General features: G+C 35.6%; 3 protein-coding genes and 3 long non-coding RNA genes across 9 annotated transcripts; 3 read left to right on the top strand and 3 right to left on the bottom strand.

Moving 5' to 3' along the window:
• Positions 1–35,258: 35,258 nt before the first annotated feature.
• hfw (leucine-rich repeat domain-containing protein hfw) lies at positions 35,259–88,062 on the bottom strand. 4 transcript variants are annotated; one of them, XM_069039211.1, is made up of 8 exons: positions 87,920–88,040; positions 75,770–75,830; positions 42,243–42,492; positions 41,792–42,109; positions 41,575–41,735; positions 41,195–41,524; positions 37,657–37,764; positions 35,259–37,603 (listed from the first exon to the last, which is right to left on the bottom strand). In XM_069039211.1, exons 1-8 carry the CDS (start codon positions 87,997–87,999, stop codon positions 37,325–37,327), a joined length of 1,587 nt encoding a protein of 528 aa, XP_068895312.1. In that variant the 5' UTR covers positions 88,000–88,040; the 3' UTR covers positions 35,259–37,324. The 4 variants fall into 4 exon arrangements, with proteins under 4 accessions (XP_068895312.1, XP_068895327.1, XP_068895337.1 ...); XM_069039226.1 differs by lacking the exon at positions 75,770–75,830 and having other exon boundaries at positions 87,920–88,062; XM_069039236.1 differs by lacking the exon at positions 75,770–75,830 and having other exon boundaries at positions 87,916–88,041.
• Positions 46,397–48,124, top strand: LOC138124251 (uncharacterized). Its single transcript, XR_011157070.1, has 3 exons — positions 46,397–46,620; positions 46,673–47,149; positions 47,571–48,124. It is a non-coding gene; the product is annotated as an uncharacterized lncRNA (long non-coding RNA).
• Positions 61,913–67,783, top strand: LOC138122150 (uncharacterized). The gene is made up of 2 exons (XR_011156364.1): positions 61,913–63,115; positions 63,165–67,783. It is a non-coding gene; the product is annotated as an uncharacterized lncRNA (long non-coding RNA).
• LOC138122146 (uncharacterized) lies at positions 64,785–67,976 on the bottom strand. Its single transcript, XR_011156361.1, has 2 exons — positions 66,195–67,976; positions 64,785–66,141 (listed from the first exon to the last, which is right to left on the bottom strand). It is a non-coding gene; the product is annotated as an uncharacterized lncRNA (long non-coding RNA).
• A 20,427-nt stretch (positions 88,063–108,489) lies between the features above and the next one.
• On the top strand, positions 108,490–116,508 carry deltaCOP (coatomer subunit delta). Its single transcript, XM_069040321.1, has 10 exons — positions 108,490–108,645; positions 108,744–108,783; positions 108,842–109,065; positions 109,123–109,302; positions 109,746–109,954; positions 110,010–110,171; positions 110,226–110,436; positions 110,495–110,709; positions 110,763–110,967; positions 116,251–116,508. Exons 1-10 carry the CDS (start codon positions 108,643–108,645, stop codon positions 116,338–116,340), a joined length of 1,539 nt encoding a protein of 512 aa, XP_068896422.1. The 5' UTR covers positions 108,490–108,642; the 3' UTR covers positions 116,341–116,508.
• Positions 116,509–116,540: 32 nt separating this feature from the next.
• On the bottom strand, positions 116,541–120,812 carry LOC138125067 (deubiquitinase DESI2-like). The gene is made up of 5 exons (XM_069040330.1): positions 120,491–120,812; positions 120,254–120,435; positions 120,090–120,204; positions 118,287–118,428; positions 116,541–118,233 (listed from the first exon to the last, which is right to left on the bottom strand). Exons 2-5 carry the CDS (start codon positions 120,432–120,434, stop codon positions 118,057–118,059), a joined length of 615 nt encoding a protein of 204 aa, XP_068896431.1. The 5' UTR covers position 120,435; positions 120,491–120,812; the 3' UTR covers positions 116,541–118,056.
• Between the last annotated feature and the right edge of the window lie 23,367 nt (positions 120,813–144,179).

Genomic DNA, 144,179 nt, shown 5'->3' with positions numbered 1-144,179 from the left:
ATCTTTAAAATCTGCTAACTTCATCTTCAAAGCTCTTGCTTTCGAAACTTTAGGTCCTTGGTGCAAAGAAGCAAGTTCCTTTATTGATAACGTCGGTTCAAAATTAATAGCTGAAAGCGGTGATTTGAATGCGAAATATTTCCTTCGCCAACGTATTTCTTTGGCTATCCAACGAGGAAACGCAGCCAGCATTCGTGGTGCCCTACCCGAGACTACCCCACTGGAAGAGATTTATTTTTTATAGTTATATTTATGTATGTATATATTTATTAAAATCAAATCATAATAATGTCAGAATGACATGTCCGCTAAAGTGTCAACATCAACATGTTAGGTTAAGGCAGATGTTATTCAAGATGTCACATTCGCCATCATCTTAATCAAGTTTTAGTTTGTTAAATAAAACAACAAATGGCGGTTCTGAAAAGAACCTTGTTTATTATAACGCGTGAACTTATGTTAAAAAAACAGGAGAAATGGTATAATAACATAATAATAACAACAGAAACAACATAGCCAAAAGGAATCACGAAACGAAAAATAAATACAATCAGAGCAAGTGCGCAAAGTGGCCCCCATTCATTTGCAAGCATAACCGTGCCCGCTGCAACTCTATTTAGAATTTGTAACCATTTCAGCAGTAATTGTAGCAAAAGCTTCGTGAATGCGACCCCTGAGTTGTTCTTCTGTATCAACAGGGTGCCTGTACACAACATTTTTAACGTGGCCCCAAAGAAACAAATCCAGAGGATTTAAATCGGGGGACCGTGCAGGCCAGTTTCGTGGACCGCCACGACCTATCCATCGATCAGGATACTGTTTATCCAAAATTTCTCTAGCTCGTCGACTGAAATGGTGGTGATGCGCCATCGTGTTCGTTAATACAGAAAAGAAATAGAATATCTTCAAACAAATTTGGAAGTTCTGCGTCCAAAAAATCTGCATAAATGTCTCCCGTTAACCGTGCAGGAAATTCAAAAGTAGGACCTTTTGAATTTCCTAAAGAGGGAAGTGCGATGACATGTAAACTAATTTCTATTGCAGACACATATATACCGGGTGTATTATGAAAAACCTTTGGTGGTATATACAGGGTGTGACACAACTCACGCCCCAGAGGAAACTGACTTGTGCCGACAGCAATAACATTGCAGGAAAGACTGATTGTTTTTTCTTATCTGCTTTTTTAATGGAGTTAAAAGCATATCAAATCCACCAATCCCATTAGTCAACCGCGGAAAAACTAGGGACGAACAAAAAGAATGAGGGCGTTGCTTGGTTTCCAAAAATATTATCATTCTACTCAAAATATCTGGTCGACTGTATTTTATTGTCAAATTTAGTACATTTTCTTTATACCATACTGTTATTAGGATTTATCAGTACTCAATGCTTGATTGATATGATACCTATAACAGACTAGGCCGTTATTCAAAATTATCAGACCGAGGCCGTTATTTTTGCTACCGTTGCTACGGTTACGGCATAGATGACAACTAAATTTAATTTTTGAAGTAAAGAGAAATGTCAGTCTTACAAATAAATCATCGTTAAATGTTAAGTATTATTGGTATAAAGAAAACTATAAAACAACATACGGCCGATATGGATATAACAGACTCGGTTGATTATAAAATCTCGGCTCCGCCTCGATTTTACAATACCTCAACCATGTCTGTTATATAACCCATATCGGCCTAATACCGTTATATACTATATTGCACTGTAAAAAAAATTACGTTAAGAATAATGTCAATAAATTTAATAAAAGTTGTCAACGTATTGCCCGCAACTATTAATACAAATTTATTATTGAGCGGAAGTCGTAAAACAAACAACAAATGGTGGTTTTAAAAAGAACCGAGTTTAATAGAACGAAAGCAAATAATAACAAAGCGAAACACAAACAAAACTCAAAGAAAGAAGAATTAAAGGAGATGCTCAAAATGTCCACCATTAATTTCGAGACATAGTGGTGCACGCCGTAGTAAGTTTAATTTAGAGGCCCTGACCATTTCAGGTGTAATTGTTCCAAAAGCTTCTTGTTTCGAAGATCCTCCGCGTTATGAATTGGTTGTAAACAATGTTTTTCACGTACATACCCCCATAAAAAAAAATCCAGAGGATTGAGATCCGGAGATCGTGCAGGCCAGTGGCATTTCCATGTTTAAAAAGCTCCTGTTAAATGCATAGGGAATTCAAAAGGTCCGATCTGAAAATAAAGAATACCTAAACTCGGTACAGGTTGCAAAGACACACTTGTCATTTGCAACAGCACTTTTATGGCATTAGTCATTTGAAATTACTTTAAAACTGTACTTATATGGAAAATATTCAACCCAAACTATGATTTTCTGGTCCCTTTGTGCCTTTATTTGGTTCAGAAATATGAAAAAAATGCTGTTGCAAATGACAAGTGTGTCTTTGCAACCTGTACCGAGTTTAAACACGCTTTCTTTATTTTTTACAATCTTGACTTACCACTGAATCTCCCACTAGTCCTGACCACAAATTTACGGAAAATCGACGCTGAAATGCACACGGATAAGTAACCCTACGACCAGACATGCAAATTTCGATGGTTGAAACATCCCTGCCGACCAAAACTTGATTCGTTCGAAAACAAGATCTGCCGCTTTAAGCAACCAAACACAAACATTTTTTCGAGCAGGGTAATCTTCTGGTTCGAGATGTTGCACACGAGTACTCGTATAGTGGAAAGGATGAAGTCTGTCTAACTCTTGGGCAATTTCTCTTATACTCCTAGTTCCATCTTCTTCAACGATATTGAGTATTGCCTCTTCATTAGCCAAAGTCCGTGCGGTTCGTGCACTTCCGCCAATTTCATTCCGATTCGGCAAAACTTTCCCAGTTTCTTGAGCCTTAGCAAGTACTCTCAAAATTGTTTTGTGATCAGGAGAAAGTCGGTCAGGGAAACGATCAGAGAAAATTCTTGCTGCCTCTCTAGCGTTCCGTCCGCATTCTCCAAAGATAATCAACATTTCAACATAATCGGCAGCTGAATACATTTCGGCAGAGTTTTGCAAGACTATCTCAGATCTTGAGAAAACAATGACAAATTAAAATGTTTAAATTGTCAAGATGACACAAACATCTGTCAAAAAAAAGCAGTGGACCATTTGATTATAAAAAGTTTCGCGCGGTTCGATAATATTCGATTGCGTAGCGACCAATTAAGTCCTCGATGGTATTCTCGTCTGATTGATCAATTTCGCAGTCTTTTCTCGCTTATTTTGAGAGTAAAAAAAATATAGTTTTTAATTTACATTTCACCGTAATCCCACGAATTTGCCAGTCTTCTGTGGGGCGTCAGTCCTGCCATTCCCTGTATATACATATACCACACGATTCCCTAATAGACAAGCCCACAAATTTATGAAAAATCTTTCTTGAAATGCTCTTGGAAATAGAGCATGTGGATTTTTTTCCGCCCAGAATCCTTGTACAGTGCGTGTCGGCGTGTTACCTATGGCAACCCATGCTATAGCATAGGCTCCAAAGCAAACTCGATTTATTTTTTAAATGATCGCTCGGTATTTCCAACGCCTATGAATAGGGAAAATTTGTCCGAATTTTTCACTTTATTAGCAACCATTGTTACATCAACTCCACAATAAAGTCGTAGGTGCAAGCACACTGCTTTGTAAATGTTTCTATGGAAATGATCGAGAGAAGCAAAGTTACGTTTGTGACTGACGGACACCTTTGATTATTATTGTTGCTAAACTACCAAGATAATCAGGTAATCACCTTTAAGTCAGCAGCATACTATCAATTTTGACCAAATTTTCAAGCATTTTTTGTATCTCGAAAACGAAAAAACTTTTATAAGAAATTTTTTTTGTCAATGACATTAATTCAACTTGACGGTTGAAAATTTCCCTAAGACCACTCCCAAGATAAAGAATAGCGTATACAGTCGCTATTCCATATTTTCACTGCCATATGCTAAAGGTTTCGTACTCTTTTTCATATTGGGTGATTCAAAATGATTGTGGCCAAGTATGGCAACTATGTACGAAAATTTATGTGACAACTGTGTGAATGAGGTAGAGTTGTCATTTGTATGACATTTCATAAGCGTGCATTTGATTTTTTTGATATCATTACACATTGATTTGACAGTTTTCAAAATTGCGCGACTATGAACTATTAAAGAAATATCAACTCTACCCTACCCACACAGTTGCCACATAAATTTTCGTACATAGTTGGCATACTTGACCACAATCATTTTGAATCACTCAATATTTATCTTTCGATTTAAAAGGTAGCAAACTTTCCGTTGCTTTTTGAGCTTTTTTTTGTACACATTCTGGTAGCGTATTCATAATTGTAACTCAAAAGCAAATTTGACAATTCAAAAGAAAATTTGACAATTAAAAGTAAACAATCTGTTTTTGTTTCATAGGCTACCAGATATTGTTTTTTATGTAGGTAACGCGTACACAAAGATGGCAATTCTTTAAAGAACACGAAGTGAAAAATAAAATCTTGTATGCACTACGGCGTCACCGAATGATTACGCCCATCGAACGATATCCATCTCTCGGGCTAAAGCCATCGAGCTGGATTTCATCGTTCTCCGGGCGTAATCATCGTTGTAACGCCCTTGCTGAATAAATAGCTAGTAATATAAAAAAACCTACCTACCGTGACAAAAAGGGTGAATTTGACTAATAATACTGTATCTAGTATTAAAGTTAAGAAATTTGACAAATCAGCACATACCTACACAGAAAATGGAATCGAAATGTAGCGATGAAGAAAAAAGTCTGAGTTGAGAGAGTTTTTGTGACTTCGTAAAAGTGTAAATTTGAAAAATCAAAATGATTCTAATTTTGAACACAAATCACCAAGTTTCTTTAAAAAAATTGATAAGACAGCAATAATTATCTTAGAATGTGTATGCATACGAGTATAAGGAATGAAAAATATTGATTATAAAAGAGTTATAAAAGTTATAAAAGATGAGAAATTCTCCAAATGCATCTCAGGGAAGAAGTATTGAAAAATTTAAAGAAAAACAAAGGTATTCTGCCATCAAAAATCCACAAAAAATATCCACTCATTCCAAATTTGTTTACGACAAACATTCTAAAAAAGTTGCTATTGAATTAGGAAAACAGACGATGAAAAGTTTATACGAGCAATTGTTTATAAAATCATTTAGGAAGCATTTACATTTATAAAAAAGTAATAAATCTTAATATCATCTTTTTTTAATGTTATGTATAGTCCAATTTTTACCCTTTTGCGATGACGTCATTATCTAGTAACTTTACGTATGTTTGAGCTAGGATCAGAAACAAATTTGAATTGATTATAAATAACTATAAATGTGTCAAATTTGTTGACAATTGCTTCGAAAGGTTATGTTTGTAATCAATGCAATAAGTGAAAGAAATTACAAATTGTCAATTGACAGGAACATAAAATAACCTCAAAGTGACCATCAATAAATAAACGTGCCTTTTTTTTTGTTTTTTTCTATTTCTGTCGTTTCAATAAAGAGAAAGCGAGGAAGAAAATCGTGACGTCACCTCAAAAGGGTAAAAATTGGACTATAGAGTTAATTAATATGTACTATTGGGGACAAAATACTTTGGTCGTTATTCTTCTGTCACTTCAAAACAAATTAATGTAAACCAAGCATTAACGTCAAGTCAATAGTGATGACAATTTCAAATTATTGACTTTTCTCTTGTCAAAAATATGGCACCTTCCACCATTCAAAAATTTAGAATCATCTCCCTTGTTTCTGGGGGATTGTCCATGGGCCAAATTGCCTTGTGGAAACCGTTTCAATTTTTCCTCCTAGGAATATCTCCTTCAGTTGTCCATTTTTCGGTATTTAACATTTTGCAATATGAGTTTGACAGTGACAGTGGTTGACAGTAGTAAAAAATAAGGTTAACCGTCCTAATGCTTACTTTACAACTTTATGTCAGTCAACTGACTTTGACGACCAAAGTAATTTGTCCCCAATAGTAACTGAGTTTTTAAATTGAAGACTATTAAATCTAGATCATAATTTTATATTTGATTTGGAGTACATATAAATATTGTGATTTATATCTGCAATCAGGTAAAAAATTCATCTTAACTAGTAATAACGAGTATACTTATTATCATAGTCTCATTTATAAGTTAATCAAACATTCAACTAATACTTACACTTTAATTTCTAAAAATGTATCAAGATAATGTTTGAATATCAGCCTATTCCTGTTACATGTTACTAACATTTTTACCCAAGTGGAGTTAAAAATACCAATAAGCATATCTTTTTATCCCAAATTCGTGAAACAGTTTAGAAGTAGGTACGTTGTTAAGTAGTCATTAAATATTAGGTAAAAATATTTAAAAAAATCTATCTTCTTTTTTGTAGAAGACGTGGATCATTTTTACACTAAATATGACAACATTTAAAACATTTGATTTATCTTAATCTGCAAATATTTATTTATTTCTTTTGTATCCATGGAAATAAGAAAAAACAATCAAGGCCATGTTATACGACAACGACTGTCAAAATTTCAGATAAATACATTGGGTATTTTTACTTTAGTATAGTTTGTCTCAATTCTAAATTTCCACCACCTGTTGAATTATGTTGGCAAAATAAAAATATTTCTAAATTGGGGATTCTTATAACCAAAGTTGGTAATATAATTATTTTACAAACATGAATCGAAAACGTTAAAATTAGTCCATAAGTTTATTTTGCTTTTAGAAATTGATTTTCTACCTAGTCACGTGCTGCATTTTAAAAAAAGTCTTCGTTCTTTTCCATTATTCTAAAATTTTGAGTTGTAACAACGGAAATTGACAGATAACCTAACAAATACAATCTGACGCAATTTTTCACCAAACAGTGTTGCCCGTTGAATTTCCAACGTAGAATGCAATGTTGGTGGAAATTTAGAATTGAGACAGACTTTAGCTGTTGAAAGTGAGCAAGTTTGAGTTTGCTGTGACTATGGAGAAAGTGCAGTACCGATCGGTAATTAGATTCTTGTTTTTGGGTCGTAAGATGTGTTTGGAAATCGAAGAAAAATTGGTAGCTGTTTATGGGGACCTTTCACCTTCGATGACAACCATCAGATATTGGTTCAACTAATTCAAGCATGGTCGTATATCCGTCCTAAATAAAGAGCATCCAGGTCGCTCAATTGAGGTGACTACAGATGAAATGATCCACAAAATTCACGATATCGTATTAGTAGACCGGCGAATGAATATCAGAGAGATTGTTGAGATCGTAGGCATCTCATCTGAACCTGTGCAGAATATCGTGCATGAATATTTGGGTATGACAAAGCTGTCGGCAAGATGGGTGCCGCGTTTGCTGACTGTGGACAACAACCGGAATCGAATGACCACTTCGAAGCAGTGTTTTGAACTGTTTAAGAGCAATCCGAAGGAGTTTCTTCGCCGTTTCGTAATTGTTGATGAAACATGGATCCCATCATTACATGCCAGAAATGAAAGAAGAGTCAAAACAGTGGACTTCACCCGGCAAACAATCACCAAGGAAGGCAAAGACAATTCCATCGGCCGGAAAGGTCATAGGCCACCGTTTTCTAGGATTGAAACATCAACTATTTGCAAAAGGGAAGAACGATCACAGGGCAGTATTATGATCAATTATGGGGCAAATTTGACGATGCATTGAAAGAAAAATGGCTCCACTTGGCGAAGAAGAAAGTCAAGTTCCACCAAGTCAATGCGCCGGCACGTCGATCCCGCGTTGCCGCAGCGAAATTGGTAGGATTGGGGTGTAAATTGCTTCCACATGCACCGTATTCTCCAGATTTAGTTAATGTTAATGTTAAATTTAATTCTTAATTAAATAGGCGGTGCACACGTGTTCCCGTCAGCATAATATTTTATACCTGGGCTTGGACGTAGGCCCTTTAATTCTGTATCCCAAATTCTAGACTTGAATTCTCGTCAGAAAAAAAATCTCCGTTATTGAAAGCACTATTACGAAAGTAAGATTCAATGATGAATCTGTTATGTTCTGAAGTAAAAACCATTTCTGCGTTAAAATTTGGTTAATAGTGACAGTTGTTTGGCATTTATTAGCTGACTTAGCAAAGATACGAAAAATCTGACACCGTCAAAGTCACAGCCGCCCCTTATCTAAGTAATAATTATTGATCACACTGTATTTGTAACTTTCTATAGTTTGAAACATTTTTATTGTTTTCAACTGTCATTTTTCTCCTTTGTAAACTGCCTCTTAACTGTTCTAAAGCAAAATGAGCAGATAACGAACCGTTGCCCTAGACAACACATTCAACGTTACATTTATGACAGGTTTTGAAAAATTTGTCAAAACTGTCAATAGCAAATGCGAACCATTTTTAAAAGATTTGGAAGTTTCAGGGACGTCGTTTCAAATAATAAAATTTTGTATGCAACTCGTTTCTGGGTAAATTGGGCTTTTCTAATTGCCCTCCAGGCCTTAAAACCCTCGCTACGCTCGTGTTTTAATCTTGTCCCTCGGGCAATTAGAAAAGCCCAATTTACACAGAAACTCGTTGCATAAATATCTATTTTGGTCCACGTAATGGTAAACAATAATGGTACCTGGCGACAGCTACAGAGGTAGGTAAGTAAGGGATGAAGCGCCCTTTTACCCTTCACGGGAGCTCGAGTTATGGATTATATCAGTTGATAATTACCTGACGGGAATTGTTGTATTACCTTATGATAAGAAATAAGTCAGACGGAAATTCGAGTGCGCCCCAAAAAAGGTACCAGAAATCATGCAAAAACTATTTTTCATGTTAAAGCCCTATGGCCAGGTTTGGTAGTTGACAGTGTTGACACTCGGTATAATAATACATATAGTGAAATTTTTTTAATAAACAATTGTCAATGTCAAAATGACGTAAAAAACCATACTGTACCACCCTAAAATTTGGACATATGGACCAGCTGTATAACAATTTGACACCAAATCATGGTTAAGGTTATGTTCACTTCACTTCCCGTACCTTGCTTCCGTGAATTCATTTTCAAAACAAATTTAATGAGAAATCAGGAGAAACCTTTTCGAATTTGAAATAAACTCTCGCTTGTTAGGGCGCAGGTTCAGTTACATAAAAAAATGTTGACACTCAATGTGACCAATCGTATTATCATGAAAATCACAGTTTGGCTCATACCAACAAGACAACGTTTTGACAATTGTTTATTAAAAAAATTCAACTATATGTGTATTTAACACCAAAATTATTTACATTTCTCAACTACAATTATGCCCATTGTAAACATAATCTATCATCTTTTCTAATTATTAGGTGTTAAAAGACAGTGATCCAAAAAATAACAATGAACATTGCCGCTATTTCTAGTAAAGAATCCTAAACGTGTTGATAAGTTATATGTAGTAAGGTCCATCCATTCGGCAAACTGGCATCCTTCCCAAATGCTTTTAAAACACTGGTGAACACTTTGTTTTGTCTCTCTAAAGTGAGGCATTTTCTCTTTATAACCATGCCTGTGGCCTCCGTGATATCGGGTCTTAATCGTATTTTTTTTAATAATTATAACAGTGTCAAATTTTTTGACAAATTCAAAATGTCCGCTTTAAATGTTCAATATTAGAAAAAATAAAACACTTTCATTGCAATACAAAATAAGAAAATTCCATAACAGTAATGTGTATAGAAAATGGATGGAGTTTATATTAAGCATAAATAACGGTAAGGACAATGAACCGATCGAGATCGGTACATTGTCCTTAACGTTCGTGATGAAAACAAGATTCAATTTGCAATAAAAATTCCTAATGACGTCACAAATAAAGAATTTTCGAAACCAACGACCTCAACGCGTAATCAAGAAGACAAGGAAAATTCGGGCTATGACACACTTGACTGTGCGGACAGTCTCAGCAATTATGTTCTGGGATTTAGTTCCATTCTCTCTCTCAAAACTTCACCAACTTGAAGCCTTCTCGATGACTTTTCCTTTGAAACGTCTATAGTTTTGTCTATTCACAATCCACCGAATGTGGGTCATTAAAGATTGTTCCTCTATCTCTAAATTAGGAAACTTTGCGAGATATTGATCCTTACATGATTGCATTCTGTTTTCATCTCGTACACCATTTTAATAAAATGAAATAATAATGAAAGTAGTCTGTTCCACGGTGTACCCCATTGCAATCCTAAAAAAATGTGTTTAGGAGAAACTGATAATTAGAACAGAGAATTTGGAAGAGAACAGTTAACCTGAAAATAAATTTACTTGAAACTTACAGAATTTTACTAACCTTACCTTGATCACTGTTGTATACTCATCGTCGTCTGTGGTCTTAACACACTTAACTTTTACTAAAGACTTATTTTGATTCGAAGGAAAAAAATGCGGTAATCAGTGATTTGACATTGACAGTGACTTTTACAGTTTCAGTTGGTCAGGAGCTCACTCATGCCAATATTCCACTAGATACAGTGCACACAATCGAAACAAGACGGCACAAATTCATGGCCTACTTGGACTACAAACATTTATAATAACCCTGTAGAACAGACACGTATGAATTAGGTTAATTTTTTACCGGTCAAAAAGGGAAATATCTAGTAACTAGTAACATATCCTGAATCCTGAATGGCATCAACAGACATTTTGGTTTATTTGTCTCTTCGCACGGCATCTGATATTTCCATGATTAAAATAACCTAAAAGGGAGCAGATGATAACTTATCATAACAGAATTTAACATTTACCTGCCACAATAAATAAATTCCAGTAAATAGGTAAGCCAATGCAACATTATCCGACACGGTTTTCACATTCTTCTTGTTACATCAGTCTTAAAGTCACTGTAACATTTTTTATATTGCTGTTTCGATTTTTCAGGTTTCAACTGCGACACTGCACAATTTATAATCTTTTTTTAACTCTGGATGAGTACACGGAACAAGAGCTGCATATTTGCGGTATAATCTTACAAATTTTGGATTGGTGACAGTAAAAGTTCGTTTTTGTGTCAGGAACGGCCACTATTAATACAGAATGTTCATCCTTGATGTCATCGATTGACATTTTGGTTAGTTCGTCTCTTTGCATGGCTCCTGATACTCCCATGGTTAAAATGACCTAAAAAAGGGCAAATTATACAGCAAATTGATCTGTTCTCGTGTCAATACCTTAGACTTTTTCGCCTGATAACCAACTGACTTTTTTCCAAAAAAGGTACCAATTTCAGAAACTTCGTAACACCAATGCCATCCCGTATGTTCAGCGTGAGCTTCAACATTGAATATGTGCTCCATAAAGTTGAACTTTTCACAGTTATTGATTTTTCCATTAAATAAGCCAAAACAACATTCTCCGACACCGTTTTCACATTATTTTTATTACACCGCTCTTTAAAGTCATTGTAACACTTATCGTACTGCCGTTTGGACTTTTCTGGTGTTAAATTGGACACTGCACAATCTGCAATATTTTTTAACTCCGGGGAAGTAGACGGAACAAAAACGTTGTAATTTTCTTGCGACAATTTTTCTCAAAATGAATTGTTTTATTTATGTCGTTTCCATAGCGACATGGCGACATGTAGGCCGACTTTATGTTTATTGACAGTGAAGGAAATTTTACTTGTTCATTTTATAATTACAAATTTTCGGGTTGCACCAAAATGTTGTGTACACCTTGGCTACGAAATCCTTTGACGACCTCGAGATTGTCTTGCCTCGGCCGCAAAGCGGCCTTGACGACAATTTTTCTCTCGGTTCGTCAAAGTAGGATTTCGCAGCCTTGCTATACAAATAACTATTTCTTCAAATGTCCGTAAATGATGACATTATCCTGCTGCATTGATAATGCTAAAGTGTCACTTCATTGTCATGGCATATAACGAGCTGACGAGCGGCAGATAAAGTTATTATCTCCGCTGAGAGCGGCAGATAAAGTTATTATCTCCGCTGAGGGCGTCCGTGAAGTTATTATCTCCGCTGATGAGCGGCAGTAAAGTAAACTAGCTAAATCATTTGAAATTCCTACCTGATTTCTTAACATGTCTTAAATAATTTGTTATGAAGGTTTGAAGAAAAAATAGTATATGTTATTCGGAGCAAAAATGGTTTTATGTGTTTTGGCTGGTTTGTCTGCCTCACTGCGTTCGGCAGCCAATCTACCAGCCGCAGCACATAAAACTTCATTTTTGCTCCTCATAACATAATATACTAGTATGTACTGTGGGCGTGAATTGGCTTTTATGGCCTCCAGCGTGTTTTTAGCCCTCGTTATCACTCGGGCTCAAAATCACACCTCAGGCCATAAAAGCCCTCTTACGCCCCTAATACATAAATAACTATTAGCCACCCGTATTATCTTAAAAACTACAGACTTACCTGAAAATGGCTCAAACAAGTCAATTTGATTTCGTGGGGGGCATATAATAGAGACAAATTAAACAGTGCAAGTCATAATGTAAACTTGTAAACTATTTACAATATTAGAATAGTAAACAGTTTGCTCAAATGCATTTATAAAAATTTCAGGATTTAAATGGTTTAGATTATTTTTTAGAATGACACTTAAAGGGTCTATGTAATGCCAAAATTTGAGAATTTCCTCAAAGAATTGTAGATGAGTGTTGTACTCATCTCCCGCACTATTGCAAAATGTTAAAAACTCATGGTAAATGGTTCCCATTTTATAGCTATTAAGACAACAAGGGTTTTTATAGACGATTTAAAAATCGAGATCGTAGTTTAAATCAGAGCGACCGCAGGGAGCGAGGATTTAATAGATCGAGATTTTTAAACTATAAAACACGCGTTGTCTTAAAGATTTTTTCTAACACTAACATCTTATCAGAAATTTTAATAAATTCAGAAATTATTCGAGGCGCGTCACAATACACAAAATGCGGAGGTTGCCGTGAGTACTATGGTAATAATATCAACAAATTTGGAAAAAAACAATTTTTATCGTTGAAATGTGCCAAAACGTTCCAGAAGAAATAAGAAAAAAGGGGCAACTTGTTACCAATGAGGTCTAAAAGTGGATACGAAAAGGTGTATGTTTCGTTTCAAGGCCGGAACAATAAAAAAAGCACCACGGAGGTAACGGAAGATGTCATTTGGGCTTTTTTTGATATGGGGTAAGTGTCTAGAACTTCATTAAAAGTTAATTCACACTACGGCAAGAATCATTTGAAGAAAATGTAAGGATTGCCAGTTTTCGATGGCATTGGATGAAACAGCAGAAGTTGAAGAAGAAGATGTTAGGAACAATAGCACGAAGCTAATGTGGCAGTTCCAATTCAATAATTGTACTTTTCACTTTTGTGATAATTACTGTAAAAATGATGAATAAAATGTTACTTGAATAATATGTGTGAGCGTATTTTATGACTCTATAAGATACGTTGCTATTGACGACGTGTCTTATAGAGAAAAGCGTATTTTATGGGAAACATAAGGTGTGAGCTCAAATGCACCATGGAAAAAATACTTTTTCTAACACTAATATCTTATACTGTTTCCATGGTGCATTTGAGCTCACACCTTATGTTTCCCATAAAATACGCTTTTCTCTATAAGACACGTCGTCAATAGCAACGTATCTTATAGAGTCATAAAATACGCTCACACATATCATTCAAGTAACATTTTATTCATCATTTTTACAGTAATTATCACAAAACTGAAAAGTACAATTATTGAATTGGAATTGCCATATTCATATTAGCTTCGTGCTCTTGTTCCTAACATCTTCTTCTTTAACTTCTGCTGTTTCATCCAATGCAAGTGCCCGGCCATCGAAAATGGCAATCTTTACATTTTCTTCAAATGATTCTTGCCGTAGTGTGAATTAACTTTTAATGAAGTTCTACACGCATATCAAGAAAAGCCAAAATGACATCTTCCGTTACCTCCGTGATGCTTTTTTTTATGGTTCCGGCCTTGAAACGAAACATACACCTTTTCGTATGCACTTTTAGACTTCATTGGTAACAAATTGCCCTTTTTTCTTATTTCTTCTGGAACGTTTTGGCACATTTCAACGATGAAAATTGTTTTTTTCCAAATTTGTTGATATTATTACCATAGTACCCACGGCAACCTCCGCATTTTGTGTATTGTGACGCGCCTCGAATAATTTCTGAGTTTATTAAAATTTCTGATAAGATGTTAGTGTTAGAAAAAATCTTGAAGACAACGCGTGTTTTATAGTTTCAAAATCTCGATCTATTAAATCCTCGCTCCCTGCGGTCGCTCTGATTTAAACTACGATCTCGATTTTTAAATCGTCTATAAAACCCTTGTTGTCTTAATAGCTATAATAAATTACGTTACCTACATAAATACGTAATAATAAAATTATGGTATCGTTGTAAAAAGAATCTAAAATGAAGTTGCGCTGTTGTTGTTACTATTGTGTGTCCACTTCGATATCTCAGTTGACCTATTTCGGCGTTTTTCACGCAAGCCCGTAGTTTTAAAGATAATCCGCATGAATATCCTGTAATCCTGTATGTCTCACAATGTTCCGCTTTTTTGATTGAGTTTTGGAAGTGTCTAAAGCAACACCTCGTACTATGGCGGCCAAAATATTTTGGCCGCCATAGTACCAGTTTTTTTTGCTATCCGATGGTACAGTCGCGAGCAATAAATTTTGGTCGTCAAGGTCACTCTTTGACGGAATCGAAAATGTTCCATTGTAAAACAGTCGTAAATATCATCATGTTGTATGACACTAATTGTCATTTTTTTCTTCTTTTTTTGACACAATGTTGACATGGGCATAATCAGGCAGGGATTTTTTTTAAATTTGTGACAATCTAACCAAATTTTGAAATGACATTGACGACCAAAGTTTATTGCTCGCGACAGTACCTACATACAGGGTTATTATAAATTATTGTAATCCAAGTAGGCGTAAAAAGTAAAAACTGAATGTAAAATTTATGGTTGCTGATCCATGTAAAAAACAACAAAATGATGTGAATAAGTGAGTACCTACACATCGTTCACACACAGAAGTTAAATTGGGTGTGAAACAATTCAATATTTTTGGATTCAATCGTTAGTTTTAAGAAAATAAACAAAACTCTCATTACCGCATTTTTCACCTAAAAAATGACAGTGACAGCGATAAAAGTTGATAGTTCACATGAAAGCGGCAAAATTTTCATAACATGGGCATGGCCTGCTTCGACTACAATCATTTAAAATAACCCTATATAAATTAATGGTTCTCAAATATTGAAGAATACTGAATTTTAAAAGTAACCAATAAATATTAGACAATAATTCTGCTGAAAGTCTATAAAAAACAGCAATTAGAAATTGGTCCTCACATGACAAATGTGTGATTGAAAATTTTCAAAGCCAATTTGTCATACCAACAAACGGAAGAAATCACTTTCTTATTGCTTGATCAATTAATGTTGTTTTTTTTAAGAATTATATACTTGATTTTTATCAGCAAATCATGCTATTTGTAGATGTACTGTCAGATTATTAGCAACGATGTTGATAAGCAATGGTAAATTTAGTTCATATTAATTTGCATATCTATTGTAGGTGTACATGCAAATATTTTTAAATGGTCTAGACAACATAAAAACAGTTTTTTGTTTTCGAAAATAAAGTTAACTTAATAAATATACTGCAAAAATCAATAACAACATTGTGAAATAATAGTATATTGTGCAATAAGTGCGCCACGAGAGCACGAACGGAATGAGTGCGCTCATCTGCTCGAGTGGGCAATAGACATCCGCACGAATTGCACAATATTTCCTTACGAAAATTTAAAAAAAATCTTGACATTGTTTTAGAATTTTTTTTAAATTATTATGTACTTAAATAAAAAATCGAGAGATGGCTGGCTGTAACATCGATTTACGTGTTTTATTTAAACTTTGCGTTTTGTACTGTCACTTTGCGTGCAAGAAGTGTGATTTCCACACGCTAATAAACATTTGACATACGTTTGTAGGTAAACAGCTACTTACCGAACAAAATAATGTGTGCCCGCGTGAGTAATAAAAAATATATTGATGCCGTGTGGAAGCTACTTATGGAATAAATTCAGTAATTTCAAAACTAATGACACATTTGTCGAAAACGCTAAAACAGGTCAATTTTTATTTCTCATAATGACGTCACCTTAATTTTTTTAAATGACAACCCCCACTTTTTTCTTCTCTTTCTGATAGACCTTCCTACTACCTAAACGCTGAATGAAAAAAAAATGTACTATTCCGCCCAAAAAATTTCGTCCACCCTTTTCCTTTACAACTTTTTTTTGGACATTTTTCTCATACAATGAACGGTTGTCGAGCTATTCTGTGAAAACTTCTTTTTTGCATCTTTCTCACAAGATGGCGGCTCGCGCTCACCACCCCTATGGACCACCCCAAGGTCAAAAACTTGTATTTTTCATTGGGGTCACTACTCGAACAACATATTTCAAAATCATTACTACCCCACCTTTTGTAAGGCAAAAATCCCCTACTGACTGGACTATTAATGCTACACTATCCCACCTCCACCGGGCGGCACGGCAATTTTGCCGGAGTACATACACTATTACGGATAATACTATCAAGTAATAGTGCAGTGCTTATCAACATAATTACCGGCGTCTCGCCTCCACATTTTGACTTGTTTGTGTTTTATGTTCTGTGTCAATGTTAAGGAATTTCCTCACGATGTGACATGAGTATAATAATATACCTTTTTGAATTTCAACCACCAATGTGTTCTCTAAGTCCAAAATTTTTAAATTTTTAAAAAGAGATTGCGGTACTATTCCTGTTGCTGAAATTATAAATGGTAAAATCGAAATTTTTTCTAAACACTAAAGATTTCTCATAGCAACGGAGAGTTCTAAATATTTATTAATTTTTGTATTATATGTCTGTGTTATATTGTGTGAATTTGGAACAGCTATATCTAAAAGATAGCTTGCTTTTGTTGTTTATTTAAAATAATAATGTCTGGTCTGTTATGCTGAATGTGAATGTCAGTTAAAACTGTGCGAACAAAATATAATTTGTAATTGTCATTTTCTTAACAACTTTCTGGTTTATAAATGTAATGTGGTTGTGTATCCTTTAATAAATTGAATTTAACTGCTAAATTCATGTGTATAATTTTTGCGAATATATCATGACGTTTTTTATATTCGCTTTGAGCCAAAACGGTGCAAGAAGAAATGATGTGTTCAATGGTTTCCCCTTCAGTTCCGCAAATCCTACATTTATCAATGATCGATTGTAAACCGCATATGTGTTTTTTATAATTTCTTGTATTTATAACACGATCTTGTATTGCAAATATAAAACCCTCAGTCTCTGGATGAATATTTGATTTTTTAAGCCATGCATGAGAAGCTTGAATATTAATTTCTGGCTGTTCTAGCTCTTTAAAATATCTCCCATGTAAAGACTTTTGTTTTATATTTGCTATAGTGTCAGGTATATTTGGCTCAACAATATCTGAAATTATATTATCACTTAAATTTAACCTTTATCCGCTGAAACCAAAGCATTAAAAAAAGTGTTATCACGAGCTCTATTGAGAAAATAATTTTTTAGTGAAGCAATTTGATTGTGTTGTAGAATTTCTAGATTTGAAAAACCCCTACCACCATTTTCGCGTGGTAAATTAAATCTATCAATAGCAGATTTGGGGTGATGTTTACAAAATTTTGTAAAGAGAACTCTAGTTTGAATATTTATATTCTGTAAATTAGTTTTGGACCATTTTATATATAACACCATTTATATATAACACCAAAAGAATACTCGTAGGTCAACAATGGAACAGCATATGTATTAACTGCTTTAATTAAATTATTACCGTTTAATTTTGATTTTAAAATAGATTTAATTCTTAAATAAAATTGTTTTTCTAAATTTTCGTTTATAATTGAATGTTGAATATGATTTGATTGATTAATACCTAAATATTTATAAAATTCTCCTTTATTTAAATTTTTAATGATTTCTCCTTCTTTAGTTATATATTCTAAATTTTCGTAATGACCGCGACATATTGATTGCGTTTTACACTTATCAATACCAAAACTCATGCCAATATCATTTGAGAAATTTTCAGTTATTGTTAGTAAAGATAAAATGTGATTCTTTTTAGATACATAAAGTTTTATGTCATCCATATAAAGAAGGTGATTTAATTTGGATAGTGTGGTATTATTAAGTCTAATATTGAAACCATATCCAGTGCTATTTAATAGATTTGTCAAAGGATTAATGGCTAGACAAAACCATAAAGGACTTAAAGAATCTCCTTGATAAATTCCCCGTTTAATTTGAATAGGCTCGGATTTTAATTTAGTATTGTTTATTGATAAATTTAAAGTAGTTTTCCAAAATGTCATAACATGGGATAAAAAGTTAATCAAATCCAAATTAATTTTATAAATTTTAAGAATTTTAATTAACCATGAATGTGGTACTGAATCATAAGCTTTTTTGTAGTCTATGAATGCGGTACAAATATTTCTATTATTTTTTCTAGCTTGTTCCATTATTACCGTATCTATTATGAATTGTTCTTTACAACCAAAACACTCCTTAACACAACCTTTTTGTTCTTCATTAAGTATATTTAATTTTTGACAATGGTCGTAAATTATTACTTTAATGCAAGATATCATAATTTTATAAATCGTAGGCAGACATGTGATTGGCCTATATTTTGATGGATTTTTAGTATCGGAATCTTTTGGTTTCAGATATGTTATACCATGGGCCAAAAACTCTGAAAATGTGTTAGGTTCCCTAATAAATCCGTTAAAGTGATCAAGTAAGCATTTATGAATACAAGTAAATTGTTTTAACCAAAAGTTATGAATTTGGTTACCTCCAGGGGATTTCCAATTATGTGAACTATTAATATTTTTAACTAAAATTTCAAGGCTAATTTGAATATGATGTGGATTATTACTATCTGGTATCTCATTTTCTAAATTAGGAATCCATTCTGCCTGATTATTAAATTGAACTTCATTTGACCATATGTTTGACCAGAATTCTTTAATTTCATTTATATTTGGTAGACCATCATTATTTTGAGTTTTATTATCTGCTAAATTTTTGTAAAACAACTTCTCATTATTTCTAAATAGTTTGTTTTCAAATTTACGTTGTTTATTATTTTTATATCTTTTTAATCGTTTAGAATAAATATTCAATTTTTGTAATAAAGTGTCTTTAATTTCTATTAATGTTTCATTATATTTAATTAATATTTAATAATTATTTCTTTTAATATAAACTCTTAACATACATTTTTAAGAATCACTAATTTTATTATGCAATAGTAGGTACGTATATTATTCAATGAGCGGATAATGATGGCTCTTACTCGTGAGGGTGATTTTGTGTCACGAGCCGCAGCGCAGGCGAGTGGCGTAATTCATCCGAGCGAGTAATAGCCATTATCTGCGAATAGAATACTATACTTTTTCTACGACTATGGAGAAAAATTGATAAATAAGTTTCAGTGGGGCGGATTCTGTAATTTTTAAAGGGGCGTTAAAATTTTAGCGTCGTTTAAAATTTAAAATTTCAACCCCTGATTGGTCATTGCTATGAGAACTTAATTTAACGCCCTTTAAAATTTAGCTGAGTAGTTACAGAATACGTCCCATTATTGGATAAACTGAAACTGACCTTTAAAACTGACGTTTTACAATTATTACTTTGTATACTTGATAGCATTGCATTAAAATTTGCGATTGGTCTTCATAAACTAGTTGCTATGATATTTACAATGAGTTTTGAAATTATTATCGCTGTGACTAGCCTCCCGGCTCCGGTATTCATACGAATCCCGGTTTTATGCAAGTGACGTCATCGACGACAGGTATCTCGGCTGGCGACGCAGTCTAGCGTCTACGTACACCAATCTTGCGGAGCTTCGCGTCTGGGTGGATGCGTTTTTCGCGTTTTTTCTGGCTAGACACCCTCAGGGCGTCCTCCTAGATCGTGTCCCACCATTCAAACCTTGTGCAAATGAAAATTTTCCTTACCCTTTAGTTATACTACAACTTGGCGCGACCTTGAAACACAACAAGAGAGAAAAAAAAGGCATTTGCACAAGGTTTGAATGGTGGGACACGATCTAGGAGGACGCCCTGAGGGTGTCTAGCCAGAAAAAACGCATCCACGCAGACGCGAAGCTCCGCAAGATTGGTGTACGTAGACGCTTGTGGTTGTGGCGACTCAGTGCTTGTTTTCACGCAATTGTCTGTTGAAAGTAGATCGGCAAACGCAAGTGACATTTGACGTTGATTGTTACGTTTTATTGTTATTTATTTATTGCAAAGTTTGTTTCCTTTTTCAAAGATATTGAAATTTATACAATTTTACTTTTCTAATAAAGCGCGCCCACTTTTTACAGATTTTAAGGAGTGTACAAAATGTTGCTCATCAATTATTTCAAAAGATGACTGCTCAAATACCTTCAAAATTTAGATCAAATTTTTAACAAAATCTAATTTTTTGGTTGGATCAGACGAACGATTTAGTTAATTGTTTGTGTAGACACGTATTTTTTAATGTTTAACAATTTAATAATAATCCGCTTAATTTTCAATAAAGAAACATGTGTTAAAATTACATTTTTTAACTTTTATTAATCACTAATTGAATCTTTACCGTCTGACATATCTAGATTTTAAATTTCATGAAAATCTATTGGCAAATAACCGAGATGTTAGGCTCGAAATTCTTAGATGGGACACCCTACACTACTACTGCAACTGTTGTTATACCTTGCATATTTGAACTTCACTGGGCCGATATCCGTAGATAGGCGAGTATTGCCCATCCCGTCTAGATGCAAATATTACGTTCCCAGCCGGGATTTAAATAATCCCGGTCATCGATGACGTCACTTGCATGATGTCGTAACAAAACCGGGATTCGTATGAATACCGGAGCCGGGAGGCTAGTCACAGCGAATTATTATTCAACGGGCCGTGGGTAATGGATCCTGTTATCCAATGAACAACACTTTAATAGTTACAGTATTATCCAATAGGTGTAGAAAAAAAAATACTTATTAAGAAATCTTAGTACGTACGTAATCAACTTATTAGCACTAATCTTATGCATATCTCGTTAAAAGTAAATCCTAAAAAGACAAATCATAATTCGAACGTACTTGAATAATAAACTTCTTAAGTTTGATTATAACATAGTAATAATTGTAATAATTAAAGACTTGCGAACATTGCGATAATCACCTACGGCATAAAAGTTCACGAGACGAGATGATGTTTAAATTTGTCTTTAGAGTTCAGAATTTGCTCGAGTCATTATCAGATTGAAATTGAAATTGAATGTACGTTACATATTTACTAAGAAACAATAAAAATATATCATGTAGCAATTAAGTGTAAATAAATATATCACGAAATATACAATATTCTTGAACAAACAATCATCATCTCTTTTTAGTCCGATTTTACGCCTATAATTTTTGTAAAAGTCAAAGCTACAATAATTAACATTTTGCAGTTATGGTCAGTTTTATATTTTATAATTTGATAAATTTCTGTTCTGCAAAAGGTATTTAAAAAATTATACACCCATAAGTTTTCTCATGAAAAAAGTCGAATCATCCATCCTCAAAAATTGCAATTCATAGTTTGTGTTTACTGATTAACACATTACAGTAAATTGCTACTATAAACTGACATAAAAAATAAGCACATATTATAAGCATGATAATTCAAATATTTTTACCTGCTGTCGTAAATCGTAATAATGTAATTGTATTAAATGTTATAATAAGAAAAAAAATTATGAAAATGATAAAACTACGGAGGAAATTATCGATAAAAGTTGAACTTTTCTAATAAGGCAAATGACTAACAGATCATTTACAAAACGACCCATCTGTAAACCCAGTACACTGTTTTTTTTTTGTAATTGTGAAATTAGATATAAATATTGTTAGATGTAATTATAATATAATACAACAGACAATATTGAAAAATTATTTGCTTGTTTTTAAAATAAATGAAACCTATGAAGAAAGGAATATTTAAACGAAGAAATCGACGTTGACATTTGAATAGTACATTAGGGTATGGTAACGATCGTTTAAATACGTTTGTGATCAAGCAGGCGGTGGTTTCCTTGGAACGACTAATTATAGGAATATGTTCTAAGCATTAAGCATGCACCATTATGCTCGAAATATCGAGCGATCAAATTAATTTGTAATCGAGTCATCCATGGATTTGAATCCGTACCTACGTCTTTTGCGATTGATGTCGAGATCTAACCTGTGTTTCGCGCAGTGGTTATTATTGGAGCGTGGAGTTCAAGTAACGACATACGATTTCGGATTCATGGATAACTCGATTACAAATTAATTTGATCCCTCTTTACAAATTAGCGCGGGTTTCGTATATGTTTCGTATTTGCACAACTAAAAGTTCAAACCACAAGGAATATCGTATTTTCGCACCTTTTTCAACGGTGACAATTAAATTAATAATACTGCAGTACTCTTTTATATCGGGTGTGAAATTATTTTAGATACTTATTGGTAGTGAAAATACATACATGTGAAATTACATGTACGGCAAATATTGGTTCTTAGGATTATTTTTTACCAAAAGTTTGTATAGGAATGTTATATTGGATGATTCAGAATGATTGTGGATAAGTATGGCAATTATGTACGAAAATTTATGTGGCAACTGTGTGGGTGGGGTAGAGTTGACATTTGTATGACATTTCATATTCGTGCATTTGATTTTTCTTTTATAACATTGCACATTAACTTGACAATTTTCAAAACTGCGCGACTATGAACTGTCAACTGTCAACTCTATCCTACCCACACAATTGCCACATAAATTTTCGTACCTACATAGTTGCCATACTTATCCACAATCATTTTGAATCACCCAATAGAACTTAGAACAGAGTTTTCAAAACACAGTGTACGAGTAAACCGTGCGATGAAGAAACGCTTTATTCCGAAAGAGCTTGTTATGTACTATCGAATTCATGAAAAACTAGAACAGAAAATGTCGTATTTATAGTTATGTCAACTTTTCAAAAATGTTGTAGTGTAACGTTTCTACGTACTTTATTTTAACTGGTTACTATGTTACTAATGTCCAACATGTCAAGTACCGGGTGATCAAGAAGGACTGTTTAAGTTGACAGTACAATGAAGCTTTTGGATTTTTGTATATATTTTATTAAGTCCGTCCCACTATGCATCTCGCTTTGACATGTGGGATTAGAGCAAGACGCGAATTGTACGTTTATTCCACTAGCGACGTCAAATTTTTATTTAGCTTAGGTCGTAACTACATTTCTGATAATTTTGTTTAATTTTGCTTGAAATTTCCGCCGTATGATGTCAAGGAAAAGCTACGCAACTCTTTCTTGAACAGCACCCACTGGCAGAAGCGGACCATTATTATCTCGTTCCCGTGTAAAATACATTAACAAATTTCTTATTAGCGTGTAAGGGCATTGACCTTACGTGGCATTGCCGAAACAAAATCTAGGAAGAAAGAAAGACAGTCCAAACACAGACAATTAAACTATAGTAAGACGTCGCATTGCTACCCAACTTTTGGAAACACGATTCCAGCGCGGCGCGAGCAGTTGGCCGCACTAATTTTATAAAGCATGCTTGATGGAGTTGTTTAAATTAATAATTTTGTCCTCATTTAATATTAATTTCAAATGTAAAATGTCTTTAAAATGCACAACGTTTTATTAATTATAAGAAAAATTAACAATAAATGAATTAAATTAAAAACTAGAACCAAAACTAAAATTAAATATTCAGAAAATCCCCATTTTCTTCGTAAGTAACATGTCTTTGACGATTTTTTTTTTTAATTCTCTTCTTAATTTTTTAATGACAACCCCCACTTTTATTCTCTTTCTGTTAGACCTTCTTACTGCGTAAACGATCAATGAAAAAATTGGTACCTTACGTAACCATTTTTTTGAGACAACAAGAACAAATAAACATTAACAATAAAATTCAACGCAAATGCTGAAATTACCCCCCGCCAACCATTTGGCACTCACCGACACGAATGCAGACTGTCAGGGCTGATTTGTTCCATTTCAGCGGGAAGGCTATATAAATATCTATAGTAGATTCATTTTTGTAATGACAAACTAAAGTTACTACATTTAGTAACTTTTGTCTTGTGAACACATCTTTTTACCGCGAATTTGGGCTTTTAAAAAGTTAGATTATGGGTCACGTCATTTGTTCTTGTGTCAGTTTGGTACGTGATATAATATATTCCAATCAAAATCTTCAAACTCCTTCCATAAAACATCGAAAACATTTCGAACAAACTGCGTTGCGCCAGTTGGAAAAACAATTAGGAGTCGAAATTTTAGAATGCGGTATGTTCATTGATGAAGAATTCTAATTTCTTGGGGCTACACCAGACGGACTAATAGATAATCATACCTTAGTTCGGCATTCAATATGAAGATAGAAGAGGCAATCGAGAGAGAAAAATTAACTTTTGGAATAAAAATGATCACAGCATAAACAAGAAACATGCTTGGTATTACCAAATTCAGGGTCAGTTACATGTAACCAAAAGAAAAACATGTAAACTAGGCAAAAATGAATAGGGAATTTTTCGTTTTTTGAATTTTTTATAAATACAGTCTAAAATTTGTAATTAAATGTGTTAGAAATATATTAATATACAGGGAGATTCTGAAATAAGTTTGGAAAAAAAATGTGGAGTATCCTTGACACCTTGACACATAATTATTCTGCCTATATGAATTTTGGAGGTGAAATCTAAAGGAAGGAAATCGAACACTTGTTATATATTACTTAAATGAACTTAAATGTTATTTGCCAGGTTGAATCTGATTGATTGATTTTTGTTAGTTCATTTTTTTCAGTGGAAAAAATAAAATGTATAATTTGATAATGTACCTTGAAGTCTATACGTAATAATGTATGTAGGTATTGTGTATGTACATAATAAAATATATGGTAGTTAGTCAAGACCAACCAATATTATCACTTCGTACTGTAAAAGCTAAGGGGGTCATTCACGAAACTCGGTAAGGCTCGATAAGGCGTTGCAAATTCAAAACCATGACAACCGACATTGTTGAAGTATTGTATTTGCCGTTTCGTTAACGATTTGCAAATTTGCAAAGTTTCGTGAATCTCCCCCTAAGCCAGCTAGGAAACAAAATGTATCTTAAAAAATAATTGTGTCTGGCTTGTACTTCTTACTATTAGTGTACATCCAGTGATTTACTGTTGTTGAGCCCGCCCACTGCATAGACCCTCTTGCACCCGACCCCCGTCGCAAAATTTCACACTACCCGTAGAGATTCGGCTTAAATATCCCGCAAACAGATCGCTTGACATTATGTTAACTTTAACAACGAACTTGACATTGTTTTATACAACCGGGCCTTAATGTATTTTACCTATTAGTTGATAAATAGTTATCAAATATTGGTGGCACCATGGACCATGCACTGCTATCAAATGTCGAAAGCAGACGCAGGTCATGTCGATTTCTTGATTCGGACTAAGCTCATCGGACTGTAATAAAAAATGGACTATAACCGTCTACATTTCCCGATTTATTGGATTTCAAGTAAATATTCCGTACAAACCTTCATTTCTTCTTACTAAGTTTGAAGACGCAACTCACTTTTTAGAATCATTAAACATTATAACATTGCTTTTGATGTGCAAGGTCTTAACAGATAAACAATTTTTATCATTTTTCTGTAGGTACTTTCGTACCGGTCGCTGGATATGACGATTTGTGTAATTGTAAGGGTAATTACGATAGAAAAACGTCAAAGTGCAACATACCGGGACATTTTTTTAACTCTGAACATAGTCCATACTTATTCCCTATGTCCAATTTTAAGAAACACAGATCAATGCATTGTGAGTTGCTAAGCAACCAACTATACCGAACACCAGAGATTTTGAAATAATGTAAAAAATTGTTGCGATTGATGGAATTGGTCTATCATGTGTTGCATTGGAAATGTCACGCACATTTCTAATGCTCTGATTGGTATATAATAACTGCATTATGTGTATTTCTTCTTCAAACAACATTTTGTTAAACTGTCAAGTATTTATTTTCGTTACCTTGGTTACGTGATTACATACATGCATTGACCTGTGTTTTTTAAAACTGAACATAGGGAATAAGTATGGGCTATGTTCAATGTTAAAAAAATGTCCCGGTATACATAACCTCAATAAATATCTAGTGTAAAATTGTAAAAACCATTATACATCTGGTCCATAAGTACGATATTCTGGGGAATCTGGGGTGGTACAGTCCGGTCTTTTATGAATTTTTTACATTGACAATTGTTTATTAGAACGAATTGACTTTACATAAATGTGTATTTAGTTACATATTTCAAGAATTCTACTAGTCTAAAGCCCTTTGTTTAACTCCAGTTGGGGTATGTTCAACATTTGGTGAGGAATAAGTACTATTCCGGAGACGGAATTTTGGCCAACATCTTTTAAGACATTTCTAAAAATGTTATGTAAACCATTCATTATAGTGTCGTTAATAAATGACGATTATTAAAAATCACTTTGAAGTTTTTCTTGTGACATCAAAAAAGCAGGGAAATGGCATTATCGAGTCAAAAGTTGGGTTATATTCAATAAAGGCCAGTTCACACATATTTGTCAGATAAATTCCGTGTCCGGAATAGTACGTGGTAAGTATTTGCCTCGACCAATTCGGTCATGCAGAATAGTTATTATACCGTGCGATCGAATAAAAAAAAATTCAGAGTACGCGAAAATGATGGTTTGAACCAATTTAAGGATCAGAATAGCACAATCCAGGTAACTCGATTTTTTTTTATTCGATCGCACGTTACTATCGTGTCAAAAATAAATTACTTCCTAGGATTTAGGGATAGGTATTCGTTACTAGGTGGCCTTAAATTTGGTTAGGTTATAGACTATGTGGTTTCTGGTGACAAACAAAAGATATCGTAACCGAAAGGCAGCGAATTCCTTGTAACAGTTGCATATGGCTCTATTTCTCGCAAAGTGATAGATGTTTTTTCGTTTCACAATCAATTTTGCTTTCTGGCGGCATATTTAGTTGGACTTAGGGCTGGTTGCACCAACTCCAGTTAAAGTTAACTGCAGGTTAAAATACTTCGTAACTTTAGTTACCTATTGTTATACTCGTAACAATGTTTTCGTATATTTGGTGCAACCGGTCCTAAATCTCTCAATTCATAGTAACCAACCTTAGGCATTCAAAATTACTTTTGAAAATTCTAGTTACACACAAGATGGAAAAAGTTATTTCCCAACAGCGCACTCTCAGTTTTTGATCGCAGCCTTTGATTTAGGTTAGAAATTTATACGTACTGCGCATGATAAAAGGATTTGTTTAAAATGCCTAGTCATTTACAACAGTATATTGTGATGTCTTCAATATGTGTAACTGCCATCAGGCATTTTGCAAAAATGACTGAAAACGGCAAGTCATTTTGAATAATTGAAAGTTATTGTTCAAAGTAACGCTGTTTTGCAAAACGCCTAGGTTTTTTGCAAAAAGCCTCAAGTCCATTCAAAAATTAAAAACCCACCAACGTCGCATTTTCCTGGATAATTACTATCGGCAACGCTGTTTAGTGGGAAGAATTGTAATTTTGAGATTAAGTAAAAATAATAAGAATCAATAAATAAATGAAATGTGCTACTAATAAAACAATACGAACGAAATTCAAAGCAATTGAATTTTATTTTGAAGCAAATAATTGTCATCATTTATAGTTACCAACAGAGTATAAAAAAATATTTACCTAGGGTTTTTTAAATTTTACCAACCTACAGCAACAGGTAGTGGTTTTTTGATTTTTGAATGGATTTTAATTCTGCTATATGCCTGCGACATATTTATAGATGACCCTAAAGCCAATTATACTAAAATAATTTACGAAAATTTAATTTTCATTATGTTTCAATGTACTATTCCGGACACGACTGACATTTACTGACAAATATGTCGTGACCTGGCCTTTATTGAATATAACCCAACTTTTGACGCGATAATGCCATTTCCCTGCTTTTTTGATGTCACAAGAAAAACTTCAAAGTTATTTTTAATAATTGTAATTTATTAATGACACTAATGACTGGTTTACATCTTTTTTTTTTAGAAATGTCTAAAAAATGTTGGCCAAGATTCCGTGTCTGGAATAGTACAGTTCGAGACACGGAATTTCGGGCATCACTGTCAACATACCGTCAAAAAATTTAAAATAGGCTTTACATTATTAACCTCAATTTTACAGTTTACGACGATTTTGATTGACATGCGATTGACGTGTACAGAAAATAAATTTCAAAATTTGACTTTTGAATGTCACGTTGACAATAAACTGTACTGGAAAAATATTCATTATTTTGCAAAACGTTAGGAGTATTTTAAAACGACTTGTTAAGCTCTACAATCTTACTGTTTACACTTTTGTCATAAGATAATTATTAAGAGAGGCAATGTTTGGGTTAATACGATTTTATATTTTATCGTGTGATCAAGAAAATTTGTAATCAGCCTTGTAAATGTCCGTAACTGATAGTTATAAAATGAAATGACAAGAAACAAGGGCGGAAGTAATAAAAATTGATGAAAAAAATGGAAAAAATATTAGGATATTTATTTTATTAAATTGTAATATGTAGGTACTGCATAAAAGGCTACCAGAAAACATGAATGAGAGAAGGTTTCTACATACTGTTGCGAGCAATAAATTTTGGTCGTCAATGTCATTTCAAAATTTGGTTAGATTGCCACAAATTTAAAAAATTTCCCTGCATGATTATGCCTACGTCAACAAAGTGTCAAAAAATTGAGAAAAAAATGACAATTAATGTCATACAACATGATGATAGGTTATGATATTTACAATGGAGCATTTTAGATTGCGTCAAAGAATGACCTTGACGATCAAAATTTATTGCTCGCGACTGTACCTATATGAAATTTTAAACAAAAATTAAATTGTTTGTATTAAAGTCTTCAAATCACAATTAAACATATCAATTGGAGAAGACATGCGGTTTGATCTTCAAAGCTACCTCAATTACAAATTTTCTTTATCACGTGATATTACACTCTCAGTAATTAGGGCCTTAAGATTATAAATAGACCTATAACGAGTGGTATGATTATTATCGATGATATTATGAGTCAAACTGAGCTGGAGATTTCACGAGTCCTACTTAGACAATGGTAGGAGTATAATAATAGTTATTTAAGTCATAATGAACGTAAGGACACTATAACGTTCGAGGAAGAATTGTACGGGCCGATGGAACCGAGTGTCATTCTCATTACATAGTTCTCACTCTGGACTTATCGCGATATAGGCCGATATTAAAGGAAGATAAATATTAAAATAGCGTTACTTATACTCACTCTTTGCAATACATGTTATCATTAGGTACTTGATGATAATTCTCGTAATGATAAATTAATCCAACCTGAATTCCATGTTACCGGGCTATATCAATAATAAAAATTGACAGAAATATCCGTAATAATAAATAAATCCGACTTTGATGACTATGCATGATTGTATCTTTTATTGAACGGTGAAATTTATTTGCAGAATGACACTGCCTACATCGGGTTATTGAGTTATGTACCGTAATTCCACTATTAGTCAATGATCTTAGAAAGATGTGTCTGCTAATTGAAGCCATTTATAACTCATTTACATGTCTAACATTTATGTTATGCATACTTTTCTTAAAGCTAAATTTTTGCATGAGATACCAAGGAGTTAACATCAATTTAAACAGACACTGTCAAATAATACATATTGATAAGTTGTTTCCACATTACCAATTGAGCCAACTGAGTTCACGTTTTTGATATGAAATACTTATGATCAAATTTTTAAAGGCCAAATAGCGTGCGATCATTTAAATTATAAATTAGAGCAGGCTGTGAATTTTAAATTGGGTTGTCACTGTTGACAATTTGATTTAAAATTTGAATTGTCAAAGTGACGTTTCAAAATGTTTGATTTAGAACATAATTTTTCTTACTGATAGTTATTTTAAAAACGCTGAACGACAAGAGAATGGCGAATGGAAGTATTCTGTAGAGCACTGCGTTAATGATTTTTAAAATGCATTCGCCAATTTTCCTGTAGATTACCAAAAATTGATTCAACAAATTTATGCAGCTTTATTTTCTGCGGCACCAAGAGCTAAATCCATACTCGTATTACAATATTCATCTGCGGTGAAAACAATTTGAAAACTGTCATAATTTCATTGACATTTATTTTATAAAGGTGTTTTTTTTCGTTCCTATGATATGTTAGCAATGTTGCCGTATTTGAAAACTACTCCCCCACATTAAATTTCATCATATTTAACACTGACGAAGAAACGGAATGTTGGAAATATGCAAACTCCCATCAAGTTGTATGTTTCAAGTTGCCTGAGTAACTACAGTTTGTTATGACATTAATAGAAAAGTTGTATTAAACATAAAAGCTAAAAATAAAGATCTGTTTTGAATCCACAAATACGTTTTCAAACACTGCATATAGTCCAGTCAATATAAACATTCGATCTTGCAAAGGGTCATGTAGTTCTGATTTTTTAATATGTTGTTTGGACCTCAGCCAAGAGTAAAAAACCAAATTTGCAACTTCGAAAGACATGTGCGCGCTGCGTGGTAGCCAAAGAACTGCGAAATTTTGGCACTATTTTCAGTTTTTGCTCAATATCTCCGAAGATATGATTCTCACAGAAAAAGTTGAAGTTACCTTTTTTAAACTAGATTAAATTCACTATAGTTTGAGGCCTCATCGAACTTTGTACATCAGGCAGTTTTCGAGATACAGCTCTTCAAAAATTGGGTATTTTTTCCAAGAAGTGAAAAACATTAGTTTACTTCCCTTATTTTATTAAATATCGTCAAAAATACTCCTGCCACGAGAAAAGCCTTTGGTAATGAACTTGAAGTACATATATTTAGCTTTAAATTGAGATCTGAGGGACAGCTGCTATTAAATTGATTTAACTTAACGAATTTTTTTGCTTTTGGACTTAGGTTGTTGTAGTGAGGCTAATCAGATGTCGCGACGAAATTATCATTTAAATAACGGCTGTTCTTTAAAAATGGACTAAACAAAAATTGAGTTGATTTTTAATAATTAAAATTTCATATACCTAATTTGATAATGTATAACAAAACAAATCAAACTCACTTCATAACATGCAAACAAGCGTAATTTTGGAGTGAGGCTAATCAGTTGTCGCGGAGTGTATGAAAAGTCATTAGCAATGAGCTTGAAGTATATTTATTTAGCTTTAAACTGAGATCTGTCGGGCAGCTGCAGGTCCAATGCTTCTCTCAAAAGTGGCATATAACCGAAAACCTCGAAAATGGAATTTGGGAAAAATTATTGAAAACAATATTTCAGGGCACCAAACATCACGTATAGGGCCAAATAAGTTATTTTAACTTAATTTAGTATGTGTGGTTAACAGCTTACAGGGAGTCTATGAAGTTGGTGGTGAAATACTGCCCTCAACTCCAGACTTGTTCTTGTTTCCCGAACACCCTAAGTATGCTCCTTTGGAACGGGTTCATGGAGCAGGTGACAAGTGGTCTTGATTTTTTTCGCTTAAGAATTATTTTCCTCTCAATCATCCGCGCTCCACCTACTGATTACGATACAATGTTCATATCACATTTTGAAGTCAGTGAGAGAAGTAAAGGTCATTTTCAAAAAACCTGCTCTTTACTTTTGATCAACCACTGTTCCTTAAAGCCAGAGGTATTGTTGAGGGTGGCCAACATTCTGAGTTAAGCTGCGAGGTTGTGAGGCTTGGAGAGTTCCATCTCCTCATGTCATTCATGGGTTGCATCGGTGCAATAATGGCAGGGAGTGGTTTGAAGGCGCTACTTATGACAGATCACAGGCGTCGACAAAATGCGGAATGGTCATGCCTATTCACGGGCTGTACGAGCACACATTTTGACTAATCTGATATTGGCTGGCATTATTTTGGATGAGGTAGACTTGACTGGAAAGGAAAGAGCCGAAACTGAGAATAATCTACGTGAGAGTGAAAGGTCTCTCATCTTGTTTGTAAAGGAAAATAACTCTTACCAAAGCCTAAGAGCCAAATTCAAAACTACATTGCATAATTTGGAAGGTAATGGTCCCACATCAAAACTGTGGGTCCAATATTTTCACAGGTGTACTCCCGTAAAACTATTCATCCAGGCAGAGCATCAGGGTGATTAGAATCTTCATCTGTATACTATCGATAAAATGCTACCTTTTTTCATTCAGCTGGTCACTATTTTTACACAAAGATTGCCCACTTATATTTGCAAGATATGGTGGCTCCAGAACAGCGGATGGATCCAACTGAGTTTAAGATATTCACAGAACGAAATTTTACAATCCGCCGATTCGATAAGTTTTGGTCCGGCCTGTGGTCAGATTTGATTGCTGATGTGGTCTATGAAAAGCTTGATTGACACATGTGCGTGGAATCTCCAGCAGTGTGCTAACACGGTGGACCGTAGGAATGGTGTTCATGGTAAACATACTCGTATATGCCAAGACATGTATCCGCTGGAGCTCAAATTAAAGCTCGCGAATGAATGAGAGGAAAATAATTCTTGTGCGATAAAAATCAAGACCACTTGTCACCTGCTCCATGAACTCGTTCCAAAGGAGCATACTTGGGGTGTTCGATGATTTTCCATACAACCAAATCAAGTCTGGTGCTGACGGCAGTATTTTTCCACCAACTTCACAGACTCCCTTTAAGGTGTTAACCACACGTACTAAATTACGTTAAAATAACTTATTTGATCGGTTTAGGCCCTATACGTGATGTTTGATGCGCTGAAAACTTGTTTTCATTGATTCCCAAATTTCATTTTTTGAGGTTTTCGGTTATATGCCACTTTTGAGAGAAGCATTGGACCTGCAGCTGCCCGACAGATCTCAGTTTAAAGCTAAATAAATATACTTCAAGCTCATTGCTAATGACTTTTCATACACTCCGCGACAACTGATTAGCCTCACTCCAAAATTACGCTTGTTTGCATGTTATGAAGTGAGTTTGATTTGTTTTGTTATACATTATCAAATTAGGTATATGAAATTTTAATTATTAAAAATCAACTCAATTTTTGTTTAGTCCATTTTTAAAGAACAGCCGTTATTTAAATGATAATTTCGTCGCGACATCTGATTAGCCTCACTACAACAACCTAAGTCCAAAAGCAAAAAAATTCGTTAAGTTAAATCAATTTAATAGTAAAACAGGAACAAAAAATAATAACACATAAAATAATAAACAAAAACTAAAAAATTAACATCAATAGTGTGTGTGAGATCCTCCTTTGCGGATGACTTCAAAGATTCTATTTGGAATAGAATTAAATAAAGAATTCAGGTATCCCTGGGTTATGGTATTCCAGGCAGCCTGTATGGCATTGGGTAAGTTGCCCGACGTTGTTGACCATTACCATACAACTGTCTGAAAAACCAACCCCAAACATTTTCTAAAATGTTTAGATCGGGTGACACACTAGGCCACTCGAGCACATTAATATTTTGTATTTTTGTTCCTCTAACCAACTACTGACCAAGTGTGCAGTATGGACTGCAGCATGGTCATGTTGGAAAACCCATGGTAAGCCATCCATGGTTCTTTCTATTTTGAATTCCATTCTAAATTTCCAAATGCATCACTCTTTTGACGAAATTGCGCCCCACACAAATAATCTGGCATTTTTATTTCTGTAACCTATAAATGTTAAACTAAAAAATTAATATACTTTTTCAAGTTGCCTAAAGTATGTTTTTTGGGATTAATTTTTTGCAAATGTCATATGCTGCGCAGTAGTAAAATAACCGCAAACGCCCTTAGCGACTCTCGATTCCAGATTCACTAACATTCAAATAAATAGTACAATTTTTTTAAATTTCTGATCGCCTAAAATACCTTGGGTAGTATGCATAAGAATAAGCATTTGCTTTTACTATATATTTGTCTTTTTCTATTTAATAGAGTCCATGTATTTCTATCTCTCACTAATGCAAGTAAAAGCATTTGCTAATGGTTTATGCATATGACCCATTCCCAAAATTCGTCATCAGCTCTCGGACTATAAGACACTCAGGAAATATTAAACATTAGATATGCGGTCTCGTGTCTAAACTTTTCTTAAATACCTAATAAATATGACACACGTATAATAAATAATAAAACACAACAAAGTCAAAATGCAGAGGCGAGACGCCGGTAATTATGTTGATAAGCACTGCACTGTTACTTGATAGTAATATCCGTAATAGTGTATGTACTCCGGCAAAATTGCCGTGCCGCCGGGTGGAGGTGGGATAGTTGAAATTACATATTATAAAAAACACATATGCGGTTTGCAATCGATAATTGATAAATGTAGGATTTGCGGAGCTGAAGGGGAAACAATTGAACACATCATTTCTTCTTGCACCGTTTTGGCTCAAAACGAATATAAGAAACGTCATGATATATTCGCTAAAATTATACACATGAATTTAGCTGTTAAATTCAATTTATTAAAGAACACTCAACCACATTATAGTTATACACCAGAAAGTTGTTTGGAAAATGATAATTACAAATTATATTTTGATCGAAAAGTTTTAACTGACATTCATATTAAGCATAAGAGACCAGACATTATTATTTTAAATAAACAACAAAAGCCAGCATATCTTTTAGATATAGCTGTTCCAAATGCACATAATATAACACAGACATATAACACAAAAATTAATAAATATTTAGAGCTCTCCGTTGCTACTCATATGAGAAATCATTGGTGTTTAGAAAAAAATTCAATTTTAGCACTTATAATTTCAGCAACGGGAATAGTACCGCAATCTCTTTTTAAAAATTTAAAAATTCTGGATTTAGGTAACACGTTGGTAGTTGAAATTCAAAAAGGTATATTATTATACTCATGTCATATCGTGAGGAAGTTCCTTAACATTGACACAGAACATAATAAAACACAACAAAGTCAAAATGTGGAGGCGAGCCTATTGATAGTAATATCCGTAATAGTGTATGTACTCCGGCAAAATTGCCGTGCCGCCGGGTGGAGGAGGGTTAAGTAAGATACATATATTTATTCAGCTGATATTTATTACACTGCCTTGTACATTCTTCTATTTACATAATATAACTTGGCGATTAAAATCAATACCTACCTAGCCTAATTTAAAGTTTGGCAAGTCTCGCTTAGTTATAAAGTTTAAGATAGATATTCAATAAACAATTAAAAATTAATTATAAGAATACATCTTAGTTTTTTTTAAGAAAATGTGAGACTGATATGTTTCTCTCTCTAAGAAACAAAAATATTTTAAATAAAGTATTATACAGACTATGTTTTAGGACACAACAAATACCAATACGAAAGCTGAAAAGAAAAAATTTGCACTGACTTAAGGGTTTGAGAACTGACTTAACAGAAAATAAATAAAAATAAATATCTCTAATAAAAAATATGTATGTAGATAAATACATAAACACAATAAATTGAGCAATTAAATAAAAACACAAACAAACACCTTCATGAAACTCCTGATTTCATTCATTTAGAAAACAGATAATTTTAAACCCAACAATAACTTCAAGCCAGACAGTAACTTGTTGCGTAAGTATTTGGATCATTGGATCGTAGATACTTAGGGGGAAGAAAATATACCTGATTCGCATTTAACTTACTTCTTATTCATACATTTCCTTGTAAAATTTGAATTTTAATCAAAGGTAAAAAAAATTCAACTTCAGAAAATTACTATCGTCAGTTAAGAAGTCACAACAGATAACTAAAATAAATGTTTAGTACGAATTGTTCAGAAAAATATGCTGCACCTTGATGTGGAATGGGATAACGTGACTAAAATAATTTACTTCGTAAAAACCTAATTAACTACTTGAATGTCTAATAACTGGTGTCACTTTTTCAGCTGGCGATATGCAATAATAACCAAAGCAAATCAATTTTATTATTATTTAAAAAAATATTCAAGAGCAAAATGATTTAGTGAAAACGCAATACAAAAACACATTGCTTAACTCAAATTTGATTTAGTTTTGAAGAGTTAGTTATCAGAATGAATGATTTATAAAAAGAAATAATTTTGCCTGAAAACGTTTCTAAAGTGTGCAAGGTAAACTAGTTACGATTTATAGTTCGTTTCTGTTTTGCAACAAAGAAAAGTTTCTAAAATCACAAAAATTATGAATAGGAAGTTACTTTGTTAAATTATGTATATATTATATCTATGTATACCGGGTGTAGAATTGGTTTACGAGACATAGGATTTTACATGTAAAAATAAAGAGTTTCAATTATTGGCTCCCCTAATGATTTTACGGCAAAATAGTTAAAATGAAAGTTGGAGAGAATTAAAATTACTGTCTAATTTCAGTCCTACTTTTTTTCTAACATCTTGTGTTACTGAAAGACAGGCAAGAAAGAAGTTGACACAAAAACAGTAAAAAGTACTACTAAGCATGAAATTGTATTTCTTTCTTTAAATGTTATTATGGAGGATCTTTTTTAAGCAACTTCCAAGCAACATTTGCTTCAGGTTTCCCAGACCGATCAATTCCTGCAACAGAAACAATTGGAAGAATTGTAGAGAAGTTTGAGCATTTAATGGAAGATACCTTTTCATTCATCCTGTAGTCCTGTACGACTTCATTTGAAAGGCAAATTAAAAGACAATTAAATAATAGAGAAACCATCCGACAAATACATAGTATTTTAAAAGTCAAATTTCATGGCTAGTGCTACTTTTTAGTATTTTTGTGTTAACTCCTTCCTTGCTTTTCTTTCAATACCACAAGATGTTAGAAAAAAACAAAGAGTGGAATTAGACAGTATTTTTAATTCTCTCTAACTTTCATTTTAACTATTTTGGCATAAAATTATTAGGGGAGCCAACAATTGAAACTCTTTATTTTTACATGTAAAACCCTATGTCTCGTAAACCAATTCTACACCCGGTATATGACTGAATAAACGGTCAGACTTTTCGTTTCAAATTTGATTGAGAGCACAAGAGTAGTTACGATTTCTAGAACTAATTTACTACTTCATTGATATTTCACAACCATAGTGTAAGGTGGAAGCATTGAACAGGCACATTGTTACAATAACATTGATAATTATATATATATTATTCGCATAACCAATCGCAAGGTAACTTTGGCATTTTACTTGCCGGCCATGGCAGGTAACCGGACGTTTTAAAAACACAATAATCATAAACCACTTTGGCAATTAGACCTACGAGTAATATAACTTCTACTGTGATGATGTAGTAAATATAATCTGTCCAGTCTTGTTGTGTCTGACAAAGTTTTGATGGATTTAGGCTTATCACCTTTGTTTCCATATTATCACAATAAATTTCTTCGTAATCTGGAATATTCTTCTGTTTTGTTAAGAGCCACACCTATAAACAGAGGGTTAGTAAAGCTAAAAGTTACTTTACGCAGGGAGATATACCTTTAAGAGTTTAGCCGTGTTGCAATCACATTGAAGTTTATTAAGACCAAGTTTTAGGTACCGAAAATTATTACGATCCAGTATATTCGAAAATATGTATGTAGGTAGCTGCAATGTATAAAAAAATTAATAATGGAATAAATTTGGAACAGATTTCAATAATTTTAAAAGAAACGACTCGACACTGTGCCAGATTCTTTAATGAGTACGAAACAACATGGGAAGCGTCTATATAGTTCTGATATTACATACAGAGTGATCACAAAAAAACGCCCCAGCTTATATCTTTCTTATTTGAAATCCGATTTCAATAAGCGGTACATCAAATTAAAGGGTTCAAAAGGTACTATAAACTGGATATAAAATGTTGCCCTTAGCAACCCTATCTTACAAGGGTCAAGGATCAACTTAAATTTTTTAAATAACAACATATAATTTTTTTGGTACAGTTAGATTCATTATGTTTTTCTGAGTTAAAAAATATAGCACACCTGTATATTTAAATGTTATTTTAACATAAGAAATAAATAAAATTCAATTACAAATCATTAGGAATAAGTAGAACTTTATTCGTAACAGGCCATGAATTACTTAAGATATTCTTGTAGCCATGGAAACACAAAAAAAAAATTAACATTTATTTTGAAAATTAACTTTATTTGTCGTGATTTTTGTTTAATTTTTTTTTCTCCAATTTCGTGTTGTGAAATAAAATGAACAACAATGTGGATATGTTGCAAGCATATTTCGGAAATAATAGAAATTACTACTTGCAGAGAAACGCCACCTGAAAGCCTTCTGAATGCCACGCGAAGTGTCTCGAACAAAATGGTGCTCAATTTGAACAGATCAGTTGAAAAAAAATTATTGTCAACTATCCCACCTCCACCCGGCGGCACGGCAATTTTGCCGGAGTACATACACTATTACGGATATTACTATCAAGTAATAGTGCAGTGCTTATCAACATAATTACCGGCGTCTTGCCTCCGCATTTTGACTTTGTTGTGTATTATGTTCTGTGTCAATGTTAAGGAACTTCCTCACGATGTGACATGAGTATAATAATATACCTTTTTGAATTTCAACTACCAATGTGTTATCTAAATCCAGAATTTTTAAATTTTTAAAAAGAGATTGCGGTACTATTCCCGTTGCTGAAATTACAAGTGGTAAAATCGAAATTTTTTCTAAACACCAAAGATTTCTCATAGCAACGGACAGCTCTAAATATTTATTAATTTTTGTGTTATATTATGTGAATTTGGAACAGCTATATCTAAAAGATATGCTTGCTTTTGTTGTTTATTTAAAATTATAATGTCTGGTCTGTTATGCTTAATACGAATGTCAGTTAAAATTGTTCTATCAAAATATAACTTGTAACTGTCATTTTCCAAACAACTTTCTGGTGTATAACTATAATGTGGTTGTGTATTCTTTAATAAATTGAATTTAACAGCTAAATTCATGTGTATAATTTTAGCGAATATATCGTGTCGTTTTTTATATTCGCTTTGAGCCAAAACGGTGCAAGAAGAAATAATGTGTTCAATTGTTTCCCCTTCAGTTCCGCAAATCCTACATTTATCAATTATCGATTGTAAACCGCATATGTGTTTTTTATAATTTCTTGTATTTATAACACGATCTTGTATTGCAAATATAAAACCCTCCGTCTCAGGGTGAATATTTGATTTCTTAAGCCATGCATGAGATGCCGGAATATTAACTTCTGGTTGTTCCAGTTCTTTAAAGTATCTCCCATGTAAAGACTTCTGTTTTATATTTGCTATTGTGTCAGGTATATTTGGCTTAACAATGTCTGAAATTATATTATCACTTAAATTTAAAGGTGTGTAGCCTTTATCGGCTGAAACCAAAGCATTGAAAAAGGTGTTATCACGAGCTCTATTGAGGAAATAATTTTTTATGAAGCAATTTGATTTTTTAGCAGTATTTCTAGATTTGAAAAACCCCTACCACCGTTTTCGCGTGGTAAATTAAATCTTTCAATAGCAGATTTAGGATGGTGTTTACTAAATTTGGTAAAAAGAACTCTAGTTTTAATGTTTATGTTCTGTAAATTAGTTTTGGACCATTTTATAACACCGAAAGAATAGGTCAGTAATGGAACAGCATATGTATTAACTGCTTTAATTAAATTATTACCGTTTAATTTTGATTTTAAAATAGATTTAATTCTTAAATAAAATTGCTTTTCTAAATTTTCTTTTATAATTGAGTGTTGAATATGATTTGATTGATTAATACCTAAATATTTATAAAATTCTCCTTTATTTATATTTTTTATGATTTCTCCTTCTTGAGTTATATATTCTAAATGTTCGTAATGACCGCGACATATTGATTGCATTTTACACTTATCAATACCAAAACTCATCCCAATATCATTTGAGAAATTTTCAGTTATTGTTAGTAAAGATAAAATGTGATTCTTTTTTGATGCATAAAGTTTTGTCATCCATATAGAGAAGGTGATTTAATTTGGATAGTGTGGTATTATTAAGTCTAATATTGAAACCATATCCAGTGCTATTTAATAGATTTGTCAAAGGATTAATGGCTAGACAAAACATAAAGGACTTAAAGAATCTCCTTGATAAATTCCCCGTTTAATTTGAATAGGCTCGGATTTTAATTTAGTATTGTTTATTGATAAATTTAAAGTAGTTCTCCAAAATGTCATAACATGAGATAAAAAGTTAATCAAATCCAAATTAATTTTATAAATTTTAAGAATTTTAATTAACGATGAATGTGGTACTGAATCATAGGCTTTTTTGTAGTCTATGAATGCGGTATAAATATTTCTATTATTTTTTCTAGCTTGTTCCATTATTACCGTATCTATTATGAGTTGTTCTTTACAACCAAAACACTCTTTAACACAACCTTTTTGTTCTTCATTAAGTATATTTAATTTTTGACAATGGTCGTAAATTATTACTTTAATGCAAGATGTCATAATTTTATAAATTGTAGGTAGACATGTGATTGGCCTATATTTTGATGGATTTTTAGTATCGAAATCTTTTGGTTTCAGATATGTTATACCATGGGCCAAAAACTCTGGAAATGTGTTAGGTTCCCTAATAAATCCGTTGTTATTTTTATTGTTTGTATTACTTAATAAATATTGTTTCCATGACTACAAAAATGTCTTCACAAGTAATTCATAGCCTGTTACAAATAAAGTTCTACTTATTCCTATTAGAATTAGAAATTAGAATGACATTTAAATATACAGAGTGTGCTATATTTTTGAACTCAGAAAAACATCATGAATCTAACTGTACCAAAAAAATTGTATGTTGCTATTAAAAAAAAATAAAGTTGACCCTTGACCCTTGCAAGGGAGGGTTGCTAAGGGCAACATTTTGTATTCAGTTGATAGTACTTTTTAAACCCTTTAATTTGATGTATTACTCGTTGAAATCGGATGTCAAATAAGAAAGATATAAGCTGGGGCGTTTTTTTGTGATCACTCTGTATATTAACTAGGCCATGTTCTTACCGATTTTAATTTATTATTCCGGAGACTCAAGATGACAAAATTACTCAAAAACTGGGAGCCTTCCAGTGGAAGAATAGATGTGATTTGATTATTATCTGCATATAGTTCCCTAAGATTCTGATATGTTGGGTCACTACTAAACAATTCCAAAGTAGTGATGTTGTTATTTGAAACGTTTAAGGCAAATGTATTGGCTGGTAATGGAGTCGGCAGTGATATCCAATTTTGGCCCGAGCAATTAACAGCGACTGAAATTGTTGGTTGCTTTCCAGATACAATGTCCAGTCTCGAAGGTTCACAAGTACAATTTTTACGACAATCCTTGCGTAACTAAAATCATACCAAATGAATTATTTAATTCAAATAATTCACTTAAATACCTCATGGATTCCAATTACTTGAGTAAGTGGTACGAATTCAGTTGAATTAAACCAGTGAAACGTTTTTGGAAAGAAACAGAATGAATTATTTATATTACTAAAATGCAGCTCTGTGCGTTGTAAAGCGTCAAATAAATTTAAACATAACATGTTACCGTTTGCTAAAATAAATTTTATGTTGCATAAATAACGAAATGACAATGAAATAAATTCCTACCTGAAATATCCAAAGTAACGTTTCCATCTTTCTTGAAGCGAGGTACAGCGGAAAGATTGTTATGGGAAAGGTCTAAAAAGGTCAAATTATATAAATTAACTAGAGATCTATTTTCAAAGTTGACGATTCCGTTAGAAGACAAGTTTAAGCATGAAACCGTGGTATGTTTTGCAAATTCACCAACAACACTATTTATCTGTCCATCTGTTATAGTCATATATTTTAGATATTTTAACTTTCTCCAGTCTTCAACGTTCAAAATATCTAAACTGGCATTCCTTATATGTAATGCTTCAACGTGACCATTACCACTGATATCTGTTATAAAAATAATATAGAAAATATTGATTCTAAAAAAGTAGCTTTTGCCATTGACTGCATACTTCATAGCTCTGTTAAGATACTTACTATGACCATTATGCAGTCAATGGTAAATAGTATACAAAATTACTTGCGCATGCTAAACCTTCTGTCAATTGGAACTTATTTACATTGCAGCAAACTGCCGCAATTTCACAGTATCGAAGTTTCTGACATCGACATTTACTTTCTGGACTAGGGCAGGCTTCCGCAGGTTGGTGGAAACAATGTTCTCGGACGCAGTTGTTGCTTAGAGAAGAATACGTCATATCTTCGTCTAAACGACACCATGATGGTACCGTCAGGAGACAAAGAATTATTACGTTTCTTACATTGGACATCTAAAATAAAACTTATTAATTCTGCTATCATATGTATAACATAGTTAAATAAAAATATAGGCCGAAAAGTAAATAAGTAAAGAATCTAAGTAATCATTAATTATTAATTTATTATAATAGATTTTTTTACAGAATCTATTCTGCAAGACTAATTTATTATTTTTAATTTTTTGTGCATAAACAAGCAGCAAATAGTTATAAAACTTATAAAACATAGGTAGTTTAAAATATTATATAATTATTTGCTGTGGCTGAGGTAGAGGGATACTCGATTTAAAAAGCTATGTTTTACGTTTGGTTATTCAGTTAATCTAGAAGTGAACATTTTTTGAAAATGCCTGGATTTTCGAATAATGAATACAATCATAGTTGATTCTAAACAACTTTTTGTCGTATTTACCACATAAAAGACACTTTACTCTACAGAAAAATAGGTTTTTTCAAAATTTCCACGGCATACTTGACTTTTCAAAACTAAAATTATGTTAAAAGTTAGTCTTTAACCAAGCAGGGTTAAACCCCAAAAAATGAAAATTTAAATCGAATTTTTTAATAATAATACACATATCTGGGCAGACGAAAACACCCACGTAGTTAGGGAACACAATTTTCGCCACCAGTTTTCGCTTAATATTTGAGGCTGAGCTTTGTTCGATTTTCTCCGTGATCCATTAAATAAGGACCACGAAGAAACCATGGACCAGAAGACGCTTGGGTTGGATCAACGAAAATGGATACCACTTCTAGCAAATGGGTTTTACGACACGATACGATACGATATGATACAATTGTTGGTCTTTACACCACGATGGTCAAAGTGCTCCTTTCTTTTTTCCCAAAATGTCCCTAAAGGCGGTCTTATACCAAGGCAACAATTGGCAACATATACCGTAGAATCAGTTTACGAGACATAGGATTTTACATGTAAAAATAAAGTGTTTCAATTATTGGCTCCCCTAACAATTTTATGGCAAAATAGTTAAAATGAAAGTTAGAGAGAATTAAAATTACTGTCTAATTTCAATCTTAGTTTTATTCTAACATCTTGTGGTCCTGAAAAAGGCAAGGAAAGAGTTAACACAAAAATACTAAAAAGTACCACTAGGCATGAAATTTTATTTCTTTCTTTAAATGGTATTATGCAGGATCTTCTTTAAGAAACTTCCAAGCAACATTTGCTTCAGGTTTCCCAGACCGACCAATTTCAGCCATAGAAACAATTCGAAGAATTGGAGAGAAGTTTGAACATTTAATGGGAAGATACCTTTTCATTCGTCCTGTAGTCCTGTACGAGTTCATTTGAAGGGCAGATCAAAAGAAAATTAAATATGTAATAGTGAAACCACCCGACAAATAATTTTAGAAGTAAAATTTCATTGCTAGTACTGCTTTTTAGTATTTTTGTCTTAACACCTTTCTTACTTTTCTTTCAGTACCACAAGATGTTAGAAAAAAACAAAGAGTGGAATTAGACAGTACTTGTAATTCTCTCTAACTTTCATCTTAACCATTTTGCCATAAAATTATTAGGGGAGCCAATAATTGGATCTCCTTATTTTTACATGTAAAATCCTATGTCTCGTAAACCAATTCTACACCCGGTATAAGCATGCAACATTTTTTGGTAATTTTTTTTCTAATGTTGCCGGTCATTACCAAAAAATGTTGCGTGCTACATGTTGCTTGGTGTAAGGGTACGTTTATGTTGGAGCTACGATGAGCGATAAAAGCGGCGACAAGAGCGAACTGCCATGGTTTTCAAATGGCAATTCGCTCTTATCGCTCATCGCAGCTCCAATATAAACGTTCCCTAAGGCCGCCTTCATGGACGGGGGTTTGTTAATCCCGACTTGGAATAACATTGTGAGATCGTTTACGTGAAACGACCAAGTAAGTAACTAAGTAGTTGACTATTCTTTTTTGAATTTTAAACTAATCTAAATTACGCGCTAAAACTAAACCAAAGAAATAACCCAAACATTGAAACAACTAAAATTACGTATTTACAAAACCCAACACCGATATTAAATGGACGACTTATTAGCGCCCTATACACGAGCGGATTATCCGTCATATCTGATACGTGGCGAGCCAAATTCGTAAAGATATAGCTGCGTTAATGGTTAACCACGAGCCAGGTATGGCTCGATACGAATTTCGTACAGATCTAATCTGGCAAGTTTTGATTTGCAGTTCAAATCACGCCATTAGTGGACACAAGCGAGTCGGGCTCGCGAATAGTAGTGCTGTTACTTAAGCATCATGTGTGATTGGCCACGCGAAATTTTAACACAATTCATTGAAATTTACAGAAGCCATAACTGCTTATGGCAAATAAAGAGCAATGAGTACACAATTATTTTTTTTTAAATCGGGCCTATGATGAGCTCGTAAACTTCTGCAAAATGAATTTTCCAAAAGCAGATTGTGGTTTTGTGAGCAAAAAAATACAAAACATCCGATCAGTTCAGTCTTTTCGTATCAATATACACGGTGTCCCAGAACTCGCGCCCCAGAGAAAAAAGGAGAAATCTTCATAAAAGGACAAATAAATAATCCCAATGAAAAATTTTTCTATGCTGAACGGTATTCAAGAAAAGAACAGTTTAATTCGACCAATCAAAGTATTTTAAGCCATCCAGGTCTATTTCCCGTAATTGTTGCTAGGTTGCATATTTGATTACGTTTTTGCGCGATTGTACTCTATTTGGTTGTTTACCACGTCTGTTTCCAAGATGGTAAGCTTTGTTTACTCGTTGCTAACGATAAACTCGATGGTAAGTAATTTTTGGTGTTCTAGAACGGTAAGTAAAGTTTATTCAAAATTAATCGATTATTATAATAATTTTTGTGTAGACGGAAGTTGAAGACAAGATGTGGGGGCACTTTCTGGAAACTCATAAAGCTCTTGTAGTCGGCTTTCCTTGCCGCTGCAATGAAATAGCATTAGCAAACTTGCCGCGACATTGGCATTGTCAAAATTTTCATACCCCGCATTTTCCTTGTCTTCTTGATTAGGTACACATTGAGGTTGTTGGTTTCGAAAATAATTGTTCATTTATGTAGACAGAAGTTGAAGACAAGATGTTAGCACTTTCTGGAAACTCACACGGCTCTTGTGGTCGGCATTCCTTGCCGCTGCAATGAAATAATATTAGTGAACTTGCCGCGACATTATCAAAATTTTCATACCACACATTTTCCTTGTCTTCTTAATTACACGTTGAGGTCGTTAGTTTCAAAAATTCTTTATTTGTGACGCACCCCACTATATCCACAATATCCACTTCGTTTTCGGAATCACTAATATCACAAAAACTGCAATGGCGGTAGTTGTTTGCAGATTGCCTTAGAAACGCGATACAAAAATCGACATTGTGGCAACACGATGTGAAGGGCGTCGTATCGCATTGCATTCTAGTTAGGAATGTTTTGTAATAAATATTTAATCGCGCAAAAAATCTCATAAGCATGACGAACCTTAATGACAATGTACGGATCTCAGACAATATTGGAGTCATCGCAAGCTCCTCCATCAAACAATTGTCTTCGATCCGTACATTGTCATTACCGTTCTTTATACTTAATATACTACAAAGTGTCTATAAAAGAACATATATCAAGAGTCCTGTGGAATTGTGCGGCTCTATATTTTTTTTTGGTCGAACTATGTCGAGCCGTTGAAGCTGGCAAATTAGACGTCAAATGACAAATGTCAAATTATTAATTAAATCTTATCGTCAGTTGTGAGTTCGGCGTCTTAAGCTACGGTTTCTTAGAGAAGTACGCGGCGCACAACTCACGGTAAGTCGTGCGGCGCACAACCGCGTAAATCTAATCAGTTGATACTGATGGAAGCGTTTTCTTAGAAAAGGCCAACAACGCGTTCAGCTGAACTTTTTCTAAGAAAACGCTTCCATCAGTATCAACTGATTAGATTTACGCGGTTGTGCGCAGCGCACGACTTACCGTGAGTTGTGCGCGGCGTACTTCTCTAAGAAACCGTAGCTTTAGTTGTTTTACTTGTGAATTGTGATTCTCTGCAACACTCTTTATCAAGACTAAAACGTTTTTCCACATAAGTGTGAACTGTGAATAATACCAAAAACAAGTTACGAAGTCGCGAAGGTAAGACATTTATTTTCGTAGGTTTACAGTAAGTAATAAGCAATCTTTTCAGTAAACCGCAATGGTTTTGTCGCTAGAGCAAAACACCTTCATTGTGATATCGTATTACTGAAATGGTACCCTGCAGAATGGAGAGTGGGTTTATTCTATAAATGCTTGCAAAAAAGAATTTTTCGGAAAATTTTCAAATGACATCGTGGAAGCAAATTTAATTTCAGACATCAGAAGGATTCTGGATAGATTTGTGGCAACTGGAAGTGTTGAACTTTGGTAAAAGTGTAGGAAGACCGCCAGTGAATGAAGAAATTGTCGAAGATTTACGGCAACGAATGGAACAAAACTCAAAAAAATCCCTCAAGAAGTTATCACTTCAGGCTGATGTACCACTCTCCACTTGTCAGAAAATTGTTAGAAAAAACCTGAACTTCTATCCATACAAAATTACAACACTTCAAGAACTTCGACGAGATAATTCTGAGAGCCGCTTAGAATACTGCAATTGGTGTTTTAACAATTTGAACATTGACAGGTTCGTAATTATGAACTGAATTAATAGTATGTTATACGCCAAGGTAGGTAGAATAAAGAAGCGAGGCTTAAAATTGTCTTCTCTAGCGTGGTGTATATATTATTTTTTTCACTACTAGATACGTTAAAACCCTTTCTAATAATTATTATTAATTAAATTTGTTGGTCCGATGCGACGATCCGAGTTCTCATTTTTCAACGGTTGCTATGAAAATTGAAAATCGTCTCTCTACGTTAACCAATAAAATCAAAGAAAATCTTTTGTTGCTAGGTGACGGCTGTTCATTATTGACCTTAATAATTGAAAATTATTATTAACCTTGGGAGAGAAATTCTACTTCTGGGGTCGGTTCGAGAGTCAATAATGACGCCTTCTGAGACTAGTAGTGAAAAAACAATTTTAATATTAACTTTGCTTGCAGATTATTAAACATCAGTTTTTTTTTTGACGGAGCACAAAGCTCGAATAATTGGAGTTCAGAAAATCCACATGGATTTGTAGAAACCTGATTGGAGTATGGATTGCTGCCTCAGGAAGGCGTTTAATTGCTTTTATTGTAAAAATCAAAGAACCTGTCATTAATGAAGTTACATAACCTCTGTTTTTCTATTTGGTACCACAATATGCTACAAAGCGGCAAAAATCAAATGTATACGAGTTCCACAGGGCTCTTGACATATGTTCTTTTATAGACACTCTGTATTTCAATAAACTGACCGGCTATGAAACTTTTGAGAAACGTCAGTGTCAAAATTTCATTCAAATCGCTTTAGTACCGCCGTCGTGGTCAACCGTGCTCTTTCATCATGTATTCTGCAGCGGATTATGTGAAAATGTTGATAATTTACGGAGAATGTGGAAATTTTGATAATTTACGGAGAATGTGGAAATGAAGTAAATCCACATGCTCTATTTTCAAGAGCATTTCAGCAACGATTTTATATAAATTTGTGGGTTGGTCTATTAGGGAATCGTGTGGTATGTTTTCAATAGAAATTAGTTTACATGTCAGCTAACTTCCCTCTTTAGGTAGGATCTTTTGAATTTCCACGGTAAGCCTGAGACATTCACCCAGAATCTTGAATGGAGAATTTTTGAATGCAAAACTTTCCAATTTGCTTGATGACATTCCACATCTTTTTTGTGCTATCGGCTAGTTTCAACACGACGGCGCACTACCACACTTCAGTCGACAAGTTCGAGAAATTTTGGATCAACAGCATCCTCATCGATTGATAAGTTGTGGTGGTCCACGACACTGGCCTATGCGGTCCTATTGCCTTATTGCTACAGGAGAACAACTCAGGAGTTGCGTTCACGAAGCTTTTGCCACAATTATTCCTGAAATGGTTACGAATTCTAAACTGAATCTTTTGCGACTGGCACGGTTATGCTTGCAAATGAATGGTGGCCACTTTGAGCACTTCCTCTGATTGTATTTATTTTTCGTTTCATAATCCCTTTTGACTTGTGTTATACCTTTTCTTCCTGTTTTGTACGATAGGCTCACGTGCATTATAATAAACAAGGTTGTTTTCAAAACCGCCATTTGTTTTATTTAAAAAAATAAAAATACATAGATTCATGTGATCGATGGCGAATGTGACATCTTGAATGACATCTGGCTTAACCTAACATGTTGATGTTGACACTTTAGCGGACATACAACGTTTTTTTGTTCGACAAGCCCCTTAAAGGCTCCAAATCGCTTAAAACCTTTAAAATTAGCTTGACGTTTCGTTTTGACAAGTTGTGACATTTATCAAAATCCGTTCACATAGGAGAAAATTCTCAAATTCTGACAGTGTCGAACAAAAAAAGTTTTTTCAAGTAATATCTGTTCACATTGGATTGAACATCAGTGGTGCAAATGACCTGACCTGTTACTATGACAGCTCATATAAAAATGAATGCCAAATGTGTGCGATTTGCACCACAGATGTTCAATCCAATGTGAACAGGATACCTATACTATTCCGGACACGGAAACTTGGCCACGACTGACATTTAACTGACAAATATGTGTGAATTGGCCTTTATTGAATATAACCTAACTTTTGATTCGATAATGCCATTTCCCTGTTTTTTTGATGTCACAAGAAAAACTTCAAAGTGATTTTTAATAATTGTCATTTATTAATGACACTAATGACTGGTTTACATCATTTTTTTAGAAATGTCTAAAAATTGTTGGCCATGATTCTATGTCCAGAATAGTACTATGGCGGACAATAAATTTAGGCCGGCCTGTCATTGGCTTGACATCAAAATGTGAAGCTGGCATTATGTTCAACTAACCCCATTTTCGATTTTTGTCATTCTTGTCATCGTGACAGCGATAATCAAAATTAAAATTGGGAAAAGAAGCGTGCACCAGAGAGAAGTGCTACTACAAATCAGTTATGCTAGTTGGTTGCAAAAAAAAAAAACGGGAAACGAACATTTTCCTAATGTAAATTTGGTTTTGTCGATTTGTCAATTAATTGTCTACTTCACAATACCTAGAGTAGAAGCTCTTTTTGTGCTTCCCCCAGTTGTCGACCTCACCTGCGTTTCGGTCTTCAATCTCTGGGCTTAGCACAAAAAGAGACACTTTTCCTCTTAATGATATAACATACTACAGAGCGCCCAGAAATGTGGTAGCAACTTTTACACAAAGTGTCACAAGATGGCACTTTCGAAGAGCCAAATTTGTTCAATCTTGCAACATTCAATTTTGGATTTTTTTCAAAAGAATGTGTTAGGAGGTTTTCTGAAGAATTTTTACCCCCGATTTGTGCACTAAAATTTGTCGAGATGTTGCTCGAAGGGTTCAGTTATGCATTGAGCATAATGGTGGTCAATTTGAACATTTTCAATAAAATTTAAATTTGAATGTTTTACGTTTGACAATTCTTGACATTTATTTATCTCAACTTAGATAGCGGCGTTGCCATGCATAAAAAAGGTCTCTGTAAAAAAGTGTCATCTTGCGGGACCAATCGAAAAACTTGCTACCACATTTCTGGGCGCTCTGTATAATTTCCGTCAAAGGAAAAGCCAAAATTGCCAAAATAATTTTGTTACGATAAAAAATTTCCACTAAACGATGCTACTTCCAATTTAAAAAGGACGGGGCCGTATCACGACACCCTTATTAAATTTAATCATGACTCTAATTACCTTGGTGACGAATTCATCTCTTTCTGACAGATTATAATTACTTTAATCACGATTTTAGTTATGGGCAACTTTAATAACGGTGTCGTGATAGGGCCCACTGACCCACTGTACTGTCGCGAGCAATAAATTTTGGTCGTCAATGTCATTTCAAAATTTGGTTAGATTGTCACAAATTTAAAAAAATTCCCTGTCCGATTATGCCCATATCAACAAAGTGTCAAAAAAATGAGAGAACAAAATGACAATTAATGTCATACAACATGATGTTAGGTTATGACATTTACGACTGTTTTACAATGGAGCATTTTCGATTGAGTCAAAGAATGACCTTGACGACTAAAATTTATTGCTCGCGACTGTACCTATTAAACTTAAACTGAAAACAACCTAACCTAACACAAAAATCACCGAAGTACTCAACAAAAACACTAGATGGTCATAATAGCCAACTCGGTCCCAAAAAAATCGTGAATGCCTAATAGAGAGTGGAAAAATGATTTTTTTTTGTTGGACACTGTCAGAATTTGAGAATTTTCTCCTATGTGAACGAATTTTGATAAATAGCAAAACTTGTCAAAACGAAACGTCAAGCTAATTTTAAAGATTTTAAGTGATTTGGAGCCTTTAAGGGGCTCGTCGAACAAAAAAACGTTGTATTCAACTCGTTCGTTTTAACGTTTCTAGTAGTGAAAAAAATTGTTAATATTCGTACAATGGCCGGCAATAAAAACTAGCCATCACTTTTGTGTTACGTCAAAATCCAAATGTGTAATTAATGCTTTTTTGACACTGACATTTAAATGATGGCTAATTTTTTTTGTCGGCCATTGTACACCACGGTGTAGCCTTTGGCCTTACATCCCTCGGCGCGCCTCGGGATCTAATCTTCGCGCTCTGGATATAATTATGAACTTCTCTACCTAAGTGTATAATATACTAGGGACCAGTTTATAGAAAGAGAATTAAATATAAATTTTAATGTGCGATTAACCCATGAATCCGAAACCTCGATTGGTTCAATCTGGTCACGTGTTCAGTTAATCTGGCATTTGATTACGATTAACTTAATTTCGCTTGTATAAATAAAGTGGCCCTAGGAGTATTTGACAATAATTTGAAAACTGTCACAATTTAATTGACATTTATTTTATATAGGTGTTTTTTTTTCGTTGCTGTGATATGTTAGCAATGTTGCCGCGTTTGAAAACTACTCATTCACACCGAATTTCGTCATATTCAACACTGACGAAGAAACGGCTTTCAAGCGTATTCGTGAAAGGAATGTTTGCATATCTGTTGAGGGCACCTTTGAAAGTTGGCTCATACAATTATGTCCCACATCAATAACAGGATCATTTAGTTTTATACGTAGTTTAGTTGTAACTTCTAAAAGCTCTTGCGCGTTAACGAAAGGCCAAAAGCAAAAAAAAATTCTTCATGTTTCATGATTACCCTAAATTTTGTACCTTCTTTAGTGTCCGTACTTTTTGACCACCAACAACCTCACTTAAACTACATATTTTCGAGCGATCAAATCAAATTAATTTGTAATTGAGTCATCCATGGATTTGAATCCGTAGGTAGGTCTTTTGCGATTGATATGTCGAGATCTAACCTGTGTTTCAAGCTGTGTTTATTGGAGCGTGGAGTAACGACATGGATAACTCGATTACAAATTAATTTGATCGCCCTTTATTTGTAAAACTTTCTTTCAAAATTTAAAGCAATTTTTTAATTTATTTTTTTAATAAATATAAAAACAATTACAGAAACCTCATTATAATATTTTATAGTAGAACAGTTTATATGACTTTATACGAAACTGATTAGATAAATTCGTTATTTTTATAACAGCAGTATTTACGTCGCAACGAAATGGAAATAAATTTTATTAATACATGTAGGTATTTAATTTTTTTTTTATTTGTTCTTTTATTCTGGTATGTTTCTGCATAACGTTTTAGTCATTACTAGTTAAAACTTTAAAAACTAATTTTTACAAACAAGAAACGTACAATCAGGTAAGATTACTAGATTAGTACCGTCGGCAACTTGTCACAATATCAGAGTCAAAGCATGTAGGTACCTTCTCCAGAAAACTTTACACGTACCTTTTACTTCAAAGTGTAGCGTAGAGAATCAGGCTACACATTATTTACATGATTGTAATAGTCTGATTTATGTATTTGTCAAATTACCAAAACACAAAGCCACTTTATGACAGACTCTTTTAACTAAACTAACCTAAACATAACACACTAACTTTTGCTGTGGCCTTGATTCGGCCTTGATAGAAGACACGGAAACGCGAACATGAAATGTAATTATAGATAAATATAGTAAACTATAAAACCAGAGATCAAAGCGCCATCTACTTAATGTGTACACTTTAAATATGCACCTACTTCATTATAATACCAAAAATCAGTTACTGCTCATCCCAACGTCAACTACTTTTATTATTTAATTTAAATAATACAACTTGGTATATGTCAATTACGCAACGCCATTTAGCCCACCGGGAGTTTATTTAGTGATTCGTTTTCGATACTTTAGTTATACCACCACCAATACCCACTTTTTACGGAAGTAGACAATCGTTCGGGCAACCGACGTTCAAACTTGTAATAGGGGACAGACATCATAAGCTACTCATACAAAAATAAGGTTAAATGTATAAATGAACGATGTGGTGATTTGCCTTATTATTTTTTTTACATTTATTATTATTTTATCATTTTAATAGTTAATGATTTGTATTATGAACATCGACATTTGGAACAATCGGACAACTGTGAACAACATATGTAAATTTTGTAAATCTCAATTTTCTGTTGTAACAAGACTATCTCCAACAGCATTTAATTACACAAGGCAACAAAAATGTCTTTTTATAATCTGCGTCTCTAATAGGTCTATTATTGTATTCAATTTGGAGTCGTTTATGGCTATCTCTTAAAGCACTCCTACTTTAATAGATCTCTAAGAAAATTTTTATTAATATTTCACTGTATTATTGTCATTTACACCAAAAAACTTTCAATATTAATGTTCAAACTCTACTTTTTAACATATGTTGCAGATGTAGTTGCATCCGTTACCTTGAATTACCAATTAATACAAAATTGAATAGAATTTGAAAATTATTTTTTTTTTATTTAAAAATTAAAACAAGGGTGCAAATTCTAAAAAATAACATAAAAAACTCGTTTTATAAGAGCATTGGCGCACTCGTTCCATAGACCTGGGACTCGTGCGCCAAATCAACCCTTATAAAACTCGTTCTTTAATATACTATTACATATATTCAAATTGTGATAAGTAGTTGTCACTTTCTTGTGTTACGTGAAAAATTTTGGCTGTTTATTCGTTGTATTGTAACTGCCTCTTTTTTTAAATTTTGGCTTAATTTTAATGAAAATTTTACACCCGCGAATTCTATAATGATTTTAATGAAATATTCTATTATGTTCAAAGATGCTTTCTGGTTTTTAGAAGCAGCTATTACTACTTTTTTACATATACCTACCAAAATTTGCATAGATTCATAAAAATAATGAGTAAAATATGATAACACTATGAAGCTAAGACTAACACTAAGACTAACTAGGCATAAACAATATAGAAACATACATAATTACATAAACAACTTTGTAAAATTTTGATATACTGTGTTACTATATCCTAACAAAGATACAATCATAGTTCAAATATGTTCAAAATATGACATCAGGCTTTTTCTAAAGTTTAGGTAGGTACCTAATACTGCGGTATTGTGAAGCAATTGCTCACATCGAGACAGCTTCTTTTAATGAAATGACATTCTTTGACAAACGCGTTAGAAATCCCAAAAAATTAACTGCTTTTAAAATTGTGTCACCTCTGTTTTCTTGGAACATGTGATCAACACCATTTCAACAATTATTTTTCAACTTTTTCATTGTCCGTGATTTGTCATATTTTTCCAGCGACTTTCACAAGCAAATAAAAAGTATGTACCTACGTACCTACGTGCAACTGCAACGTCAACTTCCAGTTTACAATGAATTGTTGAATGTCGAAAGAAACTTTGCTGCGTACCTAATAATATCCCAAGTCCCAGTGATTTAGTACTGAAATGAAATTTAAGAGGCTCGGGAAAACTGATACTTTAGCCTGGCGACAAGAGTAAAATATTCATTGGAAAAAACACTACAGTAAAACATGTATTCGAAAATTTTTGAGAGTTGATATACAGGGTCTATCAGAACTGGCAGACCAAAATAATACGTGAATTCATCATCTTCTGGTAATAATAGGAAAAATCTTCAAAAAAATCTATCTTAAATAGTGATTAGGAAAGAAGCAGTTTAAACTAACCGATCCTGTTGTTGATGTTAAGTTACCTATAAATTAGTTTTCCTGCTTTAGTTGTAACTATGGACGCATTTCAAACGATGCATATGCATTGTTTGTGCAAAGACGGACGTTTTTAGGTTATAGTATCGAGCGATCCATTGAATTTGTAATTAGAGTTGGCGCTGGAACTGAAGCCGTAGGTCTTTTTGAATCGATACACTTATTTGTGTATAAATTAATGTTACAAAATGCTACAGTGGAGTCAAACGAAGGGCCCGTTTATGCTTAGAACAAAATGATAAACACTTTCAGCATCTGTTGTAACATTGTTTAGTAAAATAAAAATTACTATTGTAATTTTTTCTTCATCCCTCGAATCCTTAATTCGCCATTTTCTCTTTTACAATTGTCATTAAATGTGACGTTTGCCGCGATAGTTCAAAATTAGACATGCGTTGACAGTTCCAGCGCCAACTCTAATTACAAATTCAATGGATCGCACGATATTTGACATAAAAACTTTTGACCACACAAACGACAGTATTTTTAAGAGACTAGTAAAAAAAGACACTAAACTTAATACTCCTGAGCAGCAACTGTGGCACTCTCATCATAACACGCATATCAGAATATTCTGAAGAAGTAAACATTAAGCTTTTTTAATGACTTTTGTAATTGTCAGAAATAATTTAATAGTTATTTGTATCACTAGGCCAGAAACTGCACGTTTGCGAGCATGAGTACGGTTTGCAGTACGAGTCGCCAGACGAGTATTGTAAGTACGAATGCTCGCAAAACAGTTTCTGGACGTGTGATACACAAAATTTTTCATGCCGACTTCTGCGGATTTTTGTTAAATGGAAGTTAAAGCACTTGTTTTAATAATTGGTATTAGGGACTTTTTTTGTGTTGAACACTTACATTTAAACATTTAAATTTTAAAATCAACATCGCTCTTGTTTCCTGACATTTATTAAATTTAATTAATTTGTTTTGTTTTTGACATTTTCCTGAAACATTTGTTGTAATAAATACACCAGCCCATATTCAAGAAGTGGTTTGAAACGTAATTTTAGTTAAATATTGCTTCTTTGTAGTTTGTACGTTGTTATAAATGGAAAAACATTTTTAACGAGCCATCCACAGAACAAACATTAACGTTTGATAGAATTCTGATAACAAATGCCAACCGAAACCGATGACAACTCGAAATCCCTACTTTTAGCCGGACTAGGCCGGCAATGCATGTGTTTCTGGACGATTTCGAGATCTGTAATTTACCAAATTCCAGCCGGAGGCACGAAAAATAATTTATTATGACATAATATTCAATTATTATGTTTTTGCAATAATCAAATTTGTTTCGATAGTTAATATACAGAGCGCCCAGAAATGTGGTAGCAAGTTTTTCGATTGGTCCTGCAAGATGACAGTTTTTTACAGAGACCTTTTTTATGCATGCCAACGCCGCTATCTAAATTGAGATAAATAAATGTCAAGAATTGTCAAACCTAAAACATTCAAATTTGAATTTTATTAAAAATGTTCAAATTGACCACCATTATGCTCAATGCATAACTGAACCCTTCGAGCAACATCTGGACAAATTTTAGTGCACAAATCGGGGGTAAAAATTGTTCGGAAAACCTCCTTAACATATTCTTTTGAAAAAATTCAAAAATTGAATGTTGCAAGATTGAACAAATTTGGCTTTTCGAAAGTGCCATCTTGTGACAGTTTGTGTAAAAGTTGCTACCACATTTCTGGGCGCTCTGTATTAATTTTTTCTAATTTTGACACATAAAGTGACACTTTTCAAAATTAATTGACGTTGGGAAACGTCACATTTTTCGTAACTGGTTACGAAAAGTAAAATCTTTCCTAACTAGTTAGGAAAAATTTATTGTATCATCAATTTGACACTGTCATATTTTTTGTTTTTAAGCAAAATAACCGTGCCTACTTACTATGGCGGACAATAAATTTAGGCCGGCCTGTCATTGAGTTGACATCAAAATGTGAAGCTGGCATTATGTTCAACTAACCCCATTTTCGATTTTTGTCCTTCTTGTCATCGTGACAGCGATAATCAAAATTAAAATTGGGAAAAGAAGCGTGCACCAGAGAGAAGTGCTACTATAAATCAGTTATGCTAGTGCGTCATGATCTGTAAGTTACGAAAAAGGCGAAGGAAACGCCAAACAGCTTGAAAACCTTCAGTTTGACCAACTGACACATCAGTCATAATGACAATAAATGGTCGCTTGCATTGACTTTTTTGAAATGTCAGAAATTCGCCGGCCTAAATTTATTGTCCGCCATAGTACCTACTTGATATTTTAACACAATAATAATTTATTATTAATGAAATTCATTACTTCGTTTAACATTTGAAGAAACTTTTTTTTGTCAAAATTAGAAAAAATCTTGTATGTAATACTTTAGGAAATGTAATTTTGTGTAACTCGTGTGATTTTGCGGGATCTCGCTGCGCTCGTTCCGCAAATATTCCACTCGTTACACAAAATAACGCATTTCCTAACTGGTTACATAAATAGCCATTATATCTACACGCGATTGGTCAATTAAAAACGTTCTTATTTTAAAATCCAATGAGGATGGATTTAAAAAAATATTTTTCCTATTGTTGCCAGAAGATGATGATTTCACCATATTATTTTGGTCCGCTAGTTCCGATAGACTCTGTAATCCAGGGTCTGTATACCTAGTTGAGAATAAGAAAAAATATAATTATTGAATTTCAAAAACTCAAACATTTATTTCAGACTGAGTACCACCAAATTATTAGGGTGTCCAGAAAGTTCTAAGCGGTTTCACGATATAAAATAAATGTAAAATCAATTGGTAATTTTTGTTAGTTTTTTAAAATATGAAGTACACTTGTTCATAAACAATTTGACGTTTCTCAGTTAAATAATTTTCAATCGGTTACATTCTGATCATTGATTGTTTACATGGAAAAAGAACGAAATCGTAATTTAATGTTATACAGGTGTCCCAAAATTGGCGTACAAACTACTTACTACCTTATCGAGGATGTTTAAATGTATATGGAAAAAATGTTTTCGACAAAAAAATTAATTATTTTTATTATTATTATTAACGGTAAACAATAGTATATTACAGTACGAGTGGAGAAACTAAAAGATACACCCACGCGTGTGTCGGATTTACACACGAGACGAAGCCGAGTGTGGAATGACACACAAGTGGGTGAATTAGTTTCTCACGAGTGCTGCATAGCGTTTTGTTCAATCCTGCCAGTGAATTTTGGAACACAATTGAAATTTTATAATTTGTGCAATTTATATCATAAAACATAGTAGCCACTTTCGTTGTCATGATCTCTAAAAAAAAAAACAATTGCAACAGTGAATAAACTTGACAGAAATTACAATTTGACGTTCTTTCCCAAAAAACGTGCAATTAATTAAGCAAGATGGAGCAACAAAATGGTTTCATTGTTCCTGATGATTAAAGCTCGGATTCTATGCAAATTGCATATTTGTTTCTATGACGTATATAGACAAAATTTTGGGTTTTCTGGGCCTCGACTTCGTCTCGTGCTCTTATTTGCTAATAATTGGTCTTCTGACCTCATTTATGGATGTTTTCGTTCATTAGCAAAAAAATTTCCGATAAAAAATTTTGCACTTGGGATATAATATGTGATTATTTCATTCATCATCATTTTCGACCAATCGTAAGGCTTTATTTTTTGAATTACAGCGATAATTTTTCGATAATTTTTTATTGTCCTTCAAATGTTTTTTTTTTTTTTATTTTTAAGACAACGGCGAATACTAGTGTCACATTTTTTATTTTTATATCAAATGTCAACATGAGTCGTCAACTTCTGACGAGCAACTTGCAACCATTTTAAAAAATGACATTCGTGGTTGCTAATCAACTTTCGTATTACAACTCGATCATTTCGAAGCACTCAAGTGAATATTTTTCGACTTTTGCACTTTTCAATGTCAGATTTGATTTGTATAAATAAAACAGTCTCTGATACTGTTATAACTAACCTACCGGACTCAAATGGATAATGTAATCGAACATCTACCGGACAGTATAAAATAAAACATTTTAAATCGTGAATTTTGACATGAAATAAAGGAAAAAATTGTGCTTATTTCATGGTGTATTATTACTGGAAATTATTATTGCACGTAAAAAAAAAGGATAGAGATTTGCATAATATTAAAATGGGTGATATGCCGATGTAATTTGTATCCTTGTATAGTCCCCTTTCCGTAAGCTGTTAGCTCAGGTAGCATGTAGGGTGGTTGTCTACAACGTGAAATTTTAACGTTGAGAAATGACTTCATTTTTTCGTTTTTTTTTCAACTAATATTCAAGTAGGAAACACCACTTTTCGTCTGAGTCACATTCATAACAATATCTAGTGAATGACGTGAGATATTTTCAATATCTCTTTTCATTTTGCCTACACAGCTTCCAAGCAGAGCATTTTATTTGTGGTTTTTCAACAAATTCGTCAAAAGAAAATTATATTTTTCTCTTCATAGTTCACTAATAGAAATGTTCATAATGTATGTAGTAAAGAGAGAAAACGTTCATTTCGTACTGTTTTCTCAAAAAACGAGATCGAAAATCCACTTTTTCGACCGTTTCAAACTCAGGTAAACGCGTCATTCTGAAAATGCATATTTTGCATATTTTAAGCAACTTGGGCATATTTTGAGAAAAAAATGCATATTAGTGCATATTTATTCAAATTTCCAGATTTTTTTTTTGTTAAAAGTATGGAATAAATTCATTAAAATTTAAACATTTTTTTAAATCTTTGGACGGGTCAATTTTAGTTTATAAAAATATGTACATATTTTTAATAATAAAAAATAATACCAAACAAAATTCCGAGTCATTTGTTTTCGTGTGATGACGTCATCGGTAGTCAAGGAGAAAATTTGGAGCCTGGCGTTTGCGGACGTCATGGTGATTGTGGCAAAAAGTGAGAAAGAGATGAAAGAAATGATGAGGAACCTGGAAAAGTATGTGAGGAAGAAAAAGCTGGAAGTGAATGTTGAGAAGAAGAAGATGATGGTGTTCAACAAGAGAAAGAGTAAGAATGAGGAGAGCGAGTGGAGGTGGGAAGAAAGCAAGATAGAAAAAGTGAGCGAATTCAAGTACCTGGGCTACATCTTTAACGAGAGAGCCACGGACAAGGCGCAAGTGAGAGAGGTAGTGAGGAAGGCGAACAAGGTAGTTGGATGCGTGTGGGGAATAGGAGAGAGAAAGTGGGTAGGTGAGTTCGGGAGGAGAATGATGATGTTCGAGAGCGTGCTGATGTACGGAGCAGAGATCTGGGGATGGAAGGAACAGAAGGACGTGGAGAGAGTGCAAGAGAAATATTTGAGATAGGTGCTAGGAGTGGAAAGAGAAACACCAGGGTACATAGTGAGGGAAGAGTGCAAGAGGAGCAAGTTGAGAGTGAAAGCGGGAAAGAGAGCGGCAAAGTTCGAGGACAGAATAGGCGGAAGGGAAGAGTGCAGGATACTGTCTGAGTGCTACAGAGAAAAGAAAAAGAGCGCAGATGTGAAAGAGAGAGAGAATTACTGCAGGAGGAACGGATATGCCAGTGAGGAAGTGGAAAGAATGAGAGCGGAAGGAAAATGGATGAGCGCGGAGATGAGCGAGAGGGACAAAGACACGGACAAGCAAGAGAGAAGGGAGAGAATCAGAGAATCCAGGTACAACAGGGAGTATGAGAGATGCATGACAGAGGATGTACCGGTGTACCTGAGGAGAGAGAGCGCGAAAGAGAGGAAAATGATGGCGAGGTTTAGATGCGGGAACGAAGAGAGAGAGAACAGGTATTGGACGGAAGAGGAGGAGAGAAGGTGCAGAATGTGCAGAGAGGAGAGTGAGACGATCGAGCACATGTGGAGCGGATGCAACGAAATGAGACAGAGGGAGCGAAAGTACAGGGGAGAAATAGTGAGCGAAGACGGAAGGGAGATAGGTTGGATGAAAGAGATATGGAAGAGGAGGGAAAGAATAGAAATACAAATGGGCGGGGGATAGAAATAAAAATGTTACTTTTATATTTTTGGAATTGTTATTTTTATGTTTATATTGTAAGCAGGAATCTGAAAGCCCGTAGGGCAAATAAAGCATATTGATTGATATTGATTGCGTCGAGTGCAGGTTACAATTATTATGGCATGAACGGTTGTGTCATCAAAATTAAAAAACACGTGGCTAAATTCCTGAAACAAAAAGGTATTGAAATACAGAGCGACGAAGAATTCACAGAACTGTGAGGGTTGTGTTTATGGGAAACAGGACCAGACCAACTTCAAGCCGAGGAAAAATAGACCCGAAAAAGCAGGAAAACAAATCCATGCAGACGTGTGTGGGCCGATGCAACAAGAGTCACTAGGAGGTGCGAAATATTTTGTTTGTTTCAAAGATGATTTTTCGAAATACCGCCCAGTGTTCTGTAGCTTGACTTATCTTAAGTTAGTTTATTGTAAGCGTTCGTTGAATACAGTTGTTCTCAATTTCTGTCTGTTTAATTTGCCAACCTCAACAATTGTTTATGATCAGTTAATGATAACTGACACTACTGACAGCAAAAGAACCAACCACTAATTCATCTGAAGTATTAGTTTCTAGCTCCAAAATGCCATTTGGGTGTGCGGTTTCCCTAAGGCTCTATCCTGTTCACGTAACTTGCCGCCGTACGGTATCAATAAGCTCCCCCGCTCAAGATACCTAGATACTTTTGAGATTCTTTTGACTGTTCTTCCCAATTCTCTAGTAAAACTCCAGAATTGATGAAATTACACTAGTCGATGTCACTTACAAAATTCTGGAGTTGAGAGTTGCCATGACTGTTGTCAAAAGATATGTCCTCACAAAGATACCTATCATTAGTTCATTAATCATTATGCATCTTCTAGAAAAGGCGCTTAAAATACTCTCACTTTGATGGGGACATGCTAATGAATTATTAATATTTTTATTTCCCTCCATCACCCGGAGGCATAGCAATTTTGCCGGAGTACAGACACTATTACGGATATTACTATCAAGTAATAGTGCAGTGCTAATCAACATAATTGGCGGCGTCTCGCCTCCACATGTTGGACTTTGTTGTGTTTTATTTTGTTCTGTGTCAATGTTAAGGAACTTCCTCACGATATGACATGAGTATAATAATATACCTTTTTGAATTTCAACTACCAATGTGTTTCCTAAATCCAGAATTTTTAAATTTTGTAGCAGGTCAAAGTGCCACTATTCGTTTTGGCCGGGGTAGGAGGCCAAGAGGTCCTACTTATGCTCGCGGGACAATAAGATCGCTGTTCGAAGATCAGGAACAAGCAACACAACGCACGGCATATGACGTCGCGACGCGCCCACCCTGCCGTAACCTTTTTTGGGGACGCTCATTTCGAAATAATTCAGTTTGTTTGTGCCGTCAGTCAATTCATTTTGAGTTTATCGGTTCAGGGTTCATTTTTGTTTATCGGATCACTTTCAGTTTTATTTCGGTTTCGCTTTCAGTTTCACTTTCGGTTTTCGTTTGTTTCTTTCGCGGTTTCTTTAGAGTTTTCATTGTAGAGTCTTTGTGCCAGCCAGTTTTGGGGCGGCTGGAATCACACATGTTAGCCCCTAAATTTTAGGCTGAGGTGGCCTCACGCCTCTAGGCTGTCTAGCTGCGGCCTATCTATTCATCGTTCGCTTTTTTCTTCTTTCTCCTTTCCTTTTCCTTCAATCCTTCCTCTTCTTCTTCTCAGCTCGGGTAACCGTACGGCAAAGTTAATTCCGATTCCCTTTTGTTCCCGTGACTTGCCGGAAAGTTATCTTCTTCTCTTCTTTTCCCTAACCTTCTTCCTTCATCCTTGTGGTGTCCAACCTTTTGAGATCCTGCGGGAAATTGCCGTCAACATCTATCGTGTGTTACGCGTGGACTCACCGACACATTACCGCTTCGACATCCGGATTTTTCGATCGGTGAAGTCCAACGTAAACAAACCGGCGCCATGTTCGACCATCTGTCATTTAGCGTGCAAGTGTAGGATCGCCGGAAGTTGTCATCAAGATGCGCGGTCAGTACAATAACCGGGACGCCTTATCGCCCAACGGAATAAGGTCCAGATCTTTCGGGTTGATCTCCTAGAGCCGGGGGTAGCCAAAAAAAAAAAAAACCGATCGCGAGCGGAAATTAAAGAGGACTCGGTCGGCGACCGCCGAGCGGGCGGCAGGTGCCGCAAGTCGCGAGCTGCGAATCACGTGCGTGGCGTTCGGGATCCGCAATCATCCCTGTGGGTGGATTGCCGAACGCCATGGCGCTTATCGTCCGGCGCTGCCAGCCTTCGGGGCCGTCGAGGAGCCCGAAGATTTACCGTTTTACCGTTTACCGTTTTGCCGTGGTCGAGAAACCCCTCGTCATCTAGCGAGATAGAGGTAATTATCCTTCATTAGCGAATTCACTTCACTAATTTTCGTCCGTTAGGGGTAGTTCGAGCCAGATTACCGTTACCGTACCGCGAAGGAGAACCGGAAAGTCCTCCTTCGAATTATCGAGAAGCAACCCCTTTCAGCGGAAAGGTAATTACCGAATCGATTGAGTTTCGCAACACTAACGACAATTCGTTAGGGGTTGTTCTTTAGGGTCAGCCGGACCAGGAACGTTGTTCTTTAGGGTCAGCCGGACCAGGAACGTTGTTCTTTAGGGTCAGCCGGACCAGTCATCGTTATTTGGGGCGATAGTTCGGACCAGGAACGTTATTCTTTAGGGTCATTCGTCGCCGCGTCGCTTTTAGGGTGATTGTTCACCAGGACTATCGTTATATGGGGTGATCGTCGCCACATCGTTCGTCAGAGTGGTCGTCGCCAGACCGCAAACCGTCCATTAAGGTCATCGGACCACGTACCGTTTCACCAAGGACTAAAGAAAATCGTCAAGGTCACACCACGTTACCGGCGTAAGATAAGTCGCACAATTTAATTGCGGATTTGCGAAAAATCAAAGAACGCCTCAAATATCCCGCTTCTCAATATTTAGAACCGTTTCAATTTGTAAAAATCTCGCATTTCAATAATTTCAAATTTTTAGAAAGACTTCACAAAGCTCAAGTTTTCAAATTTCACATTTCAATTATTAGTAGCAGTTCTTCTACTTCCAGTAAATTTGCAATTTTTTCAATTATAGAATCGATGTTAAATTAACGTTGTAAATTTATGAAAGCAGAAGACTGCGCTTCATTCTTGTTTCACGCATGCAACAGATTTTCCTTTCGTTTTTTTTTTCATCGGAGTTGTATTAATTTTAAGTTTATTCACAAATAAGTTACAAGGTCACCTGTAAAGGAAAGCTTTCTTGATAAGACCAGAATAAGGTATTGAATAAGATCATTAATGTGAACTGGTTCGAAATTTCAATTAACAAAATTACGTAGAGTAACGTTGCCAATTCCACGGACCAGTGCACACTTAAGTAAGCATTTCGAATTTCCTGGACTGTTGGACAAAAATTGAATAAACCAATTATTTAATTCGCAAGGAATTAAGTTCTTTCGTATTGACTCCGAAGCATCCGAGAAACTGAGCACTTGTCCCGGCAGCTGGACAAGCTTAACAACCAGCTCAAGACAATAGCTGCCTGGCGCCCATTTTTTTATAATCCGAACCCACGCCCTATGCCCCGAAAACCCCCTGAGAGCCCGGAGCTGTCACTGGCCACTTTTTGGTCACACAAATATTGACGCCCACAACGTGGGGCCCGATTTCCCGACTTTTTGGAGCAACCACAAATTTTCGTTTATCGCTCATCTTCATTTTCGCGAAATTTGTAAACCAATTTGGGCCTCGAGGGCTCGCTTGCATTTGACAGCCACAAATTTTGACGCTTGGATTTTCGAGGGCCTGTCAAGTCAATCGAGCCGCCACAAATTTTGACGCGATTTGTTAGGGGTGTGATTTGTCAACTTTGTAGCAGTCACAAATTTTGACGATTTTGCTTCCTCGTTTGAATTCCGCAAATTTGGTCAGTTTGGCTCATTCAGCTTTGTTTATCGTGTTTGTGACTCAACTACAGATTTGGCAAGATCACAGATTTTTCATTGTTCAACAATCGGAGCTTTGGGTTTGGGTTTCAGAGAAATTTCAGTTTTCAATTTTTTTACCGTGTAAGAGAAGCAGGAATTTTGCAGAGAAAATTAGCGGATTGTATTCAGTCTTATCTCGTGTCTTCACAGATAAGAAATTTTTTGAGAACGTTATCGCGCTGCGAAACACTTTTTCGGGTGACATGTTTGTTTGAGTTCCATCCTTGTCGCACAATCGGAGAAACGGTGGACATTTCGCCAATGTCAAGGTCAGACACTCGAAGACCTCCAAGTGTCTCTATGAGCGATTTTTTTGCGGATGACGTTCCGTGGAATCGTGGAAAACGCTTCGTCGCATTTTCACTTTCCGTTTTCGAGCGCTGCAGCGAAAATTGCGTTGCATTTTTTTTCGTCGAATTTTTTGAAATGATCGAGACCAAAAATTTTACCGTGGAGTTTGTTCAGGAAAAGTTTATTTGAAAAACCCCATTTATGACATATCCCGAATTCGACTTACATCATACCGCAGTACTCAAGTACTAATTGACATTGAGATTCAGTTTTCAATCGTTTGATACGCGCAGATATCAACTAGCCATTTTGTGGCGGAATCAAGACTTTTCCATTGAACAAATTTTGACGTTTTTGAGAAGACTTCATCTTCGTTTTGTGTAAAAAGAAAAAGGCAACCGCGTTACCTTTTCTTTTTTCTTTTTGAGGAGGGGGGTAGTGTAGCAGGTCAAAGTGCCACTATTCGTTTTGGCCGGGGTAGGAGGCCAAGAGGTCCTACTTATGCTCGCGGGACAATAAGATCGCTGTTCGAAGATCAGGAACAAGCAACACAACGCACGGCATATGACGTCGCGACGCGCCCACCCTGCCGTAACCTTTTTTGGGGACGCTCATTTCGAAATAATTCAGTTTGTTTGTGCCGTCAGTCAATTCATTTTGAGTTTATCGGTTCAGGGTTCATTTTTGTTTATCGGATCACTTTCAGTTTTATTTCGGTTTCGCTTTCAGTTTCACTTTCGGTTTTCGTTTGTTTCTTTCGCGGTTTCTTTAGAGTTTTCATTGTAGAGTCTTTGTGCCAGCCAGTTTTGGGGCGGCTGGAATCACACATGTTAGCCCCTAAATTTTAGGCTGAGGTGGCCTCACGCCTCTAGGCTGTCTAGCTGCGGCCTATCTATTCATCGTTCGCTTTTTTCTTCTTTCTCCTTTCCTTTTCCTTCAATCCTTCCTCTTCTTCTTCTCAGCTCGGGTAACCGTACGGCAAAGTTAATTCCGATTCCCTTTTGTTCCCGTGACTTGCCGGAAAGTTATCTTCTTCTCTTCTTTTCCCTAACCTTCTTCCTTCATCCTTGTGGTGTCCAACCTTTTGAGATCCTGCGGGAAATTGCCGTCAACATCTATCGTGTGTTACGCGTGGACTCACCGACACATTACCGCTTCGACATCCGGATTTTTCGATCGGTGAAGTCCAACGTAAACAAACCGGCGCCATGTTCGACCATCTGTCATTTAGCGTGCAAGTGTAGGATCGCCGGAAGTTGTCATCAAGATGCGCGGTCAGTACAATAACCGGGACGCCTTATCGCCCAACGGAATAAGGTCCAGATCTTTCGGGTTGATCTCCTAGAGCCGGGGGTAGCCAAAAAAAAAAAAAACCGATCGCGAGCGGAAATTAAAGAGGACTCGGTCGGCGACCGCCGAGCGGGCGGCAGGTGCCGCAAGTCGCGAGCTGCGAATCACGTGCGTGGCGTTCGGGATCCGCAATCATCCCTGTGGGTGGATTGCCGAACGCCATGGCGCTTATCGTCCGGCGCTGCCAGCCTTCGGGGCCGTCGAGGAGCCCGAAGATTTACCGTTTTACCGTTTACCGTTTTGCCGTGGTCGAGAAACCCCTCGTCATCTAGCGAGATAGAGGTAATTATCCTTCATTAGCGAATTCACTTCACTAATTTTCGTCCGTTAGGGGTAGTTCGAGCCAGATTACCGTTACCGTACCGCGAAGGAGAACCGGAAAGTCCTCCTTCGAATTATCGAGAAGCAACCCCTTTCAGCGGAAAGGTAATTACCGAATCGATTGAGTTTCGCAACACTAACGACAATTCGTTAGGGGTTGTTCTTTAGGGTCAGCCGGACCAGGAACGTTGTTCTTTAGGGTCAGCCGGACCAGGAACGTTGTTCTTTAGGGTCAGCCGGACCAGTCATCGTTATTTGGGGCGATAGTTCGGACCAGGAACGTTATTCTTTAGGGTCATTCGTCGCCGCGTCGCTTTTAGGGTGATTGTTCACCAGGACTATCGTTATATGGGGTGATCGTCGCCACATCGTTCGTCAGAGTGGTCGTCGCCAGACCGCAAACCGTCCATTAAGGTCATCGGACCACGTACCGTTTCACCAAGGACTAAAGAAAATCGTCAAGGTCACACCACGTTACCGGCGTAAGATAAGTCGCACAATTTAATTGCGGATTTGCGAAAAATCAAAGAACGCCTCAAATATCCCGCTTCTCAATATTTAGAACCGTTTCAATTTGTAAAAATCTCGCATTTCAATAATTTCAAATTTTTAGAAAGACTTCACAAAGCTCAAGTTTTCAAATTTCACATTTCAATTATTAGTAGCAGTTCTTCTACTTCCAGTAAATTTGCAATTTTTTCAATTATAGAATCGATGTTAAATTAACGTTGTAAATTTATGAAAGCAGAAGACTGCGCTTCATTCTTGTTTCACGCATGCAACAGATTTTCCTTTCGTTTTTTTTTTCATCGGAGTTGTATTAATTTTAAGTTTATTCACAAATAAGTTACAAGGTCACCTGTAAAGGAAAGCTTTCTTGATAAGACCAGAATAAGGTATTGAATAAGATCATTAATGTGAACTGGTTCGAAATTTCAATTAACAAAATTACGTAGAGTAACGTTGCCAATTCCACGGACCAGTGCACACTTAAGTAAGCATTTCGAATTTCCTGGACTGTTGGACAAAAATTGAATAAACCAATTATTTAATTCGCAAGGAATTAAGTTCTTTCGTATTGACTCCGAAGCATCCGAGAAACTGAGCACTTGTCCCGGCAGCTGGACAAGCTTAACAACCAGCTCAAGACAATAGCTGCCTGGCGCCCATTTTTTTATAATCCGAACCCACGCCCTATGCCCCGAAAACCCCCTGAGAGCCCGGAGCTGTCACTGGCCACTTTTTGGTCACAATTTTTAAAAAGATATTGCTCTACTATTCCCGTTGGTGAAATTATAAGTGGTAAAATCGAAATTTTTTCTAAACACCAAAGATTTCTCATAGCAATGGAGAGCTCTAAATATTTATTAATTTTTGTGTTATATGTCTGTGTTATATGTATTACTTGAATTTGGAACAGCTATATCTAAAAGATATGCTTGCTTTTGTTGTTTATTTAAAATAATAATGTCTAGTCTGTTATGCTTAATATGAATGTCAGGTAAAACTGTTCGATCAAAATATAATTTGTATTTTAATTGTCATGTTATAACTGTTCGATCAAAATATAATTTGTAATTGTCATGTTCCAAACAACTTTCAGATTTATAACTATAATGTGGTTGTCTATTCTTTAATAAATTAAATTTAATAGCTAAATTCATGTGTATAATTTTAGCGAATATATCATGACGTTTCTTATATTCGCTTTGAGCCAAAACGGTGCAAGAAGAAATGATGTGTTCAATTGTTTCCCCTTCAGTTCTGCAAATCCTACATTTATCAATGATCGATTGTAAACCGCATATCGTCGGCGACACAAGAAAACCTCGTAACTCCCGTACGTTAATTTTTACAGGATACAACTTTTTGTCATTGATATGTTTATTATTAATAATCAGACGAAAGTAACAATTATTAAACACGTTTATTTTAAAAAAGATAATGTAAGTAATTGATAATAAACTGATTTTCCAGTTTTTCTTACTAGAAAAAAAGAGCAAATGTGTAACGATGTCATGTTTGGATTTTTTGGGAGTTACGATGTTTTCTTGTGTCGCCGACAATATGTTTTTTATAATTTCTTGTATTTATAACACGAAAACACGATCTTGTATTGCAAATATAAAACCCTCCATCTTAGGGTGAATATTTGATTTCTTAAGCCACAACCATTATTTATTTATTATTATTGAGCCATTCCACGATAAATGAAACCGTTTCAACAAAAAATAAATTTAGCTATTTTTAAAATTGATTTGTTAATAATGTCACTTTGGATTTAAAATGTCCAAAATCACATTTGAATCTGAACATTTAAATACATATTTTTTTTGATTTAAATGAAAAAACACATGAAAAAAGCGCTTGCAAAAAGCTTCTAATTCGCATCAAAATCTTGTAAACTCGGTACAGGTTGCAAAGACACACTTGTCATTTGCAACAGCGCTTTTATGGCATTAGTCATTTGAAATTACTTTAAAACTGTACTTATATGGAAAATATTCAACCCAAACTATGATTTTCTGGTCCCTTTGTGCCTTTATTTGGTTCAGAAATATGAAAAAAATGCTGTTGCAAATGACAAGTGTGTCTTTGCAACCTGTACCGAGTTTAGCTGTGTAGCTACTGTTTTCGGATATTTTGACATGTGCCACAAATGTTTTTGTTTTATACAATTAAGGCGTAATTGTTCAGTGTGTCTTTGTTACAAAGGTATGTATGCATATTTATTTACACAAGTTCACAAAAAGTATGTTTTTCGTGTCCCGTCCGTCATGCAAAACTCAAAATAATTGAAAATAAACCATAATGTTCTTGAATCGGTTATTGTTACTTTTATATATTAAAGTAGAGGGACCGATATATGAAGAAGAACTATTTAAAAAAAATATATGGTGTCATTTGCGAACATTAGAGCACCATTTTTCCTGTCCCGTCCGTCATAAAATAATAGTATATTATGATACGAGTCTTATAAGAAGCATTTTATCGCACGCATGGTTTTAGAGCACGACGAGCGTAGCGAGGAGTGTCCTAAAGGAGTAAATGCGATAAAATGGCTTATAAACGAGATGTCATACAGTATTTTTCTACTTTGCCACTTTTTCAATGAAAAAAAAAATAATTTGAAAGTCTGGGGAATTTAGTTGAAGGATTCCACCCAAGGTCACGTCTGCGGTCTGCTGCGACACCACAATATCCGTCAAAATTAAAAAATTAAATTTCACTATTTTTAGTATTATTATTATATCACGCCTTTTCCTATTACGATACGCAAAACAGTATCGTAATAGCATCAGTACGAACGCAAAGTAGAAAAATAATATCAGACGAGATTTAGGTAGAATAACTCAATATTTAAAGGGTATAAATTCTAATCATCTAAATAACTGTATTCAATCGATTTTAAATAAAAACATAATACATTGTTTAAAATATAACGAATATAATGAAACATTAATAGAAATTAAAGACACTTTATTACAAAAATTGAATATTTATTCCAAACGATTAAAAAGATATAAAAATAATAAACAACGGAAATTTGAAAACAAACTATTTAGAAATAATGAGAAGTTGTTTTACAAAAATTTAGCAGATAATAAAACTCAAAATAATAATGGTATACCAAATATAAATGAAATTAAAGAATTCTGGTCAAACATATGGTCAAATGAAGTTCAATTTAATAATCAGGCAGAATGGATTCCTAATTTAGAAAATGAGATACCAGATAGTAATAATCCACATCATATTCAAATTAGCCTTGAAATTTTAGTTAAAAATATTAATAGTTCACATAATTGGAAATCCCCTGGAGATGACCAAATTCATAACTTTTGGTTAAAAAAATTTACTTGTATTCATAAATGCTTACTTGATCACTTTAACGGATTTATTAGGGAACCTAACACATTTCCAGAGTTTTTGGCCCATGGTATAACATATCTGAAACCAAAAGATTCCGATACTAAAAATCCATCAAAATATAGGCCAATCACATATCTGCCTACAATTTATAAAATTATGACATCTTGCATTAGAGTAATAATTTACGACCATTGTCAAAAATTAAATATACTTATTGAAGAACAAAAAGGTTGTGTTAAGGAGTGTTTTGGTTGTAAAGAACAACTCATAATAGATACGGTAATAATGGAACAAGCTAGAAAAAATAATAGAAATATTTATACCGCATTCATAGACTACAAAAAAGCCTATGATTGATTCAGTACCACATTCATGGTTAATTAAAATTCTTAAAATTATAAAATTAATTTGGATTTGATTAACTTTTTATCCCATGTCATGACATTTTGGAGAACTACTTTAAATTTATCAATAAACAATACTAAATTAAAATCCGAGCCTATTCAAATTAAACGGGGAATTTATCAAGGAGATTCTTTAAGTCCTTTATGGTTTTGTCTAGCCATTAATCCTTTGACAAATCTATTAAATAGCACTGGATATGGTTTCAATATTAGACTTAATAATACCACACTATCCAAATTAAATCACCTTCTTTATATGGATGACATAAAACTTTATGCATCTAAAAAGAATCACATTTTATCTTTACTAACAATAACTGAAAATTTCTCAAATGATATTGGCATGAGCTTTGGTATTGATAAGTGTAAAACGCAATCAATATGTCGCGGTCATTACGAAAATTTAGAATATATAACTAAAGAAATCATTAAAAATTTAAATAAAGGAGAATTTTATAAATATTTAGGTATTAATCAATGAAATCATATTCAACATTCAATTATATAAGAAAATTTAGAAAAACAATTTTATTTAAGAATTAAATCTATTTTAAAATCAAAATTAAATGATAATAATTTAATTAAAGCAGTTAATACATATGCTGTTCCATTGTTGACCTATTCTTTTGGTGTTATAAAATGGTCCAAAACTAATTTACAGAATATAAATATTCAAACTAGAGTTCTCTTTACAAAATTTTGTAAACATCACCCCAAATCTGCAATTAAAAGATTTAATTTACCACGCGAAAATGGTGGTAGGGGTTTTTCAAATCTGGAAATTCTACAACACAATCAAATTGCTTCACTAAAAAATTATTTTCTCAATAGAGCTCGTGATAACACTTTTTTTAATGCTTTGGTTTCAGCGGATAAAGGTTACACACCTTTAAATTTAAGTGATAATATAATTTCAGATATTGTTGAGCCAAATATACCTGACACTATAGCAAATATAAAACAAAAGTCTTTACATGGGAGATATTTTAAAGAGTTAGAACAGCCAGAAATTAATATTTTAGCTTCTCATGCATGGCTTAAAAAATCAAATATTCATCCTGAGACTGAGGGTTTTATATTTGCAATACAAGATCGTGTTATAAATACAAGAAATTATAAAAAACACATATGCGGTTTACAATCGATCATTGATAAATGTAGAATTTGCGGAACTGAAGGGGAAACCATTGAACACATCATTTCTTCTTGCACCGTTTTGGCTCAAAGCGAATATAAAAAACGTCATGATATATTCGCAAAAATTATACACATGAATTTAGCAGTTAAATTCAATTTATTAAAGGATACACAACCACATTACATTTATAAACCAGAAAGTTGTTTAGAAAATGACAATTACAAATTATATTTTGATCGGACAGTTTTAACAGACATTCACATTCAGCATAACAGACCAGACATTATTATTTTAAATAAACAACAAAAGCAAGCATATCTTTTAGATACAGCTGTTCCAAATTCACACAATATAACACAGACATATAATACAAAAATTAATAAATATTTAGAACTCTCCGTTGCTATGAGAAATCTTTGGTGTTTAGAAAAAATTTCGATTTTACCGTTTATAATTTCAGCAACAGGAATAGTACCGCAATCTCTTTTTAAAAATTTAAAAATTTTGGACTTAGAGACTTAGCTGAAATTCAAAAAGGTATATTATTATACTCATGTCATATCGTGAGGAAATTCCTTAACATTGACACAGAACATAAAACACAAAAAAGTCAAAATGTGGAGGCGAGACGCCGGTAATTATGTTAATAAGCACTGCACTATTACTTGATAGTATTATCCGTAATAGTGTATGTACTCCGGCAAAATTGCCGTGCCGCCGGGTGGAGGTGGGATACGAAAATGTGAAACATGTGATTACTCCTATAATAGTTTTTAGTTATTTACATTAACTTTTGCTACATTTTTTAGTTTTCTATAGACGAAATCTGCCTAATAAATGGTTTATGCATATTTTTTGTACATACCGGGTGATTCAGATTGGTATTCGCGCCCCTACATCTTTTTTGTTTTAAGAAAAAAGTATAGCAAAACCATGTATAGTTTAAATCGCTTGTGAAACTACAATAGATGATGTTGTCAAATCTTCTCTACGATGACATTATGTCAAAGTTAAGATAGTCAACTTTTTTTTAAATAGTACACTATACATTTCTTAGCCTATTCTTGTAAAGCTTTTTTTTCTACATTTGAATGTGTAAAAAAAGTTGACACTTACATCAGAAAAAAATCGAGAAAAATAATAAAATATGATTTATTCCAAAGCGTTATTTTCTAAAAAGAGCTAGTTAGCCAAACATTTGTAAATTCGCATTATGTTGGTTCCCTGCATGTCACTATTTACAAGACAACCACGTAGCCAAAAAATAAAATGATTTGACCTTGTTTGTTTTCAAGCCTCGGGTGCTCCTCGGCCAGAAAATTGAGACTCGGACGAAATACCAAATCCATACTGAATTTACTATGCTAAATTTGCGTTATGTTGGTTCCCTGCATCTCACTATTTTAAGAATTACATAGCCAAAAAATAAAATTATTTGACAGTGAAATACCCGATCCATCCTGAATTTAATTTATTCGAATATTAGAATTTACATAGTCAGCTATTCAAATATTCGAATAATTCGAATACGATTCCCAAGACTCATCACTATCAAAGTTCAACTTCATATTTTCATCGTGTATGCATTCAAAGCGGTATAGTCAGGAAGAAGTTAGGTTTCGAAGCCAGATGTTATCATCGTTATTTATTTAAATGTAGGTACTTTAATAATTGACGCTATTAATGTCAAAATTCAATTGTCTCCATGGCTAACTAGCTCTTTTTAGAAAGTAACACTTTCGAATAAATTAAATCATATTTTATTTTTTTCTCGATTTTTTCCTATTGCAAGTGTCAACTTTTTTTACACATTCAAATGTAGAAAAAAAAGCCTTACAAGAATAGACTAAGAAATGGATAATGTACTATTTAAAAAAAAAAGTTGACTGTCTTAACTTTGACATATGTCATGGTAGAGAAGATTTGACAACGTCATCTATTGTAGTTTCATAAGCGATTTACAAATATATATTGTTTGCTATACTTTTTTCTTAAAATAAAAAAGATATAGGGGCGCGAATACCAATCTGAATCACCCGGTATACACAAAAATGGATGCAAAGAGAAAAGAAAGATTCAAAAAACAAAACAAAGAGGCTTCGCGGCGATACTGACACAAGATTACATCAAGTAATAAGGGAGAAGGGTTTCTATAACATGACGCTCAAAGAAAGAGAGTAGAAAGAGCAGGAGAAAGAGTTTCATTGAAGAGTAATGCTGTTTTATCGAACAAGAAAAGAATATTTGAAAGGGCTCGTAAAAGAAGATTCAGGGAAAAGTTGAAGAAAGCAGGAGGAAAAGTTGAAATTATCAGGTTCTCAGTTGTGTGCGTGCAAATGTCCTCAAACATTGAGTAAAGCCTTCAAAAAAGTTAAAAACGCTTTACCGACAAGTAGGTACTCATAAACAGAAAGTTTTCTTATTACGATTTTTGAATTTTGAACTTTGTTTATAAAATGAAGTACGCATTATTGTTATTTTTGTTCGTTTTGTAGTTAAAAGTACTTGTTTATTGTAATGGTTGGTAAAATAAAGTATATTAAAATTGAAAGTAATTATTGTCCCGTCCGTCATGTCCCGTCCATCATGCTTTAAAAAAATCAATAATCACTTATTCATTCACCATTTCTTAAACGTGACTGTTACATTTCATTGATTTAAAAATTACAACATCAGTGTAATATCAATTCTACTTGGTTTATTAATAATTTCGCATATTTTGTAGATAATACACTTTTATTTAGAATTTATTTTAACATTTTATTCATGTCCCCTTCTATTCTACTTTGCAATTAAAAAAAAAAAAAAACAAGTAAACAATAAAGGCGATAAAAGTTAGCAATAAAATGAATCATTGGATCACATTGAACAGTATTGTCAAATCTTGTTTCAATATAAGTACTAATTGTTTAAAAAAAAAAGAATTTTTGAATAAACGTTTCCGATTTGTCCCGTCCGTCATAATGGAATGGCTGTATTACATATTTATATTTTCATCAAGAAGTTAGTATTAGACATAATATTATGTCATACTCATAATATTTAGACATTCACAAAATATTTGAGTTTAATGTTCCTACGATAGTTAATTTTAACATTTTTAACTTATATAGGGTGTGTGAAAAAGCACGGACAGGCGTTTTAGTAGCATAGCATAGCATAACATAGACCCCGATTTTGTACCAAAAAATAAAAACGATTAACTTAATTTCGCTTGTATAAACTGGCCCTAGGAGTATTTAACAACAATTTGAAAACTGTCACAATTTAATTGACATTTCTTTTGTAAAGGTGTTTTTTTCCGTTGCTATGATATGTTAGCAATGTTGCCGCGTTTGAAAACTACTCCCTCACGTCGAATTTCATCATATTTAACACTGATGAAGAAACGGATTTCAAATGTATTCGTGAAAGGAATTTTTCGACATCTGTTGGCGGCACCTTTGCTACAATTATGTTCCCACATTAATAACAAGATTATCTAGTTTTACAGATGGTTTAGTTGTAACTTCCAAAAGCTCTTGCGCGCCCAAAAGCAAAAAAAAAAAAATTTGTACCTTCTTTGGTGTTTGTCCTTTTTGACACACCGCTATATAAATAATTTTTTAAATACTTAAAAAAATTGGAAGCTTACTTCTAGTTTAATGTTTGTTTCCGCTAACAAGAATACTGTGTAGACATACCTAGTTTGGAATCTGAAAAAAAATTTGGAAATTATATGTTTGAACCACTCATTAAATCATAATTAGATTTATTACAACGTACAACCATAAAGAAATAAAGTATGTATTAGGTACAATATGGTAAAACTGCATTTCAAAATTTAATTAAGTACAATTTTTTTCCAGCAGTCACTTTTTTCGAAAACGGTAAACTACCCAATCAACCATAAACTTGTTAAAAATGGAATAGTTAATTAATAGTTAATAATTTAAGGTATAAAACGGTCCGAATAGGTTCGATAAATTAAGAATTTTAATTTTAAAAATAATTTCAAGGAAATATTTTAAATACCCTTCATTTGCGACGGAAATGCTGGTCAGTTGTAAATTTTATTGTTTCTTTGTTCACAAGAGTGGCACCACACTCCTCAAGTGAAATCTGCCAACCTTTCTTTGAAAATGCAGGTACGCGTCCGGAGCAAAACATAGCCCAAGGGGAACAAGTGTTCAGGGGAAAAGAAGCGTTGCAATAAATTTATTGTAATTACATATTCGACAATTTGGGTGGTCCAGTTAAAATCAGGGGATAATTGAATTAATGAATTTGATGTTAGCAGGTTTCAAATTGAGAGAACAACAAAATTAATGTTCATTAGGTTAATTTACTTTTTTTAGCATTCTCAAATTTGTGGCATATTTGTAATTAAAGGGCGAGAATTGCGAATTAAAAACAGAGCGCTTTATCGTAGAAAAGAACTAGAATTGTTTGCACTTTTAGTTAGAAAAGTAACAAAGCAAAGTAGAAAGGGAGTCGGTAGAAAACACAAAGGACCGGGTAACGGTAAAGCCAGGTAGTCGTAGAAATCAGACGTGTGAGTGAGAGAGAGAGAGAGAATGAAATTTACGAAGTAATTATTAATTAGAACGGTTTTGGGGAATCAAACCAATGTAGAACAATTTTTAGAAGTAGCAGATCAACGGAATTTAGTTGCATGACATGACAATTACGTAACAGCGTTTCAAGCCCAATTTAGGTTTCAAAATAAGGTTAATTTGTTCTATTTTAATTCTGTTCGTTTCATGTTTATTATGTTTGTTTCATTTTTATTCTGTTTGTTTCATTTTAATTCTGTTTGTTTCATTTTAATTCTGTTTGTTTCATTTTAATTCTGTTTAATTCTTGGTGCTGATTTTTATTACTGTAATTCAGTGTTCCTGTTTAATTCTATTTGTTCCATTTTTAATTGTGTTTGTTTCTTGATGTTGAGGTTTATTATTGTATAGAGTCAGTAATTTAGTGTTCTTTTTCAGAGTTCTAATTCAACAACAAATTATGTACATTCGGTCTGGTCCTAACAAAAGTCTAAATTTAAACATTTAAATTAATGGTGGAAAACGGAAACTGTAATTTCAAAAGTTCTAGAGATATCAAAAGGGTGTCGCGGTCGGCGTAAAGTAGAACCGAGCTGATTGGTCACTTTGGTCAAGTAGGGGTTGCGAAAGTGGGGTGCGCCAGAAATGATAAAACCGATTGCAGGACGGGAAAGAAGGCTTTTTTGATTCACTCGGGGTTTGATCTCCAAAGTAGCCGGAGGTACGTTCAGTACTTCCAGCAGCCATTTTGTGACCACGTTCTTTACATTCACAAAGTAAATTATTTCTCTAATTCTTGTACATTATTTTTAGTCGCGATTCAGTCAAACAGCATTTAGTTCTTTATCGTTCCAAAGTAAAGATTATATTATTTTCTTTGAGCTTTTGATGACCACGTGACTCTTTAGAATCTTATATTAATTTCTTTACCGCGAAGTATGTGATCTTCTTGCATTTACCGATTGGGGAAACGTGCTCTTGTCAAGGGGAACTAGTATGCAATTATTATAAAACATTTCCATTCATTATTTATGTCTTGGATTCTCGAGTTCGGGAAGCTACCGCCAGTGTCCGTCGCACTCAATAAGCTGTGGTCCGGCGTAAGAGCACAAAATTAGCGGCGTCACCCCCAAGGGGGCCAGCGACCAAACTAGGCCAGCGACCAAACTAGGCCAGCTGACACGTGAAGAGAGGTACCCTTTGGCCCTGTTAGAACCTTTTTTCCCTTTTATTTTCGACCACCGGAGTAGACCGGGGTGATCTATGAGATTCCAGGGCATCGCGTCGGGTTAAATTTAATTGGGGAAATAATTGTAATCTAAATCGGATCACATAGTTCGCATCTCAAACTCGTATAATGCTGTTCGCACCATAAACTCATATATTTGCCCAGCTTAGTCATTTATTCATGAGTCAGATCTCAATTCGTGGGCCGAGAGTCAAATTTCATTGGGTCAAATTTCCACCAACTTCTGTTATTAAATTCATTTATTTATTTCTATAATTTGTTGGGACCAAACACCACCACACTCGATTATTTGTTAAATAAAATTTAAGTGAAGTGTGCTCAATCGTTTTAATTCTATTTGGAAAAACCTTCCGAAGGTACGGCCTCTCGTTAGAACCTAATTAAACAAAATGAAAAATAAAACACAACGTAGGATCCATAAATATTTCTTTCTCATTATTTTTGTTTCGTATTTTTCCGCAAAAATAACATCCGAGGGAATGCGGCAACCAACAATACACCAAATGAGGGAGAAAAAAAAATCATCGAGGAAAAGTCAAGGAAGTCGAAAGGTTACAGTATGTATCTAATAAAAATCAGAGTTCATTATAAGAAAGTTAGACGAACATTAATGTTACCCTATCGTGGGTTTTTTTTAATGAAATATCTACGTATGGAGCAAACAACGGTTAAAAAAATATTTGTGTAAATCATAATTTACGTATTGACGTATTTTCACGCTTGGTGATAAAAAGTAGCGCTTTTACCTTTTGTTATACAGTGTTATTATAAATGATTGTAGTCGAAGCAGCCCATGCCCATGTTATGAAATTTTTACCTCTTTTATATGAACTATCAATTTTTGTGGCTGTCTCTATCATTTTTTAGGTAAAAAGTGCGGTGATGAGAATTTTGTTTATTTTTTTTTTTTTAATTAACGATTGAATCCAAAAATATTGAGCTGTTTTGCACCCAATTTAACTTCTGCGCGTGAACGGTGTGTATTCACTTATTCACATCATTTTGATGTTTTTTATATGGAGCGGTAACCATAAATTTTACATTCAGTTTTTACGCCTACTTGGACTACACTCATTTGCTGTCAGGGAACGCTTCACCAATACCCTACGTCGGCAAATGCAGCTAGCCCGAGGAACTAACGTTCGAATTGGCCTCGAAACCATTCGCCAACGTCTTCTAGAAGACAACTTGCACATCAGACGCTCTGCTACTGGACCCTTATTAACAGCAGCTCATCGGCAAGGACGTCTGCAGTTTGCCGAAAATCATGCCAGATGGAATGATAATGAATGGGCACGAGTACTGTTCTCAAACGAGTCCAGATTTTGCTTGGAGTCATCTGACTGACGTCTAAGAGTAATTCGCCGACCAAATGAACGCTATGCCCAATGAAACATTCTTGGAAGGCAACCTTACGGAGGTGGCTCGGTTATGGTTTGGGGTGGTGTTATGTTCTACGGCTCGTACCGATTTGCATGTTTTTCCCAGAGGGACAATGAATAGCACCGTTTATGTAACAGATATCCTGGAACAATATGTGGTACCATTTGCCCCATTTATCTGGGACAATTTCATCTTCCAGTATGATAATGCAAGACCGCACAGTGTCAGAATTGTGTCCGAGTATCTGGACGAAGTCGGTATTGCTTCTATGCAATGGCCAGCAAGGAGTCAGAACCTTAACCCCACAGAAAATGGGTGGGACATGATGGGGCGACGAGGCCAGGTTCTTCAGCCACCTCCAACTATGTTGGGTGAACTTGGTGAGCAGATAATCGCTATTTGGGACACTCAGGACCAAGGAGATGTCCATTGTTAACGGCATGGGTAGACGGTGTTAAGCCATCATTCATGTTAGAGGTGGAAATATACGCTACTGAGCCATATTATCTAGTTTATTTTGTAGAGGCAGTTGTGACAATTTTTCTTTTTTTTTCAATTATTGAATAAATTTTATTTTTTTATAACACTCTTATTGCATTTTTAAAACACTCTCGAATAAGAACTGATTTGTTGTGATTTATTTACAAATATCAACTATTTTCACATTTTCCAAAGTGATGCGTTAATTTCTGGGAGCAGTGTAGCTATTCCGGACTTGTTAGATACTTCTAATGACCCAGATTTTTTTTGGCAAGTTATATCGGGACCACCTGTATAATGTTAAAGTGATTTAGCACGACGAAAAACGTTGTACGTACCACGTTCTGTTAAGGCCCTCCTTCGTCGGACCTCAAACAACTCCCTTGCTCGTTATGGCCTTCTTAACTGGGTGATTTAAAATGATTGTGGATAAGCATGGGTGGGGTAGAGTTGACATTTGTATGACATTTCATAAGCGTGCATTTGATTTTTTTTATACCAGACAGTTGTCACATAAATTTTCGTACATAGTTGCCATACTTATCCACAATCATTTTGAATCACCCAATACTATGGACCTCTGGCAGATACCATGGTATAATTCCTGAGCACCGGATGTCCGGGTGAGGCATCTTTGGCCGGTGGTGGCAACCAAATGCACAGATCATACGTTTGCTTGATAAAAGGTTGTGAGGTTATCCCGGTTCCCATGTACTGAGGGAGCATTTTAGTATAATCTATTCACAATGCCACATTCATTAGGGGTGGCTATGACATCTGGTAACATTGTTGGTAGTAGCTACACAACAAATAAAATTACCCTTGATGTTAGATTAGGTTGATTTGAATTAAAGTTAAATTAGGTGACGGAAACGGTAGCATCGTTGCCAGCTTGAACGTACTTTGAGTTGAATAATAATTTGACTAATTTGAGTATGAATGCTTCTGAAATGGGAACTTGAATATTTATAAAAACAAATGTGCAAGGTTTATTAGTGCTATATTAGTGACTTCTTTGACGTTCTGAGTGGGGTTCCTCAAGGTTCTGTATTGGGTCCCAAGTTGTGGCTGTTATATACTGCTGATATTCCTGGTTTATTTCTTTCGCCTTGTGCGATGTTCGCTGATGACATTAAATTATATAACGATACGGATAATTCATTTACGTTGCAAGAGGATTTGCACATAGTCCAATCAATAGGGAGTTTTACCTTGCAAAAGGTACAGAAAAGTTTATACTTGGCAGGTATCTTCTATCAGGCATATTATTAATGTTGTTGAGTTTGCGACCTTGGGGGGTTGCCGCTCGCCCCGCCATACTGGAGAATAGGGGTGCAAAATCACATTTTTGCGATTATTTCATTATCCGTGCGAGATACCTCTATCTAAGTTATTATAGAAAATGTAGAGCATGCAATTCTCTACATTTTTTGTTCTTTGTGTTTTTTTGTCAGATCAATAGTTTCGTAGTTACAGCGTGTAGAAATCGAGAATTTCTTTTATTTTTGTATTTTTTATTCTTTTCCACACCACCACAGAGGTAGAGCAATAGGGTGCGTTTTTTTTTATGTGGTGTCCCCAGTGGGCATAGTCCACGATGCAGTAGAAGTTTACTGTTTTACTCTTTTTGATCTCTTTGTAGCGTAGACGGACCCTAATGATCTGGATCGAACGGAATAGATGAGCTGAATTCATCAGAGTTTATGAATTCGGGAATTCCTCTTGAGAATTTTCCTCTTGTTCCCCAGGGTCATCATCATCATCATCAAGATCATATGGCATTTGCCAAAATAGAAATTCATTGATTTCAGGTATTTGTTGGTCTTGATCTTCAGATTCTGGAACGTCTGTGATTATTTCATTATCCGTACGAGATACGTATATCTAACTACTTACAAAAAATGTAGAACATACAATTCTCTACAATTTTTGTTCTTTACGTTTTTTTGTCAGATCAATTGTTTCGTAGTTACAGCCTGTAGAAATCGAGCATTTATTGTTTGCCCGTCTACGGGAATATCGGACTCCAACGTGTATACTAATGAAACAAGTAAACGCCAAATGATCCTGATGATGATGATGATGACCCTGAGGAACAAGAGGAAAATTCTCAAGAGGAATTCTCGAATTCATAAACTCTGAGCTCATCTAAACCGATCGATCCAGATCATTTGGATCCGTCTACGTTACAAAGAGATCAAAAAGAGTAAAACAGTAAATTTCTACTGGATCGTAGACTATGCCCACCGGGGACACTACGTAAAAAAAAAATGCACCCTATTGCTCTACCTCTGTGGTGGTGTGGAAAAGAATAAAAACTACAAAAATAATAGAAATTCTCGATTTCTACACGCTGTAACTACGAAACTATTGATCAGACAAAAAAACATAAAGAACAAAAAATGTAGAGAATTGTACGCTCTATATTTTTTATAATAACTTAGATAGACGTATCTCGCACGGATAATGAAATAATCGCAGAAATGTTATTTTCCACCCCTATTCTCCAGTATGGCGAGGCGAGCGACAACCCCCCAAGGTCGCAAACTCGGCAATAATAGAAGATACCTGCCAAGTATAAACAATTCTGTACCTTTTGCAAGGTGGAGCCATTTTGATGTCTCTATTGACTGGACTAACAAGGTATTGTGTTGGAGTAAAAGTTGGGGTTTACCTTTAAACAAGAATAAATGTGTGGTGCTTCATATTGGCAAAAAAAATACTGGTGCGTCCTATCACATTGACGGTGTACGTCTACTTGCCGTGCTGGAACACAATGGTTTGGGTGTATGTAGTGTACCTATATAAAAGTTTACTAAGAGTAGGGCAAACAGCGTGATCCAATTTGATTGGTGGATCACTTTTACGATAGCCTATTTATTTATTTTATTAAAATATACGTCATTGTGACATTCATTGCCGTTCGTCAAATAACAACAATGACAGGTTGCAGTGTAGAAGGATGTAAAAACAGAAGCGAAGATGGTATAATTTTCAAATCTATCCCGAAAAACCCATATAAGCGTTCTATTTGGACAAAGCACATGAATAGAACGCCACCGAAGAAATTTGAAATTTATGGGAAAGTACTCAAGAAGCATGCTACACTTTCCGAAGTTCTCATTAAATTCAAACATATAAGAAAAAATGTGTGCTGCGTTACCGGATAATTTAAACCAATTTAAAGAAAATTTTGATCACGTCCATCTCCAAAAAAAAATAAATCAGAATTTAAAGAAAAGATTGATGATTTTTAAACTAAATAACAAAAAATTAAGTAATGCCCTCTACTTATAAAAACGTCAAAATAGAGAACTAAAAGAAAAATTGGAAAATGTTTTTACAGAAGATCAACTTCAGGCCATTAGAACAAAAAAATTCAGAAAATGTTCAAACGAAACTTTAACCAAATCACTGAAACTTAAATTTGCATGTGGAACCAGTGGATATACCATGTTGAGAAAAATGAAATTGCCATTTCCAGCAATTCGCACATTAAATTATCATTTACAAAATTTACAGTTTAAGTCGGGAGTTTTAGATGATGTTATAAATTTTATGAAAATTAAGATAGAGACATTCAATTGCATGTTAGTATTGGATGAAATGGATGTAAAGCCTGGATTAGACTATTGCGTTCAAACCGGAACATATGTTGGCAATATTACTTTCCCTCAACATAAAGGTGTAGCCAATAAAGCTTTGGTAATTATGCTGGGAGGAATTTCAACCAGGTGAAAGCAAATAGCCGTATTCTACTACACGGGAGACAGCACCAACGGAATGATTGTAGGAGATATCCTATTAGAAATTTTTCAGAAAACCAGTGAAATAGGGTTAACAATTCATTCTGTTACTTCTGATATGGGGGCTGCAAATCAAGCTATGTGGAGAAAATTTGGAATAATGGCTGGAAAACATCGTGCCACTAAAAATTTTATTATAAATCCTTCTGATGGACGAAAAATCTACTTCTTAGCAGATGGGCCACATTTATTGAAAAACATTAAGAATTGTTTGGTGCAGAACAAAAGTATACAGTTATCACCATATTTTGTAGAAAAATACAAATTACCAAGCAATCTTGTGAAAATTGAGCATATAAAAACATTTTGTGATGAAGAAGAAACTGTGGATTTAAAATTTGCACCAAAATTAAGCGTCGATTTATTGAATACGGGACATTTCAACAAAATGAAAGTTTCCCATGCATTAAATGTGTTAAATTGGGACGTTAGCTGTGGGATGCGATTAGCTGCAGAATCTACCGAAGATAAATCATCTTTAACAACAGCATTTTTTATCGATATGGTTTCCAAGTGGTTTAAACTGATAACTTCCCCGACGACGACACTGGCTTTAAGTAAATTTAATTTGAGAGTATATCAGGAAACACTATTATTTCTTCACGAATTTATAACATTATTTTCGAGTTTACAAGTAGCTCCTGATAAAAATGGAAAAGCCTTATGGAAACCTATTCAAACGGGAGTAATTTTAACAACGAAATCAATTCTAGACCTTCAAAATTTATTTTTAAATGAAAAAAAATACTCATTTTTATTAACTTCGAGATTTTCGCAAGACTGTTTAGAGAACGTTTTTTCTCAAATAAGATCCAGACATCCCGTGCCGACAGCAATTCAATTCAAACAGGATTTGAAATTGTTGTCTGTTTCTCAATATTTAGACATGCCATTTAACAACAACACAAATTATGAATATGATGAAGGAGCACCATTGACAGGTTTTTTAATAGTAATTTACGTTATAAGTCCGGTAGGTTACTTGTAACAGTACGAGTTAGACATTATGGACGAGGCGACGTTAGGAGCCGAGTCTAGAATGTCTAAACGAGTACCTGTTACAAGTACTACCGAATGTATATCGTAACGTATTTTATTTCATACTTGAAGTCTCTTGTGCATCATCATTTTATTTCAAAAATTAAAAAATCACATTATATTGTGAAAATAGCATCACCTTTTTTCCTGTGGCAACGGCCGTTGCTATTGTTTTTCTAGATCGAATATTTTTTGACTTTTTCACTTTTCAATGTCAGATTTGATGTATAAAAGGAAAACAGTCCGGTAGGTGTTGCTAAGTGACACTTTCCGGCTCTGATACTGTTATAACTCACCTACCGGACTCAAATTGATGATGCAATCGAGCATCTACCGGACAGTATGAAATAAATTATATTAGAATGAATCAAGATAAAAAAAAATTATAATGATAATGAAACAGAAAGAAACTTGATATTACCGTCCGATTGGAATAAACATCAAAATGAACTTTCTTTGAGAGAAAAAAATGCTTTGTATAATTGTGCTGGATATGTGATAAAGACAATGAGGAAACAAAAAATTTGTCAGGATTGTATGTTGGCTTTAGGATCAAAAACTAAACGAATTACTATTAGACCTTATTCTAAATTTGTAGCTCTAAAGGAATACAAAGCAGGATGTCTGTTTTCTGTGACGGACAAGACATTTCAGACTGCAGTTTTAGTAGAAAAAGCATTTTCCAATTTAAAAAAATATTTAAAGAAAAATAGCTACAGCGGAAATATATTGAAAATTCTAAAGGATGGAGTTTTTGCCGATCCTGATTATCAGGCAATCAAATTTCGACGTTGTTGTAACATAAAATCAAAGTTTGCACTAAAATTGATGGTTTATCGTTTAAAAATTTATACTGCGAAATTAAAAAGGGAAATCAGAATCCGCCAAAAAATTAAATGTTCCAGCAAGAATCATGCCATGAGGGATATGGTTCAAAATTTAAAACAATATTTTGTATTTAAATGAATGTTTAAGCAAAAATATTTATTATTGTTCAATAAAATATTGTTTGGTTTGGTTTTCCAGTATTTTTCATTTTTTTATTTATTCTGATCCGTTAAAAGAAACTCTTGTGACGCTACTGACTTAATGACATTAAACTGACATAAATTTGGATCTAAATTAGTTGTCAAATATACGCGTTTGCCCTACTCTTAGTAAACTTTTATATAGGTACACTAGGTGTATGTAGTTGTAAGTGGGAATTTGACGTGGGCTAATCACATCTTGAAACAAGTGAAGAAGACCAACTCGCGTATGTACATTCTACATCAGTGTTTCACCAAATCAAATCTATCGTTGATGTCCAAGTTGTTCAAGATTTTTGTCAGACCAATCTTTGAGTTTGCGCATCCGCTCTGGTTCCCTGACAGATTACAGGATCTGGAGGTTTATGAGAGGATTCAGCGTAGGTTCACGAGATGGTGTTTTGGATATCGGCGACCTAGCTATAGCGATAGATTAAGAACTACGAATCTAATTTCCTTGTCTAATCGCAGACTAAGAGGTGACCAAATTTACACATTTTTAAAGTTCTAAAGCTAGGCGGTGATTCACTTTTTTTGAACTAAGACGTGACGACAGGCTTCGAGGACATGGGCTAACTTTGACCACTGCACAATATAAAGCGACTGTCAGGCCAAATTTCTTATCTGTGCGCGTTGTTAACCACTGGAATATGCTTCCTATAGAACTTATTGAGTCTGAAAGTGTAAATATATTCAAGAATCGCTTGGATGATCATTTCGGCGGGTAATATCAATTTTCTTTATCTCTGGGTAATATAGCTTTATAAGCTCTACTCATATTTGATAGTAACAATAAATAATAATAATAATATGTATAACCCAGGTACTAATGGAAAACTGTATACATCCGTTCTCTATCCATAATTTTGTAATCAAATTAAATTGGACAACATTGTTCAAATTTGAATGTCGGAACAGTCATGTCATATTTCTGACAGGAAAAAATATAAAATTGAGTCAGTTTATCCATAATAAAAATAAATCACAGCAACCCCTTATCCACACTCATCGTGAATCAATTATAACGTATGCACGGGAGCTATAATATCACGCTCTCACGCTGGCATTGGCGGCCTTCTTCTAAGGGGGCTGCGGGCGGGGTGTGCACCCCAAACTGCCCACGGGGCTGTTACAGGTGCTACTAGAACATCTAACGTAACTCCGGAATGTAGCGCTCTGAAGACGACGCCCGTGGTTGGACGCCTCGTCATGATCGAGTAAGGGGGAGAAATCCCCCGGGTGAGTCACTGTATGTCCTTGATTTGTGACAGATGTGTCAGGTGTTTATCGTTTATATACATGTTTGTACCGTCCCAATTGAGCAAACCCGAGTCTGGACCTGTGCTTTGCCGTTTGAATAAGTGCATGAGGTGGAAGTGAGTCCGATTGTATAGTGCTTGTAACTTCCTAAGGAATTCTGACTTAAACCCTAAATAAACCGAACAAAGACCCTACTTAAAGAAATTTATTGTCATATTGTGCCTGTCAATTACTAGACGGTCTCCGACAAATATTTTGAGTACTACCCCAGGTAAAATTTTAATTTTTTTCTCCGAGGCCGGCTAGTGATTGACAGGTACAATATCACAATAAATTTCTTTAAGTAGGGTTCGGTTTATTTATGACTTAAGCCAAAATTCCTTAGGAAGATAAAAATACTATAGATTATCGTACGACTGTAGCTGAGATTGTCTAATTTAACATTTATCGATGAGTGATCTATTAATTGTCAAATATTGAGCGGATAAGGCCCTTGGGCGAAAACCAAGTCTTACACACAGGAGAAAATTCTAAAATTCTGACAGTGTCAAACAAAAATAAATATAATAACATTATCTTGATTTGTTTTAGCGTAGATTGATTGACTGAACTACACCTTTTTATGTCATCGGAAACAAATTGATCGAAATAATGATCAGAAACGCAATACGAAGATAATGCGTTTTTCTTTTAAAGAATGTCTCAGGAACCAGTAGGAACTTGTTTCTTTATTAAATTGAAATAATTCGAAGGTAATGCATTCATTGCATTCTAGTGACCAACAAACGATAAGTACCTACATTACGAGAATGTGGCCTATTTTAGATATTACATGACTATGCAACCATCATCAAACTAACAAATAAACGCATTCAATTTCATCTTTGTCCAAAACAGTATTAAAATGAATTTGACTTTGTGATGTAAAAAAAAATAAACAATTGTATCTAATATTATTAAAATAGCTAAATAATTACGAACAATGAAAAGAATATAAATACCTACAACTTCTTGTGAAAAATTCGAGCTGGTAGGAACTTCACTGTTGTAAAACTGAGACGACTGGAGAAATCGAACTGAAACATCAACAGTACACTTGCGTCAGGAATATGCAAATAAATAATAACTCAAGTAGATGTGTAAACAGAAAGAAAATTTAAAGAGCCAATGAAGAAAATGGCGATAAAATTTATCTATCTCAGCTTTATTTACCCAACTTAAATTTTTATAGTGATAATAACAATCAGTTAATTATATTTGTTGATTGCTGCACAGCCATTAAAAAAATTGATACTCTAATAACGTATTGGTCTTATATTTAGCAAAACAAACAGCATCATCTACAACTTTTTCATTTGATAGCACATACCTACATGTTTGTAATATACAGGCTGATTCATCTTTTACCGCCGGTGGCAAAATTGACCTTAAAAATTATGATTTCCCTTTCATATTTTGCAGACCTAATTTATTATCCATAAGGCACATAATATCAAAAAATGAAATTTATAAGTTAATTAGGTCAAATTTTGCCATTTTCTCAATTATTAATTGTTTAATTTATTCAACTTTGTAGCATATGCACACTCAGGTATTTTCACACAATTTTACCATGTTAAATTAATTTTAGCGTATGGTATTATTGAAATAAACGCATTTTGATATTCAAATTTGTATTTGCTTCATGATTTACGACATAATGTCCAAATATCTTAACAATAAGATTTATTAGAGGATTTTTACTGCCACAGTAGGGGGTTCTTTGTAAAATCAAACAAATTCACCTAAGCAGGTCAGTTTTACAGGGTACTCATTGTTGAAGAAAATTTACAACACTAAAAGCCAACAACTATCAATAAAAGCAACATTTTTCATTAAAATCGATTTAATTCAAAAACTATCAAACATTTTTCGAAACGGATTGCAGATATTGATTTTATACGCCATTACCCACATTCTGATGCAAAAATTTGAACTTTTTTTTTTTTGAAAAACAGTTTTTTATAAATATCTGCTCAACAAAAAAATTTTTTTTGAAATAAATAATACCAGTCGAAAGCAAATTTTTCGACAAATCAACTCTGTAAATTTTATAAATTTTTCTCAATTCTTAAGGGTCATTTTGTCACCGGCGGTAAAAGATGAATCACCCTTTAGAATACGCTCTTTGGTAGTGTTACACTTTTTATAAAAAAATTAAATAACTATTGAATCACAAATAAAATACAGGTATCCCAAAATTCGCCGAACAACTCAATAATTTCTAGTTAAATAGGGATAAAAGAACATGAGGAAAATGTGAAAAAATTTCGTCTTCTTTATTCTCGAAGACATTGGGGTTTTCTGAAAGTAAGTTTGACAACATAAGTGTTTGATTTTTTTGTATCCATCGAAATAAGAAAGAAGAATAAATTATAATCAATTATCAGAATCATTAATGATACAGAAGGATCTTTTACAGAAATAAATAAAACAAAAAATTAGACAAATATGTTGAAAATTCTAACATCTAACAATATTAATCCCTTAAAGATTGTTTGTTGTTGTTAAAAAGTAAGAAATATAACCAGCTGCTGTACGTGTACATGTGATTTGTGAAAAATTCGTTCTTAATTACTACCACTAACAAATTTATCATAATACGAGGGGAGATTTTTATATTATCTACCTAGATACGAAGGAAAATGTTTGGGAGAAAAGTTATATGTATTCCAACTTTAAAAAAACGATGCTTGGCCACGACAATCTGACAGATTTCATCCTGTATATCTGAATAAAAGTTTGGTTAGGAATTTTGAAAATTTTGAAGGCACAGTGTTGCCATACTTATGTTCCGCTTTTTTACGAATCGATTGAAACTGTATTACAAGAAATTAATAGAGAACTCAGCATTTTTTATATGTATTTTATTTTTCAGCATATTATGATCCATTAACGGTTACCATAGTTAAGGCTACACAAAAACAACAAAACTCTTTGGATGTGAACCACATTTGGTTAGTAAGCATCAAAATCAAAATGTCACAGCAACTTGACAGCAAAAATTTGCGATTGTCACTTGTTTTCGTCTTGGCTAGGTAGATAATATAAAAATCACTCCTCGTAATTATTATCAATCTTTTAACAATAGGGTCCGCAAAATAATACAAACTTACGGTCCGTACAGACTACGCGAGCCAAGCCTGTGATGTAAAGGCGCGCCCAGACCGCAGAGCAATACCGCGCAAAATGTTCGCGAACGTTCGTGAACGTTCACACACAGTTTGCGCGGTAAACGTCTAAACTGTTGCAACGTTATTAAAAATGTTTGCCAAGGTTCCAGTTTCACAGTAATGCGCGCCGTGCGCCATAGTTGTTGATCAATTCAGCATGAACGACGACTATAAAATTATTAACCAAAAAAGGAAAGGAAAAGAAGACTGAAGAGATGTTACGGGATGACACGTACCTATATTTCAAAGTAGAATTATATCCAGCGGCGGTGATCTGCTATGTGACCTAGCAATTGAAGATGCTGGATAATTATACAATTAAACGAACTTACCAGTGATGTTCAATTGGAATTATGTGGCTTCATCCGGAAGATAACTTGATCGAGTAGTACCTCTTGTTACTGCTAGGTCGCGTATATTTTTAGAGTGTATAAAAAGGAAAACTGTTTTACCGACTACTGATCCCGCGCTGCACTCCGCGCTTATGTCTCATTCTTTTTAAAGTCTTCCCCAAGTCTCATTCGCATATTGCAACAGGACGGGGTTGTTCGGGGGGGTTGGGAAGTTATCTTCCGGATGAAGCCACATAATTCCAATTGAACATCACTGGTAAGTTCGTTTAATTGTATAATTATGTGGCTTCATCCTACAGATAACTTGATCGAGTAGATATTCAGAGTGTACTGTTGCTGGTGCGATTACATATTCAAGCATTTATTGTGAAAAATGAACTATTGTAAACAATACTGTCAGCAGATCTATTCTAATTATTGACCGCCAAGATGGCCGGAGCTAATGAAGAGCCGTGCTGTTGAGTAGGTCGGTTGTAAAACTTGGCGAATACTTGGGAGTTTTGTGACCATCCGGCAGACCGTCGAATTATGTCCCATGACAGCCCTTTCTTATAGGCGGCTGAAGTCACGGCGTGGCGAGTGGAATGTGGAGCGAACACATTCATATCTACTCCTGCTGCTTTTAATACTTCCTTCACCCATCGACTGATGGAATCCTTTGAGGCCGTACGGTGAGGCTGCCTGAATGTGATGAAAAGAAATTCCTCTTTCCGAAGAGGTTGGGTGGTCTTCAGATAGTCTTTAAGCGTCGTCGCTGCGCAGAGGGAGGGGTTAGCTTGAAAGAAGGGTACTTGCAAAGTTGGTTGTTCCCCCTCGACTCTGGAAGTTTTTATGTGATCGGTGATCCAAATCTCAAAACCTTGGGGACTCTGGTTGATATTTTCGAGCCTTATAAGGGATAGAGTCTGCAAACGGTGACCCGAAATTAGTGCTAGCAAGGTGACAGTCTTCATTGTTGACTGTCGCAGTGAGAGTGAACTGTTTGGTCCTAAGCTTTCGATGTAGTTCAGTACAGTTTTTGGGTCCCAAATATGGCGGTATTTGGTGGTCAACGGCTTCATCTTGAATACGCCTCTCATGAACCGCTTTACTATACCACTACAGCTGAGGTTGTCAAGAATTAGAGCCAAGGCTGAGCGGTGTTGATTGAGTGTGCCGTATCCCGTATTAGGTTTTAAATCCAGTTGCTCTTGGAGGAACTTAATTGCCTGGTTGGGTTCCGCTCGGAATGGATCAATATGATTAGTGGAGCAGAACGCCCACCAAAGCTTATAGGTCGTAGAGTACTGTTTCCTGGTTGCTGCCGCTAGGGAGTTTTTTATTGTGCCGATGCTATTTGCTGGTAGTCCTTTCATGCTGAAAGCGTGCCGGATAACCTCCCCGCCACCAGGGTAAGTGTCTCTGCCAAGGAATGTAGTTGCCTAAAGGGTGAACACAAAAGTTTAGATTGTGGTCCCAAAAAAATTGGTTTTTGTTTGAGTAACTTTATAAAGAGGGGGTACCACGGCTGAGATGGCCAATGAGGGACGATTACAATGCCAATAGCTTTTTCATTGACAATTTTATTTAACACCCTGCCTACCAGGTTAAAGGGGGGAAATGCGTAAAAGAAAATGTTTCCCCATGGGATTGAAAAGGCATCGACTGCAATGGAATCTGGGTCTTTCTTCCACGAAACGTATTTTTGGCATTTATGGTTAGATATGGACGCGAATAAGTCAATTTCCGGTATACCGAGGCGTTGTACAATCATTTCATATGCGCCCGCCGCGAGTTCCCATTCAGTGTCTGCGGGCAATGCTCGAGACTCCTGGTCGGCTTGGACATTGTCTTTTGAACAAATGTAAGTTGCTGTAACCCAGAGATCTCGCTCCTCACACCACGACCATAAGATTCTGGCGATACCATCTAGTGTTTCATATTTTGTACTTCCCATACGGTTAATTGTTGCGATAGCAGTCGTATTATCGAGCCTAAGCAATATGTTACATGGCGTTTTGTCTTTGGTGAAAATTTTTATGCCGTAAAGCGCTGCTTTGAGTTCTAAAGCGTTTATGTGCTGCTGGGAATCCTGTGTCGTCCACCACCCGTGCACTTTCTGGTGATGACAACAGGCTCCCCACCCTGTCCGCGAAGCATCGGTCTCGACTTCGAGATCGTAAGTATCTTTTCTAATTTTGTTAAAGACATGGTGGATATTTGTTTCCCACCACTTAAGATCGGACTGTGCCGTAGTCGACCTTATTTGCATGCGAACAAGATAATTTTGCTTGCTGTCAAACAGAGCACGACATTTCTCCCTCTCCAATGATTTTATATGTGCCCAGCCATATTTGACTGCTGGAGCGGTCGAAACTAATAACCCTATTAGTCTAGCAATACCGAGAATTTTGTGGGAATTTTTATTTTTCAAATTTCTTAAGTGAACAAGGATTTTTTTCTTTTTCTCAGGTGTAATTTCGATGGTGTGATGTATGCTGTCTAAAATAAAGCCCAAATATCTACATCTCTGAACGGGAAGTAGCGAACTTTTGTCCTTATTAATATAGAATCCGAGATTCTGTAATACCGTTAAGACCTCCTGTGTCTGTTGTAGACACTGTATGTAGCTGTTCCCAATTACTAAGAAATCGTCCAGATAGGCCACACATGAAATGTTTTTTCTTCTGAGGCTACTAACGATCGGTTTAACAATTTTCGTAAATAAATAAGGGGCCGACGCCAACCCGAACGGAAGGCAATTGAATTGATACAGGTCTTGTCCAAACTTAAAACGTAAGTACTTTTTGTGTGTCGCATGAATAGGTATGATGAAGTACGCATCTTTTAAATCGATGGTTGTCATGTAACAATTTTGAAACATTAAACTTTTTACCGTCTTTATATCCTCCATTTTAAAATGTGGAGGTGTCATAAATTGATTAAGGCTTTTCAAATTGAGTATGAAACGCTTATTGCCATTTTTCTTGGCTGTCAAGAAAAAGCGAGAAATGAATTGATTTTTTACGGGGCTACATTTACTGATGGCACCCTGCTTTAGCATTAGTTGTATTGAGTTTAACGTCTCTTTGTCATGAACTGAATGGCATAACTTTTTTGGCGGTGCTTTTTGTATAGGAGTCCTGGTGAATGGGATTTTATAACCCGTAATCCAGTCCATTATTTGACGTTTGTCAGTAATACTGTGCCAAACATGATGGAAGTACTTTAGTCTGCCGGCGTAAGGGCACCTTACCTCATTTATTTGCGGTTCCTCTGCTGCTGCTGGGGCTGTTGGTAGTGTCTTTTGTACGCCCTCTGCTTGGGAAAAGACCTGCGTGCTGCGTTGAAGGAACATGTCGGGCTTCTCTGTGGCCGAGCGTCCCTCATTTGACTCGGCTGCCCCCTCCCGTTTAAAGATTTATTGGTAGCTCTGTGCGATGGCATAATCATTTTTGATTTATGCTTCAGCTCGTGGCTAGTTTTTTCTAGTGCCTTTGCTGCCCGGAGTCTCTCTGTCAGATCTCCGCCGAAAAGGGATTCCGTCGGTGCACTATCCTGCACCACCTCCTTAACTGTTGGAGATAGCATCGGTAATATCAGAAATCGGCGTGATTTGGACATTTCGAAGAAAACCTCTGTTTGAATGAGAACTGCATTGTTGAGGTCGGTCAAGATATCGTCCTTGAGAGGTTTTGGTAACTCAGATTGCAAAAGTTTATTTATAGATTTGCCGAGTGCGGCTATCGTGTTACCAATCTTGTCTTGGGTATAAGCTTGGTATTTGTCCCGTCTCAAGGTCAGTTGATCGAGAGCGCGTTTGATCTCAAGGTCTAGAATGGGGGCTTTACATTCACCGAAGTTTGTGGGATGAGGATATTTTTCGAGAAGTGTCGTCCTCATTTTCTCCTCAAGGCCCTGTCTAAGTGATGGCCCCCACCGCTTGCACAGCGATGGGTGTAGTTTGAACGCTTCCTTATTTTTAGGAGACAGTTCCCCAAGAAAATGTAAGGGGTCCTCTTCTAGAGTAACGTCATTATTGATGACTAACCGTTCCTCCTGCTGTGCAGAGAGTTGAGATGTGGCGCTCGCGGGGGTATTGCTCCGGTGGCTTCCCGCCCCAGACCTGCTAGAGCTGTTGCGGCTCCGACTGGGTCTGGGTTGGCTAGACCTGCATCGGTCCCTATTGGGCCGTACTAAGGTCTGTGGAGAATAACGGTCCCTTGTGGGCCTATCTCGAGAATAACGGTCCCTATCTTTACTGGGCCTAACTCGGGTTTCCGGTAATTCTCGTCGTCTGCTGCTATGGCGTCGAATTCTGGATACACTGCGACTCCGGCTGGGCCGACTGCGTTCACTACCAGCACTTCGACGACCATGCTTCAGTTCCTCCTCGATTTTCCTGAGTTTTCTTAACAACTTGTCGGTGCGTCCCATTGCTCTTTACTACAATGGAGAGGTTAGTTTATACTCACGTCTGGATACACAAGTTCCTTTACTTGTCCCAAAATGGCGCCTGTGAACTTCTGTTTCACGTTGTCGCGACCCGCGTAAGAAGAAGAATGAGACATAAGCGCGGAGTGCAGCGCGGGATCAGTAGTCGGTAAAACAGTTTTCCTTTTTATACACTAAAAATATACGCGACCTAGCAGTAACAAGAGGTACTACTCGATCAAGTTATCTGTAGGATGAAGCCACATAATTTAAGAATTTCTATCGTTTGCCTTCGAGTGATTTTAAGTTGATACTAAATCTCATCAATCTCAATCAATTTTTATTATTCACCAACACGATTTTTACTCGACCGAGTAAGAAAATATAGTGCGAAACGCCGCACTATACATAACACTAAAATGTTGGTAAAAATCAGAGGTTTTTCAAACAGCTGTCATTTCTCCAAAAATAGTTATTTATTTAACGAGTTCGTGTGTAATTTTGGCTCGAGTTTTAAACTGGTCCACTCATGCCAAAAAAAGCCCAAATTACACAAGAACGAGTTGAATACAACGTTTTTTTGTTCGACGAGCCCCTTAAAGGCTCCAAATCGCTAAAAATCTTTAAAATTAGCTTAACGTTTCGTTTGTCAAATTTATCAAAATCCGTTCACACAGGAGAAAATTCTCAAATTTTGACAGTGTCGAACAAAAAATATATTTTTCCCCTATCCTAAAATCTGTTCACTTTGTATTGAACGTCAGTGGTGCAAATGACTGACCTGTTGCTATGACAACTCATATGAAAGTTAATGCCAAGTGTGTGCGATTTGCACCACTGACGGTCAATACAAAGTGAACGGATATTACACTTTAGCCAATTGCTTTCTTTACAAAAAAAATGTTTTTAATTTTTGTGACGATATCCAACAGAAAAAAAATTCCACTATCGGCAAGGATTTTCAAAAGAAGGTCCTACTAGAAGATTTATATCTCCGCCGTTTTTTATTTATTTTTATTCTTTTTTTAAATTTGTTCATAAAACTACAATGCATTTGTGAAAACTAAAAACTATTTTTTTATTATACCTGAATCATAATCCCTGTTTTTGACACTAAAATGCGTTCGAAAAAGGGCCTTTAAAACACTAAAGCTTTAAGGGTTGCTTAGGTAGGTAACAACAAATTCACCTACATTTTGAACAATGATAAATAGACATTTATACACAATTTATGATAGCAACGAAACAACAACAATTGACCATTTCTATATTAACGATTAATGACCAGATTACCTACTTCGGAAAAAGTATTTCAATTTACTTTTTTTGTTATAATTTTCAGATTGTAGTGCAGGTACAAGGTTATTCTAAATGATTGTAGTCGAAGTAGGCCCTGCCCGTGTTATTACATTTTTGCCGCTTTCATGTGAACTGTCAGTTTTGTCACTGTCACTGTCAAATGATAGTGACAGTGACAAAACTGACAGTTCAAAATTTTAGGTGAAAAGTGCGGTGATGAGATTTTTATTTATTTTTGTTAAATTAACGACTGAATCCAGAAATATTGAGGTGTTTTGCAATCAATTTTAAAAATATTGAGTTGTTTTGCACCCAATTTAACTCCTGTATGTGAACGGTGTATACTCACTTATTCATCATTTTGATGTTTTATATGTGGAGTGGCAACATTCAGTTTTCACGCTTACTTCGACTACAATCATTTAGAATAACCCTGTATAACAAAAAATAGCGTATGATACACGTTTATAAGGGCCTTTTTAGAATCTGCGTCTCTAATAGGTCTATTGTTGTATTCAATTTGGAGTCGTTTATGGCTATCTCTTAAAGCACTCGTAGTTTAATAGATCTCTAAGAAAATTTTTATCAATATTTCAGTGTATTATTGTCATTTACACCAAAAAACTTCCAATATTAATGTTCAAACTCTACTTTTTAACATATGTTGCAGATGTAGTTGCATCCGTTACCTTGAATTAATTAAAACAAAATTCCCTAGAATTTGAAAATTTAATTTTTTTATTTAAGAATTAAAACAAGGGTGCAAATTCTAAAAAATAACATAAAAAACTTGTTTTATAAGGGCATCAACCCTTATAAAACTCGTTCTTTAATATACTGTTATGGCACTTGCGACGTGCTTTAAAGGCTTCCTTATAAACTTGCATCATAATTAAAGCTCGGATTATATGCACTGAAAAATGAAGAAAATATGCGCATATATATGCACACTTTTTAGCTAAAAATGCACTGAAATATGCACAAATATGCACAAAATATGCATAAATATACTTTAATATGCTTTATCACTTTTACAAAAAAGACAAATTTCGCAGAATTAATCTATTTATTCAAAATTTATTAATATAAAAACAAAACTGAAAATATATATTTTAAATTATACAGTAGTCTATACAACTTTATAGGAGTTATATCGGGTGTTTTTTTAAATTTCACCTCATAGTAGATGTTGAAGTGTCGATTGTGAACGCACTATACAGCTTCAGCCTACGGATCACGGATTATCTGTTTAAATCTTATAGTTGGTTGCAAAAAAAAAAACGGGAAACGAAAATTTTTCTAATGTAAATTTGGTGTTAACCATTGGTTAATTAATTGTCTAATTGACGATGACAATGCCTATCAAAAATGTCATTGAATTTTGACCATAATAATTCTAACCTATCTATCGTAAGAAGTTTTCACACTATGATAAAATTGTAAAATTGTGTCAATTTTATTCTGGCAATTTCCATTTTTTTTTGCAACCAACTGTACGTTTTATACGACTGGTGCATTCACAATCGACTCTTCAACGCCTACTACGAGGTGAAATTTAAAAAAACACCCGATATTAAAAAATGAATGTTTTAATTGGAGGTAAATTAAACAAAATAACTTCAAATCCTTATCGTTGAATATAGAATAAGTATTACTTAGTAGCAAAGTAACATTTTTTTTCGCAAATTAATTAATACAGGATCTATCTGAAATACGTGTGTTAATTTTAACCATTGGAAGAACTCACCAATTCATGAAACTTTTCTCTATAACATTTTTACAAAAAAGTTTTACAAATTGATTGAAAATTGGGAATAAATTAGCCATCAAAGTGTATACTCGTCTATGGGTAAGGGCGAAAATTTTCTGTTGTGCTAGAAATGGAGTCTTGTTAAAAAGTTACATTGTTATGGAAAAAATTATATAATTAAAATTTAAATTTTCATCTTTGAATACTTTTGCGAATTTTGCAAAATGTTATAGAGACAAGTTTTATAAATTGGCGAGTTCTTTCACTGGTTAAAAGTAACACACGTATTTCAGATACACCCTGTATGTATTCACACTCAAATACTCAAGTGCTTGCTGCAAGGCCTTGCAAAACACTTTCCCTGAACTTTCTTCGAATAATAATTCCGAATATTGTTACATCCAAGCAAAAATTGATTCAGATATTTTCGGCATATTGTTTTCAAAGGCATTTTTCGTTACGACTAGGACTAGCAGATCGTTTGTGATTGAATGTTGCAAAATGCAAATTCGCGTATAGCGATTAAAATTCTTGGAAAGAAAGGATCGACATCGTTAGCACTGTTAGCAGGAAGTTTTAGGAACAGGAGATCTGTTCATTCCATTGTTAAATTTATGGTCTTATTTCTCTGGAATTACGCTTTACCAAGAAGTCCTATGTTTTCAAAGCAAGCGGATATTTTCTGATGTCCCGCGATCTGCACCATGTTGACTTGCAAGGGTTCAATAAATGAACAAAAAAAAAATCTGGAAAATTGCAGAAATATGCACTAATATGCATTTTTCGCCAAAATATGCTCAATGTGCTTCAAATATGCAAAATATGCATTTTTGAAATGACGTAATTTCATTCAAAATTTGTTAATATGCCCAGGAAATCCAAAATTTTGTCTATATACGCCATAGAAGCATTAGCATTTTCCCCCCCATAAATTAACGAGGCGTTGTGTAAACCTTCCAAGCACAGGTTCTAATAATGGGTAGTATTTTGATTTCCTAAAAATGCTTAGAAACTGTCGTCACATTTACAGTCACTTCTGGTCTCCAGTGGCGGGTAGCGAAATTTTTGGAAAATTTTAAACAATTTTAACTCATTAACGAGAACGTTTACGAAAAAAAAAATTAGAAAAGTTGTTACTCTTGATGAGTTTTATTACCAGTTAAAATTAATGTACTTATTTCTGTTACACGCTGTATAGTCATGTTTGCTGTAATTTGCAACGTTCGCGAACGTTTTGCGCGGTATTGCGCTGCGGTCTGGACGGGCCTTAACATGTCGTCGAAAAACTGGTGCAACGAAGACGCGGCGAGCCTTCGGCGTTCCGCCTGCGAGCCTGACACACCACGAATTGAAGATTTCTACTTACGTAACTCCAATTGAATTTAAGATACCCTAGTACGAGTATATTATTCAAAAGACTTATTCAACAACTGTTTCTCCATTTGAATGTTCATTGCATCACAGATTTTGTCTATTTTCAAAATGATTTGTGCCGGGTTAATTTATCATTATAGAGATTATTGTTAAATAATGATAAAATTTATTTTTAGGCACCATTAATGCAAAACGTAATTTTACGTGCTCCCAAGCGGACAAAAAGTAACTCTTTTTTGGACGCACTTTTTCGGACGTTGACCATGGTGCCATCTGTTGGTCTGTTTAGTAAGTTAACAATAAAACCCACAAAACCAAGTAAACCGACTGAAAACAAATGAATATTTGACAGTTAAATTTAACCAAAGTATCTTTTATTTTCTGGTGCTTATTTGGTGCATAATAAGAAAATGAACATTCATACATACAGGGCGTCCCACAACTCGCTACCCAGAGAAAAAAAGGAGAAATCTTCATAAAAGGACAAATAAAGTCCATTCACGTTGGATTTTCCTCTCAAGGTCAAATAATTAAATTTTTTGGCTCTGTAATTATGTTTTGTAAATAGTGACATGCAGGTAAACACCGTACAGGTTGGATTGAGCATTGCTAAATCGCATTATGTTGGTTAGCTGCATGTCACTATTTACAAAACATAATTACAGAGCCACAAAATTAAATTATTTGACCTTGAGAGGAAAATCCAACGTGAATGGACTTTAAATAATCCCAAAGAAAAAATGTTCTATCTTGAACGGTATTCACGAAAAGAACATTTTAATTCTACCAATCAAAGCGTTTTAAGCCATCCAGGTGTATTTCTTTCACGTAATTGTTCTCTCTTTAGGTAGGAACTTCTGAATTTCCTACACTGTTAACGGGAGACATTTACGCAGAATTTTTGAATGTAGAATTTCCCAATTTGCTTGAAGACATTCCATTTCTTTTTTGTGCTAACGGCTGGTTTCAATACGACGGCGCTCAACCATACTTCAGTCGACAAGTTCAAGAGAAATTTTGAATTAACAGTATCCTCATCGATGGATAGGTCCTGGCGGTCCACGACATTGGCCTGGGCGGTCCCCCGATTTAAATCGTCTGGATTTCTTTCTTAAAAATGTTGTATTCAGGAGCTCTATTGATTGCTACAGAAGAACAACTCAGGGGTCGCGTTCAGGGAGATTTTGCCACAATTAGGTACTCCTGAAATGGTTACGAATTCTAAAATTTGCGACGGGTTATGCTTGCAAATGAATTGTGGCCACTTTGAGCACTTGCTCTGATTGTATTTATTTTTCCTTTCATAATCCCTTTTAAAGTAACGCTTAAGGTATAAGATTATATGGCCCTTTAAAAGTATTTGACGGGAGATAAACGTCCCTTTTGTCGCAATTGCAGTAGGCGGTCAGCCCAACCATAAATCATCATTCAAGCAATTCTCTGTTGTGAATTCCAGAGCCGGCCTCAAAACAAATGCGTACCGATGAAATTATATTTATTTATTAAATATACAATACTATTACAAATCATCTTTACTGTTTTCAAGACACAAAGTACTAAAGGGAATTTCGTTACAATCACAAAATTTACAATAAACATCAAAAACATGTTCTATCACAAATTTTTAATCCCTGTCCTGAACCAAGGAAAAGGGATGCAGCTGCACGAGCCGAGACAACCATCTCAACGCCAATATTGGTTTCCATTATTGGGATAATTTTAGTGCTGCCATATAATCTTATACCTTCAGTGTTACTTTAGCTTATGTTATACCTTTTCTCCAGTTTTTTACGATAAGCTCACGTGCATTAGAATAAACAAAGTTGTTTTTAGAACTGCCATTTGTTGTTTTATTTAAAAAAGTAAAAATAGATTCATATGTATGATCGAGGCGAGTGTAACATCGTTAATAGCTCATAATATGCAATAAAATTTTACGACCTACAATGAAAATGACAAAACTATACATATGTTATACTCGTCCCTGCTGAATGAGGGTGAGATTGTTCTCCTGGAAGATAGGCTTATTTAACCCCTGAAGATATGAAATTGCAACCGACCGTAGCATCTAGGCAATATAGCGAGCTTCATTTAAATTACAAAGAATAAAAATCACCTCATAACTCCTTGGACAAGGGCACTGTGGCATTCAAGATGGATGTACAAATTCCGTCGTTCTCCACAATGACACCTAACCCTGGTCTTCTTCGTTGCTACGCTGATTGCACCATTCTAGTTTACGAGCACTCTTTTTGAATCAGAGGTAAGATTAACATTGGACGGTAATAATTTAAACGAAATGATCTTATCCTACAATATATCCACATCAAGATCCCACGTCCTCCCTCCTCCATTCATTACCAATACTTTTCATTGTGGAAAATCTGTCCCTTAGAGCCATAACGTTTGGCCCATGATCTTTTGACCCGTGATCCTTCCGGAACATCCAGATCCACACCAACGCTCATAGTCATAAACATAAACCCCTTCCTCCTCCTATTTGGATTACCATCTTAATGGAATTCCACCTTGCCTCATTCCAATGATTCTTCACCCAAAATCACTCACTTGGCTATATTTTGTACGGTGAGAAAGAAACTGAACACATTGTGAAATGAAATGTGAAAAAATGTGAAAAATAGTGGCAGTTAGGAATAGGTCTCTGCATTTGACGAGTTTTGATAATATACAAGGTTATTCACGAGTAATAACACAAACATTGAAACGCAACCAGTTATATTTCATCGCCTTCGTGGATCATTTATATTTATTAAAAAAAAAAAAAAAAACATGGTTGGTTTTAGTTTTTTTTTAATTTGACATGAAGTTGACATCTAAATTAATGTACATTTTTTTAGGTTATTTTTATTTAAACACAAATACATGATAGATGTCACGTAATGAGAACTGAAAATTGTCTTAATAAAAGCAGTCTTCGATTCATTAAAAAATAAAAAGATCAATTAGTATCTACTCGTTTGAGAATAGTATATTATACACCAAGGTGAAGAAGTTCATGATTATAGCCAGAGCGCCAAGATTAGAGCCCGAGGCTTGCCGAGGGTTCTAAGGCGCGAAGGCTATAAGGGACTTCTTCACCGTGGTTTATACAGGGTGACTGACGAAAAACCTTTGATGCTGTATCTTGCTTACTTTTTATCCGATTTGAATAAATGACACATCAAATGAAATAATTTTGAAAACACTTCAATACCAACTAAATAAAATAAAATTCTTGCGTCCAGTTTTTGACAGATGAACATCAGCTTCTTTTTTTCAAATAGCACTGTACATTTTTTTTTATTCAGTATTGTAGAGATTTGTCTTCTGAATATAAAAATGCAAAGAACTATACCCATTCATTAAACAAAAGTCAAGGAATTAAAGAGTAAATGTACAAAATTTAAAAATCAAGTGACCAAAATAAACAAGAGAGAAGTTTGTTCTAAATGCTCGAAATGACTAAGTGAGCTCTAAGTATTCATTTGTCGAAACAGTTTGATAATTTTTTTTTTTAATATTATAATGTTGCTGAGGAAGAAAATGTCCAAAGACGATTTAGTGTTAACCTGTGTTATGGCATTTTTGGAGATAGAATGGACCCTTTTTTATTGATAGCAGTCTCAATCAAACAACATATCATATCATTTATTATAAAACGCCATATCACATAATGCACGCATGAATTTTGTATTTTTAAATCATTTAAATCATTTTGGTGAACGACAAATGGGTGCTCATGGAACTACATATTCGATGGCCCGCTAGATCCCCAGATTCGAATCCATTGGATTTCTTTATATTCATTCGAAACTTTCGAGACAATGTTTATTTGACCCCACCAGGTACCCAAAAAGTGTTAAGAAAAAAGATAGTGCGATTATGTCAGGAAAAATCCCGAAATTTTTTAAAAAAATGCAAAGGTGGGTATTTCTAGAAGGTATCGACAGTGTCTGCAACAGCATTGAGGAAATTTGAGCAACTAGAATAGATTTTGTATTGTTTACAAATTTGATTACTTCATTTTTGATTTTTAGTTTTTTTCATTTAAAATACATTTTCTGTTTTTTCTTTTAATGTAAGAATATTTAGAAGAAGATTCTTTATAAGAACGAATAAAAAAATATATAGAGTGTAATTTGAAAAAAAAAAAGTTGGCTATCGTCTGTCAAAAAATAGATGTCGAAAAAAATATCGAATAGGATAATAATGAAGTGTTTTTCGAACTATTTCATTTGAAGTGTCATTTCTTCAAATCGGATAAAGAATAAGTAAGATACAGCGTCAAAGGTTTTTCATCAGTCACCCTGTATCTAAAACTGAATGTCTGTTTATACCGGGTGATTCAGATAGGTATTCGCGCCCCTATATCTTTTTTATTTTAAGAAAAAAGTATAGCAAACCATACATATTTGTAAATCGCTTATGAAACTACAATAGATGACGTTGTCAAATCTTCTCTACGATGACATATGTCAAAGTTAAGACAGTCAAATTTTTTTTTTTTAATAGTACATTATACATTTCTTAGTCTATTCTTGTAAAGCTTTTTTTTCTACATTTGAGTGTGTAAAAAAAGTTGACACTTGCAATCGGAAAAAATCGAGAAAAAAAATAAAATATGATTTAATTTATTCGAAAGTGTTATTTTCTAAAAAGAGTTAGTTAGCCATGGAGACAATTGAAATTTGACATTAATAACTTCTTCCTGACTATACCGCTTTGAATGCATACACGATGAAAATATGTAGGTAGTTGAATTTTGATAGTGCATGAATGACATGATGAGTCTTGGGAATCGTATTCGAATTATTCGAATATTTGAATACGTGACTAAAGTCGGTACAGGTTGCAAAGAAGCAGGGGAAAAAAATTATGTTGGTAACATTTCTGGTAATTTACAACATTTATAGTTGGCGACGTTGGCGCTTCTTTCTTTCATGAGATTTGAAATCCCTGTCAAATTGATTTTACAAGGAGAACGTTTAATACACATAACCTAAAAGTCAGCAATTTGACAGTGCGTTTGACAGTTAAAAAAATGTAACTAGAATCCTGACGCACACCAAACAAGTAACTGTTGCAGTCGTTGCAAACATCGTTACATTAGGCAAATTTCTCAATGTCGGTTGCCAGATGCTTCTTTGCAACCTGTACCGACTTTATGTAAAATTCGAATAAGTGTAAATTCTAATATTCGAATAAAGTAAATTCAGGATGGATCGGGTATTTCACTGTCAAATAATTTTATTTTTTGGCTATGTAATTCTTAAAATAGTGAGATGCAGGGAACCAACATAACGCGAATTTAGCATAGTAAATTCAGTATGGATTTGGTATTTCGTCCGAGTCTCAATTTTCTGGCCGAGGAGCACCCGAGGCTTGAAAACAAACAAGGTCAAATCATTTTATTTTTTGGCTACGTGGTTGTCTTGTAAATAGTGACATGCAGGGAACCAACATAATGCGAATTTACAAATGTTTGGCTTACTAGCTCTTTTTAGAAAATAACGCTTTCGAATAAATTAAATCATATTTTATTATTTTTCTGGTTTTTTTTTCTGATGTGTCAACTTTTTTTACACATTCAAATGTAGAAAAAAAAGCTTTACAAGAATAGCCTAGGAAATGTATAGTGTACTATTTAAAAAAAAAGTTGACTGTTTTAACTTTGACATATGTCATCGTAGAGAAGATTTGACAGCATCATCTACTGTAGTTCCACAAGCGATTTACAAATGTATATGGTTTGCTATACTTTTTTCTTAAAACAAAAAAGATGTAAGGCCGCGAATACCAAACTGAATCACCCGTTATATTTTGTATGCAAGTCTACAGTTTTACTCCGATCTTGATGAAATTTTGTACAATTGATCTTCAAAACAAGGAGAAAATTCCTGTTTAATTTAATTTTACAAAAACCAACCCCTACTACCATTTTCAACCCTGTTAAGAAAAAAAGACAGTTTTTTCGAGTTGAAAATACCCTCACCTTCGCCGCTTCACCCCTATTTCATCCTTTGAGTATATCGTCACCTTCGCCGCTTGACACCCACAAAAAGCAACCCCTATTATCATTTTTAAGCCTGTTAAGCACAAAAAAAGTTTTTTCGAGTTGGAAATCGCGTTTGCATGATATGTTCAGGTGTCATAGTTACATTTGGTTGTTTATAAAAGTAGCAATTTCGCAAAATGTGTTTGAATGATTGTGTTTTACCAGAAGATGTCTTAAATGAAGCAGAACAAGCTTCAAATAGCTTAATACCGGAAAAATCAAAAGGCAGGTATCTGAAATCAAACGAGACAATCAAACAATAGGAGGATCTAAATAAGGTTACAACTGAAAATAAAAGTGTTACGTTGTCGTATTTTCATGAATTGGTAAGTGATCAATTGATCATAGTGTTAGTTTCTTATCGTATTGATCTTTTTGTTTATACAGGGTGTCCCAGAACTGGCTCCCCAGAGAAAACAGGCATGTGCCGACAACAAAAGAGACTCTAAATTGACTAAAATAAATTTTCTCCTAGCTCAAATTACCGAGTTATAAAGTTTTTAATTTCACCAATCCCGGAAGCTCGTCCTCAGGTATCACTAAAAAATCCGATCGGTTGCTAAACAACAACAAAAAATCTCTGATATCGTACAAATCAATAAAATGTTTGGGCAACTGTAATTTTGACGTTTTCTGATATAAAAATCCGTTGACGTTTATCTGTCATCAACATCAAGACTGGACAATTGCAAAAGATAATAACTTCGAAATAAAACAATAAAAATGGCGATTCTAAAAAGAACTATTTATTTAAATAGGTAATAATGTTAAAGCAGATGTTCGAAATGACCACCATTCATTTGTATGCACAATTGTGCTCTACGTAACAAACTTCTTGTAACCTTCGTCCAGCGAGAGATTGGGAGATTTAAAATTGTATTAAATTAACCCAACACTACAAAATGCGCTAGAATACATTAATTAGAGCATAATTTCAGAGCAAAAATGTTACTGCTTGAAGGATGTATTTCAAATTTTACGTGCGCTAGCTACTCCTTGCTCTACGTAGAATTTAGTGACTTTTATGTCAACCAATCTCTCGCTGGACAAACTATAGTAGCGTTAGTTATCATATCTTCAGTAACTGAAACAAAAGCCTCCTGAATTCGAACTCTCAGATCAGACTCTGAATTTATGGGATAAGCAAGAGGTACAATTTCAAGTAAATCGGTGGCTCCATGCCAATGAACTGAGCATATCTTGCCCCCGTTAATCTTGCGGGGAATTCAAACGGTTCAATCTAGAACGGGAGATTCGGAATTTTAGCAAATGGAAGGATCCCCCACACTTATACTTGCCAAACGATCGCCCAATCGCCCAGTCCACAAATTAACAGAAAACCTATGTTGAAAACCTTTGGGAAATAATTCTCTTGGATTTTCCTCTGCCCAGATATGAAGGTTGTGATAATTGGAACAACCTTCCTGGCAAAATAGCGACTCATCAGAAAACAGTATCCGTGACAAGAAGTGTGCATCAGCATGGTTTATAGACAAAATTCTCGCCTAATTGGATAATCCTCTGGCAGAAGATGTTGTACTCGTGTATAGTGGTACGGATGCCTCCTATTATCAGCTAGAACTCTCTGCACCGTACTCTTGGATAAACCCATTTCACGAGAAACTGTTCGAATACTCCGGGTGCCGTCTTCCTCAAAGACATTCAATACGGCTTGCTCGTGTTCGACAGTCCTTACATTTCTTGGAGCACCCCCAACTTTTCTTCGAACTGGCTGCATCTGACCCGTTTCTCGACTCCGAGCGATTAATTTCAGGATTGTTTTATGATCCGGATGACATTGTCTTTGCGGAAATTGTTCACGGTACAACCTTACTGCTTCACGTGCATTGTTCCCACATCGTGCAAAAGTAAGAATCATATCTACGTACTCAGAGGAAGAATACATGTTGAATGATACACTTGAATTAAATATCGCAGCGAAATTGTATAACAAATGTCAAACTGACGTAAACAATCATTCTAATAAATATAGTAGACCAAATCTCATGGACAGAATTATAGAGGTTTACGGATAAAAAGGAAACCTAGGCAACGCAAAATTGCGATTATCCCACCTTAATGGTGCTCAACTCTGATTGGTCAACTTAAGAATGTCTTTTCTCGGTTATCATTTAAGATAGGACTTTTTTTCTTCAAAATACACGTTAATATATTCGCCCTGAGGCTCCCTTTTTTCTCTGGGGAGCCAGTTCTGTATAGTCGAAGAAAAAAGTAGTATACAGTAAAGTTTTAATTATTCTTCGTAAAAAGACAAACTTGATATTGAAATTACTGCGTTTATCACAATAGTCCAATCAATAGGGAGTTTTACCTTGCAAAAGGTACAGAAAAGTTTATACTTGGCAGGTATCTTCTATCAGGCATATTATTAATGTTGTTGAGTTTGCGACCTTGGGGGGTTGCCGCTCGCCCCGCCATACTGGAGAATAGGGGTGCAAAATCACATTTTTGCGATTATTTCATTATCCGTGCGAGATACCTCTATCTAAGTTATTATACTGAGTGCCCCAAAATTCGCGGAACAACTCAATGGGGCAATGTCAACTCATGTTAGAAAATAATGAGAAAAATAATAAAAAAATTCTATACCTCTTAAATTTGAAGATATGGGGGCTCAAAAGGTGCAGCTTTAATCTCATTTATTTTAAATATTAAAAAAGATTTCCATTATTTGTCTTTTCCTAGCCATTGGCATAATAATTTTGAACGATTGTGATCAGGTTTGCAATTATTTTCTTCATTACTTCCAGCATTTCCAAATAGTAATTTTATGTCCGTTTTACCTAAAATAACGTACGGCAACATGGCTTTGATTTTTCTCCCCCATTTCCATGGATACAACAAAAATGAAATATTTGCAGACTGTGAAAACTGACATGCCAGACAATAAGGGCCAGCAATCGTTGATTTAAGTATTACATACTTTTTATAAATTCAGGAAGCTAGAAACCATTGGAAATTGTAGTTTCGGTTGCATATAACGAAATTTTCATCGGAATTCTCTCGTGACTAATCCTGTATTGTACTTTAATTTATTTGAATATTATTAACCTTTTTTATATTTCGCGCCTAAACTTAATGTGCTTTGTTACATTGATCTTGCGAGGTTGGCTTTCTGAATATCAGTCACGTCACTGTTTTTGTCATTCAACAGCAAAGCACAAGTCAACGTCATCTTACAATAGGGTGTAATGTTTTGTAATATTAAATTTTGAATATATCAGAACCGCGGATTCTCAACAGTTTTTAAAATGGTAAGATAAAACTTTTTGCATTACTCAAGTCGAAAAACCATATACGGTTTCTTTAATTTTTTAAAGTGCTTTTTACAAAACTAAACATATGATTTCAGGTGCTCATAGCCGCCGCAGTTTGCACCAAAGCCGGGAAGAGTAAGCAGGACAAGACAAAAATGAAAGATATGTTGAATTCACGATTATATTATTTTAGCCATAGTGTCTCGGCAGTTTGTTGAGATGACAAAAGCTCGTATAGAAGGTTTGTTGGCAGCATTTCCAAAATTGATACCCACAGGTACACAACACACATTTGTGGAAACAGATTCAGTGCGATATGTGTATCAACCCCTTGAACGTCTCTACATGCTTCTGATAACTACACGGGCAAGCAATATTTTAGAGGATTTAGAAACTTTAAGATTATTTGCTAAAGTAGTAAGTAATTGATTCTTTTTTGTGTGAAATATGGAATTTTGATGTTATTGTGTATAGATTCCTGAGTATTGTCGGTCTCTTGAGGAAAATGAAATTGCTGAAAATGCATTTTCATTAATATTTGCTTTTGATGAAATTGTTGCCCTTGGATATCGTGAGAGTGTTAATTTAACACAAATCCGCACATTTGTCGAAATGGACTCGCATGAAGAAAGAGTTTATCAGGCTGTTAGACAGGTAAAGTTTATATTTTGCAACCAAGAAAGTTTGTTATGAAGACAGCCTTTGAGATAAAACCATAAGTCTTCTTTAATGTTATAGTCAATGAAGTATGTATAAAGAAGTAATATGGTTTTTTTTTTTAATAATACATATTACATAATTGTGAAATATCTTGCTAATTTATTGTAATCATTCAGTTATTCTTGTTAATGTGCCAAATTTAAAAAATATTAATGTGTTGCAGTGTAATATACTAATTAGATGATTGAATTGAAGTTTAAAGAAAGTATTTTATTTAATTATTTCTTGCAAATTTTTCTGTAGTTTTCATTATATTGATGTGGAATTTTTATGGAATCCTCTTATATGTAACCTAACAAGATCAGTTGTTGAGGATTTTTGTATAAATTATCAATTCACACTGTTGCATGTTGCACTAATTTTTTATTTTCATTTAGACACAAGAACGAGAAGCTAAAAATAAAATGCGTGAGAAAGCAAAAGAATTACAACGTCAGCGAATGGAAGCTGCGAAAAAAGGTGTTAAACCATCATTTGTCAACAGTGGAGGCTTCGGTAGCTCATCCGGTTATACTCCAGCACCTTCTGTAGGAGACATTGCTAACATTTCAAATGATGTCAAATTGCCAGCATACTCTGCACCACAGTACATATTAACTTATTCATATTAAAATGATTAATTTTCTTCATAATTATTACAGAAAACCTACTGGTCGTGGAATGAAACTGGGAGGAAAAGGTCATGATGTTGAATCATTTGTAGACCAACTAAAATCTGAAGGTGAAAATGTGATTGCACAAATAAACAGCAGTATTTCACAGGGGGGAACTAAAGCTCCCGCTATAAAATCAGATATTAACGAGTAAGTTGTAGATTTAACAACATTTTAGTGACAATTCAATTAATTCATTTTTAGTGTTCATTTGAGATTGGAAGAAAAATTAATTATTCGAATGGGTCGTGACGGTGGTGTGCAGCAGTTTGAGTTATTAGGTCTGGTGACTTTGCATATTGGCGATGAAAAGTGGGGTCGAATTCGCGTACAGTTAGAAAATAAAGATAGTCGTGGTGTCCAGTTACAAACTCATCCCAATGTAGATAAGGAACTGTTTAAGTTACGTTCTCAAGTAAAAAAATAATGATAAGATTTTTATTAATCAAAAAAATCAAATTTCCTCATTTCAGATTGGATTAAAACAACCTTCAAAACCATTCCCGTTACATACAGATGTTGGGGTGCTTAAATGGAGATTGCAAAGCACAGATGAAAGTTTAGTCCCACTTTTGATAAATTGTTGGCCCTCTGAGGTTGGTGATGGTAGTTGCGATGTCAATATAGAATATGAACTTGCCGATTCAAGCCTGGAACTGACAGATGTGAATATTTCCATTCCCCTACCGTAAAAATGTGATTTACAATATGCGGAATTTATTAATACCCGAATTATTTTAGGATGGGGTGTAATCCAGTAGTTGGTGAATGTGATGGTTCATATACACATGAATCAAGGCGTAATCAATTATTGTGGAATCTACCTTTGATTGATTCAAACAACAAGTCAGGCTCTTTAGAATTCAATGCGCCGCGCGCCACACCAAATGATTTTTTCCCACTGATTGTTTCATTTAGTTCAAAATCAGCATATGCAAGCATCAGGGTAAGTTATTTGTTTTAATTCGGTTCATTTAAAAATAGTTTGAGTGAACAACTAAATGTGAAAATTTATTTAAAGAGCATGTGAAATTGAAGCACTATCAGTTCAATTACAGTAATGTGTTCAAAAAACTTTGTGGTCTAACGGCTTAGTGCTCGCTTTTAATTTTTTAACACATGGCGCAGGTTTCAAATATTTAGTGAAACAAGAAATGTAGGACGAAAAAGTGGACAAAACAGCAATTTGTCATTTCTCACAACAAATTAAAGTACGATCCAAATGAGATTATATATCCGAAGTTTATCAACAAAAACAGAAAAAAATAAATTAAAAATCAAATAATTTAAAAAATACACGGCCTATGTCACTAAAGTCAGTCCAGCGAGAGATTGGTTGATGTGAAAGTCATTAAATTCTACGTAGAGAAAGTAGTGCCTAGTGCACGTAAAATTTGAAATATATCCTTCAAGCAGTATAATCCTGTTCACGTTGGATTGAACATCAGTGGTGCAAGTCGCACACATTTGGCATCATTAACTTTCATATGAGTTGTCATAGTAATAGGTCAGGTCATTTGCACCACTGATGTTTATTCCAACGTGAACAAATATTAACATTTTTGCCCTGAAATTATGCTCTAATTAATGTATTCTAGTTCATTTTGTAGTATTGAGTTAAAAGTCTACAATTTAAAATCTCCCAATCCCTCCCTGGACGAAGTATACAAATTTATTTGAATACTCGTTACAAAAATTGTATTGTTTCTACGGAGTGATCAAGAATGACTGAGTCTGTTGGTAACAATGAAATTTGGCAAATTTAAAATTTACCAACGAAGGTTAATTTTTGTAATAGTATAAACATAACCTGCATTACCAAGAATGTTTTTAATGTCATCTCAAGTGAAAAAATCCGGTCAGTGCGTGGTCAGTGCCAATTACTAGATAAAAATCACCAGTATTTTCAATTGTTTCATTGCCAACAGACTCAGTCATTGTTGATCACGCTGTACTATACTCCATTCTTTATCTTGGTGAGTGGTTGATGAGATCAAGCAAGCCATGGGTAGCTTTGTAAGTTTTACTTTTTCCACCAAATTTGTGTGTCGTGTAAATCAAATATTAACTGTCATCGCTGTTATTCGAATTCAGAATCTTCGTCAAGCATTCATCTCCAAATCTCACAATCTTATGTCGCGAAATGTAAATATATAAGCCGTACACATCGATTCTTAAATTCAACCGTTCCCGATATGAAAATTATCGGCGTCCGTCGTCGGTCAATCCGAGCGTCGAGCGTCGACCGAACATTATTCCCGTCCCGTGCCGGACAATGTTGCAAAGAAGTTTGGGTGTGAGAAATTAACCGGATTCTTAAACCATGAACCGAATCAAATTTGACCGGAAAGTGTGTGGCCGATCTAGAACATTTTGAAATTCCCAAGCAAGTTATTAAAATTTTTGAAAACGATGCGATATGAAGATGACACGTTTGAGGTTATGTGTCGGTGGTCTCGGTCCATATGAATCATGAGCAATTTAACCAGGAAAATAATAAATAGAAAGACTTTGCGGCGTCTCTGTAAGTACATTATTGTAATATTTGAATATTTTTCAACAACTACCAACGCACTTTTCCATTGGAACTTTCAAAAACTCCTAAATTCAACTTGACGGCTGAAAATTTCCCAAAGACCACTCACCAAGATAAAGAATGGAGTATACGACCTGCTGTATTATAACCGACCTGTTCATTTCATTAAAAATACATTAGCAAATATGTACATGAAAATGTTTCCGAAAAAGGGCCAATTTCCGCCGATAAGGGCCCCACAAAATGGGCGCTTCACTTCTGTCAGATGTTGAAATATGGTTGTGGATAAATATGGCAACTTTGGGATGATTCAAAATGGTCAACTATAGGCGAACGAAATGTTCTAAAGTGACCTCTGGCGGAACCTGGTTGAATTACTTTGTGAAGTATACCTCGTGGTTCTTACATGTGTATTTACTATTTACTGAAGTTAATTCAAGTTGCAAAAAACCACTTTGCCTTTGCAACAGCACTTTTATGGCATTAGTCATTTGAAATTACTTTAAAACTGTACTTATATGGAAAATATTCAATCCAAACTATGATTTTCTGGTCCTTTTGTGCCTTTATTTGGTTCAAAATAGTTACTTATTCTTATCTGACCCAAAACACATTTGCCCGCAAAAACTTATTGAAATAAAACTAAGTACTGGGTGTTTACCTTTCTTTGTCACGTAGTATGTGACAGGACCTGACTGCAATCTAACAAAAAAAATATCTTGGCCTGCTGCGTATTTAAAACAATCGTCAACGGCTAATAACTAAAAAGTAAATCTATAACCTCAAAAGTTCATTCAATATGAACGTTTAATCTTCCTTAGTTTTTCATTAAATTGGTACCTACATTTTAACAGATTTGGATTAAAAGAAAAAGTTGATTGGCATGGATGCTTAAGTTTTCAGGCACAGAGCAAATAAAACCACTCTGGTGACACTTTTTAAGACTCTCTGCCCTTTCCCAACACACTGAAATGAGGGTTCTGCCTCCAAATAAGAAAAAAAATCCTCAAAACTAAGGTACACCATCGTACACAATAACAAAAACAGAAACGAAATAACCTAATGTACTTCTTACGACGGCCATATTTGTCACGATTGCAGCGCCACCATCGGTCATTTGTTTCGCCTATAGGCGAGTTTTTCAATTCGAGTTTAAACCCAAGTTCAACTGATCGCCGTTCGGGTATTGAACCAAGTTTACAAAAATCTAGTGTTTTTCGAATGATCTGTGATCCGCGTTCAGTTGATCGGGGATTAAGTTTATTTTTTTTTTACGTTGGCAGTAAATGTGTGGTTATGTTGTTTGATTTGTGATTTCGCCGTTTCATTTATGTTGTGACGTTGTGACGAACCAAGGAGTATAGAAGTATAGGGAGGGGACATACGCAAGCTTATGGGCGCGGTAAATTGAAGCGGTGAGGGACAAGGAAACGGGTGCAATTTTATGCAACCCGTGAGGTACGCCCCAGTTAACACTACTTGAGATGGGAATTAACAATAAAACTGCAGGAAAATAATACACTATATATTTTTTTTGCATCACAAATGTTTTCAGAGTATGAGAAACTAGAAAACCACACTAAATATCACAATGCAAGTGATTTGATTTACTTTCTTAAGGCGACTTCACTCGGCCGGCCGTCTGTCCCCTCCCTATTATTCTATACTCCTTGTGACGAGCAGCTGACGACAACGTGGAAATGTGGTTTCACCATTGTAGCATAAATTAACCAAAATTACGCCTGAAATGGTGTAGGTAATTGTTTTTATTATAATTACCTTCAATTCGATGTAAAATTATCTGCACAGTCCCTTTTCCTAGGCGGAACCGCACAAAGAAATCGTACTCGTCCCACTCGGTAAAATGGTCTCTTCTGTCTCGTATTATGTAGGGCCGTCGTGGCCAATCTATATACTTATACAGGAGGGGCAAAAGTAACGCAACAATTCGATAAATCATAAACGATATATCGAATTGTTGTGTTACTTTTGCCCCTCGCTGTTTATTCAAGGATTTCTTCGTCGTCGGTAAAAATTTCCACTAAATCCATATTCGTGTACAATGAGGGACATGGAATCCTGGGCAGTCTGTTTTGTCATTTCAAAAAGTGTCATTGTAAATGCACCTTTACCGTCATTATGATTGATATTTTCAAAAAAACTGTCAAATTAACTTAAGCTTGGTTATGAGTAGCTAAGGTATGGTTTAGAGATTTTGACAACTGAATGACACATCTGCCCAGTTTTCCGTGTCCCCAATAGTACCTATCACCTGTCTGTCAAGCTGTCAAACTGGGATCGTGATAAAAAGCGAACGCCCTTCTATCTATCTACTTCATTGGCTGAACTAGGTTTAAACGGTCGTCTTTGACCGTTCAAATCTGAGATAGTTTGAACTGCGTCCATCTACAGATCTTACATTGAAAAACACCCAACTACCGCTGAACTCCCGAACGGGGTTTAAACTCGAATTGAACTCGCCCATGTCATATGTCATAGTTGCCATATTTATCCACAACCATTTTGAATCTGATTTGCATTTCTTTTTTTTTAACAGACTGTTACAAAATATGTTAATGCACTTATTAAAATTGTCAAATCTTTGAACTTAGGTTTATAGTTCGCCATTGCGAACCATAAATGAGTTCCAAGTTCCAAAATAATTTTTAATGGGAAAAGTGTAATTTGCCGGAAAGCAATACAATACTTAGGTGACTTTGACCTAAATACAAGGTGATCAAAACGGACTGTTAGAGTTGGCAATAATTAAGAAAACATTTTTATTCGGCTATTTGCAACACCAACTGTATATAAACTCGGTACAGGTTGCAAAGACACACTTATATGGAAAATATTCAATCCAAACTATGATTTTCTGGTCCCTTTGTGCCTTTATTTGGTTCAGAAATATTGAAAAAATGCTGTTGCAAATGACAAGTGTGTCTTTGCAACCTGTACCCACTTTAGAGCGATCAAATTAATTTGTAATCGAGTTATTCATGAATCCGAACTCGTATGTCGTTACTTGAACTCCACGCTCCAATAAACACAGGTTAGATCTCGACATATCAATCTCAAAAGACATACGGATTCAAATCCATGGATGACGGGATTACAAATTAATTTGATCGCTCGAAATTCTGTTGGTCTATTTCTGTGGTCTATTTACTCTATTTGACAGATGCCTGACGTAATATTAATAGCGACAAAATGGAAGGACTAAAAATTAACGGTAAAAAGAAATTAAACTTGAAATACAGAACAATTATCTAAAAATTAACTAAAGGAAATGCCCGAAGTGCCATTTGCCTCTAAACATAAATTAACTCTTTTTTTTTCATTTTAAATGTGTAGATATGATAATTACATAACATTTTTGATATACAATGCAAAAATTTCCGATAATAATGCGGAATCTGGAAGTGCCCCGAATGCTTGCGGAATCACGCGATTCAAAATCAAAGAAATTCCTTTTTGAGAGGATTTCCCTTGCCATTCAACCTGGAAACGCTGCAAGCAATGTTGGCTGTTCCGTACATCATAAGTGAAGGAAAGGGATATAATGGACGACACTGATCTAAGCTGAACCTTAATAATGAAACTTATTATCAAATTTTCAATCTTCTAAACTTGTTTTTCTACTTTTTATGATCATAATTGACACAATAAACTGTATGTAGTTTTTTATTTCAGATTACTGATGTGCTGTTGGTGGATGATGATTCTCCTGTTAAGTATTCTGTTGAAACTAGCTTGTTCCCTGACAAATATGAAATAGTATAAGTGTCACAGTAGGGTACTTATAGTTAATAAAATTATAACATAAAAAATTCACTTGTATAAATATTACTAATATTTTATTCATCCTTGCTTTTTGTACAAAATTTTAAGAAGTTTGTTTGTTTTAATTTTTATCTATATAAATAAAGTATGTCAGGAGTATATTTATAATTAATTGTTTTATTTTCTCCGAATGAAACATATTTTTAATGAATAAAATGTTTATTAAACAGTAATCACAAAATTAACTGTAAACATGAGTTAATAAAATCTACTGTTATAAAATAAAATAAATAAAATGTGAAGTGCAATTGTAGGTATGTCCTTGGCAAAGTCTTCATGTGTTTTTGAGCCAAATAATGTTGCAAAATAGGCCAGTGACTATTAAAAATTCACCTAAATCATGGCCTACTCGAATAATTGTATATTTTTGTACTGTAGAAATATAAACATCGACAAACAACACAGTCTTATATTTTTGGACAACATAGAAGGTCCCTATGCAATGTTTTCAACTTACTTTACATATATTTATTGAATAAAATAAATGTATTTCAACATGTTTTTTATTATTTACAATTTTATGAACACAATTTTTTACGTTAAAAAGATAATTTAAATAGATTCCTATTTGACAAATTAATTAACGATCTAACTTTTTATCACGTGACTGTTTAAAAATTGATTTCGAGAAAAACTTGCTACCATTTGAAAATGTGTACAGTTAATTTCAATTTGAAACTTTTGTACTTTATCATTTGCAACAAATTGTCATCTACAGTAGAATTAAAATAATTGCTTTATCCCAACCAATACACATCAAAAATGTTACTGTGGTGTTGGTTACTTGTTAATTGAAAAAATAAAAGCCGATTTATAAATTAACACGAGCAACGGATGAAAGAAAATGTTTTTTTTTTAATGGTTTACAACATTACACCGTCACTACCTTGAATTTATAAATCGGTTGAGAGCCGCTGTAACGGAAGACTTCCTATTATTCAAATTTGAGCTGCGACCAATACTGTTATTTTGTAAATAATACGTGTCACCTTTTACAAAGACATATAATATTTTCCAAAGCTATTTATAAGAAAAGTGGCAACAAAGTATGTAAAAATTCTGGACTTCCTACGGAAGTTAACCCGATTAACGAAATGTGAGGGTCTTAAGAGTTATTTTATTTTTGTGCATAATATACAACAGCGTTAAAATCATTAAACACAGTTTAAACTTTAAACTAAAGCACTATGCTTATTGCCAGTACAGATGCATGTGTATATTGATTAGAAATTGAATCAACATTGGTAGTTTGTTTCTTCTGTGGGTGACAAAACTACAATTTTAGCACATATTAAAGTCTTATGCTCTATAGAATTGATAATTAAATTTCTCAAAAACTGGACGAACTTTATTCTACCTTACAACTTTAATATAATTAGTTAAATCCCAGTATTGATACAAAAATTATCGTTAAATAATAGGAAATCTGCCATGAAGTAGTACTGGATAAACAATTGAAAATAATTCTTTGGCATAACTATACGACATAAACTAACAAATAGGTCTTTTTCACAAATAATAATAAAAAAATATGATAAATTATGGATCTAGGATTAAACTAGTTAAAAATTATTTGAAATGGGTAAAACAAAAAACTAGTAATACATGTATACCATATTTCAATTATTTAACTTTCCTATCAATTGTTGGCAAGGGTTAATATGGCGATGTCGACGATTCTGAACAAGTTGAGTCCTGCCTGTGATTTAATGAATGTTGCAAGGCCATTGGCATCAACCACTCCTTTGGGAGACAACGTTCTAAGAATGGCACCCAACTACTGAAATATGCCAATCGATTTACCCATGGTGGAATATCTTGACCACAAAGGATCTAAAATAAACATTTATTTAACTGTTTTGGCCTGAATATTATATAATACTAACCTTAGTAAAAGCTCCAGAGAAATGATTACAATTATTGTTCATTAGATGGTAACGATCACCTCGAAATTCTTTTCCGAGTTCGTTTTTTATTCTTTTAACTTCTTCCTCCGTGAAATCAGTGTAGCCAATGTGAATAGTTTGTCTAAAATAAACATAAGCAACCATTAATTTTAAGTATAAATGTTAGAATATTTTTACAAAATCGAAATTTGTTTTCTTCTTATTTTCAGTACAAGATCAACATTGCAGACGAGAAAACACTTTTTTGTTGAACATTATGTAATATAACAATGGATCTTAATATATCCAGGTTGTAGAAAATGAAAACTAATGAAACCATGATTTATTTTCTACTAGTTACTTTCTTGAAAAAAAAAAGTAATGAAAGTATCGTTTTCAGAGAAACTGTGTAAATATTCCTCACATTCTTGTGTTCATAACATACCATTATCAACTACCATATTACTAAAAATTATGAGTGGGTCTGAAAAACAAAAGCAGTGAAAATGTGTAGCACAACTTTAGTGACAAAATCACTGCCCGAGTTATAATAATATTTATTTATTATTATCACAAAGAAGTTCATAATTGGTTACAATAGTTAACAATTCATAAAATTTAATTCTCTCTAAATATTTATTATGTTGATTTCAATCATGACCCTTATATATCTGCAACAGATGTTAAAAAGTAGAGTTTGAACATTAATATTGGAAATATTGCTAAAAATTTCATTAAAGTATAGTGTACAGTGGCGGCCATTAATTTGGAAACATCAAGATTTTTCTATTGTCAATTGTTTGTCACTTTGACAATGTTGTTGACATATCAATTTCGGTTGCGACAGTCTGTTGAATGCGGTCAACGATGACATGAGTGACATGAGTTCATGACATAACGCTTACACTATCAAATATTAGAAATATCCAGTAAACTAGATTAGGCCGGTGTTTCCTAATGGCCGCCAGTGTACTTTTATAAAGCCATAAACGACTCCTACTGACTATAGACGTATTATAAACGCAAATTCTAAAAAGAATAATACTTTATTGAGGTGGTATTAAGTACACTTTTACTTTGACTGAAATCGAATTATTTCAGTTATCTGCCAGTCAATGACAGTAACATTAGGTACTCGTAAATCTGATTTACTGCCCCGAGCAAAAAATTCTGGTCATCAATGTCATTTCAAAATTTGGTAGATTGTCACAAATTAAAAAATTTCCCTGCCTGATTATGCCCAAGTAAACAAAGTGTCAAAAAATTAATTAATCAATGTCAATTAATGTCAGATAACATGATGATAGGTTATGACTAGACTTCGGCGAAAAATAGTGAGGGCGTCAAGAATACCTCCCACCATCACGATCCAGTGCAGCGCGCTCGTATTATAAAAGGATCCACGGTTCACGCTCGCAGCGAAAATATAGCGGTGCGGCACTGTAGCGGACTGGTGGGGAGCGCCAACTATTTTCCGCCTAACCCTAGTTATGACATTTAAGACCGTAAGAGCATTTTCCATTGCATCAAAGCATGATTTTGATGAGCAGTTTTTTTTGCTCGCGACAGTACACAAGCAAGATGTAAGTGTATACTTTTTCAATGAACAGAAGTGTACATAATATAAACAAAATATAAAATTCGCAAATTTAAAATTAAAGCTTTTATAAATAGTCATTTCTTATGACAAGTAATTAATTTCTATAATGTATATTAAAAGAAAACAAGAATACTTTTAAGTTTATGCGCTAGAAAAATCATATAAAACATAGTATAAAAATGTAAAACCTGTATAACCTTTACCTAAAACGAAACTGATCTCCTAAATCTCTCTCATCTCGTGGATTAATATCAAAAATACCAGTAAATGGATATTGATGTCCACCATATGCATACTCAGTTCCATATATTTCAACACCTATAAATAGATGATCACCAAAGTAACTATATGCTGTATTCAATTTTACCAGAATGAAATACACCTAAACCTATATTGGATGTATATTCATTAATCTTGTACATGTCATAAACATTTAATAAAACAGGTTCACGAGCCATTTTATTGGGAAGAAGTTCATCTGAGCCCGAGTCTCTTGTTACACTCATACAACTGAATGGAAGGTTGCAAGTTAGGCCATTAGAAAACATTCTGTAAGAAAATAATATATGTTTTCTGTCTGCAAAATATTATAAGTTATACTCACCCTGAGTTTATTCTGCTGTGGGACAATAGGGAAGGACTACAAGTACACTTTCAATTAACTTTCTAATTCATAACGCATAAAAGCAATAACTAAACAAAGAATATTATTGTAACAACCAAAAACTTATACGAAAACGAATCGACGAAGCAGGTTATATTTTGACAACTTTGACATTGACATTTAACGTCACTCTTAGCGACGCTATGCCAGATTTACAAAATTCAGCAATAATACAAAAGTTTATATAATTATTAAATAATTATGATAGTTATATAAAATACTAAACTCGAGTTTATTACTATCTGAGCACTAGACAAAAAAATAAAATTAAATCTAGTGCTTTCTGTTTTCTATGGTTGGCAGATTTGATCTGTGGATATTTGGCGAGAATTCATTTAACACATAGCCAAAGCACTGGCACAGCGCGCGCCGCTCGGTGATCAAAATTGCGGCGGCCGCAGGCCGCAGATATCAGGTTCAAACGTGCAAAATAATAATTATTTTCGATATAAGGACGCTGTCACATCATTTTTCAGGTCAGCTCAGGTCAGGTCAATATTTAAAATCCGCGCTTAAATAGTTAGGGGCGGAGCGTGCTTAGGCTATGTGCTAAATGCATTCTCGCGTGGCAGGGAGGTTTGAACTTGGAACAATTTTTATTAAAAAAAATATGTTTGAGAGCGTCATCCGCGCTGATAATTGTTATTATTGATAATTATTATTAGGTATCAGCGCAGACGACGTTTGAAAGTTTACTGAATGAGCTATTGTTTTACGCAGGGCCCCCGCAAGTACGTGTTCAAAGCGTTCGGTGCACGCGGGCGGCATCTCCAAGGGGCGGCAAATAGCCTTTTGGCGACGCTGTACGTGTTTCACATTTTAAAACTTTAACAGAAAAAAATTACACTGCATGCACATAAAACTAAAATTTTATATTTACGAAATGAGTGCGAGAATAGTTATTTATGCAACAAGTGAGTAAAGAAAATTTGCCGAGTAAAAAATGATACTTTACTAACGAGTTGCATACAAAATTTTTTTGGCGCCCGTAAGTTTAGATAACAATTTTTTCGACACTCAAAATTTAAATTTTCTCCTGTGTGAACCCGTGGACCTTTAAAACGCTCGTTTTACTCGCGTTTTAAATTGGCCCACTCATGCCAAAAATTCCCAATTTACATACGAATTCGTTAAAAAAACTACTAATTATGAATGAAAAATTGTATACCTAATTGCGTTAAAAAATGACACGTTACCAAGGGCGGAGCAAAGGGGGGGGCCAGGTGGCCCCAGAATCCTTCTGGCCCACCCCAGAATAAAAGTAAAACACATTAAAAACAAGATACATCTGCAATATCTATCTATCATCTGTATGTGGTTTAAAATCTGGCCCACCCCAGCAAAAAATCATTGCTACGCCCTTGCACGTTACGACACATTTTTTAACCTAAAATGCGTGCAAAAATGAACCGCTACGGCACTTTTTTTAACGCTTCTTGGCCGATCAAAAATCACATATTTTATGAACGCAAACGAATGAAAAAACTTGCACTTTTTTGCCGGACGTTAAAAAAATATTTTTTGAACTCATTACCTTCAAAATCACATTTCGCGATCGCATACCATTTTGAAGCACTAGTGCGTGAAATCGACGTTAGCGCATTAGTGCGAATGCTTTTGGATTACTTTGAAGCACTAGTGCGTGAAATCGACGTTCCAAAAAGCATTCGCCTTTTTGAGCATTCTGAAAATAATTTGACTTGATAACAATAAACTGTGGTTTACAAAATGCCATTTCTCCAATTTGGATGATGAAAATTTCGAAAGAGTGAAAATAAATCGCTATTAGTTCGATTGACACTTTGGCAAGCGCATGGACAACCGCCACCCTATTCACAAAGGGTATACGACAAATCAGACATAATATTCCTTTCAAAAAATATTGTACGAACTTCGATGCGAGAAGACGTATTCGGCACATTCGCGCAAATGAAGCACTCGCTTCTTCGCCGCCTGTGCCTCAAATAATGCGCTCATGCACGAAAAAAATTATACGTTATCCCAAAATGTCTAAATCGTTTTTATTTCCTTTTGATTCAAAGCAAGAACTTGCAAAAGTTTCTAGAAATTGTAAGTTCCTATTGTTTTGGTGATTTTTTATCATAAATTATTCCAATTATGTTTAAATAAAAATACTTTCAAACCGACTTATTTATTTTAATTGATTATATTTGCTGGACACGGTAGCAAGATGATTCCCGGTGATTTTTTTTTTGTGTAGGTACCTTTGGAAAAAAAGATTGTCGTCGAAAATATCGGGGCAGCCCAAACCGATAATAAACTTATTCCAAGTGACAAAGGGGGTAAAAAGGCACGATAAAAGAAAATTTAAAACATTTTAAGAGACTCGCAATTTTGTAGATAAACTTATATTTTCATTGAGATTTTAACTATAATTTCAGGCGTGGCTTAAAAAATTTCCTATTATGAAGCACTTACCCCCCCCCTGATCTCCTCTTTCGCCAAAGGGCGCCAAATTATGAACTCGCACGCGGGCGCCTTTTGACCTCGCGGGGGCCCTGGTTTTACGAGTATATTCAAATTAACTATACATATACAGTCTGTGCATTCTCAAACTCGAACATAGGCAATTAACATTGTATTGAACGTTTTTGCTGATTCCTGCTCGCCAATTGAACTTACAGGTAAGGTAATGGTATCAATAGAAAGATAAAATTATTGCGCTTGAAATGATACTAATAATAAGATTAAAGGTGCTATTTTTATCTATATATATAAAAATGAATCGCCGTTCGTTAGTCTCGCTAAAACTCAAAAACGGCTTGACCGATTTGAATATTTATTTTTTTCTTTTGTTCGCTTTAATTCAGGGGTGGTTTAAAAAGAAAAAAACATTGGAAAAGTTGCCCGGAAAATTGGAAAATTCGGAAAAACCTGAAAGTGTTTTTTTCTGTGGGAACGGTTGGGAACGATTTGGCTGATTTTTTTTTAATGTTTGTAATAATCCGTATGAGGTTTTCATGTAAAGAAAAACTGGAAAAGTTTCCCGGAAATTTGGAAAATTCGGGAAAAACTGAAAGTGCTTTTTTGTGATGGATATGCATAATTATTTTTTTGTTTTGTTCGTTATAGTCGTGAAAAAGTTTTCAGGAAAAAAAAATCGGGACAATTACAAAGGAAAGTCGAAAAATTCGGGCAAACTGCAAAAATTATAATTTTTGTATGCATTCTCGATCATGACTGACGATAGGAACGACATATTTGGATTAATTCTTTATTTTTTGTTCGATATGCCCCGGGATGAAAATAACTCAATTGAATGTTTTCAATAGAAAAAAAATCTGGAAGATTTGGAGAAAAATCTGGAAAAACTAAATTAAAATTGTATGAACTCAAGACCATAACTCAGGATTCGAACGATGGCTATGCGTAATTCTTTTTTTGTTTTGTTTGTTAGGGTTTTGGATAAGTTTTCGAAAAAAAAAAATCGGGACAATTACAAAGGAAAGTCGGAAAATTCGGACAAATTTCAAAAATTATAATTTTTGTATGCACTCTCGATCATAACTGACAATAGGAGCTACATATTTGCTTGATGCTTTTTTTTGTTTTCAATTGAAAAAAAATCTGGAAGATTTGAAAAAAAATCTGGAAAAACGCGATCCAGTAAATTAAAAAAAAAATTACATTTGCTTTTACTTTTGTGAGTTGTTTCGTGATCTGTCCAATAAATGTAGTAATTGTTTTATTTCTATTCCAATTTATTTGCCTACATGCACAAATGTCATTTGACAGCTGATTGTGAAATTGGGAATCAAACCAATCGGATTGTTTACTTGAACATCGATCTTGCAATCGAAACCGAAATGTAAATATTGGATGATTCAAAATAATTGTGGATAAATCTGGCAACTATGTACGAGAATTTATGTGGCAACTGTATGGGTAAGATCACGGCTTCCTAGATTAATAAGAGTCGAAGCCTCTAATACGGTTGGTCGAGTTCATCAGTTGCAAGCATTTTTACTGTTCCTGAGAGGGTGCCACTATACATTTGTGTATTTGGCGGTTTAACCGCGTACAAATCTCATTTTAAAAAGAATCGTAATTTGTATGTTACATACACTACTTCAAAAAGTAGATTATTGATAGAAAAAAAAACATTAATACGATTTTTCATTAATTTAATTTAAAAAATATTCGTTTTTTGGTAGAGGGCGCTACTATACTTTTGGCTTTTGAAGGAACAGACAGTTCAGAATGCAGGATACTGACTGAGTGCTATAGAGAAAAGAAAAAGAACGTGGATGAGAAGGAGAGAGAGAAGTACTGTAGGAGGAACGGGTATGCCAGAGAGGAAGTGGAAAGAATGAGAGCGGAAGGAAGATGGATGTGTGCGGAGCTGAGCGAGAGGGACAGAGATACGGACAAGCAGGAGAGAAGGGAGAGAATCAGAGAAGCGAGGTACAACAGGGAGTATGAAAGGTGCGTGGCAGAGGAGGTTCCGGTGTATCTGGGGAGAGAGAGCACGAAAGAAAGGAAAATGATGGCGAGATTTAGATGTGGGAACGAAGAGAGAGAAAATAAGTACTGGATGGAGGAGGAGGAAAGAATGTGCAGGATGTGCCGTGAGGAGAGAGAGACGATCGAGCACATGTGGAGAGGATGCGGTGAAATGAGAGAAAGGGAGGAAAAGGAACGGGGAGAAATACTGAACGAAGACGGAAGAGAGATAGGATGGATGAAAGAGGTATGGAAGAGGAGGGAAAGGATAGAGAAGGAGAGGAGTGGGGAATAAAAGAAAATGTAGGTTAATTTAAAAAAGAAAAAAGAATGATTTTGGAATTGTAAGTTTATTTAGAACTGTAAAGTATAGGAATCCTTTAAAGCCCGTAGGGTAAAATAAAGTAAAGTAGTAGTATAACTAATAAGCAGCCTAGGCTATTCTACTGATATTGGTATATTACAATCCAACTTTTTGGATTTCCTGCTCTAAAGTAATACCCTTACCTAGCATCTTCCAAACATCATTTTTTCTCACTCTTACGCCCGCACACAGCTTTCAGAACGAGGATGGCCAGTTTGTTAACGTAAGCCGAGCACAGTATCTTCCCGACAAAAGGAATTTGTATATGCGTGTGTTAAGCGGTGATTATTATTGATTTATGACAACCCAGTTTTACGACTTATCCGCAGCAATCTTAAAAACCGACTTTAGCTGGACTTATCTTAAGTTAGTTTAAGTTCATCGTAAGCGTTCATTGAATTCAGTTGTTCTCAATCTCTGTTCGATTAATCACTTTTGGGTGGTGATATTATGATATTAACCGTAGCAATGCTGTGGTCGTCTTTTGTGTAAATAAAACTTTATTGTTAAATACAGGGTGATAGGGAATGGTCTCCCAAAAATTTCAGGGTGAGTTTGTAATGATTTGAATACATTACTTTTTCCGCCAAATATTTGAACCTGCGCAAAACAGTAACAAATGTGGTCGTGATCGTCATCGAATCGGAGGAGCCCTACGTTGTGATTTTCTTTTGGCGGAAAAGGTTCGGAATGCAAACGGTGAGGGTTCCAGTTGGAAGAGTGCCGCAAATAAAACACACATGTGAGGGACGCAAAATACCTTTTATTAAAAATGCCTGTAATAACTTTGATGAAAAAGAAGTTGAAACGAATACAAAAGCCAGAAATTAAGGTTAACGAGGTACAAGAAATTAACTAGTTGAGTATATCACAAGATAAACGACAAGATGAATGCAACAATATTTAAAATAACAGAAAAACGGGCACATGACAAACAAAATGACAGTTTAAAGCTTGCAAAACAAGTAAACAAATTATAAGGCAGTTATTACAGACAGGGACGGATGAAAAACCCTCTTCAAAAACCGTATCCCAGGTATTACTCATATTTCACAATTAGATTAATGACAAAAACAATGGTTATTTGAAACTACGCGGTCAAGGTACGCCAACGGGAACTTAGAGCTGGAGGTAACAAACTTTCGGCCGCGAGGGGACTCAGAAAATCTGAATCGTCTTGAAAGCAGCGACATTTATAGGTACTCGGGGTATCGCGTGTCGGACTACTGTGTACCGACCCATTTCCGAGTGATATAAGCGTTCGGGGTTGTACGATGAGCTTCTCAGAGTCGCGTAGAGCAGAACTTGTTCCACCTTCCCCAACCAACCGTTTCCGATAAACTCCCAAGATCCCTATAACTGCGACGGGGGCTTCACGTCAGCTTCTCAGAGTCGCATACAGCAGAACTTGTACCACCTCCGTTATACGGTCCTACATAACCGTCGCCCCCACGGGAATTTGACTAAACAACCCCTCCGACCTCCTGAATGTCACCTAGCCCCCATGTGATCGTACTTACAACATTTTACCTTTAACTTTTCCGAAATCTAGCAACACAGAGCGCAACATTAAACAATGATAAAATAAGCAAAACAAAACGCAACATTAAACAATGAGGAAATAAAAGAGAACAAAACGCGAGGTTAAATAACGATAAAATAAAACGCTTTAAAAGGAATACCATACTCGCTGGCAATATTAAACAAAAGAAAATGGCGGGTCGAGTGCCGTTAGAAAATGTGAGTGAAAAAAAAAAACAAAATGGACGCTCGCGGTTCGGACGACGGCTCCTAATTTCCGAAATTACAGGATTACAAAAAAATGAACCTCCCAGGAGAAAACTTAGGGATAATGCTTAAAATTAACAAATGGGCGCTTCTTAAAGAAACAGCATGCAACAAAATGAAATCTACAACATACCCTTACCACGTGGTCCTGGCCCCAAAAACAAAACACAAAAAAAGGCAACGAAGGTGGGATAAATTACCCAGGTGAATTAAAAACGGTGAATTCCTCACGGGGACACAAAATATCTACTCGGAACGGTAGTGTAATCGGTTCAGATGTAACTTACAGATTTTTGGAATATTGGATCGCTCTTCGCAAGGTCTGTTCGTTTCGAAAAACCAAACAAAAGTGAACTACCCCCCTTCAACCACCCGCGCGAGCGAGCTTCAACCCCCGCCATATTTCCGCTCGTAGTTCCTAGTCTAGCCGCTAGTACCTTCACATTTGGCGCGCTGTTGTGGCGGTACCGGAAATTTAAATTTAAATTTTAAACTGGGTCACTACAAGTTTATTAGAGAAAATGTTGTCGAAAACCTTTATACCGTTTTTGGATAAATTGAACCGTTTTCTGAAAATAAAATTGTTCCCTGCTGTTTTGGGACTGCTGAAATATTGATTTGTTCAGGAAAAAATGTTTCGATATAAAAATGATTGCTTGGTAACGATTCGAAAATGACTACTGTCAAAGTATACACTTTGACTTGACCTAATTTTTATCGGTCGCCTGCCAAGATTACAGTCGTTTACAATGCCAGAATATTATACCGAGAAGTATGCAGATATACATTTTGTGTGTGGGGAACGTAGCGGAAATGCCAATGCTGCTGTCCTAAGGTATGCTAATGCTTGTATTAGCGCAAACGGAGGATATTTTGAACATTTATTATGAATTTTTTCAATACAAATAAATAAAGTTACAAAGAAATTAACGAATCTTATTAGTTGGTGGTCAGTGCTCGATTACAAATCCCTTTAGAGGTTGATCGAGATGTGGTATCACCAATAAAGCTGCAGAAATAATTTCAGTTCTTTGCAACAATACAAGGAGACTTACCTCAAGGTTGTGGTGAATGCAGATAATTATTTGGACATTTGATTGATTAGTTTTGGATGAGATATTATCCAAGGGAAATATGTAAAACCGAAACGTCATTGTGACAGTAGGTACTCGATAAAATCTGACACAGAGGCATCTTTTGTTGTTGCTAAGCAATTAATGTTCATTACAAAACGTTAACTATTTATTTAATTATCACTACAATAAAATGATGTTAAAGCTCCCAAACAGTGGGGCACCATTTTAAATTTTTATTTTTGAGAAAACTATTAGTGTTAGGAAAAAATGGTATTAAGGTTTCCGACCACATTTTCCCTCACACATTCACCCTGAAATTCTTGGGAGACCATTCCCAAACACCCTGTCAGTGTAACTTTTGAAAATTCAAGTTACACACAACATGAAAAACGTTATTTCCCTAAAAGTTCGAATTCTAGGGAGTAATTTATTTTTGACACGAGAGTAAAAAGTGAAATATGCAGGACCTATGAAGTGAATCGGAATCACAAGAAATTTGACCTGATTCCTGTGCATACACTCTGCACTCTAAGTTGATCCGTGAGTTCTGGAACAACTGTATTTCCAACGCCTTCTTTGATCTAAATAAATGTTGATCGCACGGTACTATTGTTTGATTTTCATTAGGCCAGTCTGTACATAGGCGTTGAATGTGGAGAACTCATTTAATCCAATATGTGACAACAAAGGTTCAAACTTGTTTATTGACGCCAGAAGCACCTGTTGGAGGGCGTTCATAAGTACTCTGGGTAGGTATAAAGGTTACCCAAACATTGTTCATAAATTAAAATTGGGGGAATAATCACGCTACCGCAGATCGTTCATAAATGTTTCGAGTTTAGAGTGACACAAGGAGTGTCCCCATGTTACCGATGTCCAGCGGTGCAGGAAAAATTACCTGTACTTCAGATTTGACGTCTGTCAAATATCTGGCGGGAGTGAAGAGGCGGCTGCGTGAAAAAAATATGTTCTAAGGCGTGTTTTTTACATTTTTAACTTACCCGACCAAAGGTAGGTAAGTTATTGTGATCGGTCCAAAATTTCGAATTGCTAATTTCATCAGATCTTTACACTTTTCGTTCTCCCACGATTAGTCAAAAACGCTTTGACCGATTGCTTTCAAATTTGACCAACACAAACTTACCCATGGTCTCTCGAGTTGAAAAGCTTTTGGTGTCAATCGGACCACGGGGGGTGGAAGAGGGTGGGGGTAGGTAGAAAAAATAATAAGGGAACATGGAAATTTGACTTTACCGTTTGAAAGGGCATCTGTTTTTATGTCGAAAACGATGTTTACCATTTGCGGATTTTTCCAATATGGCGGACTTATAAGGTTATTTACGTCTTCATAGATCGACGGCGATAACTGCTGAAACTTTTAACAAAATAATCTCGGATCTTGCCATTGGAAATAACTCTGTAATAGTGACCACCGAATAGAGTTTGGTGTCAATCCGACTACGAGGGGTGGAAGAGGGTGGGGGTTGCTCGAAAAAATAATGAGGTGACATGGAAATTTGACATTACCAGTTGAAAGGGCATGTGTTTTTATGTTGGAAATGATATGTACTATTTGCGAGAATGTCCAATATGGCGGCTTATAAAGTTATTTACGTGTTTATAGTTCGGCGGTAATAATTTTAACAGAAAATTAGGTAGGTATCTCGGGTCAATTCAGCTTGGTTTAAATTGATGTCGGGTAAGTTACTAGGCCGGGTCTTCGACTCGGCTCCATCCCAATTTTTTAATCATGTTTTCAGTAATGAAGACAACATTTTCGAAAATGGAACGGCTGACCCGGAAATGCATTCGACATTGTCTGTTGGTTAACCCCGGTACAATCCGTTCAACATATCCAACAATTCTTAAAGGTATTCCTTGTGCAACCACATTTATATTCTCTTCTTCCCTTTCCTGTATTGAATCCGGTGATAATAAATTTACAGGGGAAAAAAGTTTTTTTGCAGAACAAATTGCCCCAGAAGTAATTAATTTTCTTTTTCTTTCGCCAAATTGCATTTTTAATTTGTTGATCTTCATTTAGGCAGATGGTTAAATACACTGACCGGCTCAAAAAACGACTCATTTTGAATTTTATTAATATAATTAAGTAATTCATTGTCTTGGGGTCTTGGGCCCGGTTGTATAAAGCTTAGTTAAACATAGTGTCAGCTAACAACGCGTCGAGTCGGAAATCCGTCCATTTGATTGGCTGATTCAAATTTAATGTTAAATATCCCCCAATCAGATCGCTTGACAACGAATTGACATCGCTTTATACAGGGTTATTCTAAATGATTGTAGTCGAAGTAGGCCATGCCCATGTTATTACGTTTTTGCCGCTTTCATGTGAACTGACAGTTATGTCGCTGTCACTGTCATTTTTTAGCTGAAAAGTGCGGTGATGGGATTTTTATTTATTTTTGTTAAATTAACGATTGAATCCAGAAATATTGAGTTGTTCTACAATCAATTTTAAAAATATTGAGTTGTTTTGCACCCAATTTAACACATCATTTTGATGATTTTTTTATGTGGAGCGGCAACCATAAATTTTACATTAAGTTTTCACGCCTACTTCGACATTTAGAATAAGCCTGTACAACCGGGCCTTAGAAATTTTTTTTGATATCATGTTGTATTGATAAGTGTTATTTAAAGTCCATTCAAAAATCAAAAAACCACCAACGTCGCATTTTCCTCGATAATTACTATCGGCAACGCTGTTTAGTGTAAATTTTGGTGAGAATTGTAATTTTGAGGTTAAGTGTTTATTAAATGTTTTGTTTTTCTGAGAATGTTTAAGTAAAAATAATAATAATCAATAAATAAATAAATAAATAAATAAATGAAACGTGCTGCTAATAAAACAATATGAACGAAATTCAAAGCAATTCAATTTTATTTTGAATCAAATAAATGTCATAATTCATAGTTACCAACATAGTATGAAAAAATATATACCTAGGGTTTTTTAAATTTTTCAAACCTAAAGCAACATGTGGTGCTTTTTTGATTTTTAAATGGACTTTAGGTTATTCTTTGCCAAAGAATATCCGACAAACAAAACATTAAACACAGCAAATAAAATTTAAATGAAAAAAAAATTTTTTTTTTTTATGTTAAGGCCATCTGACACCATGTTAAATTTATTACAAAATTTGAATTATAATGAAAAATTGCCAAATTTGAACAGCATTTTGAATTAGTATCTCGTATTGTCAAATTAAATCTTTTAACACGTAAATCAAGCGACAAAAACACAACATGGAAGTAGCGCAGATGTTCTAATAATTTATTTAAACAAAACAATTCGGTTGCCATGGTGACCATAGCACTCCCGATCATTGAAAATATCCCAATTTAACTATAATAAAGAAAAATAAGCACAAATATAATTTCAAATCATTTATTAAAGAAATCATAATGAGTCGTTTTTTGTGCCGGTTAGTGTAGATGACAATTAAATGTGAGTTGACAATGTTGACATTTACAAAAACAAAAAACGCGCGTTTAACCGATTCCGTTCATAATGCCGGAGTGACACTGCAGTCACGTGATATTCCCCACACTCTACCTTCACCCATATTTTATGAACGGGCTCTTGCTTTTTAAAAAGGGGGAATGGTACGACCGTAAACTCCACAACAAGCACCCTGTCGCTTTCTTCTGTTGTGTTTGTATGCTCCACACTGAAAAAATTTCATTCTAAAAAAAATCTTCTGATAGATTGTACACCGCTGTATTTAAAGGTGGGTCTACAGCATGTAGCTACCTACCTGTACCTACAGTATGATGAATGGCAAGGCAACAATTCAATTCACTTCAGAATACATTAATTTTCAATAATTTTAGGATAACATTTCCTTAAGTTAATTACAATACTTTATAAAATGATCTGGGCGGTTGTTGAGGCTTTTGGCCTTTTCAACCGTGGTTACAATTTTGTTACAATTATGGAGCTTAAGTATGGTATACGTGTAATACTTTTACGTTATTAAATTATATATTTGACAAAGTTCAATAGGGGTTTTGAGGGGTACGGCTGCAGCCGACTTAATGGCTCTAGCGTTCGTTTATGATGAATCGTTCGACGGAGGAAAAATTGCAGAAAAACCTCCGTCCAGAGTCCCGAAGAGTAGCAAGGGGTTTGCGCGCGTGTCGATTTTTTCGATGTCCTGGGTTCTGGGTCTTCATGGGGCTCAGAGATTCTCCTTTATGGGAGGTACTGTTACGATTTAAATTTCCCACCAAATCGTATTTCTAGAAAGTTCGGGAACGTGCGCACGGCGTGCGGTGTTTCCGTATCCGCCAAGGAGAAAAATCGGACTAGAGGGGCAGAAGGCATATAAGGGGGGAACCAGTGCGACTAAGACCAAGGGAGACTCTCACGACCGTTTGTCCGGTGTGTGTGTTTGAGTTCAAAGGGGGAGTGTAGGGGGTGTTTTAAGTGTAGCAGGTGTTGGCGTGCTCGTGGAGGAAGTAAATTCTGGCTGGAGAAGTTGTCGTCCAAGGAAATCGTGCTCGAGCAATATCGCCGCTGCGGATTCGTGACTTCCACCATGAAGGGTTCAACGAACCCAACGCGCAAGCGGATTTAACCCACGCCGCCCCTGTTGCCCTGTTGGACCGCTCGTCCCCAAAGCGCACCTGGAGAACACGGACATAACATCGGGCAGACCCACGGCGGATCACCTACGCCACCAGGTAGTCGACCTCCAAGGAAGGTCGTAACAAGAATTTTATCTTCCAGTCCGCCATTTTGGCAAATTTCTTTCACATAGACATTTTTATCGGACTGCGAGTGACCTCGTCAGTTAAGTGGTGTCACTCGCATGTACCATTTTTTTTTTGTGGATTTCTTTCGCCGGGCCTCGCCGTCGCCGATTATTAATTATTCTTTTCTTTTCTGTTTAGTGTCAAGACGAGTGAGGACTTCGAGGACCTCTCCGCGAAGGCGGACGGCGTAGCCGAATAGCGGCGTAGCAGGACTCGGGAGACCTTCCTCCCCTTTCCTCTCGGGAGACCTTTCTCCCCTTTCCTCCAGGAAACTTCGTTAATTTAATTCCGGGACAAATTTGATAATACGGCTGGGAACCCGGAGTAACCTTACCGTTATCTTCACACAGCAGCATGAGGAGTGTTTGGTTTTCAGTTTTTCGAGTTTTCAATATCAAGTTTCGTCAGATTAAGATCCACCCTAAGGGGTGGAAGGTTGGGCGAGAGGAGGTCACTCGGAGTGGCCACAACACCATGGCACCAGAAAAGACTCCAAAAAGTTTCGGGAGGTTGGTTGGAGAGCGAGGCAGGGCACGATACGCGCATTTTTTTATCCCGATCAGGTTCGGAAAGCGAAAGAACCACCGGACGCGCGATGATCAGTACTGAAACGACGAGACAGAGGTCGCCGCGGCGCAACGTAGGGCTTCCTTGGACGCGGCTCGACGCGTGGTAGAGGTGCTTCGGAGCACGGAGGTAATGCAACGCCTGAAGGGCAGAGACGCCACGGTGGCGGTCCCTCCCCCAAGTTGATCTCGTGAGGAAAACGAGAAAGATGTCGATTTGGACGACCGGGTCGTTGGTTATAGAGGAGCTCGGAAGAACGCTGTCGAAAGCACGCGCCAAGAATCGCCCTAGATTTTTTTTTACCGGACTAGACGTACCTATTAAAAACAATTCACAGATTGGTTTCAGACTCGATTCACAAATCGCAAGATTGTCTTTCATCGCAGACGCTTTGTCGTCTGGACATCTTTTTTTGAGAGTGGCGTTCGGGTCCCACTCGAGTTGTTTACAAAATTTCCTGGATACGAGATCCTAAAGAGGTCGGAAAGTCCCAGCACTAGGCGTAGGGCCGGGCCGCGTCGTTACGCGTGTAGAGGGTGGACCTGGTCAGTGACATTGTGTGTTTATGTGTAGTGATGGCCCACGAAAAGGTGGCGGCGTCGGCGTAATCCTCTCCTGACGGTTTGGTCACCCTTCGCCGTCGGTCATGTGGGCACGTGTGGACCAGACGCGATGTCTGCGCGCAGCGTGACTCGACCCGTTATATTTTGTTATAGCGTCAGATGGCGGGTGAAAGGATGTCATGGGGGATGTCTCGGTTTGGTGCGGCCGGTCAGAGACGGCAGCGTCGCCCAGGGGTCGGTCCTGCGCTTTTTCCGGCGGTCCCTGAGGTTCGCAGGGTCCTTTCGGCGTGGCATCGCGGGTCCTCGAGGACGACGTCCGACCACGACGCGTCGTCAACATCCATTCGCGAGGAGACCGTCGTCTGGACGCGCGGCTCCTGCGGCGGAAGAGATACCACCGTTTCCGGGCGGCCCCACTTACGTCGTTCCGGCCTTGGCGTCACCCAGAAACTCAATGTTAGTGGCTGCGGCTATACAGCCATTTTTTTCCCAATCAATCGCATGTTATATTTAATACTGTTTTGGTAAAATCGGATAATAGAGACACAGACACGTAGGGAGACAGACAGACAGACAGACATAGACAAACAGATGGATACATGAACTGAATATGTAGTATTTTACAATTATTGTTTGGGGGTTGCCTCGTGGCTCGCTACTACTTCTCCACCGTGATTCGCTGCTGCTTCTACGTCGTGGCTCGTCACTTTTGGAACTAACCTGCTCCTGATTCAGGTGGTCCTGCTCCTCGTTCACGGCGTGTATTTGCCGAATTCGTTCCGACTTTGTACCACCCATTATGAATTCTCAGATCTTCTAGGGATGCTCAAACGAAAGATATGATTGTGATAGTTAGATAGATGAAGAGATGAAGTCGAACGTGATCAATAGGCTCGTCGACGATAAAGATGACGATGGGATGAGACGAAGATGATCAAATGATAGATAGATGATTTTCTAGGGTGTTTCTTGTCCTTGCCGAACGCAGTTGAACCTTGAATGTGATGGCGATGCAAACGAAGGATGTCCGATCAAGAGGATGTTACCCAATCCTCCAGCAATACTCGAAGAAAAGGGATGATCGTTGTAGAAGGGATGAAATCGAACGAAATGAAACACGCTGGTCGACGATGCAGTTGATGATGAAATGAGGTGAAGAATGTAAATTTTCCACCAAATCGTATTTCAAGAACCTTCTAGAACGTTCGGAAACATGCGCACGGCCTGCGGTGTTTCCGTATCCGCCAAAGAGAAAAACCGGCATATAAGGGGGGAAACCAGCGCGACTAAGAGGGAAATTCTCACGACCGTTTGTCCGGTGTATGTGTTTGAGTTCAAAGGGGGAGTGTAGGGGGTGTTTTAAGTATAGCAGCGGTTGGTCGAACGCGGACCAATCGTCACAAACCGTAACCGCGGCTCACACTTCAACAACCCTTGCGAGCGTGGTAGGGGTACGTCGTGTGAGGACTCGCGGCCGGGGGGCTTGCCTTAATCGAGGAGGCAACCTCCATAAAATAACCGACAGCGAAGTCGCAAAAACCTGCGGGGCACCTGGCGCACCCAGTAGTATGAATGCCTTCTCCCAGGGATGGGCGTCACCCTGGGAGTGACCATCTCTTCGTCCCATTTTCGTGGGAAAACAAAAATGAGCACTGAACAAAATACAAAAAACAATACTGGTGAGGGAGCACCACAAGCTCCCAAAGATAAAATGTCAGCCGAGACTCCGGTGAAGGCCGCAACTGAAGAACAGACGTCCAGGAAATATGTGGAAGATCTTAGGAAGAGTCAGATATTTGGACGACTCTCCGTCCAAATTTCCCCCTCAAAGAACACATCCACACCCGCGGCAGGGAAACTGTCCCCGCGTAACATGATCATCCTCGATTATAGGTGGGACCACGACGAACATAAGTCGATAAAAAAGAGAAAGATCGAGGAAGCCTCCCTCGAGGAAGAGCTGAAAGATGTTGAAAAGTCAAGAATCCTGCTTGCAAGGAAATATAAACAGTTGATAACGAGACTCGGGAAAGAGACCAAGGCGCTCCGCCAAATCGTTAGGGAAAACCAAAACACCAATAGAAAAATCAAGGATGTCTTTAACAAACTAGAAAGTACGGTAAGCCAAATGAACACGGAAGAGATGCACGAGTTGCTGAACACTCTGGGACAGGAAGGGATAAAGAAAATGATACCTGATGCACCAACTGCGCATTGTGAGGAATGTAAGAAAAAATACCAGGAGGAACAGGAGGCTCTGAGAAAAAGGGTCGCGATCTGGAGTGTCTTGACCAACAACCCCAGTGCGAGGCAACTGACGGAGATAGTCAATACAGACTGGCCTGATGAGCTTTGCAGTAAGTCGAAACTGGTGGAGGGAAGTATTTTCTCTCCCGCAAACGAGAGGGGTGTCATCGTAATAACGGGGGCACAGAACATGGAGAATAAACCTCTTATTAAAGCTATCATTGGTAGACAACCCCATATGGAGAAGGCTATAATGGAAGTGGCCAAGGAGGGGAAGGTTGTGTAAGCAAAGAATACATGTTCAGTGTCCACGGAGAGCGGGACTCACGGGGAGGAGGTGCAGAGATACACCTTCATCGCGGGAGTCGACGACCGGGAATGCGGTGAGGAGGAAGCCGACCAGCGTCTGGTAGACACGCTGCAGAAGCTAAAGGGCATCTGCAAACTGCGAGACTTGAAACGTCTAACTCTTTCAGTGGCTGACCTGATGACCGGAAGTCGATTGAGAAAGCTCGTCGAGTACGTGTATCAGGACGAAGAAGCGGACATAGAAGTATACACGGGAGCCAGGAAACGGGCGGACCTAGTTCAAGAGCAGGAGACAGTCGGTGTCGAAGAGTGGAGGACAGTGAGCAGAAGTAAAGAAGGTGGGAAACGAAAAGCAGATGGCCTACGCGGATCTACTGAAAAAAATGCAGAGCACCATTAAAGTGGGGGACATTGGAATTAAGATCAAGAACATCAGCGGACCAAAAATTGAAATATCGAAATAACAACTGCGGGGAAAAACGAGGGGAAAGAAGCATTCATAAAGTTGATAGAGGAGAAAATGGAAGGAACGGTCGAGGCGGAAAAGATCAACCCTAAGGATCTGTACGAACCACGACAGGAGAAGAGGTACGGGAAGCACTGTCCAAACTTTTCGGGGAAGAGAAGAGAGTCGATGCCAATGACATATCTGTATCCATGGCGACGAAGCCGAACAAAGGAGGAAAACTCTTCGCCATCGTTAATCTTCCGATCGAAGTAGCAAACAAACTAATGAAGATGGCCAAACTGAATGTCGGTTGGAGTGAATGCCGAATCGAGGACAAGAACACGCCGAGGAGATGCTACAGGTGTCTTAGGTTCGAACACGTGAGAGCAGAATGCAAGAGTGAAAAAAGCTTGGAGGACTGCTGTCTCAAGTGCGGCCGAGCAGGGCACACCGCAAGACTATGCATGGAAGAACCCTACTGCATAGCCTGCAACGTAGAAGGACACAGGGCGGATGAGATGGCATGCCCCGAATATAGGAAGTTGGTGGCGGAGAAGAGAGGAGGCAAGATCGAACAACCGACCAGGGTAGGAGACGTGCGAGCGCCCGAAAGTAGAGGAGGCAGGGCAGGGGCAGAGGAGCATACGCCCAGACCAGGCTGAGCCGGGCCACAGTGGATCATGGATTGCAAGGGAGCTCGAGCAGCAAGATCGGACAACCATCGCAGCCTGAAGAGATCGGGGTTACATGCGAGGTTGAGGGGGCAGATGGCGTGGATATGAGTGGAGAGGGGGCAGGAAACCCTCCCAAAAACGAGGAGGGGGCGGGCACTTTAGGTGCCCGCCGAAGCAACCCGAATGCCCGCCAGAAATAAGTAACAGAAGACTGGGATCAGAGTTGTGCAGTCTCAGAGGCGGAGGACCCACCGTTCTCCGTCTCAGGGGCGGGAGCGGAAGGAAAGGGACTTCCTCCAAACGAACACCGGAAGCGGAAGATTTGCAATCAGAAAGAAAGGAAGTGCACCTAGAAATCATGAAGCCAATGAAAACGATGCAGATAAACCTGAACAGGAGTCGTGCAGCGCATGATCTGCTCAAACAGATTGCGGTGGACATGGAAATCGATATTGTATTGGTGGCAGAACCAAACATTAAGATGACTATAAAAGAACAGTGGTACTCTAGTATAGGACATGATGCAGCCATCAAGGTCCTTAATAAGGACTTTAAGGTAACAAACTCGGGAAGTAGAGAGGGATATGAGTGGGCAGAAATAGGGAGAGAGGTCGCCATCTATAGCTGCTACTGTAGCCCGAACGTCAGCGAGCAAGAATTCATGAAAACACTGCATTCAATCCAAACGAGTATTAGAGTACAGGCCTGTCTATTCTTCAATTTCGATTAGTTTATGTCGCACACGACATATCTCGAACGGTTGTTGTCGCACACTACAAATATTTTCTATTCTTGAATACCATGCGAAAAACATTTCTCGCACACGGAATATTGGCGAGTGGTCTATGTGACAACATGGCAATTTATGAATTCATTTGACAAAATATTTCACAGAAACCTGTAATTTTATACTTTCAAATTGAAGGCCTTATATATCTATGATTGAAGGTATCTATTGAAGGCCATCTGAAGGCATGTTGAAGGCATTAATTTTGTTCCCACCTTGTCCTACAGAAACTCTAGTGGAATTCGACTTTGGTTGTAAATTTATGTTTGTCACTGGAAAAATAGAATTTTGTGCTGCAGCAATAATCCTACTGATAAATACTAATGGGGGTCGTCGGTTTGGGGTTCGCAATGTTAGATTCAATGTTACAGGTAGTGGTAGTTGTATTTATGGCAAAGGTTATTACTTGATGATAAAATCTTATTCTTCGGTTGTTGTTGTTAAATTTACAACCAAAGTCGAATTCTGCTAGTTTCTGTAGGACTATACACGCGTTGTTAATTTTCTGTGTTTTCGATTTGTCTGTTTGCGATGGCAAAATAAAAAAAGAAGTCACAATATTTTAGCAATGCACAAAAAAGTAAATTGGTAGAATTACTACAAAATGCACCGGATCTTTTATCAGGGAAATTCTCACCTAGGTTCACATACAAAGAAGGGCAAAAAAATGTCCATAGGCGAAGTGCGGGTTTGCGATTTGTAGATGAATAAAAGGTTCCACAATACTTTCGTTAAACGAAAACGTTTTTGGAAACAATTTTCAGTTATATGTATTTATAAAAGGACTTTGCCCGTGATAAAACTGTCGCCGCTGTCTTTAAAAATTTTCAAAAAGTACAAACATTTCTTCATCGTTTGCCATCAGCCAAAATTTTATTGTACAATTCCTTGTCAGAAATATCAACAGAATCATCATGTTGATTGGCAACGGGCATCATTGCGCATACGACTTGTAAAGTCGCACGCCGTTTATGCGCCCGACATGAACTCGCATGGTTTTTGAGAGAGAATTGTCGCATACGAAATTCAAGAATACAAAAACCAAAATTTGTACGAGAATTGACAAATGTCGCATGCGACATTTATCACTCGAAATTGAAGAATAGACCGTGATAGACCCCCAGAAAACCAACAAATATGTTGTCGGAGGTGACTTAAACGCAAAAAATGGGATGTGGGGATCTCCTAAAAACGACAAGAAGGGCGAGATTCTCGTAGAATGGTTGGCGTCCGAGCATTTACACATCCTGCATTCCGGAAATGCCCCAACATTCGTGAGAGGTGCCAGCAGCTCTCACATTGATGTAACGTTCAGCAGCGCGAACGTTGTGGACAAAATAAATTGCTGGATGGTGCTAGTGTGGAAAATCTCTCGGACCACCAATACATCCTCTATGAAATTGCAGTGGGCAGACAGACGACCGATACAAGAAAAGGTATAGCGGTGAGACGGGAAAAACAGTGGTGGTCGCTAAATAAACTGTGTGTAAAGAAATTCCTCAAGCAACTAGGAAATATGGTGTGTGAAGGAGAAGCCAATTCACCGGAAGCGTTCATCCAAAAAATAAAAAGGGCAGGAGAGGCAGCCACACCAAAAACGACTGGAAGTAAGAACAAAAAGCCGGTGTACTGGTGGACAGAGAACATAGATTTATTACGCAGAAGCTGTCTAAAAGCAAGAAGGAATATGACAAGAACGAATAAAAAGTCGAGAAGAAACGAGTATGAACAAACCAGGGAAGAATATAAGGAAGCTAAAAAGCTTCTGAAAAACGCCATACTAAAAGCAAAAGATGCACAATGGATCCGACTATGTGAAGAAGTAGAAGATGATATATATGGGGAAATGGGTATCGCATTGTAATGAAGCGCCTAAGAGTGCCATAGTAGTAACTCCTTCAGGAACAAAAACGGAGCATTGCTGAGGAGGACTTACAAGCAGTTCTTAAAAAAATAAAAACCAAAAAGGCACCGGGCCCGGATCTGATCCCATCCGAAGTAGTTAAACTGGTTGCAGCAGAAAAACCAAAATATGTACGTCCTCAGAGTTATGAACAAACTGCTAGCGAGTCCTTGTAACAGTTGACATAAAGAACGCATTCAACTCTGCCAATTGGAACCTTATTAAGAGGGAGTTGCTAGCAAGAAACATTTCGGGCTACCTGAGAAGAATCGTAGGAAGTCATCTGACAGAAAACTCGAACTGGAAGAAGGAGTGACGATGTCAGTGACATGCGGGGTACCTCAGGGATCGGTTCGGGGTCCAGTGCTCTGGAATTTGATATATGACGGCATTCTCAACATAGACATGCCTGAAGGAGTTGAAACGATCGCTTTCGCCGATGACTTGGCAGTAGTGACTACGGCCAAAACTGAAGAACAACTAATGCGAAATACAAATAAGGAACTACACAAAATAGCAGCTAGCAAAAAACAAACTTTAAATTGCTGGAGAAAAAACAGAAGCAGTCATGCTCTCCGGGAGGAAGAGATATAGAGAAATACAATTCAAAGCAGGGGAGGCAATAATAAAGTCGAAGAATTGTGTGAAATATCTTGGAGTAGTGATGGACAAGAACCTCACCTTTGGCCATCACATAACATACACAGCTGGAAAAGCCCAAAAAGCGGCGATGTCTCTTTCCAGATTGATGCCCCGTGAAAATGGACCAACTGAGAATAAAAGAAGACTCCTAGCCTCGGTGGCCGAATCCATTATCCTATATGCAGCACCTATGTGGGCACAAGGATGCAGGTATCGAAAATATGTGAAAAAACTCCTCGGAGTCCAAGGGATACTTGCGATAAGAATCAGCAGGAGCTACAGAACTACTACTACGGAGGCATTGTTTGTCTTGGCAAGGGTGATCCCACTAGATCTAATGGCCAGGGAAAGAGGTGAAACATACGGCGCAGACCCCGACCGCAAAAGAACAGCCAGGAAGGACACCATGAACAGCTGCCAGGAAAGATGGGAGAATGCCAGCACGGGTGCATGGACACGAAGGTTAATCCCAAACATAAAAAAGTGGGTAGAAAGAGAACACGGTGAGATAACATCTCACCTATCGCAAACGCTCACCGGGCACGGGTGCTTTGAGGCCTACAAGAAAAGAATAGGCAAGACCCAATCGGCGCAGTGTCGATACTGCTATGCGGAAGAAGACACGTGCGAGCACACATTTTTCAGTTGTGAGAAATGGAGTGAGATACGGCAAAGAGTAGAAAATGAAATAGGAAAGAAAATAACAGTCGACAACATAGTCCCGGAAATGCTAGCAGCAAAAGCAAAATGGCACATTGTACAAAAAATGGCGATGGACATATTGTCCATAAAGGAAATGGACGAAAAAGAGGAGGAAAGAAACAGCAGATATGAAGGCATCTCACCCTGCCATGAAGTAATGCTGAAAGGCGATTCCGTGGCAAGTGTGATAGCAGTAGAGGAGGGGTTTTTAGTGGGTAGGACCGGCACGACCACCACGCCGGGCAAGTCCCACACTCCCCCAGGGCAACCAGGCTGGTCTGGGGGGTTGTACGTAAATGTTTTTTCCCCTCCTCCCGAAAAAAAAAGTGTTGGCGTGCCCGTGGAGAAAGTCAATTCTGGCTGGAGAAGTTGTCGTCCAAGGAACTTGTGCTCGAGCCACATCGCCGTGGCGGATTCGTGACTTCCACCACGAAGGGTTCAATGAACCCAATACGCAAGTGGATTTAACCCACGCCGCCCCTGTTGCCCTGTTGGACCGCTCGTCCCCAAAGCGCACCTGGAGAACACGGAATAACATCGGGTAGACCCACGGCGGATCACCTACGCCACCAGATAGTGGAGCTCCAAGGAAGGTCGTAACAAGAATTTTATCTTCCAGTCCGCCATTTTGGAAAATTTCTTTCACATAGACATTTTTATCGGACTGCGAGTGACCTCGTCAGTTAAGTCGTGTCACTGGCATGTACCATTTTTTTTGTGGATTTCTTTCGCCGGGCCTCGCCGATTATGAATTATTCTTCTCTTTTCTGTTTAGTATCAAGGCGAGTGAGGACTTCGAGGACCTCTCCGCGAAGGCGGGCGGCGTAGCAGGACTTAGGAGACCTTCCTCCCCTTTCCTCCAGGAAACTTCGTTAATTTTATTTCGGAAAAAAATTGATAATACGGCTGGAGACCCGGAGTAAGACCTTACCTTTATCTTCTTTAAGTAGTGTAATTCTATTTTACCTGGTTTCACTTTCCCAGATTTCATTCACGCCTTCATCGATCCAAGAAATTGTAAATTATTTTACACTACGAGAGAGGAAGGTAAAGCTTTTGTTCACGCGAATTGCATGTTCGGCCACGACGCGCAGCGGAGTGGACGATGCAATTCTCGAGTGCTGTATTTGGTTTTGTTCGATACCTTACACCTACAGGGAATGGTAGGACCCGGTCCAGTGAGGTGGCATTCGCATACCGCTCAAAATTATTTTGTGTGCAACCGTACGCGAAATGAGCACTTCGCGTGCCTAGAGCAAGCCGCGAAATTGAATTTCGCAGCCGTTGCCTTGACGACGGCCGTAAAAGTAAAAGTCATTTCAATATTTATTTATTATCACAATTACAACATATCTATCTGTATATTTGCGGTGTGATCTTACAAAATCTGGATTGGGTACAGTTAAAGTTTGATTTATGCCAGTTTTTGTGTCAGGAACGGCCGCTATTAGTACAGAATTTTCATCCGGTTTGAAGTTCTCTCAAATTTCAAATGGAGTGGTCGCCTCATGAATGACGAGTCGGTAAAAAAGATCCCCATTATCGATCTAGAACAGACATGTATGAATTAGGATAATTTTTCACCGGTCAAAAAGGGAAATATCTAGTAACTAGTGAATCCTGAATGGCATCAACAGACATTTTGGTTTATTTGTCTCTTCGCACGGCATCTGATATTTCCACGATTAAAATAACCTAAAAGGGAGCAGACGATACAACTTATCATAACAGAATTTAACATTTACCTGCCACAATAAATAAATTCCAACGCCTTCCCAGCCCAGGATTTCATTTGAACACTCGATATAATCTTACAAATTCTGGATTGGTGACAGTAAAAGTTCGTTTTATGTCAGTTTTTGTGTCAGGAACGGACACTATTAATACAGAATGTTCATCGTTGATGTCATCGTTAGACATTTTGGTTAGTTCGTCTCTTGGCATGGCTCCTGATATTCCCATGATTAAAATGACCTAAAAAAAGGCAGATTATACAGCAAATTGATCTGGTCTCGTGTCAATACCTTAGACTTTTTCGCCTGATAACCAACTGACTTTTTTTTCAAAAAAGGTACCAATTTCAGAAACTTCGTAACACCAATGCCATCCCGTATGTTCAGCGTGAGCTTCAACATTGAATATGTGCTCCATAAAGTTGAACTTTTCACAGTTATTGATTTTTCCATTAAATAAGCCAAAACAACATTCTCGGACACCGTTTTCACATTATTTTTATTACACCGCTCTTTAAAGTCATTGTAACACTTATCGTACTGCCGTTTGGACTTTTCTGGTATTAAATTGAACACTGCACAA

This window comes from Tenebrio molitor, chromosome 1, assembly GCF_963966145.1.
Source record: "Tenebrio molitor chromosome 1, icTenMoli1.1, whole genome shotgun sequence".
Classification (NCBI taxonomy): Eukaryota; Metazoa; Arthropoda; class Insecta; order Coleoptera; family Tenebrionidae; genus Tenebrio; species Tenebrio molitor.
Note: the sequence above shows the minus strand (reverse complement) of the source record. Positions and strands in the feature narration are given on the sequence as shown.

Excerpts from the sequence above, each read along its gene's own strand:
- deltaCOP (XM_069040321.1), top strand. Across the intron at positions 109,303-109,745 it reads TTTATCAGGCTGTTAGACAG|ACACAAGAACGAGAAGCTAA; the intron begins GTAAAGTTTATA and ends ATTTTCATTTAG. Across the intron at positions 110,172-110,225 it reads ATAAAATCAGATATTAACGA|TGTTCATTTGAGATTGGAAG; the intron begins GTAAGTTGTAGA and ends ATTCATTTTTAG.
- hfw (XM_069039211.1), bottom strand. The coding sequence starts at position 87,999 with ATGTTTCAGTTCGATTTCTCCAGTCGTCTCAGTTTTACAACAGTGAAG. Across the intron at positions 42,493-75,769 it reads AAACAAACATTAAACTAGAA|ATGTCCAATGTAAGAAACGT; the intron begins GTAAGCTTCCAA and ends GTTTTATTTTAG. Across the intron at positions 42,110-42,242 it reads AGAAGGTTTAGCATGCGCAA|ATATCAGTGGTAATGGTCAC; the intron begins GTAATTTTGTAT and ends TTTTTATAACAG.
- LOC138125067 (XM_069040330.1), bottom strand. The coding sequence starts at position 120,434 with ATGTTTTCTAATGGCCTAACTTGCAACCTTCCATTCAGTTGTATGAGT. Across the intron at positions 120,205-120,253 it reads TTTAGGTGTATTTCATTCTG|GTGTTGAAATATATGGAACT; the intron begins GTAAAATTGAAT and ends ATCTATTTATAG. Across the intron at positions 118,234-118,286 it reads TCTCTGGAGCTTTTACTAAG|ATCCTTTGTGGTCAAGATAT; the intron begins GTTAGTATTATA and ends TGTTTATTTTAG.